The 131,049-nt window shown below is 37.1% G+C and overlaps 3 protein-coding genes and 1 long non-coding RNA gene across 4 annotated transcripts; 2 read left to right on the plus strand and 2 right to left on the minus strand.

Annotated features, from left to right (window-relative positions):
- The first annotated feature begins 12,442 nt into the window (after positions 1 to 12,442).
- LOC131143761 (uncharacterized) lies at positions 12,443 to 31,782 on the plus strand. Its single transcript, XR_009133668.1, has 3 exons — positions 12,443 to 12,952; positions 31,095 to 31,259; positions 31,395 to 31,782. It is a non-coding gene; the product is annotated as an uncharacterized LOC131143761 (long non-coding RNA).
- On the minus strand, positions 30,680 to 56,510 carry LOC131143760 (phosphate transporter PHO1 homolog 10-like). The gene is made up of 15 exons (XM_058092064.1): positions 56,259 to 56,510; positions 44,122 to 44,778; positions 41,894 to 41,980; positions 41,456 to 41,801; positions 41,310 to 41,358; positions 41,069 to 41,140; positions 39,846 to 39,975; positions 39,502 to 39,619; positions 39,130 to 39,388; positions 38,838 to 38,942; positions 38,700 to 38,744; positions 38,462 to 38,611; positions 32,829 to 33,107; positions 32,599 to 32,735; positions 30,680 to 31,524 (listed from the first exon to the last, which is right to left on the minus strand). The coding sequence occupies exons 2-15, from the start codon at positions 44,681 to 44,683 to the stop codon at positions 31,419 to 31,421; spliced, it is 2,445 nt and encodes an 814-aa protein (XP_057948047.1). The 5' UTR covers positions 44,684 to 44,778; positions 56,259 to 56,510; the 3' UTR covers positions 30,680 to 31,418.
- A 4,862-nt stretch (positions 56,511 to 61,372) lies between these two features.
- Positions 61,373 to 81,856, minus strand: LOC131143762 (uncharacterized). The gene is made up of 7 exons (XM_058092065.1): positions 81,563 to 81,856; positions 81,363 to 81,442; positions 80,085 to 80,275; positions 79,938 to 79,987; positions 78,866 to 79,155; positions 63,086 to 63,159; positions 61,373 to 61,747 (listed from the first exon to the last, which is right to left on the minus strand). Exons 5-7 carry the CDS (start codon positions 79,103 to 79,105, stop codon positions 61,660 to 61,662), a joined length of 402 nt encoding a protein of 133 aa, XP_057948048.1. The 5' UTR covers positions 79,106 to 79,155; positions 79,938 to 79,987; positions 80,085 to 80,275; positions 81,363 to 81,442; positions 81,563 to 81,856; the 3' UTR covers positions 61,373 to 61,659.
- Positions 81,739 to 104,011, plus strand: LOC131143980 (galactoside 2-alpha-L-fucosyltransferase-like). The gene is made up of 5 exons (XM_058092330.1): positions 81,739 to 81,876; positions 96,743 to 96,805; positions 96,889 to 97,189; positions 97,363 to 97,430; positions 102,339 to 104,011. The coding sequence occupies exons 1-5, from the start codon at positions 81,739 to 81,741 to the stop codon at positions 103,881 to 103,883; spliced, it is 2,115 nt and encodes a 704-aa protein (XP_057948313.1). The 3' UTR covers positions 103,884 to 104,011.
- Positions 104,012 to 131,049: the final 27,038 nt, after the last annotated feature.

Here is a 131,049-nt window from a genome sequence, read left to right on the forward strand (position 1 = left end):
TTGATCTAGCGTGGTCGGCCAACCATTGCTAGGTTCCGCCTTCGGGCTGCACAACCTAGTCATATGGGGGTAAGACATAACACCAGCCAGCTATCCATCTCGGGTGTTATTTCATGTACAGTTATATATGATGATTTTATGTTTAGAAACTCAGTATATAATACCAAATTATGATAAATTATGTTTTATCTAGTTATGATAGAATTAGTTTTGTCAAATATGATTTATGTACAAATATATGTATAACACAAAAGCACTTATGTTGCCACACACTGATGTTAGTTTATGTCCCTTACTGAGAAGTGTCTCACCCTAACTAAATAAACATTTCAGGTGCCCCAGATAGAAGAGCAAATAGAGCTCCATAGCGTTAGAGGTTGATGGTTCTACCTTGTCAGAAGGGTAAGTCGTTATGCTAGGGTCTGATGGATTTTTGGGTTGTGACCCTAGGGCACTTTTGGTCTTTTTGGGATGTGTGTGTGTGTGTGTGTGTGTCTATATATATATATATATATAATATTTTTAGTAAAACTTTGGTATTGTGTTGGTTGGATGATTTGATATGTACATGATTCTACATTTCCCGTTGCTTAGGTATCAGTGTTGTATTTCAGGTATATCCCCGGTTCCCATGGGTCCAGGTTGACTATGTTTTGTCGGGATTATTATATTAAATAATGTTATGGAAGAGAAAAAAATTTTATGGTAAAATAGGCAGGTCGTTACAGTAGCATTGTCCTCAATGGTTGAAAAGAGAAGCAAAAGAATGACACTAAGGGAAGTAGAAGCGTACTTGGGTAGAGAAGTAAGGGGAAAAAAAACTGAAACTAAAGGAAAATGAACCTGAAAATAAACTAAAAGTAAAACAAAATAAAACAAAATGAAATAAAGGAAAGAAAAACATCACAATATGTCTGGAGGAGGCTCTGGAGGAATTTCTTTTGGTGGGTGCAGGTTTATAAATTGAACTGGAGATTATCCAAATTTGAGTCGCCACAATGAATCAGTTTTGTTACTTGTACAAAAGTTAGCCTCAAATAAATCATTTCTCTTCAAAGTTGCAGACAAAAACATATGCAGATTTACTTCCTTGTTTTAACAAGAAAGGATCTTTATTCAGTATGTTTTCCATGGAATTCACTTCTTTAAAAACCAATCTTTGAAGAGCAGATGTTTGAAGAGTTACCTTAAGTGCTTTAGAAACATCAACATCAAATTTTTTACCTAGTTCCTTGAAAGTTGAACTCTTACCATTCCTCTTAACCTCCCAATCTGGTGTACCAATCACCTTACCACTACAGAGATTTGTTTCAACGTTGCAATCCTTGACATTTACTCTAGTAGGGAATGACAGTTCCATGGCTGTCAATCTTCAAGGATAAGGAACCACAGGTCGGTGCTCCTTACTAGTCTTGGCCTCCTCATTAACTAACTTCTTTAATTTTGGGCTCACTTTCTTTTATTTTTCTTTGGCTTCATCTATCTCAGTTGTAACTTCAGGTGTCAGGACAACTGTTTGTCTGTCAATGGGTATCTTAGGTCGGAAAACTTCTTTTCCACTTCTCAAAGTACTAATGGCCTTCCCTACCTCAAAAGAATCCCCTAAGACATTACATACTTATTGCTGTTGTTGCCGTATACTTGAAGATTAGGTTGAGGTTGTGCTGGAAATTTTCCTTTTTCTAGGGTATTCAATTGTGTGCTTATCTTATTAATGGTGCCTCACAATTCATTTATAGTCTAAGTGTTAATCTGCACAAATTGTTGAAGTGTATTAGCCATCTATGTTGACCTTATAGGTCACGCCCGGTTTTGATAATGACAAATACTCCTGTATTTAATAAATATTTAGTTCATGTGCAGGTTCATATTAGCATATCATTAATGGCACGAGAAAGCTCAAAGCTTGAAGACCAGTTCGTATTTTCATTTGTAATATATTTAGTGGTCTATTTGGTCTGTAATAGTAATTAGGACATTTGGTTTATAATAAGCACACACAACTCATGCACGGTTTATCTTGTAAGCTCAAATCAAATCATAATGCAAAATGACCTTAGCATGACCTTAGGGCGTATCCTTCAGTTGACCGACACCGGACTTTTTTGGTGTCTTCAAATTGGACCCCAAGTGATCCTAGGACACACACATATATACATTTGTTTGTTAGGCACTTGAATAGGGTTTATATGCTTCAAGATTGGACCGAAATGCACACATGGTGCACTTTCGGTCGACCAGCACATTCAGTTCATTTTGGCCTGGTCGACCGAAACCAGGCCTGGGTCAACAGTTGACCAAGGCCCTGGTCAACCGAACCAGAACAGTTCAAAAAGGCCCGGTCAACCGAATCCCTTTTTGATCAACATTTTGACCACCTGGTCGACCGAATTAGGTAGTTCAAAAGGCCCTGGTCGACCGAAACCTCCCTAGGTAAAAAATTTGATCATCTGGTCAACCGACCCTTTTTGTACTCCAACTACCTGATCGACCGAAGGGTCCTTAGAAGAATTCCCAACTATCTGGTCGATCGAACCAGCCAGTTCATAATGGTCAGGTCAACCGAACCTCAGAAAATTGAGAAATCGCCCTCTTCTGGTCGATTGAGCCCTTAGTTCAAAAGTCCCCTGGTCGACCGAACCATATGAGTCTTGGTCGACCGAAACTGATCTGGTCGACCGGACCTCTCGGGTTGCCATAATTTTTACCGTGGATAAATAATTTTTAAACAGGGTTAAAATGATTTAACTGTCATTAAACTTTTCCAACAATCCCTACTAGGTCCCCAACGGTCAAATATTTTGGTATGTCTATATATACTATTTCATTTGGGAGAATTAAGAAGTGATTAGCAAAAACCAAAAATCATATTTCTCTCTTAAGCTAAATACTCCCTACTGCTTATACTACTTCCAAATCCACTCAAACTTACCTACTTCATCTCAGTATCATTTGTAAGTGTATTTGAGTGTTATTAGTTTGAGGTTTTGCTCTCTCATTCTTTGATTGTTTGAATCGTTTTTCTCAAGAGCATTACCTAAGTATTCTTAGGGGGCTTTTTTCATAAGCCTATCCTAAGAAGACTTTGCTGAACTTCTAAGTGTTGCATTCTCATTGCAATATCATAGGAAGTTTGTATTTGTTTTTAGCTTGCAAAAATATTTTCAAACGTACTCAAATATCTTGTGGTATTCATATCGATATATTTGTGAAAAGATATTTGTGTGTTTTATATTAATCTTTGTGGCAATATCCATTCAAGTCTACATCATTTGCTGAAATACAAAGATTACATATATCTTGCAAACCAAGCATATACACTATTCATGTGATTGACATATTATGCTATTTGGGATATTTGAATATTGCATGATATCTTTGTTTGACCTTCTTGATTGAGAACATCTAGAAATACAAAGATTGCTTATTGACACTCTCACGTACATATAACACTGATAGAAAATATATTTAAGAGTTGAACTACTTAGACCACACTGAGCTTACATTATTAAATCATATGTGGTGTATGTGATATTGTGCGCATTTTTGGTACAAATTTGCTTTACACGAAAGCACCCATACATTGTACCTTTTGATTGTATATCTGAGAGATTCCAGGTGTGGCTTGAGGGGGCGGTAATCCAGCCCGATAAGGATTAGTAAAGGTTGTAGGTCAGCCCTGTGATAATTTGACCTGGTTTGTATAGGTTTCGCTCCACCCATTTAAGTGAGCAAGTTATTGTGATAATCTTTGTGCTAGTTAGCCAAGGCGGGGACGTAGACAGTTAGCCGAACCTCGATACCATATCTGTGTGTCACCTTTCTCTTTATTGCTTTCTGGTGCTTGTGTAATTGATTAAATTGCTTTATTTAATTTCTGATATTACTTGCACTAGATTTACCGTAGGATTGTGAACATACTGTTGTTAGGAGGAATACCTAGGGGATAGATTTTAAAAATACCAATTCACCCCCCCTTTTGGGATCACGGTAAAGCTAACAATCTGTGTCATGCTATCCTCAAGAGACTTCGTCGGTGGAGCGGGCGCTACTAAAGAATAGATTTGAGAAATATGATGTGGCTAATACTGATGCTGAAAGGTAGTATGATGATATGTTGGCTGAGAAGGTGGTGCATATGACCAAGGAGGTTGATTCTGAGGTTGCTCTGTACTATTCTCCTTTTCCATCTCCATAGCATCCAATCTTTTGGTGATTTCAGCCATACATGCCTCAACATCAACATCATCTTTCAGTTTATACCACTCTCCAGCATGTATTGCTCTCAATGGTTGAGCTGAAATTGGTCTTCTGTCAATCCAAGTGTTCCACTACTAAGCATTTTCAGCTAAATGATCTGGAAAGCCCAATGCCTCATCAGGCTCCTTGTCGAAGAAATCTCCTAAACACATAGTATGAATGAACTGTTTCGATTCAGGAGTCAATGCAGTGTAGAAATAGTTGACCACATGTCATGATTCAAATCCATGATGGGGACACATGTTAACCAAGTCTCTAAGTCTCTCCCAACTTGCATGAAATGTCTCATCCGCTCTTTGCAATCTGTTCCTACAAAAATCGAGTTCTCTCTAAGGGAAAAAATTTATGTAGAAATTCACGTTCCATATCATTCCAATTAGAGATAGAGTTAGGCCTCAAAGAATTAAATCACGTCTTGGCCTTGTCTTTTAATGAAAAAGGAAATAGACGCAATCTAATTGCCTCATTAGTACCAGCCCTATCCATGAATGTAGTACATGCAAGCTCAAAATCATTTAAATGCTAATATGGATTTCCAGACTCCATCCCATGAAATTGAGGTATCACAGATATCATTTCATGTTTAATGTTAAAGTTCTATGCATTCTCAGGCATTATGGTGCAAAATAGTCGTGTGGTTCATGTGGGTTGCAAAAAATCCATAAGCGTGCGTGGTGCAAGTGTAGCCATATTTTCTTCAAAACTCTTTTTTTTTTCTTTTTTTTTTCATGAAAAAAATCAAAATAATGGGAAAAACACTAGTTTGAAACTAAATCTAACATTCCCCCACAACGGCGCCAAAAACTTGACTCACTCTAGAAATGAGTAGCGCAAAGGCTATCCCAAGTATAGGAGTTCTATCATGTAATAATTAGCCCAAAAGTCAGATCGTCTCCTCAAGGAATACAGATTGGTTTCCAACTTGTGTAAAACAGAAAAATAAAATACTAAAACAATTTTTTACTTAACACGGTTCAAATTCAATTTCTAGAGTTTTGGAGAGTTTGTGATAGAATTAAGACAATGTGAACCCTACGAAAGATTTAACATGCATAAAAACAACCAAACAAATCACTAATTAAACAAAGATAAACTAAAATTAAACTCAACAATGACGTAAGAATAAATACCCAACTCAACACAATGATAACTTGAACGAAATAAATATATCCTGCAATATCTCAATTAAATAAAAACAAACTGAACTAAATAATAAATAAAGCTCAACTAAATAAATAGATAAATTAAACTAAACAATGAATAAACTCAAACAAACTCTTAAATAAAAATAACTGAATTTAAATTAATGAAAAGCTCAAATAAGACATTTAAAATGCATTAAAATAAAGTAATCAATAACAAAGTTCCAACAGGGTAATTAAAGTGACATTAAATTAAAATAAAACAGCTAAATAACCATAAAAGGAAAGAGAGAGAGAGAGAGAGAGAGAGAGAGAGAGAGAGAGATGGTTGCTAGAAAGGAGAGTTGCAGTTTCTGCGGCGCAAACCCCAACCCCCACCAGCAAATGTAAGAACTTGACCCATCAGATATGGAATAAATAAATAAGAAAAGGGTAAAATAGTTATCAAGCAGGCTTCGTCGACGAAGCTAGTGTTTTCATCGACGAAGGCCCTTCTATAGTTCGGTGACGAAATGCAGAGGTTCGTCGACGAGGAGAAGCCGAGAGATTTTGGCAAATCCTGAAATCTTAGGCTCATTGACGAGGCCACCGTGACGTCGACAAACTCCCTTCGTTGACTCATCGACGAAGACGCTGCCTCATCGACGAGGTTGGCCGAGTCAAAGGCTCTATAAATATCTTTTTCTTTGCTTCTTGGCTAAGATATCAAAATACTCTCTCTCTCTCTCTCTCTCTAAGAACTCAAAGCTCCACTCTCTCCACTCTCTCTCTCTCTCTCTCTAGATTTCTTTGCCATTCATTGTTAGAATCGATGATCTGACATTACTGCGAGAATCGGGGAAGGATTCTGTACGTGTTTTGTGGAACAGATCTTCGTTTTGAGGATTTTCGGGTTTTGACCCAAAATCGAGGTAAGGCTCGGTTTTCATTTCTATTTCGGTAGATATATGGGGAATGGAATTGTAAGTATGTATTGTACTGTGATTTATAAGTTTTGGGAACTCAGTTCACTGTTTAGGAGCTATAGAGTTCGTGTTGTGGTTTTGGGTTAAGGTATGGGATTTCTGTTTATATCAGTTATTTTTGAAATCGAAATCGTTGAAACTATTGTTTACGATTATATGTATGATTTGGCTACTTATTTGGGAAAATCTGACAGGTAAAATTATGGGGTTTTTGAGTTATAGTTTTTGGGAGAAATGGGGTTTGGGTTGCATCTCTGGTTTCGTAGGAAAACCGTATGTATATTGTTGAGTATATTGTATGGAGATGGTCGTATTTAAACTGTATTCTTGAAATCGTAATTATGTATTTACCAAATAAGTGTGGAATGAACTATTTTATTGAAAATTTTCCAGGTTTGTGAAAGGCCGAATCGGTTGTGTACCATAGGCTATAATTTGTGGAAATGAATTATAGGGACGTGAGTTCCTAAAATGTTTCAGGTTTTGTGAAAATGCCGAGTCAGAATAAGGTTGAACATTGATGATAGTTGAAGAGCGCCGGTTCATCCCCGAAGGCTTAGATGTGGAAACAAGTCGGTATAATACCATAGGCGAAAGGTGTGAAATATCACTTTCTATATTGGTTTATCACCGAAGGGTGTGAGTTCACCAGATATCGTACTAGCAACCCATGGGGGTCTGGGGCTACGCCATACGTCGGGGACGCCGTGTAATGATGACCGGCTTAGGCCGAAGTGTGTGATGACACTGGATATGGATCATGTGTTTGTGAGATATACTGGAACTATATTGTGATTTTACTGTAACTGCATTGAGAAAATATTGGAATTTTGTTATGTTTTATGTCAAAATAACACTCTTATGCCACACACTGATATAACCTTATTTGTCCTTATTGAGAGGTGTCTCACCCCAATTATACAAATGTCTTTCAGGTCCCTCGAGTAGCCGAAACTAGCGTCCTAGAGTTAGGAGTGTGGTTGTTGGTATAGCTATGTTTAGTACTAGCATAAATACTGGTTTATGGCCTGGTTGTCGCGTTGGGTTTTGTTGACACCCGGGGCTTTGTTTTGTATTATGGGACCTGGATGTTGGGTTTGTATAGACTTTGGTATGGTATGACATGTTATAATAGTTTGACTATTTTTCGCTGCGTAAATTGTGGTGAATGTGATTAGGGTGTACGGAACCCCACGGGGTTGGACCCTTACATTGTATAGTATCATGTGTGTTTGAATGATATAGGGACAGTTTAGGTTACTAAATCACCCCTAGGGCCCATTGTTGGGCTCGGGGCATGACAGAAAACCTCTCAACTACTCCCCAAAACCCTACTAAAAGCTACACACCAAAAGCCCTACCTAGCCTCAGCTTTTTATTCATGCCCTGGAAGCCCCTCAAAAAGGCCCCCAATGCATGGCCGACCTTGGTTCTTCAAGCTGTGCATGGGCTAGCTATATGGGCAGGTCTTGTCACTCCAAAAAAAGGGCTTAGCTCTTCACTCTAGAACCCAGCACACCACACAACACAAAAGCTGGCGCCTCACCTTCACATGGTCTTGTCAAGCCCATGTTCGTATGCCCCTTCCTTTTGAAACCCAGCTCATGGATTTACATGGCCGTCCTTGGTTCTTGAAGTGTACACAACTCAAGTCTAGCTTCTACATGTGTAAAGGCCTCTTTTCTTCACGTAGTCTTGTCAAGCCCGCATGCCCCTTCAATTCAGTGCCCAACCTTCTCATTTCTTCAAGCACGGCTCACGTTAAAAGTGTGCATGGCCCATGCAATCAAAGCCCATGTGCTTGCATGCATGGATGGCCTCTTCATTCTCGTGCATGGCTTTTTTCTTTACACGGCTCAAGCTCATGCATGCATGTCCCGGTCTCTTCAATTTTACACACGCACATAGCTTCAAACAAATGCATGTGACACGGTCACATGCATGGCTCACATACAGGATTTCTTTCACGCACAGTCATGTGCATGGCTCAAGTACACGATTTCTTTCACGCATGATCCGTGTACATTTTAATTTCGACTTTAATGTCCAAAAATTATATTGCAATAATAAAACACGAGTATCCATAAATTTATGGCAAAAATAGGATAATTATCTTAAAATTATTAAATGAGCTCACTGATTAAAATATTGGACATAATTAAGTATTTAATTAAAATGATAACACTTAATTAATGCATTTAAATACTTAATCACGCAACTTTGACGCGTAATCAATGAACACTATAAGTTATGCAATATTTCAAATATTCAAGGATTTTGAAAAGGTGTATGACTTGTCCAGCAATTAAGTCCCAATTGGTCTTTCACAAAGGAATAAAGTTATATGCTGAAAAGTTGCTATTTCAAAGATTCAAGAATATAAGTTCTATGTTAGTAAACTAATATTCATCTAATTGATTTTAGCTAGCAAGTATCAATATTGTAACCTATGGATTCAAATGGGTTATTCAAGTATAGAATTTTATGCTACTAGCAATGGCTCACAAAATACAGCAAGGATTCAATCAAGGGCTGAATTTACCAAGAGATTTTGTTGGATGACTTGGCATTGTTCAACACAAGTTAGACCACATCATAAATCTTCTATACAAGCTTTGAGTAACCAAGATGAACGCAGCAATGCAATGAAGGGAAGAGTGGCCATGTGGGTGTATTTTGGGCGTGGTCGTGTGGGATTTAGATGGGAGGCTATGAGGGTGAGGGAGGTAGGATATGGTGATGGATTTGATGGATAGATAGTGGTCTCTCACCACTTGATCTCCCGAGAGAACGACGTAGTCTCACACTACACAATCGGAATATTGGACAAGCTTTCAAACTCAACAAAGGAAATTCCTTTCAATATTCAATATTCAAACTTAGCTTTCTTTTGAGTTCTTACAATGGGAAATATATAAACTAACATGGGGGAAGGGGGGACAATACATTAACTAACTAAGCTAGCATAAGGGGATAAAGCATTAAACAACTTGCACTTCCACACAAGCATGAGAGACACAAAAATTAAATACTCACACCTTACTAACACATTAAATACTAACATAACTTACTAACCCACACTTGCAAGCTTGGTTGTCTTGCAACATTACAAATTAAATACAAAGACACAAGCCAAAAGAAAGTCAAATTTGTGCGGGGCTCATTGGAGCCGTGTGGGGCTCACGTGGGTCTTAAGTTGGATTTTGCTTCAATACTTCATTTGGGGTCTTCAAGCACCTAATAACCTTGAAATAAAATTTCCAAGAAAATACAAATTCAAGCAAAAAAATAATAAACCTTCCATCCTAGGTCTTCAAATAATCCATGCGAACCTACAAAACAATTTGTATGATTGTGGACATCAGGAGGTCGCCCACGTGTCAACATATCTGCAAAGGAAATGGACAGGGTATGTTGATCCCCTTCATCTCTCCTGGACCCAAAAGAATTCTCCTCTGAAGAATGAGAAGGGAAGTACTAGGAGTACAATTCCGGGTTAAGACAAAGGATGTCTCCTTTAAGAATCCAGCTCCTCTTGGATGGTGGCTTACCTCTCCACTTGACCAAGAACTTTTGGTATGATCCTGCTCGTGTGTACGTTGTCTTGTCATCAAAGATCTCGTTAATCTCGTCAAGGTTCTTGGGTAAGGGTATAGGTGGAGGCAAAGTTAATTTTGGGATCTCAAGTTCATGAGGAGTGGGGAATGGAGTATGATCACCTGCAAGGTTAGTATTGGATGGCTCCACAAAAGAAGATGCTTCAAGAAATGGGGTTAGATTTTCAACATTAAAAACATTGCTTATGCCAAAATCAATAGGAATATCAAGCATGTAAGCATTAGAACTAATTTTCTTTAAAATTTTGAAAGGTCCCATATTTTTAGCATGCAACTTTCTTACCTTTCCTAGTTAGCTCACAAATGCACTTCTTGTGCATTAGTGCTCTTTTAGTCTTATTCCAAGATGGTGACAATTTTAACTAACGAGATTGTATAAAACACATCTTTCACTTCTATTCCCTTTATCAACATCTTATGCAGCAATATTTTGATATTCTTAAATTTGAAGATCCATTATTTTTTAATGTAGAATAAGCATTTGGTGCAAGTAAAATTTCTTTGTTCCAACATCATAATGACGTAGTTTTTTAAAATTCCCAAGATTTCTTTAGGTAGTTTTAGTGGATAATTTTCAGGCTACTCATTATCTTTCTCCCACGTCAATATCACATTATTATGATTTCCTTCCGTTAATGTCAAGGGAGTATCTATAACATAAAAAAGAAACATTTTTTTTTTAAAGCAAAGTATATATCATCAATTTTCCAACGATTGTAGTTGGTCCATTAAAAGATTTTACTCAAGCAAAGTCAACCAGTAATCTCTCAAGTGTAAGGTCAAAGATAGCTATATCATTTTTAAGATTATTGGATCGGAGAAGTTGCAATAGAACAAACAATTAAACAAAAGAAAAAAGAACAATATTACTATAGAGGAGCTTAGGCATGAAAAGATCACCGCCCTTAAAACTAATTTTGCACCTATGGAGTAGAAGTCTTGATATAATCAGCTATTGTGTGCATGGTTTCTAAGATTACCCAATAGGCTCCAGTTTGCTACACTTAGAAATGAGCAATAGGAGCAAGCATAGTTAGTTAACCAACAAAAATGAAAAAAAATAAAAGTTTGAGTAATTTTTTAAAGTAGCTTTGGAACAAGCTCATAGAAAAACTAAAAAGCCGCATGAAAAATTTGCAAGTTAGCTGCTTGAAGAGTGTAGACAGGTTACTGAAAAATTTATTATGTTGAGAATTCTACTTGTGAGTTGTCTCACTTTGAGAAAAGAGAGTTTTGGATTATGGGTATTTATTTGCATAGTTGGGCTCAAGATGTAATATGCTTAAACTTTTGGGTCAAGTTGGTGCTCACCCTTATACATAAATTCCACCGGTGAAGACTCACCTAGTACTAACAAGACATATTAGAGCCGATAATTCATAAATATGGGCAAGTGACATTGTAAAGTCGAGATGTAAAACTAATTCTCTTGACATGCTAATAATTGGAAGAGCAAGTATGTGACTAAGGCTTGTAAAGATCACCTAAGCTTAGTAAATAAATCAGAATATAGTTAGGATGTAGGATGTAGGATTGGTTAGAAGGCATGTGAAATTCAATCTGCAGTATATAAGGCACGAAAGTAAGGCTCATTTGAGAAACTAGTGGAGATTTGGGCTTGCTTCAAGTTTGTTGCATAACAAACAATGACTTTCACTCAAAGGAGAGTAGTTGGAACTCACGGGTGAAGGAAACGATATTGTTGAGACACTACAAAAAATGTCATTTTTAGTGACGAAAGTATTAGTGAAGAATCGAAAATCGTCACTAATAATGCGCTATTAGTGACAAAATCAAAATTCGTCACTTATATTTAAGCCATTAGTGACAAACCTCATATCAATCACTAATAATGCATTATTAGTGATGGTTTCTGGTTCGTCACTAATAGTTTCATCACTAAACATAAGTTTTCCAGTGAAAATATTAGTAACAATTTTTAGAATATTAGTGATGAAATTTTTCGTCACTAATAGTCTATTATTAGTGATAGTTGTAGACCGTCACTGATAGTGGTCTTAGTGACAGTTTTAAAAACTATCACTAAAAACTTCTCCAAATATCCCCACTGCTCCCCCCGCGCAAAATCTCGTGCATCCCAAATCGCTATTCTTTCTCTCGCACTCCCATCCTACATCCCCTCCTCCTGGTGCATGCGATTCATCAAAGAGCCGCTGCCTGGTTGTTGTCGGCTAGCTATATGCCACCTATGCCAACTAGGGGTGAGGATAATTCGGGGATGCCCAAATTAACCGACTAGTTTCGGTCAGTTCGGTTTGGTTAAGAAACAAGTTTGGTTTGGTTTGATTATAGATTTACCAAATTTCAAGTATTCAATTATCGGTTTGGTTAGGATGAATTTTAATTCAGTTAACCGAATTACCTGAATTAATAATTAATCAAATTTTAAATATAAATTAGTAAAATATATATTATATGTTAAAAGCGCGAGCAAAATTGGGGAAAGGGGCGTGGAGCTGTGGTTTGCCCACTTGGGGGGTTGAGGGTTCGGACCTGGGTGGCTGGGCATGTCGAAAAACCTCTCCAGGGACGACAACAACGTTTGGCCATTCCCTATTCCCAAATTCAAAATCCCAACTTCCCCAATTCGATTCCCAAATGCCAAATCTCATTTCTCTTCTAGTTCTCAGTTTCTTAAAGTTAGAAACTTAGAAATGTCAAGTTTGAACTTTCAGATTCGAGCGCCAAAACTCACTACTGGTGTGATTCATGAAGCGGTGCAGGTGATTCTTGTTCTAATTGTGTTCATGTAATCGTGTTCGTTATAGAGAGCAAAGCCGAGGGTTTTGTGGAAACGTGTTCATCAGAGAGAGCAGCTAAGCAGAGAGCAGGTGATTCGTGTTTGTGCAATTGCATTCGTGAATCGCCTCTACGTGGCTTCGCCTGAGCAACTGAGCCCCTCTTCCTAGTTCCCGTCCCGATCTACTCACCCTCTTCCCTGGAATTGGTAAACAATTTACAATTATATTCTATTTTTAATAATTAATTTCAAATTATTTGGGTTAAATTTGGTTAACCAAATTACCCGAGAAGGTAATTTGGTTGGGTTCAGTTTGGTGATCCCCCTACGTTTGGCCAATTCGATTAACGAAAATCATTAACTAAAAATTTTAGTTAATTTGGTTAATTAAACGAATTTGGTCGAACCGACCAATTTCTCACCCCTAATGGCAACTACAGTCGGTACCACCCTCCTGCACACCATAGCTGGTTGTCGGTATTACAGATTTGATCGAGCTCTTTATTTTATTTTATTTTTTTGAGGTGGGTATTGATTCTACTGAACTAGTTTCAATAGAATCATGTTATTAGGGGACTCCATTCTTGATGAGTGTGTGCCGCCAAAAGCCAAAACATATGGGATTGTTTCCATTGCAAGAGGAAAAAAAAACTTCGACTGGGCATTATTGAATAGGAGAATAAATTGGTTGTAGGAAATCAACCTTCTAAAAATTTTTATAAATAGGGATTTGGAAACAGTAAACTACTCATGTTACTTCAAGTTTCATTTTTTGCACCTAATTAAAATGCTTGCATGAGTAATGAAGACATAATTTCATGCTTAAATACATTCGTTTAGGTCCATATGGCTTGGGGAACAAGTAAAATTTCTTTACTAATGAAAACAAGAATAATGAAAACAGGAATAACAATTTACTGAAAAAAAAAAAAAATGTTGACCTATACCGTGAGCTACACCTTTCCATTGGACTTCAAGTGCATGAAAACCTATCAAAAACCAATGAGTAAGCTAGTCTTCAAACCATGGCAGAAGTTCATATTTTGTCATGCCATAAAGTTGTATCATGTAAACTTAAAAATAAATTGTTCCTCCATTGGGTTTAAGGCTTCATTGGTTCAAGTTGTTTTTAACTTAAAATAAGAATAGAGGTGCCCTAAGAATAAAAGTTCTTTCATATTTTCTCCTTTTTGTCGATCTCTTTGTTCATCATAGCAAAATCACCTTAACTTTTAGTCCTGCAGAATGTATTTTAGGGTCAGCAAAGGCTTTTCTAAAGAGAAAGGTATCAATTGGCCTCCTTGGCAAGATCTTCAAGCCATTCGCTGGCTAGAAGATTTTGTTCTACAGCATAGAATTGTGTGCATAAGGTTGGGTTGTAATAGAAATTCTAACTAGCTAGGGCAAAGATGAGGTAGAGATATTTTCTAGTAATGCTGGTTTAGGCAAAAGACAAATTAATTAGAGCTGCTGCCATGGTGTCTTTCATGGCATGTAAACCCTATTACCACGCTTTGGCCGCATAACTTGAACTGAGGTTGCAAGGGATTTAACAACCTTCCAATTATTAGAGGATGTTGTCTTATATTCACAAAATGATGGAAGAAGATTCATGTAGCTAACTCTAGCTGGTGGGACTTAAGGTTTGGTTCTTGTGGTTTTTTTTTAATTGTAGAGAATGTCTTTCATCTGATTTTATTTCTAATAATTTGTCTTTCATATGATTTTATTTCTAATAATTCTTGATACTCTTTCTAACTTATTTTTTTAATTTCAAAATATACACTTACCATTCTAATGTGTGCTAGTTTTATTTCTTCTATCTGTGTAGTGATATTTACCCTTCCTTGGAAAGGGAATGCCTAGAGGGTAATCATGCTCAGTCCAAATTAGTTATTTCTACAATTGCTGCATTAGGGAGTGGTTCAGAGCAATATGTATTCTCTGAATTGTTTGAGGTGCATCTCTTCCTGTTTTGCTCACCAGACTATTGTAGAATATTATTATTATTATTATTATTATTATTATTATTATTATTATTATTATTCTTGTTGTTGTTGTTGTTGCTTCTCAATATTATAAGGTTTATATATATCTTTATTTGTTCAAAAAGTTGTGATTTTTCTGAATGTTGGGAAAAATATACCAACCATTTTTGCAGTTTGGAAAGCCCCTCACTTTGAATCACACTCCTAAAGCCCCTTTGCAAATAAGAGGAGCCTTACCTATGGCTATTTTTTCTTATATTTGGATTGTAGTGATTCCAAAAAATACATAATAATAATAATAATAATAGTATTATTAATCAATTAATTAATTAAATATTATTAAAATATTTATGAAATAAACAAATAAAAGGAATAGTGTGGAAAAAAAATTTAAATAAAGATATATATTAAGTTTTATATATATTAGCTTAAAGCTTCTGCAAGAAGCTTTGTTCAATCCAAATTTGAAATTGGATTTCATGCCTCTCCAGTGCTCTCTCTCGCCTATCCTGCTCCATCTCTCTCCTATGTCTTCCTCCTCTCTCTCCTCATTTTCTCAATAAATGTTCGGTCGATCGGAAACCTGAAGATACTGCTAGGTTCCTATCTCCGCCCTTGACATTTCTACCAAGCAAATTTGTCGTGGGAGTGACTTAGGTACCCCTCCTGGGGAAAGGTATACTCCCTCTATTTCCTTAATTTATCCTTAGATCTTCAGCTAAATCGATGATCGGGCACCACCACGGGGTCCTAGTCTCGATCGTCGTCATTTTGGCCGGAGCAAATTTTCAATTTGGGGGTCCTAGACACCAATCCAAAGCGAGAGTGGGATTTAGGGAATTAAGAAAATTAATTATTTTTGGGAGTTTAATTGTCATTTGAAATTTACGGACAGGGAAATGTTAAAATAGTATTTTATTTAGGATTGATTTGATTAAACAAAGGTTTTTATTAAGGGTTCGGGTGAGCGTCACAGGCATCATTTCAAGGTTCCTGTTGGTGTAGTTCAAGAAATCAAGTAAAGGGAATATATTAAATCAAGATTTTTGAGAAAATAATTAGTGGAAAATGAAAAATTTATGTATATATGTATATTATTTTCATGTGGGTTTCGAAATGCCAACCGTTTGAATTGTAAATTTCTGAGCCTAGGGTTGTGTTATTAGATATTATTTGTGAAAATGGAAAGTTAAATGACATATTTTCTGGTTAATTGTGTAAGAAATTAAATGTATATTTTCAATATATGAATAATGGTTATAAGTTGGCTTATTTTCAATGAACGTATGAAATATGTTGTTAAATTGTGTGGCATGAGTAAAATAAAGTTTTTGTGTTAAACTATGATATATGTATGAGATGCAGGAAATACTGGCAATGTATTGAGAATTAAAAGATGATATGAATTATTTTGCATGTGTTTGGTAATGTTAAATTACAACGTATGGTTTGAGAACTCCAGTGGACCAAGAAAAGGGCACAGTACTGTTGCGAAAATGTATGGCAGCGCTAGTGCGCCCACACGTCTTAGATAGAGTGTGAAGATGGGATGGTCGATTGTGTTGGGGAAGGGTAGTGTCCCCCTGGAGCTTAGACCAGTGTGGGAATAGCCAATTGGACCTACAGACTGTAGAATGTGGTTAATTTAACTCTGGCGGGCCAACTAGGGTTAAGGATAGCCTTCGAGCCGTATAACCCATCATGGGGTGGAAGCATGACTATGATTATTACCGGTATAAAGGGTTCTAAATGCATAATTGTAAGTTTAACCATGGATAATATGGAAATAATGGATATGGAAATGACAGTTATGGAAGCAATGGATAAAATATCAGTAGACGAAAATGACATGAAAACAGAATATGTGAAAACAGACATGAATATAGAAACTGATGATGAATATGTGACACATGAATATAGAATATGAAAGTGAATGTAATGAATGGCACAATGATAACAACATAAAAAGTAATGTAGTACGGTATTATCAGTATTAAATATAGTAGTATTACATATATTTGGGGCGGGGTATATTCTTTGCCCGAGGGCTTGCTGAGAAAGGCAAGTGCCCTAATAGGTATCAGATGTAGCTATGAGCTGCATAACGTATTAATGCAGATGGAAGCTACTTGTGTGAGCGGTTAATCTTCTCTATTCTCGGGAACTTCTGCCAGTAAACCTTTGTGTGAATGTGTGAGTACGAGATAAACTAACCACCTAAGGGCTTACTGAGTAAGGTAAGTGCCCTGATATGCTTTAGTTGTGACCGTAGGTTGCTTAAGATATTAGAGTAGAGGGATGTTACTTGTATGGGTGGGTAATCACCCCTATCCTTGGGAACTCTCATTGGTAAAATACCTTGCATGTGTTTAAGTAGGAACAGAGAATGATTTTACAATTTTGGTTCATTTGAAAATAATGAATATACATATATGTTGTATTTAAACCTCATGATTGTCACACGCTGATTTAATGTATTCCATCCTTACTGAGATGTGTCTCACCCGATAGTTGAACTTTATCTTTTTCAAGACCTTCGCGTGATCGAGCTTAGAGAGCTCGGGGCTGGTATATAGCGTTTTTGAAAGAAAGATAGGGTATAAACCTTAGCTATAATTTTGGGGTTGTAATATATTTATGTTTTCAGAGTTGTGAATGGTTGTGAATACTAGATGTTGGTTTATACTTTTGAAGTTTGATAGATGTAGAAACTTTGGTATATTATTGAGGTGTTGTTATTATTTTTGCTGCATAGCTGATTTAGAGCCAGATTTAGGTAAATGGAATACGTGGCACCTGAGCCCCACTTGGCAAGTTCAGGGTGTTACAAGGCGGTATCATAAATTTATTTCAAATAACACTCCAGACCCTAATTTCATATTCGAGGCGTTACAGTTTGGTATCAAAGCATTAGATTTTGGGATTCTGCAGACTTAAAGATGATTAATACCAGAGTATAGAAATATGTGATATTGAGGATAGGAAATGGGTAGGCTAGGTGTTGAGAAATATCGGATTTTTTTTTTCTGTAACCTAAAGGAGGAAATACTTCAACGATTTCCTGTGATTTTTCTGAAGCAGTAGACGGTCTCAAAAAAGCCATGGTAAACCTTAGATGATTCATTTCTTAGCTATGAGACTAGTCCTAAATTAAAAGTTGGGCGTATATTGGGATTTAGATTAATGATTATGTTGATAGGGTTATGATAATGGAATTCTTAACTTTCTACTGTCCTATTTTTAGGATGGATCCTAGGCATGAGAATGTAGAGGGTGAAACCGTGAAGGAAGAGATGACTCTAGGACTTTTAGTGAGGAGGACTTTGATACCTCCACAATAATGCACAGTATAGTTCATCAGGTCAGAGCAAAAATAAGGAAGGATCCTAGAGAGCAGAACTGTCCAGCTGTAGATAAGGTCAGTAGCATCAAGGAGTTCATAAAGTTAAACCATCCTACTTTTGAGGGAGGACCTGATCCAATGATTGCAGAAAACTAGGTTCGGGAGATTGAGGAAATAATGGAAGTATTCGATTGCATGGACGAGCAGAAGGTCTGAGATATGCCGCGTTTAAAATGACAAGCGATGTGAAACGCTGGTGGCTTTCTGCGAAACTGCTAGAGGGTCAGAGGGTTGTGAAGGTGGCACTAACCTAGAAAAGATTCAAGAAGCTATTCTTTGACAGGTACTTCCCCTTGTCCACCAGAGAGGAAAAGATTGAGGAATTCACTAACTTGACATATGGGAGTATGACTGTTGGGGAATATGCGGCTAAGTTCGTTAAACTATCGCGTTTTGCTCCGTTCCTGATCCCGAACGAGGCAAGAAAGGCCAGAAAGTTTGAAAAAGGCTTGAGATGAAGGGTTTATGAGATTGTAGTAGGGTTCCAGGTCCAAAACTTCTCTGACTTAGTGGATAAGGTTTCAGTGCTGAAGAAGAGCATTTAGGGTGGTACAGAGTCGATAGAGTAGAGGAAGAGACCTGCACCTTCGAGTTTTCAAGCTAAGGGTAGTTAGGGATCATGGAAGAAAGAGAAGAATACTATGGGCTCGAGGCAAGAGACGGGAGATCAAGGTTATTCTAGTTATCAGGATAATCTGTCTTACTCTTTATGTCAGAGATGTAATAAGAGGCATAAGGGTGAATGTCAGATTGGGACTCCTAACTGCTATAGGTGCGGCAGGCCACATAAGGAGGAATTGTCATGAACTATTGCCTATTGCACCTGTACCAAACCAAATCAAGGGAAACCAGAAAATACCCCGAGGTGGAGGTGGTCCAACACGTGTGTACACCATGTTCCTAACCGAGGTAGATATTGCCAATGGTGCAGGTATGAGTTTATATTTGAGATAAATAATGATTTTATTTAATTGTAGATAACGTAAAAGCTTATATGGTGATATATACTAGATTATGTGAAATATAGTTAGTTGATAAATTTTAGAAATGTGAAAATGATTGGGTAGCGAATTTCGAGGACGAAATTCTTTTAAAGAAGGGAGAATGTAGTGATTCCAAAAAAAGTAAAATAAATAATAATAATAATAATAATAATATTATTATTATTATTATTATTATTATTATTGTTATTATTATTATTATTATTATTACTCAATTAATTAATTAAATATTATTAAATTAATTAATGAAATAAACAAATAAAAGGAATTGTGTGGGAAAAAAATTTAAATACAAATATATATTAAGTTATATATATATAGCTTAAAGCTTCTACACGAAGCTTTGTTCAATCCAAATTTGAAATTGGATTTCACGCCTCTCCAGTGCTCTCTCTCGCCTCTCCTGCTCCGTCTCTCTCCTCCGTCTTCCTCCTCTCTTTCTTCATTTTCTCGATAAATGTTCGGTCGATCGAAAAATTGAAGATACCGCTAGGTTCTTATCTCCACCACCGACATTTCTACCGAAGCGAATTTGTTGTGGGAGCAATGTAGGTACCACTCCTGGGGAAAGGTATACTCCCTCTATTTCCTTAATTTCTCATTAAATCTTCAGCTAAATTGACGATCGAGCACAACCACGGGGTCCTAGTTTCGATCGTCGTCATTTTGATCGGAGCAAATATTCAATTTGGGGGTCCTAAGCACAACTCCAAAATGAGAGTGGGATTTAGAGAATTAAGAAAATTGGTTATTTTCGAGAGTTTAATTGTTATTTGAAATTTATGAGCCTAGAAAATGTTAAAATAGTATTTTATATAGGTTTGATTTGACTAAACTAGGGTTTTTGATTTAGGGTTGGGGTGAGCGCCACAAGCATCATTTTGGGGTTCCTGTTGGCATAGTTTAAGAAATCAAGTAAGGGGAATATATTAAATCAGGATTTTTGAGGAAATAAGTGGTGGAAAATGGAAAATTTATGTATATATGTATATTATTTTCATGTGGGTTCTGAAATGCCAGTCATTTGAATTGTAAATTTCTAAGCTTAGGGCTGTGCTATTAGATATTATTTTTTAAAATGGAAAGTTAAATGACATATTTTCTGGTTAATTGTGTAAGGAATTAAATGTATATTTTCAGTATATGAACGATGGTTATGGGTTGGCTTATTTCCAGTGAACGTATGAAATATGTTGTTAAATTGTGTGACATAAGTAAAATGAAGTTTATGTGTTAAACTAAGATATATGTATGAGATGCAGAAAATACTGGAAATGTATTAAGAATTAAAAGGTGATATGAATTATTTTGCATGTGTTTGGTAATGTTAAATTACAATGTATGGTTTGAGAACTCCGATGGACCAGGAAAAGGGCACAAAATTGTTGCGGAAATGTATGGTAGCACTATTGCACCTACACGTCTTAGATAGAGTGTGGAGACAAGATGGTCGATTGTGCTGGGAAGGGTAGTGACCCCTTGGAGTCTAGAATAGTGTGGGAACAACCAATCGGACCTACAGACTATAGAATGTAGTTGATTTAACTCTAGTAGGCCAACCAAGGTTAAGTCCAGCCTTCGGGTCACACAACCCATCATAGGGCCCACTACTAACTCTAAACGCATAATTGTAAGTTTAACCATGGATAATATGGAAACAATGGTTATGGAAATGGCAATTATGGAAGCAATGGATATAAGATCAGCAGACAGAAATGACATGAAAACAAAATATGTGAAAACAAACATGAATATAGAAACAGATGATAAATATGTGACACATAAATATAGAATATGAAAGCGAATGTGATAAATGGCACAATGATAACATCATAAAGAGTAATGTAATAAGGTATTATCAGTATTAAATATAGTAGTATTACATATATTTGGGGCAAGGTATACTATTTGCCCAGGGGCTTGCTGAGAAAGGTGAGTGCCCTGATAGGTATCAGATGTAGCTTTAAGCTGCATAATGTATTAGGGCAGAGGGAAGCTACTTGTATGGGCGAGTAATCTTCCCTATTCTCGGGAACTTCTGCCAGTAAACCTTTATGTGAATATGTGAGTACGAGATAAACTAACCACCTGAGGACTTATTGAGTAAGGTAAGTGTTGACCTTATAGGTCATATCCCGTTTTGATTATGACAAATACTCTAGTATTTAATGGTTGATGAATTTGTATGCAGGACCAATTGGAAGTATCATATGGTGCACGCACATGGGCTTAAAGAAGACAAAGACCCATAATGTTTATTCCTTGTAATTTAATTGGGTTTTATTGGGTCTGTAATAGTAAATAGGATATGGTCTGTAATAGTTAATGTCTTACCTGCATGATAGGATAGATAAACTTAAAATCATAGATGGACCTTAGGGATCACCCTTCGGTCGACCTTCAGTCAACCGACGTCATATTTTTAGGGTATATGCTCAAAGGCTTTAGATTGACCATAGAACCAATAATATTGCATGAAAATGGCCCCCATAATCTTAGTGTTTATTATCATATGAATAAAGGTAATTTTATAAGAAGAAAAAGACCAAAATGTACAAAAAGGGCATGTTCGGTCGACCAAACTTCTACACTTAGAAACCTTCGATCGACCGAACCTCCACCGGGTCAACATTTTAACCCTTCGGTCGAGTGACCAGAAATGTTCTCCAACATCCTAGTCAACCAAACTTCCTTGGCTCAACATATCGACTCTTCAGTCAACCGATCAAAAGATAAACTCCAACGCTCTGGTCGACCGAACATCCTCAGGAGAAGCCCCAAATCGCTTGGTCAACCGAACTACCTAGTTCAAAATCACCTGGTCTGTAACGACCTCGACCCGCCACGTGGGCTCAGAGTGCTACTTTAGTGACGTTAGTGTACCTAATACCTTGTTCATCATATATAAAACACATATGCAACGGAAATAAAATATAAAATCTTCAAATTACATTACTAGAGTTTTAATTATCTTTATATACAAATATATCCATTTTCACATAATTATATTCTATAAAACTAAACAAATATAAAATCTCTATCTACACACTACCTACACAAAATTCACACCACTAGCCCGGCTCCTCTAGCTTGCTAGACCCGATCTATAGGATTCCCTAAAAAGACAGTTTATAAAATAGGGGTGAGGCACAGCTCAGTAAGGGAAAGACTATAGCGCAGTGTGTGGTCAGCATGCATTTAGTGTACAAAAAATAACCAGTTTATTAAGCAAATAAACACATTTATGAAAAACATTCTTATTTTACGCTCACACACACAATTAGCCTAGGATAAGGAAGATTACCTGTACATAAGAGTAGCTTCCCTCTGTTCTAGTACCATTACTACTATTAGGGCACTTACCTTTCTCAGTAAGCCCTCGAAGTTATCTTATTAATTAACTGTATTCACATAAATTAACAGATATGCATATAAGACACTCCCTGTGACAAACATGCCATTTACATCCCCATGACATGGGTTGTGCGGCCCGAAGGCTGGACTAATGTCCTAGGGGATCCACCCAGACAATAGTCATCTATATTCTCCGCTAACATACTCCGCGAGTACACACAGCTCCAACTGCTGGTCCGATTGCCCTCACCCGGGGGTGCATTCTCCTCACGTAGGCAAATCGGACAAGGCCACTCTACACCTCTCAACACAGGTGTGGGCGCACACGGCCACATAACAAATCTCTAGCAATGGTACCGTGCTCACACTACACTGGTCCTCAGGGTTCTTAAAGTATATCATCTAATTTAAATAATAGAAAATACAATTTAAAACATCATTTCCCATATATTTCTTGTTATTCCAAAAACCCAGCCCCAAGCCAAAAATACAATCCGGCATATAGCCATCAATTAAAACGCGGCCCTTGACCGTTAAATAATAATCCTGGCCTATTGCCAATAAAACAATATCTCACCACTGGCCGTTAGTTCAAATCCCTGTATTTCATAAACAATTACAATAATTTCACAAGTATTTCTAGTATTTTTCACAAAAAATCCAGTATTTCAAAATCTCAAATACAGATATACAATAATCCATACAAATTAAATTACCACACAATTTTCCACATTTTAACATATCCATATAAATAAACAATCTTCCACCGTTCATTTTATTCAAAAATATCATTCCATATATCGTAGGTTTGTAAAATCCATTTCGATCAGTTCGTTTTCAAAATAGCCTTTAAATTCCCAAATAAATAAATAAATAAATAAATATATTTATATAAACATAACAATTAAAATGATTCAATTTTCATAAAATTACTGACTTAACTTAATCCCCTTACCTGATTCCTAAAAAAAATGCCAATAACACCTCGGCCTACGCCCCTGGTGTTCAAAAATCCATAAATCCTGAAATTCAAATTTCACCATATTATTCGTCACAATCTTTAGAGTAACTTTCCCTTAAATTTTCCTAAGTTCTGAATACCCTTAAATAGCCTAATAAAGGTCTAAATTATCAAACTTACCCCCGATTTAGGATTGGTACCCCGGAGCTCCAATTTGAAAACTCGCTCCGACTAGATTGTAAAGAATCTCCCCACGAGTCTCTTGAAAATTTCCGTTCGTTAATGGGGCTTATAGTTTAAAAGAAATTAAGGTAAGTTTGAGATTTGGCCTTACCCCAAGAGATATGTCCACGCCGCTCCCACAACAGATCCGTTCCAATAGAAATGTCGGTGGCGGCAAGCATAACCCAACGGTATTTTCAGATTTTTGATCGGTCGAATAATGGAAACAAGATGGAAGAGAGTGGGAGAGAAGCGACGAGGAGCTGAACGCACAGCTCCTCTAGGGCTTTCTTCTTATCCTTCAGGATATTATATATATATATATATATATATATATATATATATATCATTATAATATTATATTATTATTATTTTTATTATTATATTATTTAATTAATTTATTGATTTATTTTTTAATAAATTTTTAAAAAATTTAATTTGAATTTTTTTAATAATAATATTTTTATATTTTATTATTATTATTATTATTATTAGGATCACTACATTCTCCCCTCCTTACAAAAATTTCGTCCTCGAAATTTTTTAACTATTATTAATCACATTATTAACTCACTACCTATGTCTACAAAAGAGTCGGTAACCACCCACATAGTAGCCTCATCCCAAGTTTATTAGCGACCCTCACTTATGACAAAGGAATACCGTGGTTACAGCACAGCCTTTGGAAAATTACAATAACCGTAACAAATTTTCCCAAAGACTATCCATAATTAAAATTATACATTACTAACCATATAACCTACTTTAATCCTTCTATATACAACCATACCCTTACCCGTCTAGCACTAGCCCTCGCTGAACAGTTGCGGGTACTTCTAACATATTTTCGTTTCTAACTCCCAAGAAGCCACCTTAACTGCATGATTTCGCCATATCACCTTCACTAACGGTATATCCTTAGTACGCAGTTCCTGTATTTTCTGATCCAAAATATGAATTGGTACCTCCTCGTATGCCAAAGTACCCCCGATCTCCAACGATTCATAACTGATCACATGCGCGGGGTCTAAAACGTACCTCCTCAACATGGACACGTGGAACATGTCGTGTTTCTTGGACAACACTGGGGGTAGTGCTATCATGTATGCCGCCGAACCAATCCTCTCCAAAATCTCGAATGGTCCAATGTATCTAGGTCTCAGCTTGCCCTTCTTTCCATACCTCATCACTCCCTTCATTGGAGCAATCCTCAAGAATATCATATCCCCTATTTTGAATTCTAGCTCCCATCGATGAGTATCCACATAACTCTTCGGCCGACTCTGGACTATTTTAATCCTTTCTCTAATAAGTTCAACCTTTGTAGAGGTCTGCTGAACAAGTTCTGGTCCCAAAATTTGCCGTTCGCCTACTTCATCCCAGTACAATGAAGATCTACACCGGCGACCATAAAAAGCCTCATATGGTGCCATTCCAATGCTAGCCTTGTGACAGTTATTGTATGCAAAGTCAACCAACGGCAGATATCGAATCCAACTACCCCCAAAATCTAACACACATGCCCGCAACATATCCTTAAGAATCTGAATGGTTCGTTCGAACTATCCATCTATCTGAGGGTGAAATGCAGTACTGAAAGTGAGTTGAGAACCCAATGCTCTAGGCAAACTCTTCCAGAAAAGGGAAGTGAACCGCGGTTGCCGATCTGAAATGATGGACAAGGCCACGTCATGTATTCTGACTATCTCCTGAACATAGAGTTCTGTCAACTTATCCATGGAATAATTGGTTCTAACCGGAATGAAATGGGTAGTCTTCGTCAATCTGTTAACCACTACCCATATGGCATTCTGCCCATGCAATGCTGAAGGCAATCCCGATACAAAGTCCGTCGAGATATGCTCCCATTTCCACGTAGGGATATCCAATGGTTGAAGTAGTCCCACTGGCCTCTGGAGTTTTCCCTTCACCTGCTGACATGTCAAACACTGACCCACAAATTTAGCAATTTTCCTCTTCATGTTACTCCACCAGAATGTTTCACGCAAGTCTCTATACATCTTCGTGCTACCTAGGTGAACAGTATAGAGAGAACGGTGAGCTTCCCCTAGAATCGTCCTCTTTATCTCTACGTTATCTGGCACACACAATCGAGTGTGAAATCTGATAACTCCATCCTTAGCAACATTAAAGTCTTTGTGCTGCTCATCCTGTATCTTCTCTACAATCTCCATCAACTCTGCATCTTTCAACTGAGTTGTTTTGATTCTTTCCCGTAAAGTTGATTGAACCACCAGACTAGAAATGAGCGCCTATTGATTCCCTTCTACCAAATCTACACCCAACCTCTCCAGGTCCATCACGATATGATGAGAAGCCATAACTGTTGAGGTTGACGTACCCCCAAATTTTCAGCTCAATGCATCGGCTACCACGTTCGCCTTTCCTAGGTGATAGCTAATGATGTAGCCATAATCCTTTATCAACTCAAGCCAACTGCACTGCCTCATATTCAACTCCTTTTGGGTAAAGAAGTACTTGAGACTCTTATGGTCAGTAAAATTCTCGCACCTTACACCATAAAGGTAGTATCGCCAGATCTTCAATATAAACACAACTGTTGCTAGCTCCAAGTTGTGCGTAGGATAGTTCTTTTCGTACTCTTTTAATTGACGAGACACATATGCAATGACTTTCCCCTACTACATTAGAACACCACCAAGTCCCTTTTGTGATGTGTCACTGTAAATTACAAATCCACCCTCACCTAATGGAAGGGTCAACACTAGGGCAGTGACTAGACGCTGCTTCAATACCTGGAAGCTTTGCTCGCACTCATCAGTCCAGTTAAACTTTACATTCTTCCTCGTGAGTCGTGTCAAAGACCCTGATAATCTAGAGAACTCCTCGACAAATCGACGGTAATATCTAGCAAGACATAGAAAACATCTGACTTCCTGCACGTTCTTCAGCCTTGCCCAATCAACTACAACCTCTTATTTGCTCGAATCCACTGAAATCCCTTCCTTGGATACCATATAACCAAGAAATGCAACTTGTTCTAGTCAAAATTCACATTTCTTAAGTTTAGAAAATAACTTCTTTTCTCTGAGCACCTGAAGTACTAGTCTTCGATAAGATTTATGCTCCTCAAGGCTCCTCGAGTAAACCAAAATATCATCTATGAACACAATAACAAACTAGTCTAAGTACTCATGGAATACCCTGTTCATCAGATCCATAAATACCGTTGGAGCATTCGTCAACCCGAACGGCATAACCAAGAACTCGTAATGGCCATACCGAGTCCGAAAAGCAGTCTTCGATACATCATCTGATCTAACCTTCACCTAATGATATCCAGATTGCAGATCGATTTTAGAGAAAATCTGCATACCCTGAAGCTGATCAAACAGGTCGTTAATTCGGGGTAATGGATACTTGTTCTTCACTGTTACCTTCTTAATCTCTTGGTAGTCGATGCACATCCTCATCGACCCGTCCTTCTTCTTCACAAACAACACCAGTGCACCCCAGGGCGATACACTCGATTTGATAAACCCCCTGTCTAGAAGCTCTTGTAGTTGCTCCTTTAACTCCTTTAATTTAGCTGGAGCTATTCTGTATGGGGCTTTGGAGATTGATGTTGCCCCTAGGATCAGATCAATTTCAAATTCCACCTCCCGATCAGGAGGCAACCTCGGTAAATCCTCTAGAAAAATATCAGAGAACTCCCTTATCACTGGGATATCTTCCAACTTGAGTTCCTCCTTTGGCGTTTCCTTCAGCATTGCAAGGTAACCCTAGTATCCCCCCAAAAGTAATCTCTTTGCCTGAATAGCAGAAAGGATCCGTGGTGCCGAACGCACACACGACCCAACAAATATAAACTCCTGCTCCCCAGGAGGTCTGAATACCACCTTCTTCCCATGACAGTCAATGCTCGCGTAGCTGGATGCTAGCCAGTCCATGCTCAAAATGATTTCAAAACTATGCATATCAAGGACTATCAAACTAGCAGGCAGCACTCTCCCCTGAATCTCTATTGGATAATCCCTAATCACCTTGCTACATACTAGCACTGACCCTGTCAGTGTGCCCACTACTAACTCTGTCTCTAACAGTTAAACCCCTAACCCACATAATTTAACAAATCCCTGAGAAACAAACGAGAGAGATGCACCTGAATCAAATAATAGAATGACACTATCTGACAATATGGAATTGATATAATATACGAGTTCTAATTTAATAATCCATACTCCAATTCTATCACCAAACCATTAAGGTAAAAAAAAATCTCCATCCCAACATTAACTTCACACACATACCCACTCATCCTAATATTCCAACCTAAATTTCCTGAGTTCCAGTCCCTAAACATAGAAACAAAACCATCGATGGATATAAAATGGTAGATTACTGAAGTAAATAAATCATACATGTATAGCCTTAATTTCGAAGACTTCTCATGCTTGTTCAGTCAATGATTATCATCCAATATCATGCTGTACTGTAGTGTATAAAGTTATTGCAAAATTGATAGCAAGCAAAATCAAACCATGCTTAGAAGATCTGATAAGCCCAGCTCAAGCAGCATTTGTTAAAGGAAGAAGCATGGTGGAAAACATCTACCTGGTGCAGGAATTAATAAGAGGATATAAAAGGAAAAGAATATCTCCAAGATGTCTTCTGAAAATTGATTTGAAAAAAGCGTATGATTCGGTATCGTGGGGTTTTCTGGAAGATTTGCTGGTAAATCTAAACTTCCTTACTGAAATGATCTCATGGATAATGGAATGTGTGTCGACTAATTTAACAAATCCCTGAGAAACAAACGAGAGAGATGCACCTGAATCAAATAATAGAATGACACTATCTGACAATATGGAATTGATATAATATACGAGTTCTAATTTAATAATCCATACTCCAATTCTATCACCAAACCATTAAGGTAAAAAAAAATCTCCATCCCAACATTAACTTCACACACATACCCACTCATCCTAATATTCCAACCTAAATTTCCTGAGTTCCAGTCCCTAAACATAGAAACAAAACCATCGATGGATATAAAATGGTAGATTACTAAAGTAAATAAATCATACATGTATAGCCTTAATTCCGAAGACTTCTCATGCTTGTTTAGTCAATGATTATCATCCAATATCATGCTGTAATGTAGTGTATAAAGTTATTGCAAAATTGATAGCAAGCAAAATCAAACCATGCTTAGAAGATCTGATAAGCCCAGCTCAAGCAGCATTTGTTAAAGGAAGAAGCATGGTGGAAAACATCTACCTGGTGCAGGAATTAATAAGAGGATATAAAAGGAAAAGAATATCTCCAAGATGTCTTCTGAAAATTGATTTGAAAAAAGCGTATGATTCGGTATCGTGGGGTTTTCTGGAAGATTTGCTGGTAAATCTAAACTTCCCTACTGAAATGATCTCATGGATAATGGAATGTGTGTCGACTACGTCCTTCTTTGTCTCACTGAATGGGAGGATGAATGGATTTTTTAAGGGGAAGAAGGGACTGAGACAAGGTGACCCATTGTCTCCTTTGTTATTTGTAATCTGTATGGAGTACCTGTCAAGTCCTCAAATCTCTTGAAGGTAAATTTAAATTCAGATTTCATCCGAAGTGTGAAGAGCTCAAGATCTCCCATCTGGTTTTTGCTGATGATCTTATGCTTTTCTCTCAGGGTGATGTTGTATCTGTGGGTCACTTATTGGAATGCATGAATGAATTCTTCCAGTGTACTGGTATGTCAGCCAACAATCTGAAGTCCAGCCTTTATCAAGCTGGAATGAAGGATCGAGACTTAGAAATAATAATGAATTAAACGGGAATCAAACAGGGTGAATTCCCCTTCAGATATCTTGGTGTTCCTCTGCTGTCATCTAAGCTGAATGTTGCTCATTACAAGTCGTTGATTGATAGAATTGCTGGTCTGTTAAAGAGTTGGCTTGGTAGCACTTTGACGTATGCAGGGAAACTAGAGATAATAAATTCATTTATCCAAGGCCTATAGTGCTTTTGGCTTGCAATTTTTCCAATCCCACTGAATGTCCTAAATCAAATAACCAAGTTGTGTAGAGTTTATTTGTGGAATGGTAGGAGAAAGCCCTTAGTTGCCTGGCAAGAAATCTGCAAACCAAAGGAAGAAGGTGGGCTGGGAGTGCTAGATCTCAAGGTGTGGAACAAAGCATTACTGACAAAAGCCTTGTGAAATATACAAGTCAAAAAGGATAGTTTGTAGACGAAATGGATCCATCAGATTATTTAAAAAATTCTGGAATTTGGGATGCTGCAGTAAAAAAATAAGATTCTCCCCTGTTCAAGAACTTGATTGAAATTAAAAATCAGTTACTGCAGAATTCTGGGGGTGTGGATGCAACCAAAGTAGTGATGAATGAAATAAAATGCATCTCACACATGTACTATGAATTTTGGAGGGGAAAGTCTCAAAAAATGACATGGATGAAAGGAATATGGTATAATGGGAATACACCGAAACATGCATTTTGCCTATGGCTTGGTTGGAAAGGTAAGCTTCCAACTTGTGATATACTACCAGTAGATGGGATATATCAGAGATGCACATTCTGTATAGAGAATGTAGAGACCCAAGACCGCCTCTTCTTCAGGTATAAATTCTCAGCTGAGATTTGGGGAAGCATAAGGAAGTGGTTGGGAATTAAGAGAGCAATGAGTACAATTAAGGCTGCGGTGAAATGGTTACACAAAGAAGAGAAAGGTAAGGGGTTTCTTTCAACTGGAACAAGGATTGGATTAGTTACCACTGTATACTTTATTTGGCACTTTAGAAATAGGAAAAGATTTGAAAACTATGTATTACCCCCTATGGAATTAATTAAAGTAATCCAAAGACATATCTATAGGGCAGTTTTTGATAAATTTGATATGTACTTAGTTTGATATTGTTGAACATGTTGATGCTCTTGTAATATTTTGGGCACATTATCTCTTGATTGGTTATTTTGGCCCCCTGGTATCCCCGGGTTTTGATGTATTGTTTTGGATGCATATTCAATTTATCTCACTTGTATCTGGTTGACCTGGGTATGCCCAGAGTAGTTGTATATATACAGTTGATCAATACATTTACCCATTTGATCAAAATAAAATAAAAAACAATAGTCTTTGGTGGTCCATTTTGGAGTAATAATCTGCTGCCTGCCAAAGCGCACATTTAAGGGACAGCTTCGATTCCTCGCGCATAGAGGAACAAGGTTGTGACTTGAGTTCGGAAAATGACACAGGCTGACAATCCACCCTTATCCAAAATTTTATAGGGGATTTTTTCAGAGAAAGAATGTGAATTTCTGCTTTTCGAAGGTGTAACTAATTGGCTTTCAAATGAGCCAGAAGAAATTTATAAAAAAAAAAAAATTTCTACTGTTCCAAAGCACGTTGATTTCTGATGCAGGTCTTTACAGCTTCTTCATGATAAATTGAGATCAAAGCAATTGGATACTTGAAGCTGTTCCAAATTTGTGTGGCTGAGACCCGTGTCCGATTGGCGTTTCCAGCTTGTCGTTCCTCCTCCTAGTCGGCCAAGGGGTGGGGGGCCTTCTGACACTGCCTCCCAAAGGTGTGTAATGTGCATCCTGAACACAATTTGGAAAGATTTTCTGAGACTGCGGATCATCCTTCGGGTGACACTACTTGCCTCACAGATCTTGGTTTCAGTATAAGATTGCTAATCATCTTCTCAATTGTGTCGCAGGTCTTGGTTTCAATGTAAGATTGCCTAATCATTCTTCTCGCTGTCGTCGTCATCACAATAACTGAATGGAAGTGGGACTGATTTGAATGCTCTGTACTTGCCAACATTGTTCAAGTGCTCATTCTCCAACCTGATTGAATACGACTTAAAACTCTCAAATACAGACTAAACAAGAATGAGCAGCAGGCCTACTTCCCATAATTTTTGTTGCACGCTGAATATAATGGTAAGGGATTACTAGAACACCCTAGGCTCTGGCCAGTGAAAACGATGGAAAACATCCATCCCTACTATATGACTGCATTGATTGGTGGCATGTGACATAATGGCAAGTAGTTGTACTTTGCTACATAGGAATGAGATAGAATCAACATCTTGATTTATTTTATTCCATTCTATTTCACCTCATTCCATTCCGTGAACCAAACCGTGACATTAAATGATTTTAGAGAAGCCAAACTCAGCTAAAACTTAACAATCCTTTGACATCACTATTAAAAATTAGAGAAACTAAAACCAAAAACGAAAAACAAAAATCAAAAATAGAAACTAAAAATTAGAAACCAACTTGTTTGTTTAACACTTATAAAACTAATATAAATTAAAAACTTAATTAAAAAAGTGCTCATTTTTCATCTTTCAACCAAAATATAATAAAAAAAATATGATTAAAATAATAAAAATGCAAATAAAACAAATTTTTAAAAATACTATAATAAAAATAAATTTTATTATAATTATTTTACTTAATTGTTCTACTTTCAAATTTTACTTTACAATAAAAATTTTATTGGAAATGACAATTAAAAAATAGTAAAAGTATTTTGTTAGCTTTATTATTATTTTTTGAAGTTTATATATATATATATATATATATATATATTTTTAATTATATTTAAATTCATATGATCCTTTAATTTTAATTTTAATTTAAAAGTGTATAAAATGGTTAATTTAATTCAAAAAAAATATTTTTGATTATTAAAATTTCTAACAAGAAGTTGTCGAAATAACTGAAAATCATAAAATCTAATTTTCAGTTTTTTGACAAATAGTTAAAAATCAGCAACAGAAAAAGAGAACTAACAACAGAAGCGAAGGCACTCTTATAATCAATTTTTTCACTATGAATAAACAGAAACAAAAAACAGAAAATGGCAACGATACCAAATAGACCCTTCATTTTTTACAAATGGTAATTTACCTAAAGAAGTTCCAAATGCCACGGCGAAGGATTTCTAGGCAAGCAACTATGATTGATAAGGCCTTTCCATGCAGAGAGCGCACGTTAAATTTCAATACCAGCTGCAACCAGGCAAACCTAAGTAGAATATTTAAAACCTGCAAAGAATACCGTCCAGCATATTGAATGGATAGCAGCAATAACAGTAAAAGAAGCAACATAAACTCTTAAATTCCATTATTTGAGATTACCATTGCTGCAAAGTAGACACTCTTGTGCGAGACCAAGAGTTTGTCTCTCAAACAAAAGTTCTTTGACTTTCTTTGCAGAAGTCCCCAATCGACCATAATGTCCCAGTATGTACTCATTATTGCTGCAATAGCAGAGCTGATCAAAGCCAACACCTTCCAGGTCATTCCCTTTTTGAGTTCAAAAGCGGTTCTTATGACAACTGCAACAACTGTCAAGAAGTATTTCAAACCATTGTATCCATGCATTGCATCTTTGTCTTCAAACAATCGGCGGAGGCACTACAAAGTGACATTAACTCCCTGTCAATACACCTTTCAGAAGTGAACAATGCTACCAAATGATTTGCTGTCAAAGAGTTGCTACGTTCCTATGTTCATCAAAAGGTTGTGAAATGCATGCAACCCATAAAATACAGTTTGATGGTGAATTTTGGATGCCAGCCCCTAATTTTGCTTGAACCCAATAATTGGCACTATTCCTTCACTTAATGCACGTTACACATAAGCACAGCAATACACATGTTGTTGGGCTTTTGTGGAGTCAAGTTGTGTTAAATTTGAATGATGACCCGACCTTTATTTAATGAAAGATTTTTATCCTAAGGCTTAGTCTATGGAGCGAAGGCTTGGGCCGTACTTGTGGGGGTCTGGGGGCAATGGCCCTAAGAAATTTTTTTGGGCCCATTCGGAACGGAACCCTATACGCAACATATAAAAGGATGGTTTTTTGATGATTAGGGTTGGTGATCAAACTTCGCGAGAAAGCGAGAGGGAGAGTATTGTACCGCTGCACTCTCTGTAATATTTCTCTCTTATAATAGTGAAATCCCTGCAACTCTAGACGTAGGCAAAATTGTCGAACCACGTAAATATTGTCTTGTGTGTGTGATTCATTTTTCTTTGGCGTGTATTCTTTCTCTATTTTGTTTCTCACGGATTTCAAAATTTTTTTTTTTTTAATTCCCAACAACTAGTATCAGAGCCTAGGGTTAGGTTCGAGTGGGAGCAATGGCAGAGGAAGCAGGAAAGGCATCTGGAATAGAAAAGTTTGATGGCACAGATTTTGGATTTTGGAGGATGCAGATCGAGGATTATCTCTATGGGAAGAAGTTAGCACATCTACTAATCGACTTCTAGGAGAAAAAACCACTACTAGAAGGACGAGGAATGGACTCTCCTGACAGACAGGTGTATTGGGTAGTTTATAAGATTAACTCTGTCTAGGTCTATGCACAACGTTGTGAAGGAGGTAAGACTACAGCAAATATCTGATGAAGGCGTTTGCCTAGTATGTTGAATGAAAAACCGTCAACAATAACAAGGTGCATCTCATGAAGAAATATTTAATTTTGAAGATGGCAGAGAAAGTCATCAGAGCACAACCCTACAGGAATGAGTGTTTAATCTATCACAAATAATTCGTTGAGAAATTGATTTGATGTGAGATTAGTGCATGACGTTTTGTTGTTGCCAACTAGTTGGAGACACTGAGGATGACAGTAAGCAACTCTACCGGAAAGAAAAATGAAGAGAATGATATCCGGGATTAATTTCTGGCGAGGAGATCGCAGAAGAGTCTGCGGGTGAAAACCCCAGGATATAGCTTTCCCAAACCTAAGACACCCCCCAGGGGCAAAGTGGTAATAACCGAAATATATAGGGTAGATCAAATCAGAAGAAAATATAACGAATAAAGAAGTAAATCTAGATCTTCGCCAAAGGGATAATGCTGGAACTTCCGGGAAAACGGGTCACTTTATGAGACAATGCAACGTCTAAGTAAAAATCAAAGAGTGAGGGAGTATGTGTTGTATTATTATGTAACAGAAGCGGTACAGAGCACTACTTCTGTCCTAGACAGTCCCACTTGATGATGGGTTGGCCCAAGAGCTTGTTTTTACCACTTCACACCATGAATATCATACAGAAAGTGTAGCAGGGAGATTTTGGAAGAGTGTATTTGGCTGAGTACAGCCTTAGATGTGGGTGTATGGGAAACGCACCGAATGTCGGCCCAATGGGTTGTTTGGTACTGGAGAAGGTATGAATTCTCTGACTGAGAAGGAATTAATTTCGCGGACGCTCGATGAATTATGACGGGCATGCAAGTTGTTGCTGGTGGCACTTGGAAGGAACAAATGAAGCCAGAGTATTGGCTAAGGAAAGAAAATAGACTTTATAATGACCCAGCAAGAGAAACAATGAGTTGCTGAAGCAAGATTGATACAAGCTTATGGCACCGCAGACTGGGCCAATAGTGAGAAAGGAAAGAAGATGCTCTGCAAAAGGAAAAACTTGTAAAACCGCAAAATGAAAGTCTGGCTTTGACTGGGAAAACTGCATCTTAGGAAAGCAAAAAAGGTGAGTTTCTTGAAAGGTGGCAGAACACCGAAAGCTGAAAAATTAGAGTTAGTGCACACATATTTGTTGGGGCCTTCTCCCATTGCATCCCTTGGAGGTTCAAGGTACTACGTTACTTTCATTGATGACTCAACCAGAAAGGTATGGGTTTATTTTCTGAGAAATAAATATGATGTATTTGAAACTTTTAAGAAGTGGAAGGCTATGGTTGAGATAGAGACAGGTTTGAAAGTAAAGTGTTTGAGGTTGGACAATGGAGGAGAGTACATAGATGGAGGGTTCAGAGAGTATTGTGCTGCACATGGAATCAAAATGGAAAAGACCATTCCTGGGACACCACAGCAGAATGGTGTGGCTGAGCGCATGAACAGAACTCTCAATGAGCGTGCTAGGAGTATGAGGTTGCATGCTGGACTACAAAAAACTTTTTGGGCTGATGCTGTTAGTACTGCAGCTTATCTGATAAACCGAGGACCTTCAGTTCCCATGGAGTTTAGACTTCCTGAAGAGGTTTGGAGTGATAAAGAGGTAAAGTTTTCTCACTTAAAAGTTTTTGGTTGTGTTTCTTATGTTTATATTGATTCTGATGCTTATAGTAAACTTGATGCAAAGTCCAAAATATGTTATTTCATTGGCTATGGTGATGAGAAATTTGGCTATCGATTTTGGGATGAAAAAAAACAGGAAAATCATCAAAAGTAGAAATGTGATATTTAACGAACAGGTTATGTACAAGGACAAGTCAATTGTAGTGTCAGATGTCACAGCGATAGATCAAAAGAAATCTGAGTTTATTAACTTAGATGAGTTGACTGAAAATACTGTCCAGGAAAGGGGTGAAGATAATAGGGAGAATGTAGAATCACAGGAAAATCAAAATACACCTGTAGCTGCGGTCCGTAGATCTTTCAGGGCCATTAGACCTCCACAGCGTTATTCACCTACTTTAAATTATCTCATGTTAACTAGTGGTGGTGAGCCAGAGTGTTATAATGAAGCATTGCAGGATGAAATTTCAAGCAAGTGGGAGTTAGTCATGAAGGGTGAGATGGATTCCTTGTTGGGGAATTAGACATGGGAACTAACTAAATTGCCAGTAGGGAAGAAGGCTTTGCACAACAAGTGGGTATACAGAATAAAGAACGAATATGATGGTAGCAAGCGCTACAAAGCCAAATTAGTTGTCAAAGGGTTCCAGCAAAAGGAGGGCATTAACTTCACAGAAATATTTTCTCCAGTTGTGAAGATGTCGACAATTAAACTGATACTGGGAATAGTGGTTGCAGAAAATCTACATCTTGAGTAGTTAAATGTGAAAACGGCATTCCTTCATGGTGACTTGGAGGAAGACATCTACTTGATTCAGCCAGAAGGGTTCATTGTCCAGGGACAAGAGAATTTAGTCTGCAAACTGAGAAAGACCTTGTATGGTCTAAAACAAGCTCCAAGACAGTGGTATAAGAAATTTGATAGTTTTATGCATAAAATTAGGTTCAAGAGATGTAAAGCTAATCATTGTTGTTATGTTAAGTTCTTTGACAATTCTTACATCATTTTACTTTTATATGTAGATGATATGCTCATTGCAGGGTCTAGCATTGAGGAGATTAATAATTTGAAGAAACAATTTTCAAAACAGTTTGCAATGAAGGATTTGGGAGCTGCAAAGCAAATCCTTGGAATAAGAATCATTAGAGACAAGGCTAATGGTACATTGAAGCTTTCACAGTCAGAGTATGTGAAGAAAATTCTTAGCAGGTTCAACATGAATGAAGCTAAACTAGTAAGCACACCCTTGGGTAGTCATTTCAAACTAAGCAAGGAACAGTCACCGAAGACAGAAGAAGAAAGGGACCATATGAGCAAGGTGCCCTATGCTTCAACTATTGGCAGCTTGATGTATGCTATAGCGTGTACAAGGCCAGACATTGCACATGCAGTGGGAGTTGTTAGCAGATTCATGACTAGGCCAGGAAAGCAGCATTGGGAGGCAGTAAAGTGGATTTTGAGATATCTGAAAGGTTCATCAGATACATGTCTTTGCTTCACAGGTGCAAGTTTGAAACTGCAGGGTTATGTAGACGCTGATTTTGCTGGTGATAATGATAGAAGAAAGAGTACTACTGGATTGTATTTACTCTGGGTGGTACAACTATATCTTGGGCTTCAAATTTGCAAAAGATTATTACTTTGTCTACTACAAAAGCTGAGTATGTTGCAGCAACTAAAGCTGGAAAGGAGATGATTTGACTACACGATTTCTTAGACGAATTGGGTAAAAAGCAGAAGATGGACATTCTACACAGTGACAGTTAGAGTGCAATTTTTCTTGTCAAAAATTCGGCTTTTCATTCAAAGTTGAAACACATACAGACAAAATACCACTTTATCCGTTACTTTGTTGAAGATAAGCTGGTAATACTTGAGAAGATATGTGGATCTAAGAACCCAACAGACGTGTTGACTAAGGGTGTTACTATTGAGAAACTGAAGATATGTGCAACTTCAGTTGGTCTTCTAGCTTGAGGACAGGAGGTTGAGTTGCAGGGATAAGGGATTGTTCATTTGGGAGGATTGCAATTGATATTGGTGATTGAACTAGTCTCCAAGTGGGAGATTTGTTGGGCTTTTGTGGAGCCTAGTTGTGTTAAATTTGGATGATGACCCAACCTTTATTTAATGAGAGATTTCTATCCTAAGGTTTAGTCCATGGAGTGAAGGCTTGGGCCCATTCGGAATGGAACCTTATGCGCAACATATAAAAGGATTGCTTTTGGGTGATTAGGATTGGTGATCAAACTTCGCGAGAGAGCGAGAGGGAGAGTATTGTACCGCTGCACTCTCTGTAATATTTCTCCCTGATAATAGTGAAATCCCTGCAACTCCGTGGACGTAGGCAAAATTGCCGAACCACGTAAATACTGTCTTATACATGTGATTCATTTTTCTTTGGCGTGTATTCTTTCTCTATTTTGTTTCTCACAGGTTTCAGAATTTGTTTTTTTTAATTCCCAACAAATGTGGAGTCTATTATCGTATTATGATGTTTTATGGAGCAATTTTTAAAAAAAAATTTCAGCTGAATATTCACTACACAATGTTGATTAGAGATTGAAGGTACAAATGAAGGTAGTTATAACATCTGCATTAGGCAACCTATCCCCTCAGATACATATTACATAATCACCATGATTATCACTCTCGTTATACAAAGTTATCAAGGCCCTAAACACTGCTAAAATGCATAACAATGACAAGAAACATGGTGATACCTGGAGGCAACGGATCCAGTATGGTATAACTGCCACAATGAAGTAGAAAACATTGTAGGCATCACGACTATGGCACTTGTTTTGTCTGCGAGAGAATTCCCCCGAACAGTAGTAGCAAATATAAAACTCAAGACACCTTATGGCCTGGACCTGATTATGAACATCGTTAATCACCCATAAGCCACCCCTAATTATATAAATTATTGTGTCAACTGGTTGCATGGGCATAGTATCAAACCTGGCTTGTAAGTTGGTCTGCCAAGAAAAAATCTGGAAGAGTAACCTGCAAAGATAAATAATTAGGAATGGAAATTAACTCATCTTGACAGAGTTTCTACTTTCTAGTTATAGATTTGCATTCTTCTCATTTAAATACCTGGTAGAGTGGAGCACAAATACAGCGAAATATGCATTGGATAAGGAAGAAACGACTTGAACGGTATATGATGTTGAAAGGGCAGAAGGTTATGACAAGAACAATCTGCAAAGAACAAGTTAGTCAGTTTGACTTAATGAGCCTGTTTGATTCCATCTTATGTGTAGCGCTGGCACCAGACCATTTGAGAAAATATGAGATGCAAAGTCAGCATCACTATTTACTTTGGGAAAAATATTGGAGCGTAAAGCATTTCCTGGAGAGAAAAATTAAATTAGCTTTAAAAACTCACAGAAACTAATCCCAGAGGAACCAGTTCAGTCAAAATCCGGTAATGTCGAGCTCTTGAATCCAAATCCATGTGCAAGTTTGTGAGAAAACTGGCAAGTGCAAGAACTGCTAGCCCAGTGCTAAGAAGGAAGACTTCTCGATAACCCAACTCAGTTCCTTGCTTGAAACCAAATATAAATGGATAGTTCACCCGATAACGTCTCCAGAAGTATATGTTTGTGGCATACATTAGCATATGTAGGGCAATATAAGCAAATAAACTGCAAAAGACAGTAACATTTTCAATGAACATTGCTGGATAGAAAATTTGATGGCACTTATCTTAAATTCAGGAAGAAAAAAAAACAGAAGCTTCAGGGAAATCCTTAGTTGCCTGTAAAGCGGGAAAATGTTTTCCATGTACGAAGGTCCCTCCTTATCCATGACATTTCTAGCTTCTATAATTAGAATGATAGCAACCAGAAGTGCAACTGAGCACCCAGAAAAGAAACCTGAAAATTACAAGCAGAAGATGATTATTCATGGCCATTGAAACCATGACAAAAGTTACTGTTTCCTTTTGTTTCCTTTTTTTTTTTATTTTTTCTAGGCCTCCTTTATTCGCTTAGAAATGAATTGGAGATGCAGAAACATAAAGCATACTTCATCTGAGACTTTGTATAATAGTTCATTAAAGATTACAAACAGCAATTTTTCCTAGGCGCTGATATTACTTACCTGAGAAGAATGTTATGCGATGTTTCTCTCTTTTTGTTTTTGGCCTCAAGGATTTCATGCCTTCCCTGCGGTTTAAGTTTGAAAAGTGCTTGACAAAAGTAGTTTCCACCCTCTCCAAAAGACCAATCACCTACAATAACAGATGTGAGCAAACTAGTAAGCAGCAAAGCAGGATTTAATATAAAAAAAAGATAGTTATTTAATATGACTTTTGAGTCAGCATGATTGCTTGTTTAAGATTTTCTACACGCATTTTCACCAAAATAACCAGTGTCCCTAAGAGTTTGTAATTTGTGCAATAGATATTTCGCCTGGTCTATGAAGTCTAAATTTTCTGACATGGCCAGAAATAAGTACAGGTGGACACCTGTTTCTCATTGTTCCTCCTTGTAAATGAACTGCTCTTTTTTGCTGGATGAACTGCTACTCTACATAGCATTGCGTTCTTGTACATTTTACTTGAGGGTGATTTTAGATTGCTTTCTCAATTCAATTTCTTCAGGGTTGTACCACAGCCAAATTTTGGACACCGGATGAAAATCTTATTATTGACATCTTAATATGTTTTTTTTTTTTTTTCCAGCACGCAAAAGCATTTATTTGCAGTGATTTTGTACACAAAATTCACAAATGCTGCAACAGTAGTGGTGCCTCTACCATTCTCACCATGAGAGGAAGATAAAATTTCTAGAGGACCATCTGCTAGGGGTTGGACCAACACCCAAAGCATTAATATAGGATATTTGCCATGTTATTTGGGATTTTTGCCATGTGATTTTCTATCATTTCACGCTATGCTTTCCTGCATTTAAATAATCCTGGGGATGTGACACACGTGAACCGGAATTTAGGTGGAGACAAGTGAGATGATAAAATTCAAGAATATGATTTTAAAATTTTGGTGGATTTCTTATCGTCCTCATCTTTGGACATGACCGAACTAGATAGTTCTTGTGCAGTTGTGCTTCTATGCTTGATATCTCATATTCTCCACTAGTTTCACCATGTAATCCTCATTTTATTCACTCAGACAATTATAAATCAGAAATCGAGATGACACCAAAGAAGGAAAAAAAAAATTTGATATTCTATATAAGATTAGAAAATACTGTGTACGGTATGTTCTTAACTCAGTGAAATGATCTCTGTTGTTGCTTCTGAACCTTGTGCACTGGGTGTTGCATTTTATTGTTGTTTCTGAAACATAAATAAATAAAACAAACCTCATCTGAACTGCCAAGGTAAGAATCGTCCACTGTTTGCATGTATGATCTGGATGCACTTCTGGATGTGATCTGCAGTGTGGAAATCAACAAAAAAGAAAAAATAGAACACCTTTCCTGTTAAATAAAATTTGCAGCAAATTGTATGTCAGGATGAAATATTTTTTTTTCTCAAGATCCATATAGTTTGTAATACACTCAAAAAACCAAAATACATATGGACAGCTGAATGGTATCTGACCTTTTCATATTTTTTCATGATCTTGGAAAATGCAGAGAGGTTCATAAAACTGGTTCAACCATTGGCAAAGCATTAAACAAGATGGGAATCAAATAAAAATAAATAAACATAATTTGTCTGTAGCAGAGACAATCACTGTTTATTACCTGTAGTGCTTTAGAAGACGAAGTTTCTGGTAGAATTCTATAAACACAAGTTTCAGTCGTTCTTCAACAGTCCTCAGCTCCTCCTTTTTATAACTCAATTCCTCTTCTTTGGAATCCTTGAAGACACCTTTTATGGTGGACATAGGAGTTTCAAGTGTATTATTAATTTTTACACGTTCAAGAATTTCGAAGTGAGCTGTTTGATCATCGTTACTGTGCACCTCCTCTATGCAGACACTCCTACAACTACTGGTGTGAACAAAATTTTCTCCACGGTCATTCGACACTTCTGGCCGATGATTACTACTCATATCCACTTGAATTGATGGATCTTTCTGCTCCTTCGCTGCATAATCAGCATCAAATTGTAAAGTTAAGGATAAAGTGATACTTTCAGCTGAAGAAGAAGTTTATTATGAATATGAATCAGAACCACACCACCACTCCTCCTATTGTCAATAGCATCTTCTAATTGACATTCATCACTCATCTCAACTCCGAATCGCACGTCCACATGCTCAATTCCTGCATATTTGACAGAGATATGTGAAATTCAAAGATAATGTAGCATCTATTTAACCCAAAATTAACAAACAACTATGCTCTTAAAAATACATTTTGAAAACTCCAAACACCTACCCTGTCATTTTTTTTTTTTTTGGCTAGGCGCAATGGTAAAGTTGTCGCCAAGTGACCTAGATGTCATGGGTTCAAGTCGTGAAAACAATTTCTTACAAAAAATGCAAGGTAAGGTTTTGTCCTATAGACCCATCGTGGTCCGCCCCTTCCTTGGAGCTTTGTACACCAGGCTGCCCTTTTATATATGCCCATTTCAGTGTAACTTAAAATATTCATAGTTAAATTCTCATTGATATAATTTAATTCTTTCTCACATATAACAAGAAAATATGATCAAATTAATTAGCTAAAAATTAAATATTACTCAGAAGTCCTGCAGACATTGAATTACTTCAGTGTGCTTTTACATAGCTTTCTATGTTAGATCCTTTTGTTGTAAATGAGGCCACTACAGAATATGTATTATGTCCAGCAAATGATTGTGGAAACTTTTGGCACAATGTCATCCGAAGAAAGTATTTTAAAAAAATGATCTCACACCATCAAGATGCCGATGGATCCTTCATTTATAATGGATCAATTCTAGGTAATGAAGCATAAACTTTCATGTGCAACTGCAATTTAAAATGCAATGGAGTCATTTAATTTCCTTGGGAACAACTAAGATGCCCTTAGTCATTATGTTTCCATTAGTCAAACATTTTAGATACATTTTGAGCAAAATTTTAAGAATTCTTTTCAATGTTAATGAAAATAAAACACTCTAAAACATTGTTAATACTAGTAGTGTCTTTCACTGGAAAAATTATTAGGTAGAATGAGTATACAACGTCATTTGTAGACTAATCCAATAAGGTAAAGACAACAAAAGCGGTAACAACTACACTAAACCACATAAGCAAAACATAATTTACTTTTTTTTCCAAAACAAATAAAAAAATCCATGATTAATTTATTTTTCATAAAATTTACAAAACAAAAAAAAACCATAATGAATTTTTCTTCCCAAAGCAAATTACAAAAAAATCCATAGTCCATTCATGATTAAAAATAACAAAAAAAAAAACCACAATTCATATAGTTATTTAATAAAAGAATTGAGTTTGAAGTGTCAATTTAATCATTAACTTTAGTAGATTCATTGTTGTGCAATAGAAACATTTAGCTTTTATTTATTACAAAATGTTTAACAATTATGAAGCTAATTTTTTATAGACCTATTAATGGATTTATTTAATTTTGGATATTGAACAAGATATTCAATAATATTATTATTTGACATATATTTTAAAATTTTCTTTGGTCCAACCATAAAATTTTATAAAATATAGATAAATAATAATATTCTACTTTTCATACAGAAGAAGTATGGTTCAATCTAAAAAAATAATCATTAGATAATATCATATTTTATTTTTTAATATAAAATAGAATGGGCAAAAATGAATAATGGAAAAAATATCAATTTACGAAGAAAACTAACTATGATTTTTTAATCATGAATTGACCATTGGTTTCTTTGTAATTTGTCTTGGAAAGAAATTAACTATGATTTTTTTTTGGTAATATTTATGGGAAGGGAAATTAATCATGGTTTTGCTTATGCGGTCTAGTATATGAGTTGTCATCACTTTATTGTGTTAGTCTATGGATGACGCGGTGGGCTCAGTCTACCTAATAATTTCTCCTTTGACCAGGTGCTAGGGATTGTTTATGAAAATGATCTTATGTGAGTTACAACTAAGACAAGTAACTTTTTTCAAGTAACTCACTAAGAAAAAGTAATTTATTCAAGTTTAAAGTTATTCCAACTACCCCCAAACTTTTTCCATATCTTTTTTCCCTTTTAATGCAATCTTCCAAGATGGATGTGTTGAATCTTATGAGATCCTTACAGACCTACAAGTGTCATGCTGAATTATAACAACACACACTTATAACAGTGTTGTGTGAATCTGCACTCAGTGAAGTGATTCTTAAGGCTAGCACATAAGCAATATCTATGGAATGACATTTCATGTATGGACCTGCATGCACCATACAGAATTATGATAAACTGTATGCATGAAAACTTATCAAAGCGTTACCTGAAGTCGAAGGTCTGCTCGGTGAAGTGATTCTTAAGGGTGGGACGCTAGAGATACCTGTGGAATGACATTTCTTAAAACTAGAGCCATCAACATCTGGGTTTTCCACCTTGATCCGTAATGCAATAAAAGCTTCCATTTGTTTATTCAATGAAACTGCTTCATTCATCACCTCCTCCACCTTGTCTTTGTAGAAAGTATTGACCTTATTGAGCTCTTGATCAAGTTTTCTGAAGAACCTAACCTCATTCTCCCCTCCTTCTTCAGACTGCATAAGGAACTTGGTCTTGTAAAATTTCCTGGAACCCTCTTTTTGCATTGTGTTTACCGATATTACTTGGTCCTCAACATCCTCCTCATTCTGCCGTTCACCAGGTTGTAAGTTAAGCCCACTGAAGGCCCTGTACAATCTCTGCTGGGAGGCACCTGAGGCCATTGCAGGTTGCTTATTCTGCTTGGAGCGCCGGATCTCCCGTAATACTCTTTTAAGACCATTATAGTCCATATAGGCTTCTGTCCACTCAGGCACCATTTGTTTCTTAAAAGCTTTCCCAAACTTCATCTTTATGTATTTTCCACCAATAATTTCCTACTGGTACAGGCCCTCCAGTAAAACTTGGCCTATCACTCTCCAGTGCAACCAGAGTTTAAGCTATGCTGAAGAGAGGAAGAATAGTTCTAAGTGATGTCTCAAATATTTAATAAAATTCTTGTCAGAACAATCAAAAGATAAGACAGTGAGGAAAAACAAAAAACAAAAACAAAAAATAGAAAATAAAAAATAAAAACAGAAAAAAACAAAGGAGGTTGTCTCTTATTATTTCAATCCCTTGCCATATAGAGGCTTTGAAATTAAGCCAATTATACCCTAACTTACCTAAAATTGGAAATGAGATCTGCAATATACTCCTTGAATGATCAACAGCATTAAGCACCAACAAATAAAAATGACCATTGTTCAGATAAATAGTCTAAAAATTGCAGTTGTGTTTTCATCATTCAACCTTAAAATGAAAATGCAATTGGAGACCAAGAATCACCATACTTTATATAAAGATGACAACCACATTTCCATCCACTATTCAAAAATACAAAAATAAGAACAGAAATGAAGTATACCCTGGAAACAAACCAACAAAAAAAAAAAAACATAAAGAAATAGATTTTCAGCTCAAAGGTACTCTTTCAAGCAGAACTGACAGGGAGTAACAGAAACACTTCGGGGCTTCTAGCACTGCAAGAAAAAGTGGGAAAAGAGGCCATCCTAGATAACTAGGTCTGCATCATGATCATATATTCTTAGCTTTACAACTTACCATACGGGCAATAATAGGCTTATGGACTTATTTTTGCTTGTTGAATAGCGCATTGGTACATCTAATGAAGAAAATTCTTCATGCACCTTAGAAGCTGCATTAAAAATCTGTCGATCACACAGTGATCTTCAGGTATCGAAACGCATTGTTGCAGTCCTTGATAAAATTCAGTCAGGGTGCTTTCTGATATCCCATTGAAATTGAATAGATCCTCCATGTCCCATATAGCAGTCTTGGAATATCAGAGTCAAATGAAGCTAGGAGAAAAGTGCAGCCGTCTTACAACTGATGTTGCTTTAGAACTTAGTCATTCCAAGAAACTATGGTGAACTCTTCTATTTTCTATGATGTTTTCACTTGACATGACTGTTAAGAACAAAATGGAGCCATTTCTAATTCAAAGGGCTATTCAAAGAAAATCTTACAATTTTCTAGAAAATTTTATAGGATGAATGACAATTTTCATAATTTTGAGGATTAATTTGAAGACATGTTGCATGATCAACAGAAAGTTACACAAATGACCAAGCTATTGCTTTCTGCAACAGTTTGTTTAAAAAATAGGGAACGTATTTGCTTCTTTTTCAAGGTTTTAGTGTGAGCACTAACTTCACAATTAGAAGATTGGAAATGATGCTAAAACAGATTTTTTTTTTTTTTTTCTTCTCCATCCCCATTCGAAATTATTATATTTTTGAAGTAAGACCAGAAGAGGCTGTTCAAAATCAAATTACACTTCAATTATTTAAGTTCAAGCAGTTAAGGAAGAATCACCTCTGAAACAATTTTTGGCGTTTCCTTGAACAAACAATATAGGCCTAAAGCAAGATTTCCAAGCACTCACAAAGGCTTATATCATTGGCCTATCCTTCAAAAAACAACACACTGTTTTGCTTAGCTGGAATTAAACTTGGTGAAGATATTAATTACTTTGTAACTCTATAAATTATGTTGAAGGTGAGAATACAATTGAAGCCCCCATTTGGTTAAGGATCCACAAATTTGTATCCGAATTATTGTTTTAAAAATGAAAATAATAAGTTGTATTATGCATATTTAACATTAAAAAATTTGTTCAGACAAATAATTTCTAGTTTGTTTCTGAAAATAAAAACAAAGAATGTGTTTGGACAATCTAGAAATCTCCTCATCTTATTCCATTTTCTAACTAGTGGGTGGTGGTGTAGTAGCTAGTAGTGTTGGGCCAGCTTGTTGGGGTGGATCTAGGAGCAACAATCACACATGGGCAAAAAATAAATAACAAAAATGGAACACCAGATTTACGTGGTTCGGCCGAATTGACCTACGTCCATGGAGCACACACCAATTTACTATAACCGAGAGAATAATACAAGGAGGAGGAGGCTACTACCTTCAACTCAACTCTCCCCCTCTCTCTCTTTCTCACACAACGCACACAGCACACAACTCTACACTTCTCCTCTGCCTCACACACTACATGCAGCTTCAAAACACACTGCTATATATAGCCGTGGGGAGGTGGAGTGGTTAGCAAATATTCAAACACGGTGGCTTAATTGTTGGCGCTAGATCCTGGAGCAACAATCACACACGAAGAAAATAAACATCCACAATGAAACACCGGATTTACGTGGTTTGGTCGAATCGACCTACGTCCAAGGAGCACACACCACTGCACTATACTGGGAGAATAATACACGAAGGAGAAACACTCCTCAACTCTCTCTCTCTCTCTCTCTCTCTCTCTCTCTCTCTCTCTCTCTCTCTCTCTCACCACAACTCTCTGTTCTGCACACACACTCTCTGCGCACAACACAACACAACACTTCACATACTCTACACACCACTCTACTCTCACATATATATACACAAGGGGGAGTAAAATTCAAAGGGCGGTGGCTACAATTTCAACATAGTCTACAGAGGTTGGTGGCCGCCGGTCTTCAATGTCAAAGATAACGGCTGGGCTGGTGTGGCTGTCGGCGACTCCACACCTACGATCTCAACAATCTCTCATTTGGAGACGGAGACAGCATCTCAACCAATGTATAGGCAAATGATGTGCTCATATCTGTCTTCAAGCATGAAGACCAACTGATGTTGAGTACAATTTCAGCTTCTCTGTAATCACCAACTTCGTCAACATGTCAGCTGGATTTCTAGTAACCTTGAATCTTTTCAAGTGTCAGTACTCCATCCTCTAATAGAAATCTGATGAAGTGATAACGCAGTCCAATATGTTTGGTTCTAGAATGAAATGCAGAGTTCTTTTCTAGATGTATCACACTCTGATAGTCACTGTACAAAACATTCCTCTCCTACTTTAATTCAAGCTTTGTCAACAAACCCTAAAGTCAAATCATCTCTTTGCTAGCTTCTATCACTGCTATGTACTCAGTCTGTAGTGGATAGGGCAACAATCTTTTGAACAAGTGTACCTTATTCGCAATTGATGGCTGCTCGTACATATTAGATAGTGCATCCATAAAGGACTTGGTGGTTGTCAAGTGCTTGATATTGAAGGCAACAGACTTTGCCAACGTCATTATGATAGCTCCAAGAGCTTTTTGGTCAAGCAACTCCCACTCGCTTTCCTTCATGGATTCTGGCTTCTCCTTCAATGGTAAGTGCAACTCCTTACCAAAGAAAAAGTCCTCAATTTGCATTTTCCAGAAACTGAAGTTTGTGCCATCAAACATCTCGATCTAAGAGCTATTTTTGTTCGACATCTTGATTCGCTGATCTAGAGATGTAATTAGCTCAATCGAACAACACGGTTGGATCTGGAATGGCCGAAAACCCTAAAAATGGCTTAAGTCATTTTTGAAAAGTCCGGTCAAATCTGGTCAACTATGACGAAATATTCCTCTCATTGACGGAATATTCCTGACAGCGTTAGCAATGCCGTTTGTTGACGTGGCATGTGGGGCCCACCTACTGGTGTGTGGATGTGAGTCCCAACTGCTGACGTGGCATGGGCCCAGGTTGGCGTGGCGGCTAACTCGGCCGCTGGCATGCAAGTGACGCGACTGCTGACTGGGACAATTACTTGGCGCCATGTGGCGTTGACTGGGCGCTGACTGGGCACTGACCCTGCAAGCTGACTAGGCGCTAACGCGGCCCAGGCCCAGCTAATGTGTCCAATGACGTGGACCATCTTCTTCCTTCCATCCGTTCGTCAAAATTTTTCCAGCGCGTGGGCGCGCGTGGGATGACCTACCGGTGCGTGAAGGCGAGTGGAAATGTCCCCTAGACGTTGGCGGCACGTGCAGTGTCGTATAAGGTTGTTTGGAGCTCCGGTTGCCACCGTTGGCTTCGTCCCGACAAGAGGAATGTCATGGTGGCCTCAAATTTGAATTTTGAGCTACTAGACAGAGGCTCAAATCTGGGAATTTTTCTCCGATCCGGCGATTTTGCTCCAACCTCGCTCAGATACCGATTGTTGTGGTTAGATCCTGGAGCAACAATCACACATAAAGAAAATAAAATCCACAATGGAACACCGGATTTACGTGGTTCAGTCGAATTGACCTACGTCCACGGAGCACACACCACTGCACTATACTGGGAGAATAATACACGAAGGAGCCACACTCATCAACTCTCTCTCTCTCTCTCTCTCTCTCTCTGTCTCTCTCTCTCTCTCTCTCACCACAACTCTCCTCTGCACACACACTCTCTGCGCACAACACAACACTCTACACAGCACTTCACACACTCTACACACCACTTTGCTCTCACATATATATACACAAGGGGGAGTAAAATTCAAAGGGCGGTGGTTGCAATTTCAGCATAGTCTACAGAGGTTGGTAGCCGCCGGTCTTCAATGTCAAAGATAACGGCTGGGCTGGTGCGGCTGTCAGCGACTCCACACCTACGATCTCAACATTAATGTCAGCCATGGCAGGCAAGGTTGGTGAAGGGTTGCTGGTCTCTTCTAGAAAATAAACATAAGTTGTTGGGGCAGTGACTACCGTCTCCACATACTGTGCGTAGCTTAACAATCTCACACTTGGAGATGGAGACAGCATCTCAATCAGTGTATAGGTAAATGATGTGCTCATATCTGTCTTCAAGCATGAAGACCAACTAAAGTTTAGCACAACTTCAGCTTCTCAGTAGTCACCACCTTTATTAATATGTCTGTTGGATTCTTACTACCTCGAATCTTTTCAAGTGCCAACACTCCATCCTCTAATAGAGATCTAATGAAGTGATAACGTAGTCCAATGTGTTTGGTTCTGAAATGAAATGTAGAATTCTTTGCCAGATGTATCGCACTCTGACTATCGTTGTACAAAATATTCCTCTCCTGCTTTAATTCAAGCTCTGTCAACAAACCTTGAAGTCAAATCATCTCTTTGCTAGCTTCTGTTACTGCAACGTACTCAGCTTCTATAGTGGATAGGGCAACAATCTTTTGTATCTGCGACATCCAACTAGCAACTGTTGTGCCAACAGTGAACACATATCCGGTGGTGCTCCTATAGTGATCAACTTCACTAGAAAAATAGGCATCTACATACCCTTTGACTTTCAAGTCTCCTTTATCGAAACACAAGCACTTATCAATAGTACCTCTGAGGTACCTGAAGATCCACTTTACTGCTTCCCAATGAGTCTTCCCTGGATTTGACATGAACCTGCTGACTGCTCCCATTGCTTGGCCAATGTCCAGTCTGGTACAAACCATGGTGTACATGAGACTTCCAATAGCTTAGGCGTAAGGTACCTTAACCATGAAGTCCTTCTCTTCATCTGTCTGGGGAGCCTGATCCTTAGAGAGGAGAAAATGTCCTGCCAATTGTGTATTTACTGCTTTGGCGCTGCTCATGTTAAACCTCTGTAAAACACGGTTAATGTACTCCGACTGAGATAACTGCAACGTTCCCTGTCGCTTATCTCTGGAAATCCGCATTCCAAGTATCTGCTTTGCTAAGCCCAAGTCCTTCATGTCAAACTCTTTTGACAATTGCTGCTTCAATTTTCTGATCTCTTCTATATCTGGTCCTACGATTAGCATATCATCCACATATAACAACAAAATGATATAGCTAGACTGATACCTCTTAAAGTAGCAACAATGGTCGGCGTTGCACTTTTGAAAATCATTCATGTGCATAAAGCTGTCAAATTTCCAGTACCATTGCCTAGGAGCTTGTTTAAGACCGTACAAGCTTTTCTTCAACCTGCAAATCAGATGCTCTTTACTTTTCTCTAAGAATCCTTCTAACTGATGCATATAAATTTTTTCATCAAGATCACCATGAAGAAATGTCGTATTCACATCCAACTGCTCAAGATGTAGGCCCTTCGAGGCAACAATGCTCAAGACTGATCTGATGGTTGTCAACTTCACAACAAATGCAAAGATGTCGGTGTAGTCAATTCCTTCCTTCTGCTCAAAGCCTTTGACTTCCAACCGAGTCTTGTACCTCCTGGAGCCATCATGCTCCTCTTTGATCCTGTACAACCACTTGTTGTGAAGAGTCTTCTTACCTTTGGGCAACTCATCTAGTTCCCACATTTTGTTGGAGGTTAAGGACTTCATCTTGTCCTTCATCGCAAGCTCCCACTTGCTTGTATCTTCCACCTGACATGCTTCATCATAGCATTCGGGCTCTCCTCCATCTGTAAGAAGTAATCTATATACCTTCTAATTGGTACAAGGGGCCGAGAAGATCTCCTAAGCTTCGGAGCTAGAGTAGGAAGCGGTGTTGCGATGATCTACTCTACCGGTTCCTCCGCCTGAGGATTCTCGGCATTCCATTGTTGCATCCTGACACCTTCTAGGACATCATTTATATCTACATAGGTTGACTCTCTCTGAACTGGTTCGGTGGATTCTACTATGTGTCTATCTTTGTACATCACCTTTTCATTGAAAAACATGTCTCTGCTTCTGATCAGTTTCTTATTTTCATCGTCCCAAATGCAATACCAATATTCATCTTCACCGTAACCAACGAAGGTGCATTTTCTGGACTTGGATCAAGCTTGTTTATGACATGATTACTGATATGTACATATGCAACACAACCAAAAACTTTCAAATGTGAAAGTCTCACTTTTTTCCGCTCCATACCTCTTCTAGTATACGATGGTCCAATAGTACTGATGGACCCCTGTTAATCAAGTATGCTGTTGTGTCGATTGCTTCTACCTAAAACTGCAATGGTAAGTCTGACTGTATACGCATGCTTTTAGCTCTTTCAGTCAACATTCGGTTCATCTTATCGGCTATGCCGTTGTGCTGAGGCGTACCTGACACAGTTCTTTCCATCTTGATACCGTGCTCATAGCAGAATTTCTTGAACCCGGTGTCTTCGTACTCATCACCATTGTCTATTCTCAGCTTCTTGATTCTCAAACCAAATTCATTTTCAACCATAGCTTTCCATACCTTGAAAGCATCAAAGACTTCCGACTTATACTTCAAAAAGTAAAGTTATACCTTCTGAGAATGATCGTCAATGAACATGACGAAGTAATTCCCACCGCCTATGGATGAGATGGGCGTCAGTCCCTATACATCTGAGTGGACTAGTTCTAGTCTCTCCTTCTTTGGGGCACGGGTGTTTTTCTAGAAACTGACCCTATTCTGTTTCCCGAATATGCAATCCTCGCACATGTCAATCTCGACCGATCGTAGACCACTTAATTTTCCCTTTAAGTGCATCACCCTGAATCCTTTCTCGCTCATGTGACCGAGTCGTTGGTGCTAGATGTTGCTGTCATCGTTTCCTACAGGAATTAAAATAGACATGGAGGCATTGGAGGTTAGATAAAGTGTTCCGCTTTTCTTACCTCACGCAATTGTTAATATACCCTTTGAAACCTTCCATTCATCGCCAATGAATTTCGTCGTGTATCCCTCATCTGCCAGTTGATCAACTGAGATCAAATTTTTTCTCAAGTCTGGAATATATTTGACATCCTTTAGCTTCCATACTGATTTGTTTATCTTGATCTTCACAACTCCCTTGTCAGCTATGTCGAAAGGATGATCGTTGCCAAGGTACACCTTACCAAAATTACTTAGTGTGTACTACTCTAGGCAATCTCTGCTACAAGTGGTATGAAATGAGGCTCCGGAGTCTAAGACCCAAGACTCCTGTTTGCTCTCCAGAGAGCATATCAAAGCATCTTTTTCTCCTAAGGACGAGGCGACATTTGCTTCTGTCTTCGCCTCAGATTCCTTTCTCATACTTTTGCACTGGTTTCTGAAATGATCGGCCTTTCCATAGTTCCAGCACTCAACGTTCTTTGTACCCTGGGAACCTGTGGGATTTCTGGATCTAGACGCCTGGTCCTAGATCTACTGTGATTGTTTGATCGTCCATGTCCACTTCCTTTTCCTCGACGTTCCACGTTCAAGGCTAAACTTGAAGTGGAGGCATTGTTCAACTGCATTCTGATCTCTTCCGTCAAAATCATGTTGATGACCTAATCGTACTATCAAATGTAATTCCAACCGAGGTGAGTTGATCCGATAGCTTGTTAAAATTATTCAAGTGTCTGCTAAAACTTTCACCTACAAACATACTCATGGTAAACAATCTTTTCATCAAGTGTATCTTATTCGCGACTGATGGTTGCTCGTACATAATGGATAGCGCATCCATAAGGAACTTAGTGGTTACCAAGTGCTTGATGTTGAAGGCAACAGACTTTACCAACGTCATTCTGATAGCTCCGAGAGCTTTTCGGTCAAGCAACTCCCACTCACTCTCCTTCATGGATTCTGACTTCTCCTTCAATGGTAAGTGCAACTCCTTACCAAACAAGTAGTCTTCAAACTGCATTTTTTAGAAACCGAAGTTGGTATCATCAAACATCTCGATCTGTGAGCTCTTTTCTTTCGACATCTTGATTCACCAATCTAGAGATGGAATTAGCTCAAATAGACAATACAGTTGGATTCAGAACGGCCGAAAATCTTAAAAATGGTTCAAGTCATCGAAAAACGGACCCAAATGGTTTCAAAAAAATCAATCAAACTTTTGGTCAAATCTGGTCAAACTTGGTCAACTTTAACGGAATATTCCCTCCGTTAATGGAATATAACTCAAGCCGTTAACGGTCACTGATGCCGTTACTGCTTTTGTTTGTTGACGCGGCACTGTGGGGCCCACCTACTAAAGTGGCGATGTAGGGTACACCTACTGACGTGTCCTGTAGGGTCCACTGTAGGCCCAACTGCTGACATGGTGTGGGGCCTAGATGATGTGGACCACTAACGTGTTACAGGACCCATCTTACGTGGCCGCTGACTAGATCGCTTACTCGGCGCCACGTGGCACACTAACTCGGCACTGACTGTACTGATGCGAGCTGACGTGTTACGGGGCCTAGCTGATGTGGCACTGACGATGCGCTAATGCGGCGCTGATGTCACTCTGAAATCTGCCTTCTTCAACCGTCAGCCTTGTCAGAAGTTCACCAGTGCGTGGGAACGTGTGAGGCCACCTATCGATCACTTGTTGGCACTTGAGAGCACATGGGGGCACATGGGAACGTGACCTAGCCGTCGGTGGCACATGCAAGCACGTGCGGTCTCGTCCGGTTACCACCGTTGGCTTCTTCTCGACGAGAGGAACACAATGGTGGCCTCAAAACTGAGTTTTAAGCTACTGGATAGAGGCTCTGATCTGGGGATTTTGCTTCGGATCTGCGATTTGCTCCAACCTCGTTCTGATATCAATTGCTGGGGTGGATCTAGGAGCAACAATCACACACGGGTAAAAAATAAATAACAAAAATAGAACATCATATTTACATGGTTCGGCCGAATTGACCTACATCCACGGAGCAAACACCAATTTACTATAACCAGGAGAATAATGCAAGGAGGAGGAGGCTACTACCTTCAACTCAACTCTCTCTCTCTCTCTCTTTCTCACACAACGCACACAGCACACAACTCTACACTTCCCCTTTGCCTCACACACTACACGCAGCTTCAACACACACTACTATATATAGCCATGGGGAGGTGGAGTGGTTAGCAAAAATTCAAACATGGTGGCTTAATGTCAGCCATGGCAAGCAAGGTTGGTGAAGGGTTACTGGTCTCTTATGTAAAATCAACATAAGCTGCTAGGACAGTGGCTACAGTCTCCACATACTGTGTGCGACTCAACACAGCTCTAGTGAGGTATTGTTCATTTTGGCCACTATCCTTGCTCGTTTGTCCTATAAAAGGCATCTTACTTAATTGGAGCTCAAACCCTCTTTATAAGCCCAAAATCTCCCTAGTACATATCCAATGTGGGACCGTGACAGGCTCTTCAATCTGATTTTTGACATACTCATCAGGGTGATCTCCTTAATACACATCCAATGTGAGACCACAACAGGCTCTCCCGTCCGATCTCTGACGTACTCATCAAAATGGCTTACACTTCTATGTAGGATCCACTCACATGATAGTATCCTCAGGATAGCTCTAATACCAAATATAATGATTTTGAGACCAACTTAGATGAGATATTGTCCGTTTTCGCCCACTAACCTCATGGGTTTGTCCCATAAAAGACATCTCACTTAATTGGAGTCTAAACCTTCTTTATAAGCACAAGGTCTCCTTAATACACATCCAATGTGGAAGTGTGACAGACTCTCCTACCCAATATTTGACGTTGTCGTCAGCGTGATTTTCCTAGTACATATTTGATGTGAGAGCGTGACAAGTAGCCAAGGAAAGTAAAAGATGGCCAAATATATTAAGAAAGGTCAAGGTTGGGGTTTTGTACCATAGGCAAATTCAAGAAAATAAATAAATAAATTTAGAATTCAAAAAACATGAATCCCAAAAACAATTTTACAAAATTTGACTAATGAAACACTCCTTTTATGAGCTTAATTTCATGACTAAGCTGACTAGGGCGTATTTCATTGCTTAAAAAAACAAATAAATAAATAACAAAAAGGAGATGAATTGAAGCACAAACTAGAATTATGGTGCAATCATGGCATTAATAAATTTTACCACCTAGAAGTAATACAAGTGTAATAATAGACCATCAGATCGGATATGAGGCGAAGTAGCAGCAACCGGATATGAGGCGAAGTATATTGTTCCTTATCTATCCTCAAATATTTGATTCTATACCAAAAATGTAAGTTCAAGCAATAAGTAGGCTAGGAAGAACCTTAAAATGATTGAAAGCAGATAAAACCATGCTCTGATGAAGAACAAGTAAATAATTTTCCAAACATGTCACTGAAGAAGTATGCGGCTAGCTGTCTTTCTAAGCACAGTTTGTAAATTTAAAAAAATAAAAATAAAAGGCAAAAGAACATAATCAACGGAAAAGGAAAAGTCATAAATCAAGGAGGAAGCTAAAAAGAAAACCACAACTTCTATCCAAAAAAATGATTACTTAAATCCTATGCTGCTGGATTGATCAGTTGTCTTGGATTGAGATATATAATCATTTGTTTTAAAAGGTAAAAATATGTTTTTATTAGAAATAAAAGAAAAAACAGAGGAGAAATATATAATTAAGGTGTAATGGAAGTATTGTTCAAATCAATATTATCAAGAGAAAGAAAGAGAGACGGAGCGAGAGATGAACAGAGTGAATAGCGAAGAAAGCAAAATTATAGAGCCTCGGACGTACGGTTGCCCGAGAAACAAGAACAAATCAATCCAAGGACAGACACATGACCACAACAATAACTCCATTTCCATTCCGCCCGACATTAGCTTAAATTCAATAAAAGTTGAAATGCAATCTACAAATCCATCAATTCATTCAAGAACACAAACACAGAGTTCCTATGAACTCAACAATGCAGAGACGGAAACAGAGAAAGGAGAGCGAGGGAAACCTTTCTTCGCGGAGATAGTCTTCAGAGCCGCATCGAAATCTCTCTATCTCTCTCTCTCTCTCTCTCTCTCTCTCTCTCTCTCTCTCTCTCTCTCTCTCTTTCTCGGAAGCTTAATAATGGCGAGAGAGAGGGACAGACAGAGTGCTTCGGTTTCCTTCCTCTGTATGCTGGTTCAGGTTGGTTAGGCTCAAAGATCCGATACTCGCAAGACCATCCAAGAGAGGTGGACTCGCCCCATCAGGACCCTTCCTTTTGCTGGATTGCGCATTTCTGGGATCTCTACGGCGGAGATGAACTAGTTATGCGTATCGTATCTTGAAAGGGTGGCGTAATAATGTGGTACTCCCGGGAGCAGCGCAGTGGACTCTTGGGGTCCTTCATTCCACGTGGCCTCATGCATGCGTACACTCGCCCATTGTGAACGATTCGTGTTTCGAAGCATAAATGAAACGTCGTCGTGTCGTCTGTCGTGTCACCGGATTAGTTACCCGCCCAAACTCTCTAGCCCCTCTCCCACTTTGATCTCTTATCCCTTACATTTTGTTTGTGTTTGGAGGGTTTGTTTGTGTTTGGAGGGGAAAAAGAAAAATAAAACAGGGAAATTCTCATTATTCAATATTCAGCATTTGACAAACGTCCAATCGGTGTTTAGAAGTCGTAACTGCATTCGAATTTACCTGAGTGGCGTATCAGGGGGAAGGTAGCTGCCCACCAGGATTTGGTGCCGCACTCTAAAAAGTTGGTCGGTGGCTTAAATCCCACATTATCAAAATAATAATAATAATAATAATAATAATAATTTGATTTTTTTTGTAATGACTCTAGGGTTCTATTAAAATAAAAGATAAAAAGACTTATTATTTATTAATACTCCCTTAATAGTTTTTTAACCTTCACCAAATTAGTGTGGAGGCTTTAGAATTTGAATTAACAAGTTATATTTGAACAGCACGAGTAAATAAGCCATTACAACATATTTATCCTAATTTTCTCAAAGAAACGAACCTAACTAAAAGTTTATAATTGTGCTACTAATCATATGTGTTGATTTTTTGAGTTCGATCTCTATTTTAATGCTGACAAATACAAGTGTCTTTTATATATATGTTTTAGTGTATGAACAGGTATAATTCAGGTCGCACATAAGATCAAGAGAATATGAAAGCCAAGATAAGACTTAAAACTCAAATCTGACATATTCCATAATGTTAAAGAGTAAAGGAGAAGAAGAAGACATAATATTTCTTTTGTAATTGCATTTATTTTTATTATTTGATTTATAATAATGCATACATCTGCATGATATGGTTATTTTCTTAGACAAAATCATAGATTGACCATAGGGAGCCACAGGACCGTAAAGTGACCTTAGGAATCATCATAAAAATTCTCTTAAGCCTAAATTGCACAAGAGACCAAAAATGACATAAAGGTCATTTTTGTGATGTTTCGGGTGACCGAACCTTGACAATATAAAATGTCTCAGTCGACCAAACTGACTGGAGGTCAATAGTTGACCAAGCTCGGGCAACCGAACCTAAATTGAACTAATTGTTCTTGGTCGACTAAATGCTTAAAAGCCACTTTTTCACTATCCCCGACCACCCGAACTCTAAGTTCAAATAACCCTGGGTGACCGAATTATGAAGTTCGGCAGACCGAACTATTTATTGGGTCACCGAACCTTGAGCGTTTGGAAAATCACATTGGCCCAGCCACCCAAACTTTCCCTCGGGCACCCGAACTTGAAAAAGTAACTTTTCTATTTGTGTCTGTTCAGGCGACTAGGCGACCGAAACTCTCGGGTTACCATATTTTTACCATTGATAATTAAGGGTAATTGGGGTTAAATTTTAATTAAACTTTTCTAAAATTTTCAATAGATCCCCAATAGTCATATTTTGTTGAAAAACTATAAATACCCCTTTCATAACTTAAATTAGGAACTTTGATTAGCCTAACTTTTCTCTCAAGTCTTTTTCCTAATCAAAATTCTCCCACATACTCTTTTACTTGAAAATTCATTTTGAGGTCAAATTCTTCATACTATCCAAACTCTCTTTCATTTACTTTTGAAAATTATTTTTACAAGAAAGTATTATTTAGGCATTTTGTTTACAGTCAAAGCATGTTTACTCTCATTCTCTTTTCACTTTTAAAATCTCTTTGAGAGTAAGCCTTGAGATTTCTCCACATATTTCTATGGTAAATATATTAGAAAAATACATTCTTGTTTTGATTTGCACATAGATCTTCAAATGCATATATTTTGTTTTGTGCAAAGTTTTTGAAACTAAAACCCTAAGTTCTCTTACGTCTTATTGAAAATATTTTTTAGAGAAATATTTAGTTTATGATTTAAATCATTGAGGCCCCCATCATACATATTATATTCAAAAATTACAAAAATTATTTTTGAAAGCACTCTTTCTTTACTGAGCATAAATCATATCATAAGAGAGTGCATACATTTTAAAGCTTAAATGTTGTACATCTCCGCTTGTATTTAAAAGTATTTTATTATGTACAAAAATATTTTTAATGTACCAGTTCAGTTCCGTTATTGAACTGGAGAGTTTCAGTCCCATAAGTAAGATCGGTTGGATTCAGCCCGAAAATTGAATTAGGAAGTCTCAACCCCGTAAGTGAGGCCGGTTCTATTCAGTTCGAAAATTGAACTAGGGTTTTCCTCGTCTCGTAAGGAGAGGAAGTAAACGGCTTCTACTCCGCCCGTTTAAGTGAGTAAGTTTAGTGTAATCCTTGGGAACTATGCCCAAAGCGGGGACGTAGGTCGATTTGGTCGAACTTCGATAACAAATATCATGTGTCTCTCTCTCTCCTTATCTCATTTACTTTCCACACTTTTAATTTCAATTTATGTATGTCTGTTCATATTTTGTTATAACCATCTTGCATGCATATAAAATTAATTTAAATAAGATATGCAGCATACATGTATGTATGCATACATTGCTCACTTACTTTACATACATGTTTTATTTCGAATGGGATATGAGATGTGGTGAATCGACGTAATTGTTTAAATTAACGAAAAAATTTTAAATGTCCAATTCACCCCCCCTCTCCTCTTGGGATCACACTAATTCCAACAATATGTTGAACCCGTTCATAGTCAAGTTTGATTCATTTATAAAGCGAATGTCAAAATTAGAATTATAATTTAGGAATTGTTCCTAATGAACAAGCCTAATCAAGCTTTTACTAAGTTGAACTCCCAAGTTAATGAGACCTGACTCGACTTGTTTAGGCCGAATTTTAAACAATATTGAATCTCATATTTCAGTGTCTAGTTAAGATATATTAAAAGTATATTTCTATTAGCATATGTGTGTGTTTACTAAATTGTGTATTTGAAACATTTCACACATAAAGTTAAAATATTGGTGAAGGTCCCACTTCAATTTTACGCGTTTATGAGATATTCTCAAAATACATAATTTAGGAAAATTAATGACCCATTTAATTTTGGAAAATATTTTTTAATTTTTTATTTTTCAAAGAGTTATAAAAATGTTAGCTTATTTTAAATTTTTTTTAATATTTGTATTAAAAAGATAGAAAACAAAGAGTTCACTTAAATGTGTAAAATAATTTTTTTATCTTTTATATCTATTTTCCAAAATAATCTAAAAAAAAATTTATTTCTATTTTTTCAACATTATGTAAGATAATAATTAGAATTGTGGATTTTGAGACTTGAATTTGAATTTGTGTAGATTTAGAAGAAATTTTATATAGTATCCACACAAATTGAAGTGTAGCATTTGAATTTCTTGCTACCATATGAAACATAAGAGTTGGAAATTTAGAAAAATAACAAAAAAATGTTTTCAACTTTTCTATATAAATTAAAAAAATTAAAAAGCAATTGACATTTTGCAATTATTTAAAAAATTAAAACTAAAAAATGAGATTATTTTTCATAAACCAATATTATCAATATTCTTTATTATTGTTTATTTCATACAAATATTTTTAAAAAAATACAAAATTAATTACATTTTTGTAATTTTTAAAAAGATAAAATGAAAAATAAAAATTGTTTTCAAAATTAAATAGGCCTCAAGTATTTTTCGCTCCTAAAAACACAATCAATCTCTAAACAAGAGCATGTGAATTTTATTAATTGACACGTGCTGAATTTAAAAACTTTTTTTCAATAAATCCAGATAAATTAAAATATACATTAAAAATTACTTTAAAATAATGATTTTGGATATATTTGTAAAATCTTCCAATTTTTTGGGATAAGATTAAAATATTCTATTTTTCATGTGCATGTACAAATAAATTATACTGTACTTATACTATATTTAAGAGCATAAACTTCAAAGCTTACATTTAAATTTAAACTTAGATAGATTAAGATGAAATACAGTGTAAAATTATATTTTTAAAAAAAATTAAATGAGGACTAAACCAAATGAACAAGATAGATGAAACTCGCTTAATCTCTAGTTAAAATTTCAAAACGTTTAATTCCTAACCATTTTATCATAAGTTGTGACCCTTCAAACTAAAAACTCTTCAAAAATAATATCTATAACATAACACATCAAATGTGACATTATGAGTATTGATTAGTAGAAAAAGGCATGACATGAATTTAAAAGATGGAATGAATAAACCCATTTGTAATAATACTAGCTTTGTCACTTGAACAATATAGCCAACTAACATTAAAGTAAAATAATTGATAAGATCAAATCCACCCAAAAGACGGGTATCAAGGTCATACGTATAGACAGGCATAAACGCAAGGCAAAGGGTTTGGGCAATTAGGCAGTGGTACCCTTAGATGACCAAATTTCGGATACTGATTGGGTAGCCTCTGCCCGAAACCAACCATGAAAGAAATTAAACACGCATTGACATGTACAAAAAGGGGAATGACAATCCCATGAAATAGAACGAAACTGGTGGCCCAAGCAACTTGCATGAGCATGACAACAAGACTATTGAACACCGAAGTCATCCATTGTAGAATGTAATTGGATGAGAATTGAAAGGAACAGAATGAAAAATCCAAGTGACGAACTCAATTCCTTTCCTAGGTAAGAAACATATAATAATTTAGGAGAAACAACTCAATGTAACAAAAATCTTTACTTAAATTGTAACAGCAAAATCCTGACATTTGGGGCTCATGTGCAAAAAGACATCTACAAAAATGTTAAAGGCCAATGATTTCTCTGCAAACTCAATGGGGTGGATAATGCCATTGTAATATAAAGATTTGATTTAGAAGTACCAACTAAAAGACACAAGCTATGTACAAAGCAACCCCCGCAAACTACAAACAGTTCCGGACCAAAATGAGGAAGATGCACACTTAGTTGTCTCCACTGCAGTCTTGGAGCTTCACTAGAATAGGGTGCAATCAATTGGCTGGACCGCTTTGTTCACCAGTGTTTCCCCTCTGCCCGCTGCAACAATAGAAGTGTGGCAGCTTAACTCTTCCGCAACTCCTATAAAATGAAGTAGGTTATGCAAAAGCATATATATTGTGGAAACATGGCCACAAATAGAATATGATCCATAAAAAAGGGTTAGTTGCTGGAGTCAGTTTACGAAAAGGAATTTAATATCCCTGATACAATTTTGAAAATAATTGCCATATTTGATTATACATCCATGGGTTCTGCTCGCTGCCCAGCTAGCTGGTCCAAGACTTGATTTTGTGTGCTGTATGTGTGCATATGCAAGCATGATTGTGCTTGTGATTTGGTTATGGAATGCGTCACAGTTTTTTCTTTTTCTAAGGAGATGGACATTCCATGTTTGGACAGGCAAAAATATGAAATCATTCAATCCACATATACAAATTACAAACTATTTGCCCTAAGTAGTACTTCCTCTTGCTTTTCAAAGCATGTAAAATGAATCATCTACAAAAGGAAAAGGAATGCACAACGCATTAATTGCATAGTGTATTGGTCTTGGCACAACTCTAGTGTAAGTATTTTCCCCTTTGGCCTATTGGCCTCATGGTTCTGTCCTATAAAAGACACCTCACATAATTGGAGCATGGATCAACCTTATAGGCTAAAGATCTCCCTAATATACATCTAATGTAATATTGTGATATGCTCTTCCATCCAATTTATGGCATCCTTCTCAATGTGACTCGCACCTCTGTGTATCTATCCACATGATAGTCCCCTTAGGGTGGCTCTGGTATCAAATGTTACAGTCTCAAAAGGCGTCTCACATATTTTTGAGTCCAAACCAACCTTATAAGCCAAGATATTCCTAGTCAACATCCAATACAAGACCATGACACACAGCATGTAATGGATCATGTGAGATTATATAAGAGCACACACTATCCTTGTGAAGGAACTCTGCCATTTCTCTTAATTCTTTTTTTATTTTTGGGTTTGGAAAAGGAGGGTTTACAATGGTGCGAAGAATCTCCATAGATTTTTGTCTTCAAATGCCTCATACTGGACAACAGGACTGAATCAAATGTTGCCAGTCAAACAAAAGAAAATTCAAGGATGCTCCAGGCTAAAATGATAGTGGATTTACTCCAAAAGATGAACTTCTACTGTTACAGAAATCCTGAATTGCCCAAAACCATTCATAAATTCAATTGTCCAGCAAGAATTATTTTTTCCAGGATAGCAAACCAAAATTAAACATTATACAGAAAGGACAGAGACTAAACAGCATGCAAAAATGATTCAGACGTTCATCTAGTCACTGACAACGCCATCAAAAGAATTCAACAGACAATCAATTGACTACATTTTGATTTCCAAGTAAAGCATAAACATGTTGTAATAAATTATTGATTGGCATACTTGCACCGGATTATCACTGGAACAGGTTTCAAAGCCTTTGGTCCATTTCTTATGCCTCTCTTGTGGGGAGAAACCTACATGATGGATAAATCTTTATTAGAATCCAGAGAAAATTCATGATTCATTTAAAATCTCTACAGTTTAAGCTGTATGCAACAATAAACACCCTTTGAAAAAAGAGGCTTTAAACTGATCTGAGTAATATAATAATCGATGACCAGCAGAAGGCAATTAATTATATTGCTTTATAGATGGTTGACACTTGACAGTGAAGAATAACATAGCAATGCCACAAACAAAATGATAAAGCAAAAATCATTACTTGTCAAATGAAGAAAGGAATATTAGCCAGCAAAAGAGAGAAGGGAAACAATAAAGAAACAAATGCCCCACATAACGCAGAAAGGAAAATTTGAACTGAAGTTGTCAGTCACCATTCCTCAGAAGAAAAGACACTAAGTTGTACTGGTTTCACCGTACAATTTTATAATTTTTCCTTAGCATCCATCTTACATGCATGACCCAAGAATAACAATATAGTCATAGAACGGAAAGTATTGTAAGCACTCTAAGTCTTAGCTATAGGTAAATAAAGTTAAAAATAGTGTATGGCAATAATAAAAAATAATTATGGATTTAATCAATAATATTCTCAGAAGAATTTATAATAATAATAATAATAATACATCATTATAATATAATCCTTCCTGTACAGGGTGCTCTACAACCCTCAAAGGGGAAACAAATCTCTATAATCCCACCCTTTAAAAAGTACCAAAAGCAACTCCAACCCCAGCCTCCCATTTAGGGCTGGGAGCCAAACCACTAGGCAACTGGTCAGATTTACTAATTATAATATTCTGTTATTTATACATATAATATGTGTTAGTATGTCTAAATATAATAAAATTACCATAAAATTATATGTATAATCATATTATAGTCTTATACAAATATAACATAGTAATGCACAAAAATATTCATTTTAATACTATCATATTATGTAAAATTCTAATAGGTTTATCAAAGTATGTGGGTTGAGGAATATTTCTTCTCATGTACAATACCTTTTTTTTTTGGATAACTAGGTGACTCCAGCCACCATTGCACCACTTTGGACGCTATGGTGCGGCACCAAACACCGGGGGGAGGGGGGTGAAAGCTACCCGTCCATTGACGCTCCCCTGGTAATTCACCGACGTAATGCCCCAAGGGTGAATCGAACCTGTGACCTTGGGGTCACCAAATTCACAAGTCACTCTTGTTTAGAAAGGTTTTTGTTTTGTAGTACACGTGGTTAATTTCCTAATCTTTCACCAGCCATTAATCTATATGGATGTCAGATATTTTCCCTAGATTGTTAGAGTCTAGCAAGGTTAAGTTGGATCTCATTCCCTTTCAGTTTGAAAATATGCGGCCTGATCATCATTCCTTTAACTCTTTAGTCAATAATACTTGAAGAGCACATTATATAGGGATTGGGAAGGCTCTAAGTTTGTGAAAAGGATTGAGTGTCAAAGGGGTGTTGAAGAAGCAGAATATTTAAGTTTTGGGGGTATCAGGGCTAAGTAAACTAGCATTTTATATGAGCTTCAAATTTTGGATAGAAAAGAGGAAGAAAGAAAACTTTTGGATTGTGAAGCAGCTAAGCAGTTTCTTTGAAAAATGAGTTTGAGGAGGTGACTCGGTAGTGAGGAGTTGGAGATAGAAGACAATTCAAATTGGTTAGGAAGAGTGATAGCAATTCATTTTTTTTTTCATAGGTTAGCCAAAAGCAACACAGGACGAAACTTGATAGGGGAATTGGAACCCATGAAGGGGCGTGAGGTGATTTATGATCTTTTTTTATCAATAATAAGATCATGACATTTTCACATATTTTATTGAAGAGGATTTTTTTAGGCCTATGTTTGAGGGTTTGGAATGAAACCCTACTTCTAGTGCCTAGGTAACTTGGTTAGAAAGGACTTTTGAAGAGAATGAAGTGAGGGCTGTTGTGTTTGGGATGGAAAGCCATAAAGGGTCGGGGCCCTAGATGGTTTTAATATGGCTTTTTTATCAGGGTTGTTGTGATTAAGAAAGGAAATGATTTTTGAAGGCTCGAGTAACTTTAACGGTGTTTTGGGAAAAAAAAAGTATTAATTTGAATTTCGTTACTATGGTGGCTAAGAAGAGTCTGTCTATTAATGTTGCTGATCTAACCTTCCATTCTAGTAACTAGTGTGTATAAGATTACTGCAAAGGTTTTTGCAAGTTGAGTTGTCTGTTAGGAGATACTATTTCTCAAGCCCAGGATGCTAGCCTAGGAGCTAATGAGGTTGTTGAGGATATTCATTGGAGGAAAGAGAAATGGGCTATGCTTAAACTGGAGTTTGAAAAGTATTATGATCAGATTAGATGGATCTTTTTTAATAAGATCTTTGCCAAGAAGGGCTTTGATGAGAGGAGGTGAGTTGGATGAGGGGATGTAATGCATCTTTTTTGGGCATCATGAAATATAAATGAGAACCCAAATCACAATCCAGGGCATCAAAGGGTGTTCTGCAAGGAGATGTGCCATCTCCGTTTCTGTTTGTTCTTGGTGTAGATGTCTTGAGTAAATGGTAGATAGGGCTGTGGCCAGTGGATAGAGGTTTTGTAAGAGGAATTGGAATGAGGAATAAAGGGGTTGTTACGACTCAAGAGACTAATTTTTTCTTAGGTGATCAGAGTGTCCTATTTCAATGTTCTAACTGTTTTTACATCTTTTTAGGGGGCTTCTTGTTTAGCCTTAATCCCAATTCTAATAGATCTTTGGAGTTGGCTTCTTAAAAGAGTGGTATATTAGAGAGGCCTTTGATGTTAAAGTGGCCTTTGACTTAAGTCCGTTGATTTTCAGAATCCAGTATAAGAGAATGTTTCAAAGCATCTAGATGGGTGGAAGGGTTCTTTCTTTTCTTTAACGGTCATATCACCCTCTTTCATCCTAGAGTTATTTTTATATTTTTAGTATTCTAATAGTGGTAGCTCCTAAAATTCAGAAATTTTTATTGATTTCCTCTTTGGTTTGACTTGGGAAAGAGGGATCATTTGGTTATTTATAAGATTGTCAGGTCTAAGAAGGAAGAGAGTATTGAGTCTTGGTAAGTCTAAAAACACCGCTTTGATGGATAAGTGGCTTTGGCAGTTTCACTCGGAAGAGAACTCGCTTTGGCACAACGTTATTAAAAGTAAATTTGGCATGACGATAAATGGGTGGGATGCAAATTAGGGAATAAGATGTTCTTTTGAGAGCCACTGGAGGTGTATTTCACAGATCCATTCTCTCTTTATCCCTTCTACCAAATTTATTGGGGTTAATGATTGTTCTCGTATTTGCTTTTGGGAAGACATTTGATTGGTGATTCTGCAATTTTCATTTCTTTTCCTGGTTTGTACAGCCATTCTTTGGGGCATGTTGAGTAATTGGGTAAAATGGAAGACCTAAAACCAATGAATTTATTTTTAGGCATATATATCATATGCTCCTAGCTTGTTACAAATGAATTTCACACGAGCACCTCCCAAGGCTTTAGTGAACAAATCAATAAACTGAAACTCAGACTTCACATGAGAGATCGTAATGAGCTTCTATACAAATTTCTCTCAAATGAAGTGGCAATCAACTACAATGTGCTTTGACAGCTCATGGAAGACAAGGTTGGAGGCAATATGAATAGTAGCTCGATTATTACACATTAACTCCATAGGCTGAGAATGTAGAAAACCTATTCTTTCAACATGTTCTTTATCCAAACAAGTTCATTTGTAGTGTGCGTCATAGCCCTATACTCTGACTCAACACTCGACCTGGCAACCACAATTTGTTTCTAACATTTCCAAGACACCAAATTACCACCGACAAAGATACAATATCCAGTTATGGATCTTCAATCAGAAGGTGATTCGGCCCAATCTACATCTATATATCCCTAACTATGAGTGTAACACCAATCCTGATATAAGAGACCTTTTAGTTATCTTAAAATGCAACTTACTACATCCCAGTGACTTGTTCTCAGGAATCGAGCAACTAACTCACAACACTTGCTGCAAAGGATATATCTAGTCGAATGACTGTGAGATAATTCAACTTTCCAACAAGTCTCCAGTATCGACCTAGGTTAGGCAACAAATCACCTATATCTGGCATTAACTTACTATTAGGATCCATGGATGTATCAATAGGTTTGGATCCCAACAGCCCCATCTCATCTAAAAGATCAAGAACATACTTCCTTTGTGACAAGACAATTCCCGTATGAGATCTCAATACTACTATACCCATGAAGTACTTCAATGGTCCCAAGTCTTTGATCTGAAACTTACTCTGTAGAAAAGGCTTTAGGTCCTAGATGCCACAATCATCATGACCAGTGATCACAATGTCATCCACATATACAATAAGCAAAATAATGTCCAATGGAGTTTGAAGATAAAATACAAAGTGATCTATTGCACACGGATGGAGGCCAAACTCAAGTACTACAACACTAAAACGGCCAAACCATGCTCTTGGAGATTGTTTTAATCCATACAATGACTTCTTGAGCCGACATACTAAGCCTGACTTCCCCCGAGCAACAAACTCAAGGGGTTGCTCCATATATACCTCCTCATGAAGATAACCATGTAGGAAAGCATTCTTCACATCTAGCTGATGTAGAGGCCAACGAAAAGTGGTGGCTAAAGAAATGAACAAACGTACTAAGGCAAGTTTAGCAACCGGGGAGAATGTGTTTGAATAATCCAAACCATATGAATATGTAGGAGAATTTGGCAGAGATACTAGATTTAGATCTAGAAGGCAAGGCAGAGGAAGGGACTCGTCAAGGTCAACAGAACTCAAGGAATCAGAGTAGTATGGTGTAGACTCAAAAAAGGTGACATCAGCAGAGAAAAAGAATCGATGTAAAGTAGAACTATAACATCGATATCCCTTTTGAGTATAGGAATAGCCCAGAAAAATACATTTGACAGCATAAGGATCCAACTTCTCCATTCCTAGAGATAACTAACGGACAATGGACACACGACCAATGAACCAAATATACGAGAAAGAGAGAACAAAGGAGCCTTAAGAAAGATAACATTATATGGGATTTTACCACCAAGGACAAAGGATGGCATTTTAGTGATGAGGGAGCAAACTGTGAGCACAGCATCACTCCAAAAGACTTTGGGAACATTCATTTGATACAACAGGGTATGAGTGTCTTCCAAAATATGTCTGTTTTTCTGCTCTGCAACTCCATTTTTTTGTGGAGTGTGAGCACAAGAGAACTGATGAATCATATCAGAGTTAGTCATATAAGTACTGAATTGGGTACTGAAGTACCCCTTAGCATTATCACCATTAAGTATCCTAACTGGCATGTCAAATTGAATCTTTATTTGGGAACAAAAAGCACAAAAGATATCAAACAAATCGAAACGATCTTTCATTAAATATAACCAAGTCATCCTAAAGTAGTCATCAACAAATGTAATTAAGTACCAAAACCCCGACTTTGATGTCACACAATTAGGACCCCAAATATCAAAATGGACAAGCATGAAAGAACTAACCACCAATTTATCGACTCGAGGAACAAAATGAACACGACGATGCTTGCCCAATTGAAAGGACCCACACTCAAGATTAGACACATAACTCAATATAGGAGCTAGTTGTTTCAACTTGTCCAAGGACGGATGACCAAGTGACAATGGATTTAAAAAGGTGTAGCTGCGATTGTGCAGGCAATGGGTGGAGAAGGCGACTCGAAGTAGTGAAGTCAATGAGCCTCATGTTTTGTGCCAATTATCTTTCCCATCTTCAAATCCTAAATAATCACAGATTCAGGAAGGAATGTGATGGAACAATTTAGTGACTTTGTAAGCTTACTAACTGACATATGATTGAAAGGAGATTTAGGAATGTATAAAGCAAAAGAAAGAAAGATGGAAGGAGTAGGATTACTGTTCCTATCCAGAAATATTGGACCCATCAGCAAAGGTAACTTGAGGGCAATTTTTAGGATATTGGAGATCAAAAAAGAAGTTGGTTGCACCTACTATACGAAGGCAGCAGAATCAATAATCCAAGGACTAGTAAGAAGGATACCAGATGACAAGTAGACTGTAGGACTACCTTTCTGGGCAAAAGAAGCAATGTGATAAGATGCTTGTTGAAACAATTGATACTGTAAAAACCTTGAATACTCCTCCTCTGATATAGTCACAATACGCAGTTCACTCAAACAAGCAACTAACGAAGGAATCATACTTCTGGGATTTGCAAACACCATCCCAACATTCACAAACTCAAACCAATGATCATAAGATTAATTGCTGGAACAATTGGAACAACCACAAACAAGGTGACCCACCATTAACAAGCCACAGATAAATTAGTACAAGGTTGCCATAGCACTAATAACCTCACACGCAGCCCCAAGAAAGCAACACTCTGCACTGGAACAATTGGAGAGGTGAACCACTGAAACTACCATGAACAAATTGCCAACAACCTCAGATGCAGCCCCAAGAAAGTAACACTGCCACAGCCTCACACGAAAAAAAAAAAGCTTATGAGCACTGTCACTGCCCCAAGAAGGTCACCAATGACCGTTATTAACACCGAACAAAAATTAACGAATTACCATGAGTGCATTGTCACAACAAAAATAGGATTTTGAAGCAAAAACACACGCCTAACAGCTTAATATTTTGGTATATGGAAGGAATTAGAATAGTAAATAAAAAAAAAAAACAAATTACACAGAAAATCCCACTGTTTCAGACCCAATAAACTCATTAACAATTGATAAACAGCTCCACGAAGCATCAAACAACCATTCCTTGGGTGCCGCACTGCCACAGACAAGGTGAACAACTCACCAACAGATATAGCACTGCCACAGCCTCACAACTGAACATAAAAATGCTGCCATAGCTCCAAAAAAACTCACAAAGAAGCCTTCACAAGCCTTGAAATGGAATGCTGCGAGTGAATAGTTGGAAAAGGTTGAACTTTTCAGCAAAAAAACTGACCTAACAGTTTGATAATATAGTCTAGTGAAGAAATCAGAGCATGGCAGAGAAAAAAAAAGGTGGCCGAAAATTCACTCACTGCCGGCGCATGGGGTTGGCCCTGCTGGCATTTGGCTGGCACGTAGGGGCTCCTCCTGCAATGGGTTTTTGTGGGGTGAGTCGTCGAGGGGGTCTGTTTATGGGTTTACGGTTGGTTTTGTGAAATAATATGGGATGGAGGTGAATCTAGGAAGGACTGTTGTGGGAATGGTGTTTTCCAGCGACTGCTGAGAAGAGTAAGGTTTAGTTTGGATCAAGCACTGACACCATGTTGAGTACTTGGGTAAAATGGAAGACCTAAAACCAATGATAGGTCTCTCCCTCTATTTATAATATATGTATGTACAACAGGAATGACCATAATACCCTAACTAACTCACACTTATTAATAACAAAACTCTTAACACATAATAATAATAATGCTAAAAGACTAAATAACCATTAACAGTGCATAATGGAGCTATTTCTACCTTCATGATCACTAATGGGTATAGTAGCTCTTAGGATTCCCATTTTCATAGGTCACTTAATATGATAGGGAGGTGGGGGAGCTCCTTTCTTTGTTGTTGTTAGAGGGCTGTCATCCTTTGAGCAGAAAGCACATTCAATCATGGGTTTCAAATTATTTTGAAGTTTAGTCTTGTAAATCTCTTTTCCAGCATTTGATTGGTGCTAACCTGCCTTTTGTTTATTCCAAGTATTTGTAAGGCTAAAATTCCCTCTAAGATTAAGGTTCTTATTTGGTCGATTGTTCTTAACTTCTTACTAGAGTTAAGAACAACAATCTGTAGCATTAAGACGGTAGGAGGACTTCAAAAACTTATCTCTAGATATATGTACTTCATGTTTTAACACTTCAGATCAGAATCTGTTTCTAATCTCTTCTTCTTCATCTTCTTCTTCTTTTGCATAGTTCTTTCTCATAGAAACTAAGTTGTTTGGTAATTTGGTTTATTTGGAGAGAAAACTTTTGTCCAGAATCAATGGAGGATTTTTTGGCCATTTCCTATAGAGGATTTGATAGGAGTAAACAAGGATTGCCTTTGTGGAGATGAAAGATTTTTCAATTTGGGGGCAATTTGGTTGGAAGGGATATCTTCGAGAGGGAGAAGATGAGATGTCCTTAATTCTAGGATATGATTCATTATATGACTCGCTTTAGTCTTTTGATTCAAGGAGTTTGTTCATCAAATCTATAGCGAGATTGGCAAGATTTGTCATTTTGATTGTAGTATTTTATTTCTTATTTCTTTTCTTCAGAGGAGGATTTTCTCATATTTTTTTGTACATTCTTTATTCTTTAATAAAATCTCTTCCGTTACAAAGAAGTTTAATTATGTTATCATATTTTAATATAATCATATTACATAATTATAATATAATAACATTATCTCCTCGATCTAGGAAAAGAAGCAAGACCTTGAGAAGATCCATGTTGGAGACTACTTAAGAAGAATTGGATGGATAATTGTTGGGTTTAATTTAATTAGTATAGTATTATGTGTGTTTTGGGGGCTTGTTTGTAATATTTGTGTAAAGTAGGGGTTTGTTTGTGATATTTGTAGTAGGGGTTTGTTTGTAATTCATGTAATTTTAGGGGTATGTGGGTAATTTTATGTGTTTAGGCTTTCTTATAAACAGCGTGTGAAAGCCATGATGTAGGCAGTTATTGATGAATTTGAATTGGAATTGAACTAAAGTTCTCCCCTGGTATCTCCTCTCTCCTCCCTTCCCTTCCCTTCCCTTCCCTTCCTCTCTTCTATTCCTTCTAAATTCTCCCATGGCTGCAGAACCTTGATGCTGTCCCTGCATCACTCCTATTCTCAATATTACAATAATTTTAATTATAATCACAATAATGTGAAATATATTATGATATGGCATAATATATCAACATAATACAATATTAGCCTATTATTGTATTATAATATAATATAAGTACACAGTATAAGTCCTTATTATAAGTGATTGAGAAATACAGCGTCTGTTTCACATGCTAAGGGTGATCAGACTTCACTAAGCACCTTACTTCTCATGCTTTGATGCAACAAAAAAATATGGGAGTAGACACAGGAAGGGGAAGGTCCATAGCCCAAGTGCACTAACAAGGAAGTCCATTGCCCAAGCGCAACAGGCAGAGCTGGCCAATGTGAATGGACTAGAGATGGGTGGTCTAGCACTGGCCAACTCAAGCTAAGGCATGTTTAACAAGAAAATTCCACTTGTTTTTATCATGTTCACAGTAGACGGCAAATTAACTAGATGTTATGATTGTCATAACCAATTAGTCCAGTCCATGCAAAACCTTTGGCTGCAAAACAAACACACCAAGTACTTATTTAACTTGTACCAAAGGAGGCTAAACAGTACATCCTTTTGTGATGTTGTTACGCACAATGATTAGTTAGTTCTAAATATTCAACTTTTTTTATAAATTAATAAGAACACAAGTTAGTTAATGATATAACTTCAAACTTTGTTACAGATGATGTAAAAGTTTTAGTAGTAGCATTGTACATCTCCCATGGGATTCTAATTTCTAAATAACAAACATTTTATCATAATTGTAAAATATTACTTGAAATAGGGAATTTAAAAAAATTAAAAATATATATACAAAGGTAACTACTCAGGAAATTACCAGAGAAACAGTCAAAGAATTCAATTTTTCAGCCAAACTATCAAAATTGTAACTAGCTTCTTTCATACTTCAAAAACTTGCAAAATCTATAATCTATCAGACAACACCCCATGGATCTTGCTTTCAGACTAAAAATTCTTAATTCATATTAAATCCACAGAAGCATTTTCTTTAGTAGGCATTGTGCTACCTAACCCACCCCTCTATCCCCCTTCCAACATTTCAACTACAGGAGTCCCATAGGCAGGACTCTTGAACCAATCTACTTATAAGAAAAGTTTTATCTTCTAAGCATCAGAAATCTTCCTACTCAAGTGTTCCTACAACTAGGAAACAAATAAAGAAACCCAATAGTTTAAAAACTAGACATAAGGAGTGAGGTAAACAGGAAATAAAGAGGTATTGATTGTTGGTCCCAAGGTTTCATAAACTTGGTTTTGATGATAACAAAATTTGGACTAATGGCTCTGTTTTAAAGTTCTGTTTCAACAGGTTTCAAGCCATTATAAGTGGAGAAGTTGAGACAGCTTGAAGATTTGCTCAAGTTGTATTGTATATTTGTTCAGTTGTACTATTGTTTCTCTTAGTTGTATTCTCCATGTTGTAACCTGTAAACTTCTGAGAATACGCAGATCATTGCACAAAAGAATTTAAACTAGAAAAAATTCACAGAAAAGAGGATTGTTTGGGGCTGTGGCTGTCAACCAGCAATTGACTAGCCTAGGCAGAATACCCAGGTGGTTGAATGCCTGGCAGGTCAACAGACCTATGCAGAAAGCTCGAGCAGTCAACTGGCCCCAAAGAACGATCAACCGTTCTTACTTTTCAGAGACTCCAAGGATCAATTTGTTCTAATGTCTAATGCCCAGTCGACTGGCCTCTGAGATAGGTCGATTTATTTGAGCAAAGAACTAACTCTAACAGGCAAAAAACAGCTAGCTTGACTCCAAACTCTATATAAATATGCCCTCTAAAGTCTATGAAACATGAGAAAAGCTTTCTATATTGAATTTCCGAGTGCTCAAAACTCTCTCCTCTCTCATTTAATCTCTTCGTGCTTTAACTTGCTCCTTTTGTGCTCTCTCTTAAAAATCACTCTTAACCATTGCTTATTCTTTGAGAGTTATCAAGCTTGTGCTATCATTAGTATATCCATCCTCGTTGGGATAATTTCTATTGTAACCAAATCTTGTAATCGATGTCCAAGGCAAGGGGTGTACTTAGTGACCTTGCCTCTGTTAAAGCAAGGGGATTAGTGGAACCTCAAAGTAGTTGCCCTTGAGAGAATGGACGCAGCCGGAGATGAACTACTATAAACAGCATTTGCATCTTTGTTCCCTACTCTCTTTATTTAATTGCTTCAAATAATTTGTGTGGTTTGCTTGTATTGCTTGAACTTGTTTTAACTTTGGTAATCAAGAAATTTCCCCCCCCCCCCCCCAACCTCTTAGGTTGCCACTTGAGCCAACATTGATACCTAAAGCATATGCCCACAAGGTTGCCACTTGAGCCAACATTGATACCTACGAGCATATGCCTGCACACATAAGAGTGAGGCCATAAAAGGGCACATTCAAATGATAACCATAAGTATATCTTTTTTCTTTTTTTCTTTTTGGGATAACAAACATATATTAATAGAGAACAAGAAAAGTACAATAAGAGGAGAACAAGATGTCCTACAAAGAGCAAATGGAAAAAACCAGAAAACTACAATAATGCTGCCCTCCAATTCATAACAAGATTGGGCAGCAACAAACCAAAATAAAAAACAAAAAATGGGCCAAGAAAGAAACCTAGAGAACATTGCTCTATTCCACAACAAACTAGGGGAGGTTCTATGATCCTTGAAAATTCTTGCATTTCTCTCGATCCAAACATTCCACAAATAGCAAACAGCACACTGCGCTGTAAAGCTGCTCCCTTCCTACTCTAGCTGAAACCCCAATATCTCACAAGAAAATAATCGCCCACAGTCAAGGTTGCACCCAAGCTTCAGCAAAACAAAGTGCAACCTCTTATGCACATATAACACATAAAGCATGACATCATCCAAATTCCAAAAAATTTCTGCCTCACACATCTTTCGAAGCCACATTTCAGTTAAAACTAGTTTTGAGATGGAAGATTGATATGTGATTCACTTGTGTGAGAAAATGATTCTCCAGAAGCATGATCCATCCACCCAAAGAAAACAAATACAATTACCAAGTAGAAGAATGAACTGAATCTCAACGAGTAATAATAAATTAACAAGGTGTACCAAGCTTCTTATGGTCAGCACCCAGCTGACATTGCAAAATCAGTCGCATGATTCTTACAAATCTATTCAAAATCATCCTCAAATAATTCCTGCATATTACAAAACCAACTAGACGAATCCCCAGATCATGTTCCAATGTTCCCCAGGCTAAGATTTGTTTTTGAAAAAGAAGATGGTTCATTAAAGGAGGACAACGTTGGATTAATGGTAAGGTTGCCCCTTTGTGACCTGTTGCTCAGGGGTTTGAGTCCAAGGAAACAGCCTCTCAACATAAAAACATGGGTAAGGTTGTGTAAACTGTGAATACCCTCCCCCTACCCTCACAAAGCAAGGAGCCTTTGTGACCCGGGGATGCCCTTTTTTCATTGAAGGAGAAAGAATGTACAAAAACAGAATTAGAAATCCTTCAATTGAGAGAGTACAAAAAAAAAATATTAAAAGACAATCAAAATACACAGCCTGCCAATCTTACTATGAGAAGCAACACCCCTTCACAGAAGCCCCAAGCCAACCCAAATAATGGATCCTGACCCTGAGCAAATAACACTTCATCCTACTCCCCCGTAAGAACAAGTGTGAACCTACAAAACCACAAAAATCCCACATCTCAGTAAAGCTGAGCCATCTCAACTCCTTCCTAAACTTGTAAAAGAAACAGCCAACAACTTCACTGACTCCAAATATACCAAGTCCTCTTCAAACAAACCAAAGAACATGTTCCACCCTCCAAGGGAACGAGCAACACCAAAAAAAAAAAAAAGGAGACAATAAAATAAGATGAGCAACGGAGTCTAAACCATCAAAACGTAAAGAATACACATCTAGAGATAAAGCCTTAAAATAGAAGCCTCGTACTCTGCAATAGATTGAAGGTGTCAACTCAATTAAGATAAGCAACAAAATAAAAGCCTTGATCTTCGATGGCAAACTTTGGCCTTCCAAATACTATGATGATGCAAGAAGGACATGCTAGCATGAATCGAATGCGCAAAAAAAGAATTAACAAGATTAAACTCCTAAATAATCTAAAACCCACAATCATATGTCCCTTGTTAGAAAGACAACAACTCTTCAACAGCAACAAAAAAGAGAGCTCCTAAACCTCTTTATCATCAAGTGACCTACCAAAATGGAAATTCCAAGAGATACAATACCCATTACAGATCAAAAAAAGGAAGATATGACTTCATCCATTATACACTAATAAAAGACAATACAAACAGGGAAAGGAAATTTGAAAAAAAAATGAAATATTCAACCAAATATCTTCCCAAAGGCAAATACATCTATAAAAAATACACCTCCAAGGACTCTCAAAAAGAACACCGTATTCCATTTAGCATCCCATCTATTTTTTACCAGTATGCAGACGTGCTTATAATGACTTTGTGCCAAACAAATCTTCCAAAAGGGAAACCTGCCAAAGCTATTTACCCATTAAAGTGGTGTTTCTAGACACCAACTTACCACGACTGAAAACCCCCTTCCTCCTTAGAGATACAAACAACCTCCCAATTAACCAATTGATCCCTCTTCTCTTGAACAAACCAGCGGAAATCTCCCAAGATCCTCTCAATCTTACTGGTTACACCCATTGGATAAAAATGGACAAATAATAAAGAAGGATGCTAGAAAAACAAGCCTGAATAAGTGTGATACACTCATCAAAAGAAAATAACACCCTTCCATCCATCTAGACACTTGGAAATCTTCTCGACGCTAGATCCCAAAACCTAAAAAACCACGGATTACCACCCAAAGGAACCAATAAATACATCAAAGACCACTATAAAATACTTCACCTTGCTAGAGCACAATTCCAAATCTATTAGAATTAAGATTAGTACTTGCAATACTACTTTTTCCCAAATTTATTTTTATATATGAAAACTGAAAGGCTCTCAAAGTGTTGCAAAATAGTAAGCACATTCAAAAATGACTATGTATGATTGGCTAAGGAAAAAAAAATGGTATTCGTACATGACCAGCCACATAATCTCACCCCCAATCCCTCACACAAAACTACTTGTCAAAGCCTACAACAAGCATACACGAAGGAGAATGCGGATCCCCTTGCCTAACAACCCTCAAAGTCATAAACCACACCTTAGATTCTCCATTAATGATAATAGAAAATGATGCATTAGACAGGAATTCTCTCATGACTCATCCAAGATCTCAACCTCCCACCAAAACCCTTTCTAAATCTAATCCAAAATTTTTCAACAAACCCAATCATAAGCCTCCGTTCCTTTCTGCCAACAAACATCTTCCACAACCTCATTAGCTACTAGAATAGCATCAACAATTTGTCTATCCCCAACAAAAGCACTCTGGTACTAAGAAATAGTATCTCCTAACGCAAAATTCAACCTATTAGCTAGAACGTAGAAAAAAATATATACACATTGGTCACAAGCTCTAATAGGTTGAAATCAGCAACCTTAATATATTGACTCTTATTTGGTACCGAAGTGATGAAAGTAGAATTAATTTTTTTGTTTATAACAAAAGAAAATATATTAGATAAAGAGAAAAAAATCTATAACATGTGGGGGCAATGAGTCCACTAAGTAAAGGAAAAAAGAAAAAGATTAAAAAAGTACACAAAAAAAAAAAACAAAGCTCACAATATAAAACTAAACAATATTAGCCCCCATTTAGAATGTCTTAGAAAATAAGTACTTTTTCAGATAAATAGTTTTTATAAGTACTTGTGTCAATAAGTAGTGTTAAGTTTACACTAAATAAGTACTTTTCTAAAAAACCTTTTTTAGAAAATAAGTATTTTCTAAAAAGATGTTTTTCTAAAGTGGTTCCAAATGATCCATGTCAAGGAACCCCCTTTTCAAACCCTTTCCATCATGGTTTACCAAACTCTTCAAATTTGCTAATTTCCTTTGTCCCTTGATCTTCCAACTTTTTCCCTCCAATGTCACTCAATTTTAAATCCATTTTATCCAAAAGATTTTGCACTTCTAAGTGCTACTAAGTCCTTCTATGGAATCTCCACCACGGGTGTAGGCAAAATTCCATCCCTACGGCCTACGTTGTAATGTTGGATTAATGTTTTTGCCCACAACCACATTAAAGCACTCATTGAAAATCTTCAAAAAATATTCCATAACCATATCCCAACAATCATGATAAAATGCCATATTTAAACCATCCAAGCCCCGAGACTTATCCCTCGCCAACAATCACAAGGGCTCTCACTTTCTCTCCTCAAAACGCCCTTGCAATCACTTCATTTGATCATTAGATATAGGATCCCAGTCTAAACCCTCAAACAAAGGCCTACAACCATCCTCCTCAGCAAATACAACCATCCTCCTCAGCAAATAGATTTGAAAAGAAAAACATAAATTCATAAGCATAAGGCTATGAATCAAAGTTTATTTCAATTCCTGTTTAATTACACCAGCAGCATAATTCAAAAACATAAAACCACCTATATTTAGGTGCACAAAACAGAAGCCTATATGACTTCTACAACCTAAAGACTATTGGTTCAACCTTAAACCAAAACCGACCCAAACAACCTTAAACCTTAAAACAACTACACAAACAACACATCAACACACCATCAGTAATTCAAACCCAAATCTCCAAACATCATGGCAACACCATTTATTCGTTCATTTATTTATTTGTTTTTTGATAAATCCTGACAAAATTTCATTGATTATGCAGCAGAACATGATGGGAATAATAATAAACCAAAAAAAAAAGGATGAGCCTTCTAGAACCAAAGAACAACAAAAGGTGCAGCAGCAGAAATCACCTTCTTCTTGGGGACGGCCATAAGTTCCATTGATCCACCAAAGGAGAATCTCGGGAGTTCAAGATTGTTCTTTGAGTTTGGGTCAAACTCAGGCAAAACCAACGGTGGCGATACGGCCGTATGGCCTATGATCCCATCAGGTGTCGCAGGTTGGGCAACCACATGAGTCCACCTTCTCAGCCCTATCCTGCACCACATGTTTGCCCTGGTGCTCTTTAGCATCGCCATTCTCAGCGCCATTGTAACAGCAGAGGGAGGCAACCTTCTCTCTTTCTCTCCCTACGCCAAAACTATGGTGCAATGCAAAGTAAACAAAACCAATGAGTGATTATTAAGCAAGAGAGGCTAAAGCAATCCTGTTTTCAGAGCATAGCAGATATACAGTCCCATGTCAGTCCACCAGAAAATCAGCTGACCCAAGTTTTGACAAGCTCAAGCTTGGAGTGAACATTCCGGATGGAGCTCAAAGTCAGCCTAAACTCAGTTCAGCTTCAAAATTGTATTTTTGAGCTTGGGTAAGTGAGCTTAAAACTCAACTGACTTTCCCATGATATGTTCATGTGATGGACACGTGAAAAAATAAATAAATAAATAAATAAACTAAAAAATAAAATAAAATAAAATAAAAAAGAGATTAATCACTACAAATGTTTAGAAGATCAAATTTAAATTATATATGAATATAAATGAAATGAGCAATTACTCAACAAAACAGCACACAAACGCATGTTCCAACTCCATGATTGATACTAATTAATGTGATGAAAATTAATGAACTGCTTAAAATAATAAGCAAACAAAAGAACCAATATGTCGGAAATATGTTTTTTTTTAGCAGGATAATCAAGATGAAGGCAAAAGAACAGATTAATTGAATATTCCAAATATCTGTTCGTGTTGAACATTAAGGGGAATGTGAGTCTGAGACAGTTCATTTTAATTGAAGATGACGAGAACAAGACTATCAACAACAACAACAACCAAAAAAAATAATAAATAAATAAATACACAGAACTACTATGATTCAGTTCAGTGATCAAAACCAAAAATAAAAATCAGACAGAAAAATTACCAGTGAAGACGCTCAAAGAGAGAGGGGATCTGATCTTGAATCTGGATAAGCTGGGAAAAAATCAGGGAAAGAACATCGAATCCAAATCAAATATAGTCATTTAACAAAAAAAAAAAAATATGCAGATTGTAAATGCATCATACATACAGCGAGACAGATGTTCTAGCGCACGGCGGTCGTGCAGAGGAGGAGGTCGTGGTGGTCAGCCGCGCAGCTGAGAGTAGAAGTGCTCAGTCCCCAACCGCGAAGGCGCACAGTGCATAAAACTACCGAGTTGGGCTTGGGTCTTCTGTTAACTATCATCAAAACGACGTCGTATGATCTTATATGGAGTAGACCTGGCAAAGGAGGTCGTGTCAGATAATTTGTGGCGGATAAGGCGGATTAACGGATGAAGAAATTATAATCCATATTTGACTCGTTTAAGTGGCGGATTAGGTGGTTTCGGGTCGGATAATTTATGGTGGATGGGTGAATCCGTCATTCCCAAATATAATTTTTTAAATAATTTATTTTGTGTCATAATATTTTTAAGTTATATACGACAACTTGCAATTAGTTTGTGTATTAACTTTTTTAATAACTATATCAATCATTCAATCGTTTATACTAATTAACAACTCATGATTCATGTAAGTAAAATTGTAAGCATTAAAACATAATAAATGAATCTCAATCCAACTAAAAATAGAAACTCAAATCGTGTGACTCATTTGAGTCTCTCTAAAATCTAAACATTACAACTGTTCTTAAAGCATGCGAGTTTCTATAAATACAGCTACTTTCAAATCCGGGAAATCTCTCAAAATAGATATTCCCAATTTTCCATATTAAAAATAGGATATTATCGTTCTCTATTCAATGTTATGATGCATTCTTATTTGCATTACTATGATAACATCTTTTAATTTTTTTAAACTATCAATTTCTTATATCATGATTTTATATCCTTAAAATTTGATTGAATGAAAGGTAATCTTAATTCTTAAAAACTATCTCATTATCTCTAGCTCTACCATTAACGAAGCCAAGCAATGCTCAAATTACATATCTCAACTTGCACTGACTTTTTTTTTTCAAATTCACAACAATTAAAATTATAAGTTCGAAGCTCATACTCTTAACCACGATTAAATGTTCTCCCGACATATTTGCTTTTTTTTCAAATAAGTTGTAGAATTATATTTTTAGTGTGAAATTATATTGAATACCATCTAAGTACAAAGCTCGAAATCAACTACCTCAAATACAACTTAAGACAAAAATTTTATGGGCTGATTGGTATTATTGTCAAAAATTACAGAAACGAAATCAAAAATAAAAATTAAAAATCATAAAAATCAAAATCAAAAAACCAAAAACCAACAAACGACTCAAAAGTCAGAACTCATAAGACAAATTTCCCCAAAAGAGAGAGAGTTGAACCTGGTTCCGTGGTTCGTGAAGCTGAAGCAGCAAGTGAGTGATGGGCGGTAGTCGACGACGACAACGACGAAAGTAAAACCCTAAACGAAATTGAATGAGAAGTGAGAACGCAGAGAATGAGAGAAGAATCAAAAGATTCAGATTTCAGACTGTAGAGTGTTGTATGTGCAGTGTAGTGTGTACACAAAGTAAGAGTGTACACTGTAACGACGAGCGACAAGGCGAGGATTGTCACAGATTCACAAGGCTCCGCGAGCAAGCGATGGGCGGTAATCGACGACGGCGACGAAATATTTAAGTATGAAACCCTAAACGAAAGTGAACGGGAACTGAGAAGTGAGAACGCAGAGAATGAAAGAAGAATCAAAAGATTCAGATGTGTGAGACGCGGTCACGTGAGTGTTGTGTGCTGTCTGTGGCCTGTGCTGAGAATCTGGGCCAGGGGGTGTGGGCCGTCTGGCCGCGTGCGCATGGGCACTGGGCAGTTGGCAATGAATTGGATGTGGGTAAGCGGGTTATGAGGCCGTTGGGCTTTATTCGTGAACCATTAATAGGCTTTTAAGCGGGTTGGCGGATATCCATCATATAAACCTGACCCGATCCGTTAAGGGGATGGATATAAAATGGAAAATTATATTGTACTCATTTAACAAACGGTTTGATTATAATCGGTTAAAACCAGTTAGATTTAGTTTGGATTAACGGATTTTTATCTATTTTTCTAGGTTTAATATGGAGTCTGATGGAGACTCGTGAACGAGTCAACTCGCACGCTTTTCAAACAAGCCTCCGAGTTTACTCAGCTAGTCAACTCGTTTAAGCTTGACCAGTTAAGTACTCCCCAATTTGAGGCTTTAGTTAATCAGTTTAAAAAAAAATTTTAACCTTTTTAGGGGAATGCTCAAAGTAGCAAAAGGTTTGAAACTTAAATAGAATACAAATTTTAATAAAACATCTTAAGGATTATAGTTTGTAACTTTCTTATCAAATGTCTCGAGTTTCAATATTTAAAAAGAGTAGAAAGAATATCAAAAATCTAAATTCAATATTGGAAATGAATTTTTTTTAATGTTGTTCAAATTTATTAAGTTTCTTGTTGCAAGGTCTTAAAGGCTCAAACCCAAAAAAAAAAAAAAGGATGAATCTGTTGGATTATCTCACATCGGTTGTAGAAGGGACTGGTGGTCAGTTATTAAGTGTGATGGAAAGTCTAACCACATAAGTTAGCTTTTTGGTTTTGGGGTTGAGAAGGCCCAGACCACCCAACACTATGGTTCAACCATCTCCCCAAGGTGTCGTGCTGGGGAGACTTTGATGCCTTGCCGAGAGAGATCCCAATATGTGAGGGGGAGATTGTTGGGTTATCTCACATCGGTTGTGGAAGGGGTTGGTGGTCAGTTATTAAGTGTGAAGAAAAGTCTCGTCTCATGAGCTAGTTTTTGGGGTTGAGAAGGCCTTAAACCGCCCAATATTGGTATCAAAGTTTGGTTCAACCTCCTCCCTAGTGTTTCGTGCAAGGGGAAACCCTGATACCTTGCCGGGAGAGATCCTGATGTGTGAGGGGAAGATTGTTAGGTTACCCCACATCAGTTGTGAAAGGAGCTGATGGTCAGCTATTAAGTATGAGGGAAAGTGTCACCCCATGAGCTAACTTTTGGGGTTGATGTTGACCCTATGGGTCATTCCCAGTTTTGATAATGACAAATACTCTTGTATTTAATGGTTGTCAAGTTTGTGTTAAGGTTCTTATTAGCAAGTTCATATAATAGCATGCAGCAACTTGAAAAGAAGTGAAGACCTGACATATTCATTATTTGTTTTAATATATTTGGCGTTTGTAATAATTTCATTTCAAAGGTCCGTGATAATTTGCATGTAGGATCTATAAGCTCAAGACCTTAGAGAGACCTTAAGGATCACCCTTCGGTTGGCGTACTTAAAAAGGCCTTCGAAAGACCTTAGGTCCTTAAACAAATGCACAAACAGTCCCCATATCACTTACATAATCAGGGGAATCAATTGGATTAAAAATTGACTAATTAGGCAAAATTTGTGAGAGGTCGGGCGACCGAACCTGTCGTATTCAAAACACTTCAGGCGCCCGAACTACTGGGAAGTCAGCGGGTTGACCTGGTTTCAAGCAACCAAACCATAAATGAGCGTATCATCTCCGAGCAATCGAACTTCTGCGTTCAAAAAGGTCTTGAGCGACCGAACTTGTTAGTTCAGTTGACCGAACTCAGCTTCGAGCACCCAAACCGCGGACAGAAAGTTTCTGTTTTTTGCTTAGCCAACCAACCCTGACTTAGGGCACCCGAACCTTTAAAAATTGATTTTTTAACTGAATCTATTCGGGCACCCGAACCTCAGACTGGGCACCCAAATCTCTCAGGTGAAATTAATTTTTTACTAAAATTAAAAGAGGTAAACTGGGTTAATTTTTCTAAACTTGTTTTAAACTTTTCTAATTATCCCCATTGAGTCCCTAACGGTCAAAAATTACCCCCTGCCTATATATGCATGTTCATTTGCAATAATTAGTAAGCGATTAGCAAATTGATTATGGCCAAAATTCTCTCAAAATCAAAAATCCTTTTTAAGCCCTATTACTCTTAGACACTTATACACTCCATTCTCCTTGATTTTTTAAGTGTTGTGAGTATTTCTAAAGTGTTTGTGCTTAATCTCACTAGCTCATTCTCTCATTTGCTATATTGATTGATTGATTTTTGTTGAGAGTAAAGCTTTAAGTTCTCCCATCATTTTTATTTGATAAATCTTGTGTGGGAAAACTTAGTGGCTTGTAGTTCTTGCATTGTCATTGCAAGTTACCTTAGTCTATATTTTTTGTGTGCAAAAATCATTTTCAAAGCTTGCATTCGAACATCCGTTGTGCTTAGTACATTGAGAACATCTTATCAAGGTTGTTCGAATCTGTAATGACCCGAACAATAATAGTATTTAAATAATGATTAAGAGGGTGGAAAATGGAAACAAGAAGTGTTTGTCGACGAAATTGTAATTGGACTCGTCGACGAGGTGACATGTCTCGTCAATGAGGAAATACTGAGAGAGGTTTTGGGCAGTCTGAATTTTGTCGACGAGGAGTGGGTTTCGTCGATGAAATTATTAAAGGACTCCTCAACGAGATGATGTGGCTTGTCGACGAATCCAGCCCTATAAATAGTGAAAAACTTGGATTTTTCATGAAATTCAGCGCAAAAACTCCCTCTCTCTCCTCCCTTCGGCTCCCTCTCCTTCTCTCTTCGATTTCGAGTCGAATTTCCGTCGGTTCGACGATCTGAAGTCACTACAATGCTCCTGGAGAAGTTCTCTTCATACCTACCGGAGCGGATCGTCAGTGGAGCTAATTTGAAATTCGTCCCTAAGTTGAGGTAAGACTTTATATGCCAAATTTGGTCTTGCCGTAGTTATAAAAAAGGTTATTTACGAAAAAATACTGATGTTTGGTTATGAGGGTTGTCATTTTTAGGGTTTTGATCAGGAAACCCTACGGGTGTTAGACCAGGATATTTTAGGGGTTTTCTCAGTAGCCAGGTAAAAGAATTAACTAAAGCAGTAATTTTTCACGCAAATTACTATTATTTATGAGCAAATTGATTTTCTGAAAAATATGTACGATATTTGAATATTATGGAGTAAATGCATATTTGGGAAAATACTGCTGTTGTATAAGAATTATGATTTTAGAATGAAATGTATGATTTACCCAGTTTGTGTGGCATGAATGTTATTTTTTATGAAAAGTATTATTATATGGAAGATTTTACGAGTAAAGCATGTTTTCAAGAATTATGAAATAACGCAGTACAATATAATTTTGAAAATACATGATAATTGATTTATTTTCAAAATGATATATATGAGATATTCAGCACAAGGCCGTGTTTTATGTATGATTTCGGCACAAGGCCGTATTTATGAAATGTTCGGCACGAGGCCGTATTTATGAAATTATGAAAAATACTATAATATCATGTATTATATGTTATCAAAATCCGGATGTTACTTCAGTTCAGTTTCAGGAACTCGATGTCATAGCTATATAGATAAGATATCTATGTTCAGACTTGTGCTAACCACCCCACGAGGGGGTGGGAGATGAATAGTCGATGTGGCTTTCAGTGTAGAGTTGTAGACATCCACCTGACAGTCCAGACCAGGGTGCGGCGAGCCCATCGTACTTACAGACATTTTTGACTCAACAGTGGTCAACTAGCCATTGTTGGGTCCCGCCTTCGGGCTGCACAACCTATCATGGGGGGTAATACATAATATCAGCTAGTTATTCATCCTGGATATGTTTTCAGTATTATCAGATATAACAGACAATTTATGAATGATATGAGTTAATAGAAAAATATGAAAGTATATGATGATTCAGTATGTTATGACGAATGTTTACAGATATATGAAATGTATTGTATATGTATAACTACATTATATATTCATGTTACCACACAGCTGCATTTAGTTTATTTTCCCTTACTGAGATGTGTCTCACCCCTGAACTTAATTAATTTTTCAGGAGATCCTAAGAGACCAGCAAGTCGTGGCCACCGTTGAGTGAGTTGAGCTTCCCTGCTAGAAGGGTAAGCTTTGATCTAGGATTAGGAGATTTTTGTTGTAAGATTTTAGGTATATTTTGATGTTTTGGATATTGTATTCAAATACTGTATTTTGGGAATGTAGTAGACTCTAGTAATATGTAATTAATGGTTTGATGGATGTAAATTATTTTTACTACTACTTAAGTTTTCGCTGTTTATGTTAGGTTATCCCCGCTACCCATGGGTTCGGGTTAATGTTATTATTATTTATGTTTATTATATGATAAGTTAAGTAGGTCGTTACAGAATCATCTAGCTAGCATATTTGAAACCTTGATATGATACTGCGATATTCAAAAATTGTGTTTCAAATCTTTCTATGATATACACTCTTGTGCTTGATTAGATAAAATCATTATTCTGAGTGTTGATTACACACATAAAGCACCGAGCTTATAGTTCATACATTCTTGAGGTGCATTGATTAGATTATGCATATTGTTGTACGTACCTGCTTAGCTGAGAAGTACATTTCCGTATACTTAAATTCATATTGATTGTATTCTAGGCATGGGTCTGAAGAGGGAGACTAACCCTGCTGAATAGTTCTGGATTGGCTTAGACCCGGTTAGAAAAGTTAGGTGCACCATCCTGGGTAAGGTGTAGGTTGGGGTCAACCCCGCTAGTTGACCTGGTTGTAACTAGTGCCGCTTCACCCGTTAAGTGAGCGTTAGTGGAATCATCAGGCTTGCGAGCTAGAGACAAGGACATAAGCAGTATTGGCTGAAGCCCGATAACATATCGTGTCTATTTATATTTCTGCACTTTATATTTACCGTATGTGTATGTTATATTGTGAATGTTGCGAATGATTTAATTTCCGCATATCATTATCTACGCAATTGGTGAATGATTAGAAAGACCCTAGGTTGTGTTATACGGCTATCTCGTTTAACTTAGGAGATAAATTTTAAAATTCCAATTCACTCCCCTATTGGGAATACACTAAAGTTAATAGTTGAGAAGACCCTAGACCACCCAATAGAACCTCCAAATAGCCTCGACTAAGTAGTGAACTTGATATCATGTAAAACTTTGTGTAAATTATAAGATTGAAAAATAAGTTACTTATAATTCAAAGAAATTGTCACTAACCTATTTTTATCTTAAGAACATTTGGGACACCTATTGAATATGTCAATAGTTGATTGGTCTCTAGCCACATCTAGGTTCAAGAAAATTAGTTATCAAAAGTCTGCGTTACAAGGTTGGATTCAGGAGTACGATTATGTAAAGGGAAGGTATTAGCACCCATTCACATCCATCTAATGAGCGGTACTAATTAATTTTAGATTACCTTAAAAAATAACTAATCAAATTCTAAATTTTCTACTTTATTTGAAAACTTGAACATTAAATTATTATGAGACTTTGCACAAGACAAAAGCCCTCTTACCTCTAATTCTCAAAAGCACGCAAAGGCATAGCCCTCAAAATCAGAGGAAGATTCCTTATAAATTTAATTTGTTCAACAGCGAACATCAACATAGGCAAAGATAAAAGAGATTATAAAGAAGTCATATTCAAACATATATACAAACATGATCTTGATTATATGTACAAATATTTGCAGATAATACACGTGTAAGATGTGCACTTGAAGAATCTAGTAGAATCACTAATGAGGAGGCTAAAAGTAATTATGTTAGTATCTCCATCCCTCAAAAAATAATTGAGGACCAAATAATCTCAATTTATTGAATATTTCTCATAAGAATAGTGCACATGTGCACACAAACATGCAAGCACGTGCACACATAAATGAAAGAGAAAAATGCACATTTATGTGACAAACAAATTATGCAATGAGCAAGCCACACAAGAAAAGTTGTTGAAAAATTACAAAAAGTGAACAAAAAGGATTCTTAAAATTTTTTCAATTTTTTTTTTCCATACTTTTCAAATTTTTCTACAAATTTAAAATATTTTTTTTATAAATAAAATATTCAAAATTTATTCATTTTATGATTATATATATATATATATATATTATTTTCTGAGACAAGAAAGACTCAAAGAATTTTTCTTGATTTTTCAAATTTTTTAGGATTGTTTTATAATTTCCTTAATTTTTTTGGTTTTTTATAAATTAAAATGAATTTTAAATTTAATTTATTTAATAATAATAATAATAATAAGGGGGGTGAATTGGGTCAAACCAACCCAATTGATTTGACCATGTCAATAAAGGAGACTCGGGTCAAAAGAAAGAGAGGTTGGAATGGATGTTGGGTGATATGTGAGGTGTCACATGGCCCACCATGGATAACCAATTTTTTTATTTTTTTTTTTTGGAAAAAGAAAAACTGAGTACTTGCACGTGATAAGGTGACATCATGTTAACATCATCGCCCACGCCACCGCCACGTGATGCCTTGCCACTAACTCAAACCTATCATCTGGACGTGGCAATGATCCTGCTATCTAAAAGAAACACAAAATGGAATGTTGAGATTGTGTTGCACCTCTAGGTGACATCACCAAGGATGCACAGTCTAAAATGAGCCATGTGTCATCACTCGATGGGTGATACATGGCCCATTATGTGCAAAATTAATTTTTTTTATGCTTTATTATTCATTTATTTAAATTGTTTATTTTAAAATATATATTATTTTTCTTTATTTATTTCATTTATTTTTTGTATTTTCTTTTCTTTCATCTCTCCCCTATACTCTCTCAAGCCTTTAACTCCTCCTCCTTCTTCTTTTGTTTCTCACACCAACAAAAGCCATCATGGCTGCATTCCAGACAAACCTATCCTTTGTCCTCTTTCCCTATCACCTCTTTCTCATTATCTCGACTCTAAATCTCCCTTTGTTCTCCACTTTTCGTATCTCTTTCATAATCTCTTCTTTGTCTCTCATCTTTATCTCCGAATCTCTTATTTCAATCTCTCTGACTCTCTCTCACACCCCCTTTGCTCTCTTTCTTTTTATAGGTTGATGGAAAGAGTAGGAGCAGAGAGCTTCATGCTTTTTGCTTGAGCTTCATTCTTTTTGCTTCTCTACTAAACCCTACATTGGATTAGCCCCTGCATATGTATTTCCTTAATCCCCACTCGTTCCTTCATTTCTCACCTCTCTCTCTAAATCTTTATTTTATGTTATTTTCATTTTTCTTTTTTATTTTCTTGTGTTTTATTTTGCTTTCCCATGAGCTAAACAAGGGGGATCGAGGTTAGGGTTGACCGGATTAGGTTTAGGATTAGGTTAGGTTAGGGTTTAGGGTTAGGTTAGAGTTAGGTTGGGTTGGGTCAAGTTACTGGGTTGGTACCAGGTTGGGATTGTGGGCTTCGGTTAGGTTAGTTAGGCCAAGGTTTTAGTTTCAGGCTTGGGGTTTGAGTTATAGGTTCTTGAGTTATAGGTTCGTGGGCTTGAGTTTTGAATTTAGGATTTGGGTAGGATATTTAACTAGTTAAGGCATAAATGGGCTTGGGTTATTGGGCTAAATATTTGGGCTTAGGCAGATTTAGGTGTGGAGTTTGGGTTTAGATTTAGGGTTGGGCCTGGGTTATTAGGTTTGGGCTTAGAGCTGATTGGGGAGTCAAGGTAGGGTTGACTTGGGTTAAGGTAGGTTTGACCGAAGTACTTAGGTCAAGTTGACCAAGATACCAGGTTGGGTTGACTCGGGTCTAGGACAAGTTGACTTGATTATTCGAGTCCTTTGACCTTGGGTCATGGATTGTTTGACTTGGGTATTCAGGTAAAGTTGACCCAAATTTTTAAGCCATTTTATTAGGATTTTGGTAGGGTTTTTAGGGCAAATTTTGGCTGGGATATTTTGGTTTTGTTTAGGGATTTTAGCAAGGTTCTAGGTGAGAGTGTTTTGGGGTTCTAGCTACATTTTATTGTGATGCCCTGATTTTTTCGTACATATATATTTTTTTTCACTAATAAATAAACAAATTTATATTCACTCTTCATCTACAACACTCCCAAATCGGTCATGTCAACAACCTTACTACCATTCATACGACCCGACCCGCATTGGGTATCGAGTAAAAAGTCATTTCATTATTACAACCTAACAGCAGAAGACAGTATAATTACATTATCCAGAATATAATACCCAAAGTATCTACACACACATATATACATCACAATCACAAACTCAAATCAACCCAACTCTAGGGGAAATTACACATCCTCTAATCCAAAAACTCACCCTGTGTGTCAGGGTCCCAACTCCCTATGATCACGAAGCTCTATCACCTGCTCTATCACTGTTCCCTGAAAAATTTAGATAATTTGGGTGAGACACGTCTCAGTAAGAAGGAATAAATTATTTACATTGTGTGGCCATATGAGTTCAGTTATAATATGTTTTATTTTTCAAAACAACATTTCATCTGAGAAAATACACTGATATTCACATTCGCATAATCATATAGATATACAACACAAACTTTTATAAGTTTTAAAACCATTTCTTATGTTTGTTCATTTTCAACACACATAATTACTCGCAAAGTTCCTGAGAATAGGGAAGATTGTCCGCCCATAGAGGTAGCTTCCCTCTACCCTAATACGTTATGCAGCCAAGAATGGCCACATCTGATACCTACCAAGGTACTCACCTTACTCAGTAAGCCCTCAGGCTGAGCGTTTCACTTCGTCTCAATTATTTATTTTAAAAAACACACACTTTTTCATTTCTCATAATCATTTCCCATTTTAACTCATTACATAGCTATGTATACATAAATTCACATTTATGTACTTTACATAATACATTAAATCACATAATTCCAATTCTCAATATATTCATGATTTCCATACTGAGCATACCTCTCCAATGGCATCAGTATGAATCTCATAACACAATTTGCATACTGAGCATACCTCCCCAATGACATTAGTATGAACTTCACAACACAATTTTCATACTGAACATACCTCCCTAACGACATCAGTAGGAACTTCACCACACAATTTCCATACTGAATATACCTCCCCAACGGCATCAGTAGGAACTTCACACACACACACAGTCTCTATACTGAACATACCTTCCCAACGACATCAGTAGGAACTTCACACACACACAGTCTCCATACTGAACATACCTCCTCAACGGCATCAGTAGGAACTTCACACACACACATAGTTTCCATACTGAGCATACCTCCCCAACGGCATCAGTAGGAACTTCACACACACACACACACACAGTCTCCATACTGAGCATACCTCCTCAATGGCATCAGAAGGAAAGAAATACCACCCACCTGTAATTATTGCGCGGTATTGGCATATCATTAATCATATTTTAGTATATCTCAATTCAATTTAATATAAATATTCTCATCATTTTCTATGCACATTTCATCATCTCATAAAAATGTATATCATACTTCACATATTTCCACATTTCCCAAAATACTCATTTTTTCATGCAAATAATTTGTACTCATGTATAAATACTCATTTCAATATTTTTTCAGAAAATACACATCATTATATTTCACATTTTTCAACACATGTCATGTGCCACACAGTTTTCATCTAATATTCACAATATATTAATTTCAGACTCCAAAGCATTACAAATTAATATTACTCAAATGTCACACAATTTACTTGATATTTATATCATAATAATTTTCAGGCCAAATATAATATACTCATTTTCATATATTAATTCAAATGGTAATTCTAAAAATACTGTTATAATTTATTCCACTTACCTATCTTACTGAGAGACTCGTTAACACCAAGATTTTCGCCCTTGGCGTCCGAAACTCAAATTATGAAATTCACATTTTTCCTAGGTTAATTAACTCATTTCCCCCAAAACAATACTCAACTAACCTTCCTTAAACTCCATATACCCAAAATTATCATTTAAACTATTATTTAACACCCCCACTTAATTTTCTGAATTTTGCTTGCGGGTCCCAAAATTACACCCGCGGCACTCACCCGGGCCCTGAATTTTAAAAATCCTACTTAAATTTCAGATGCCCAATATTTTAGTATTTCTAAATTAATACTAATTAATTAAAAATAAGCTCCTTAATAACTCCCGTACTCTAAATTTGGGGTTTTGCCCATGATGACCTCACGAGAATTTCGTCTCGCTAGACTTATAGAAAATCATCCCTAGATTTTCATGGTGGTGTCCGTTCGTTGATTGGACTTATAATTTGTAAGAAATTAAAAAAAAAAAAAAGGAAATTGGCTTACCCCAGGAGATACGTTTACACCGCTCCTACCATCGATCCGCTCCGGTAGAAATGACGACAGTGGAAAATGGAGTCTAATAGTATCTTCTGATTTTCAATCGGGCGAAAATCCGTCATGAAATCGAAGAGAAAGGGAGAGAGAATGAGAGGAGGGAGAGAGAGTCTGTGCTCGCAGGAAATTGAAGAAGAAGTAGAAGAAGAAGAAAGAATAAAAAAAAAAAGAAAACCAAAGAAACAAAACAAATCAAGCTTCAGGAGAATAATAATAATAATAATAATAATAATAATAATAATAATAATAATAATATTATTATTATTATTATTATTATTATATTTTATTAATAGAAATAAAAATAAATTTTAATTATTTTTTTTTTATAAATCTGATTAATTAATTAATTTTTTTTTTGAATCACTCCACTAATCTTCTATATCCCTTTTGGGGGTTATTAAGATCTAAAACAAATATAGGTATTAAAATTAGGGCATGCTAGGGTTGTGTTCAATTTGGCATTTGCAAATTAAAAAAAAATCAATTCCATTTTTTGCAAATAAGATATTGTTCATTATGAAATTTTGCAATTTGATTTTGTCACACAATTTCCTTAACCATGTAATGAATCAACCATTCTACTGCACTCACTCAATCACACGGCCAAAGCAATTTTATGTATCTATTGAAATAAGATAAAATCAAGGTACTGGGTTCTTATCTTTTTTCGGTCTTTTAAAACATTTTTTTTCTTTATTGCTTCTGCTTTATCTCTTAACGGCAATTTTCGTTCTATTTTCCTTTTCTTTTGAGCCCTCTACTTGATATTTTTGCTACAATCTTCTTCACTTATTTGTGAATACTCTCTCTACGTTACTCTGAATGACTTGTGCCCAAAATCCCCCTGCAATGCTTTCTCAATCTTCTATTTATAGGGCAAATGACACTAGGAAATTCTCTCTTAGGACTCTAGGGCATGGGAATCAGCTTGCATGGGAATTAAGGTACTTGGGGAAAGGGAAATATGCCACGAGTTGTGTGAGAATTGGTTGTCTTAATTAAAGGCCCCCAATTGGGCCCTTTTGATTCCCCTAAGCCACAAATTGGGCTTTAATTAAAAGAAATGCCCACCATAGGCCTTGATTTTTCAAAATTAGCCCTTAGTAGGCTACAACTTCAAAATAAGGCTTATAGTGGGTCTTAGATCACCAAATGACCCAAATTGCACTACAATTAAAAGCAATGGGTCAAATCATAACATAACCCAAAATGGGCCACCGTTTTAACATAAAGGCCCCCTAATGGGCCTTAAATCGCAAAATTGACCAAAGTTGGGCTTCAAAAGAAGTAATGGGTCCAAATTATGAATTAGTCCAAATTAAACTGCTATTTTAACTAGAAATGCTTTAAACCTTGGACCTAACTCTAAAATGTGCCATGCATGCAGATGAATGCTAATGGAAGAGGCCTAATTCCAACATCCCAAAGATGAAGACCAATATTTTCCTTTTTCTTGTATTGTTTTTTTTTTTGTGATTGTAATGCAAAGGATGAATGTGATCAACACTTTGTACAAAAAGCCTAATAAATGAATCTTGATTTTAGAGCAATGAGATTGAAAGAGTCAAAATGAGAGATCCCACTTAAGTGAACACCTTAGAAGACATCTACAACTAATAACTAAAAAAGAACTAAAACTTATTAAAAGAAATAAATAATTTTGAAAACCTAAAATTTTGTTATATAATGACCGAACAAAATGGGGTGTCTACTTTTTTCAATTAACAATAAAAAAAGAGATAATAGTTAATATCAATTCGATATAATTAATTAGCTATTACTTTTTGAAGATATGAAGAAGCATAATGATTTTTCCACTCGTTTTTGAGTTTGTACAATAATTTTTAGTAATTTGCAAAGATCCTTGATGATAAATATAAAATAAAAACTTATTTTATATATCTTACGAATTTGTAAGCTATTTAATGTACATCGATAGGGAGAGAGGATCTTGGAATAAATTTGGAAGTTAAAAAAATGTCACTAAAAAAATTGAAAGTATATAAATTTACCTAAAACTTTAAAAGGTTAAAAGTATATTTTACCTTTAAAAACATTCAATATAAACTAATGTGTAATATTATGTAAGCAAAAGATTTGCATGTCATTCTCAACTTTTCATGTGACATTTTTTATTATCAATTGTCGGTATATTAAAGATGCACATTACTTTGATGATATATTTATTTGAAAGCTTGACAAGTTGAGCATAATGGAATTCAATTGATTTTATCTTTTAGATTCAAAGTAAGTCTTTTATATATTTTTTGACTATTTATGCTAAAGAGCCACTTCAATTGAATAGTTATTTAGTTAAGCACCGAGACTAATAATATTTTATTCACTTGCATTATCTTTACTGAAAAAGTCTCGACTTAAAATATTCATTTATTTTGTTTAAAAAAACAAAAGACAAAAAAATAGGGCAAGTTTTAAGATCTAGGTTCTATATTTTGGGGGTTGTTTGATAAAAAAGATTTTGGTTCATTGGAGGCGCACTAATACAAGATAAGTTTTTAATTAATAAAAAAAAAGAGATTAATTGAACCAATACAAATAAAATGGTAAAGCTATTAGGTAAATATTTGAATATGCAATTCTTAATAAGTTCAAAATCACAAAGAAATACATAAATGCTTATAGCTCTACTCAAAGTATGTTACAGCTAGGAGAGAAAAAAAAAAAAAACTCAATGCACAAAGCTCTTGTATATGCAGGGTTTAAGGAAGGGGCGAATCACAATGGATCTATAGTTTTGAAGCGAGAGTGATCGCTATCTCTGAAGTAATATTTGCTTCCACTTGAATTAGCAAAACTATAAGATAAATAATACAAATCACTTCCAAGATACAATAAAATTATGAGAAATTTGCATGAAGCAAATTTGAAGATTTCTTTATAAAATTTATTTGCAAACAAAGTATTTGGTTGTCAAAAATGAGATAGAGAAGAGGATGATTTTGAGTATTTAATTTAATGATTAAACTTGTTCTTAAAGTTCGTATGTTGAAAAGTAACAAATAATATGCCCGCTCTCGAGTAGACATCACTCCTCACAATTTTTTATTTTATTTTATTCAAATAGACAAGACTATTGCATTTGAATTTAGAATTATATTTTAAAATAAAAGTTATTTCCATCAGTCACGTTATTTGAAAAATAGTTTAAAAAATTCAAAAAAGGTAATTCTAAATATTTATCTAAAATTATTATTTACTCCTTTGAATTTCAATCTTATGGAAAATGCTTCATAAACCTATCCTAATTCTTTCAAATTTTCAGTATGGGACAAGTTTTTTCCTCTCATTTATATTACAATTTATAAAACTTCGACAAACTATACTAAAAAATTATATATTATGAAGTCATATCTAATATATTTATATACGTGGTAGTACATAGGTAAAAAAAAAAATCACCATATTTTCCAATGCAGTAATATTTTTATTAAAGTCAAGTTAATTACCAAATATCAAGGTAGTATTCAATTATATTATATGCCCAAAAACTTTAATAAGGTTTGACTAATTGCATGATTAAAAATAGCAACTAATAAGCTCTCACGTGTAATAATCAAAGTAATAGTCATAACATTATCTTTTTAATATTTTACATTTTTGTGGGACATCACGGAGACATTGTTTTAATATTTTAAAGAATGTTACGGAGTAAGTTTATATTTGTTTTATACTTTTCACATTAAAAAATTAAATTTTCATTAAGTTCAAGCTCGATATTACAAGATGAATTTTTTTTTTCTCAAAAAAATTGTGCTTTATAATTATATAAATACATGTAATCTACTATGTTTGACACGACATATGCAAATTTATGAAAGTACAAAAAAGTGAAAGCTTCATTTGTTCATCACTAAATAAAAAATAATTAAAGACTTTATTTTAATATTTGGGTTGTCTTGACTATGAACGATATTTTTTAATATTATTATTTTTAAAATAAAAAAAATTATTATTTTGCAAATTAACTTTGCATCAATTTAAGATATAAATTAAATTTAATAAAATTTATTTCTCCTACATTCACAAAGAAATAATTAAAATATTTTACAACTATAAAAATCAATTAAAATTCTACTCATAGTCTTTATCTCAAACCTTGTAAATAACAGCTTAACGTAAGAAATCAAACAAACTTAAATTAAATTCATAACATTACACATCAACTCATGACAATAACACATCAAGGCAACTCAATATTAACAATTTATAAAATGAAAAACTTGAATGACACTAGCAATTTCCAAATTCAAAATTACACCACATCCTAACTCAAATCATTCCAATAAATGCAAATATTCTTCAAATATCAACTTACCAAAACTTCTTTTGATCCTCTGTTTCCAAAAGCAAAGAAGAAAAAAGGAAGGAAAAAAAAAACATGCATTGGACGATTAGCAGCCATTACCCAAAACCTAACAAATTGACACAGCACAGAGCACAAGGAAAGCTTTAGGTCATTAACTTGACTTTGTGCTTTTGACTTGCGAAGGCCTACGGGGTTCCTCTGGGATCAAGAACCAGCGCCAGTACCCAATCCAGAAAGCCTCAAGAAGTTAGTAAAAAAAAAAAAAAAACAGAGCCTCCCCCTCCCCTGTCCTTGCTTCTCTACAATCCTTGGATTTTCAATTTCATCAGCTAAGCCGTTTTGTTCTGATTGATGATTCTCCGACGGATCTGAGTGCGTGCCGACGGCGATTGTCTCCTCCTCCGACGTCCAGAGGCCAACTATTCGCCCGCGTTTATCGTTTACTAGTCATGCAACCCGGGTTCAAAACGATGAGCCCTGTTCAGATTTTGGTTGCTGTTTTGATAGCGGCGCCTCTGTTGATCGTGATTCCAATGATTCCTCGAAGCCCAATTTTTTATGGAGGGGGAGGAGGAGCAGGGGCCAGGAATTTGGACGTAGGAGCTGGAAATACTACATCAGAACGACCAGGTATGGTTTTTGCTCAATGCTCTGTTTTTCTCAATAATTCATCCACGTGTGTCGTTCATGGAGGAGATTGGCTCTGTTTAAAGTTCTTCGAGTTTCAATCATAAAAAATGCAGTTCAGTAGTTTTGAGTTGTAAGATGAAGAAAGGTGAGAGTGCTGTGATTTCTGTCGCCAGGGCACAGGAGGAGAATCCTCGGCTTTGATAATTCTGCGATGTTATGGCTCAGCATTGGAGAAATTGTTGTAGTTTAATGCATAGTTGTCTGATTTGTAAGCTGCTTTCATGTAGTTTGTAGACTTTTTAGTCGATTATTGATAGAAATAAGAGGAGAGGAGCCTTTTGATAGGAGATATTCCACACATTATTCATCACACAAACCACGACTATAGGCTAATACAGTTAAAAGCATGTAAATAGGCACTAACCACAAGCACTACTAAATGTATAAATAAACTTCTATGAAGCACTATAAAAATAGAAACATCCAAAAAAAAAAATGAATATCCTAAAAACTAGGACAAAAAAATTGCATTGACTTTTCAACAATCCCTCCAAAATGATGTTTCGATATTTAGTTTAGTAAAGGTTCCTCAAATTGGATTATCTAAATTGCAAACACCACGTAACTTTTTTAACTTCGAAAATGCAAGCAATTTGTGGGGCGCAGTAAGAACAACAATTTGGCCTTCATTTCTACAATAAATTAGAGTAATGACTCCATCATTAGTGAGATCTCTCAAGAAATGATACTTCACATCTACATGCTTGTTTCAACCATGTAGAATTGGATTTTTGAGAGCTTTATTTATGAATTGTTGTCACAATAAATGAGAGTAGACTTATATTGTTCGAAATGCACCTCTTTAAGAATTTTCTTTATTGTTGTTGCAACAAATTCAACTTCATTAGTTGATAATGGGATGATTGGTTGTTTCTTTGACGATCATGAAACGACTCTTGTCCCCATCATGAAAACATACTCATATGTACTTTTTTGATCATCTGCATAATCACTATCTGTGAAACCAAACAAACATGACTTTTCTCCTTTTTTGTAAAATAGCCCAAACTCCTTAGTACATTGCACGTACAGAAAAATTCTTTTTGCAGCCAAAAGATGAGTCTCTCTCGGGCACTCTATCTATGTAACGACCCGAAAATTCTGCTATATATATTTCTCACATATTAAACTGTCACGCCCGGAACCCAGAAATGGGACCTTGGGGTGAAAATGTAAACCAACCAATCCATGTACCATACAAAACATCCAAAGATACAGGACAATAGATGAGGGTCCGACCCCGTGGGGTTCCCAGGCACCCTATACACATCCAAACATAATAGAACATACGCAGCGGAATAAGGTCTTACTATATACATATAGTATCATACCAGTGTCTATACAAGAGCAGAAATAGACTCTATCATACAACGTACAACTGGGTGCCCAACACATCCCAAAATGACAACCCATCAAAACACAGTCCTAGCACTTACCCAAGCACTAACCGCAGTACTCCAACCACTACGCTCCCGACACCAGAACGCTAGTTCCGGTTACTCAAAGGACCTGTAAAAATGTACGTACAGTAGGGATGAGACACCTCTCAGTAAGGAAGAATACAGGTTATATCGGTGTGTGGCATTTGAGTGTTATCATGATGCAACATATACGCAGTTAAATGCAGTTTAGTTTTAGTTTACACAGTGCATACATGCACACATACACATGATCAGCAATCTCGGTGTCGTCACACCCATCAGCCCAAAGGTGGTCCGCGACATACGGCGTTGGCCCGTAGACAACCCGCGAACAAGGCGCCACTGGCACATGGCTAGCCCCCGACTCCTATGGCATCGTACCGGCGCTAAACTGGTGGATCCACACCCTTCGGCCTGATCTGCAGGAATAGGCTCACGCCCTCGGATATAGAGCCGGACACTCTTAGTACCTGGAAAAATTCTGAACCGCTTTCCTACTAGCATTTCAACCAATCACACATACACATGCATGCTCATATAACCAAACAAACCACACTCATTTGGTAATCTAAAATCATGGTTTTTCAAACACATATATAGTTTAAAACAAGTTAAGGCACGACCATCCCTATAACATAGTATAAATCAACATATACGTTTGGTTTTCCACAAAACCAGGGATGCAGCCCGTCGCCCCCTTTTTTCCAAAACTGTAATCATGAAAAACCCATAGTTTTCCCCGTTAGATCCCCCAAATGAGTAGCCAAAACATACACAAGACCGTGAACCACAGTTCTACCTAGTCCGATTTCAAAAATAACCGATATAAACACAATTCCTCTTACCTTTTCCCCAAATAGCAAATCTCGAACTCTAAGGCCCCTAAACAGCGAACTGAGTTCCAAAACCTACAACCAATAATACAGAATATACTCATAAGATTGTTTCCTACAAAATTACCAGATCAGAATTGAAAATTGAGCCTTACATCGATTTTTCGCCAAAACCCAAAAATCCCCGAAACGGGATTCCGATCCATAGAACTTGTAGATAATCCTTCCACGATCCTCATGGTAACTTCATATTCACGATTCTCGGGACGAATAGCGAAGAAATCTAGAGAAATGAAGAATAGGGACAGTTCTAGAGAGAGAGAGATAAGATTTAGTTTTCTTATATGAGAAGTAATGAAAACTTCTATTTATAGCCCTTTGACCCGACCACTTCTAGTCGATGAATTGCATCCTCGTTGACGAGGCTCTATAGTCTTATCATCGACGAGACCAAAACCTCATTGACGAGTTTGGGATTTTTTATTTTTCGAAACCTCTCGGCTTCTCCTCGTCGACGAGCCTTTGAACTTCGTCAACGAGAGATACAAGGCCTTCGTCGACGAACTCTGGCTTCATCAACGAAGCCTATTCAAATATCAATTTTACCCCTCTCTTATTTATTTGAACTCATTTATCACGGTTCGGTAAACTTTGATACCATGCTATAATATCCCGACCCTAAGTGGGTACTAGACTGACCTGTTCATCACATATATCTACCATGCAGCGAAATCATACACATAATATCCTAGATACAATACTAGAGTTCTAAAATTACCATAATTACATACATATCTCCTTAAAATGTTATACAACCCATAGTAAACCAAAACATAACTATATACATGCATCTCACCAGTACTTACTTCAAAACCAAACACTATCTAGATTCGCCCCAAAACATCATAAGCTTGATTTTTAGTATTCTCTAAAATATTAAAATATTATTTTGGTGAGACATCTCTTAGTAAGAAGGAATAGATTATTATCAGCATACCTCCCCCACTAGGGGGAGGTATGCTCAGTATAGAAATTGTGTTATAAAGTTTGTACTGAAACCGTCGATGGTTTCACTGAAATCTCAGACATCTTTAGAAACATGCTCTCAGTATCTCAAACTATCGACGGTTTCAGGAAATCTTAAAAAACCATCGACGGTTTTGTTTCTGGGCAGCGAGACAGAAATTCAAAATTTGAATTTGAACGTTAAGTTGATTGGTTTTTTTGGGGGGAACCTCTAAAGGAAAGTCTATATATTATTCTCTGAGTGTATTATGAGACAAGAGAGATCATTTTTGAGAAGTGTATTGTGTACTCTATAATTTCTTAGTGAAATTGCTGTGCCGATTGTTTCCGTTGATGTAGGCATTGCCAAACTACGTAAATTATCGTGTTGTTATTCTTGTTGTTTCTTATATACTGGTTGTGTTTTATAACTTGTTGCTTTTTACTTGTTTCGCTGTACTTCCTATATTTGATCATTTTACAACAAGATAAATTGCCTAAAAAAGGTAGTTTTTTGCCTTCAAATCTTTCAGTTTTAGGGCTTCTAACTCAGTCCTCTGCGCATCCGTTAACATTGAACTGATTGCTGGTTTTGTTACCCCAGAAACAATCACCTGCCAATACTCTTCAGAGCGCATGAAATTTTCTATTAGCATGCGCTAATGGTCATAGTGACCATCAAAGAGGGGAATGGTTAGTTGGACAAAAATTTTGGTTGCCATAGCTTTGCTGCTGCAAAAGAAAATAGAGCTACTACTATGTCACTCTTATCTCAAGAACTCTCCTACTTCACTAATTTTCTCTTTCTTTAGAACCGCTCAATGCAACCTGGCTCTGATACCACTGATAGAAATAAGATGAGAGAAGAACTTTTTGATAGGAGATACTCCACACATATTATTCATCACACAAACAACCTTTATATAAGCTAATACATAACAGATAAAAGCATATAAATAGACACAAAACACAAGCACCACTAAACGTGTAAACAAACTCCTATAGAGCACTACTCAACGTGTAAAAATAGAATCCTACGGACTAAGCTGAACATCCTCAAAACGAGAACAACAAAAAACTAAATTTCCTAAAAAACTATGACAGAAAAAAAAAAAAAAAAAACTGCCTTGACTTTTCAACAATTTATATAGGACATGGTAACTCGACATCGCAAACTCTGAGAGTACCTAGCTATTAAGTCGAAAATTTTTAACATATGTTTAAGCGGACATTAATAGGCCAAGTTTTTTCTTTATTTTATTTTTATCTTAAATAAAAAAATTCATTGGATATTTGGTAATCTCTCATTTGACCAAACTAACCCCATTCATGTGTACATATGGTCGCACAAATTGTAACTAGGCATTACTCATCTATTAGAGAATCATGTTTTAGCAATTGTTGTACTAGGCATCTTGGAGGTACCTACTAAAATTACTGTACTATGTCTAGCTTTATTATCCATTACACTGTTAAGAGGGTTGCAATTTCGTGCATATACAACAATGCAAATATGAAGTCAACAATGTGTAATAATTTAAAATGAAAATTTTCATTATTTATGTGTCAAAATTTTAAGCATACAAAACAAGAGTGCCATGAATGCTACACCCAACTGGATTTGAAGGGCAAAATTTTAAGTAGCAAAAGTGAAATTGAACTTTAATGACCCAAATCTCATATTTAATTTCTCACTTATGATTTACTCAAGAAATTACGGTCATAAAAAAATAAAATAAAAAATGAGCTTCAATTGTTGGAAGGAGTGTGCCTGACAAGCTAGCCCATGCTCTGTTTTTTTTTTTTCTTTTTGGTTTCTTTGAATCTAAGTTTTTCCAGCTTGTCTTATTAATCCTCGCGCATTATGTATTTACTCACCACCTCCCCTGTTTCTGCTCTCTCCTTCTTTCTCCCAATTCAACAGGATTAAAAAATGACACCTCTCAACCTGCCACTGAGCTCAAAGACAAATTCCTCGGAGGACTCCTTGCTTCTGGGTTTGACGAAGAATCCTGCTTAAGCCGCTATCAGTCCTTTTTGTACCGCAAAGCTTCACCCCACATCCCCTCCCCCTACCTCCAATCCAAGCTCCGCAGCTATGAAGATCTCCACAAGCGCTGCGGCCCCAACACCCTCTCCTACAACAAAACTGTTCGTCTTCTCAAATCTCGCCGCAGCAATAAATCTCGTCCCCCAGACTGCAACTACGTTGTCTGGATTTCCTTCAGTGGATTGGGAAACAGGATGCTCACTCTGACTTCGGCTTTCCTCTATGCTCTTCTCACAGACCGAGTCCTGCTCGTCGACGGAGCCGAGATGTCCGATCTGTTCTGCGAGCCGTTCCCGGAGAGCTCATGGCTGCTGCCCTCGGATTCCCCTGTGAGAAAACAACTCAAGAACTTTGATCCAAAATCTCCCCAATGTTTCGGAAAGATGGTGGAGGAGAACGCCACGACGGCATCGCCTGCGTTTCTCTATGTCAATTTAGTCCATGACTACAATGAGCATGACAAGCTTTTCTTCTGCGATGAAGATCAAGCACTTCCAAAGAGAGTGCCCTGGTTGATCATCAGATCGGACAACTACTTCGCCCCGGCTATGTTCTTGATGCCCTCTTTCGATCAAGAATTGGGAAAATTGTTTCCCGAAAAAGAAGCCGTTTTCCACCATCTGGCTCGGTACCTTTTCCAGCCATCCAATCAGGTGTGGGGACTAATCACGAGGTACTACCAGACGTACCTGGCCCGGGCGGATGAAAAACTTGGAATTCAAGTAAGAACTTTCGCCGTCGGCAAAGGCCCTTTCAAGAAAGTTATCGATCAAATCTTAGAATGCACATTGAAGCGGAAATTGCTACCACCAGTAAACCCTAAAAAGCCCCAATCGCCCACTGCTGCTTCCCCAAATCCGAAATTGAAAGCTGTTCTGATGACATCTTTGGTGTCTGGGTACTCCGAAGCCGTAAGGAATATGTACTTGGAGCAGCCGACGGCGACGGGGGAGATGATCGGAGTGTTCCAGCCGAGCCACGAGGAGTATCAGCAGAACGGGAATTTAGCGCACGAGAGGAAGGCGTGGGCGGAGATTTACCTGCTGGGCTTGACGGATGTGCTGGTGACGAGCACGTGGTCGACGTTTGGATATGTGGCGCAGGGGCTTGGGGGTTTACGGCCGTGGATAATGGTGAAGCCGAAGAACAGGACGGAGCCGCCGTGCCAGAGAGTGGTGTCGATGGAGCCCTGCTTCCACTCGCCGCCGTTGTGGGATTGCAAAGCCAAGAGAGGGGCTGACACGGCCGCACTGTCGCCTCACTTGCGCCACTGCGAGGACAGGACATGGGGGGTTAAGCTCGTTGACCCTCATCCCGAATCATAGTTTGATCTGTAACTACCATTTAAATTAGTTATTCGGAAGTTAAGATTTCAAATTTTATGTTACTTTTTTTTTTTGTTCGCAAAATGTTAATTTTTAATAATAAAAATTGAGATAATATTTGTGAGAATGAATTTTAGATTTTTAATTTGAACAGTGTAGATTTAAATAAAATTAAATATAATTTTATTTTATATTTATTTAAATTTATATAAATTTAAAATTTAAAATTTAAAATCTGAAATTCATAAAAGTAAAATTCTTTATTAACTTGATAGTGAAGGATTTATAATTTTATAAGGGATGATTATTTCTAATTTTTATAATTATTTTTATTTTATTTCAATTTCATGGTGGATGGAATCAAATTTCAAAAATAGAATCATATTCCTAGAGTTTTTTTTCCATTTTATTATTAACGATAAATAAAATATTAAATAATACTCTGAATGGGAAAAAAATTCCCAAATTAATGCTTACGTAATCTCGCAGCTTGATGCTGCGAGATTTAAATTGATGGCCACTAAGAAGATGACGCGTGGCAAGGAGAAAACCAAATCTCGCAGCTCCAAGCTGCGAGATTTAAAGAAAGTAGCCACTGGAAAGCTGACACGTGGCAGGGAGCAAATCTCGCAGCTCGGAGCTGCGAGATTTAGGGTGACGCGTGGAAAAAATTCCTTGTCGGCCATGGACTCGAAGATCTGCGCGCTGGACGCCTGCAATCCCACAAATGGCGACGTAGGCAGCCCACCGAACGGCTCCGCCACTGCAATGCACAGCTCCGTAGCGCCCTCCGTCGTTGCGTCCTCTGATGCCACCCTCGGCCTCCACCTCGTCGAAATCGGCGTCAACGACGTCTTCTCCGTCCCCGGCAACTTCAACCTCACCCTCTTCGGCCACCTCATCGCCAAGCCCGGCCTCAACCTCGTCGGCTGCTGCAATGAGAAGGTGACATGTGGCGGAGGGGAGAAAATCTCGCAGCACCAAGCTGCGAGATTTAAAGGAGCCGAGCCTCGCCGTCAGTTCAAGCCTCTACAACTCCGATGACGACCCACACCTCTTGGCAACTCGCAGCAACAGTAGCCGCCGCCGCTGCCGCTCTCTGCTCCACTCGCCCAGCCTCCCGCCAACACCTCTTGAAGCAGAACTAGTCCTCACCGCCACCGTCGCCAACACCCCTTGCCGCCGTCGTCGCTCACCATCCTTGCCGGAAGCATCCAGTTAAGTTCCCTGCAACTCAATCAGTGGGAGGCTTCTCTGTTTAAATCTCGCAGCTCCATGCTGCGAGATTTTCTCCTCTTATGCGCCACGTGTTAACTTCCCATTGGCTATTTTCTTTAAATCTTGCAGCTCAAAGCTACGAGATTTGGTTATCTCCTTGCCACACGTCGTCTTTCCAGCGGTCCATCACTTTAAATCTCACAGCATCAAGCTGCGAGATTACGTGAGCATTACTTTGGGAAATTTTTTCCCAATCAAAGTATTTTTTAATATTTTATATATTTTTAATAATAAAATGGGAAAAAACTCCATATTCCTATGTTTGGTTTGCAAAATTTAAAAAAAAAATTGTATTATGATTGGAATATGATTTTTATAAATGCACAATCATAATTCCAACCTATGTGGGCAAAATCAAAATTATTTTGTAACAAAAATATTCTAAAAATAACAACAAATACTGGTAGTACTAATTATTACTATTATAATAAAAATAATAATAATTGCAATAACAATAATATTTATAATTATAAAAATAATACTAAAATATTAATAATAAAAAGTTAAAGCAATGATTATTATTTTAAAGATAGTATTATTATAAAAAAATAAAAATATAGATAGTATTATTATAAAAAAATAAAAATATAAATAAAAATAAAAATAATTAAAATAAATGTTTACCATAATAACAGAAAGAACAATAGTAAGGATTTTAAGGACAACAATTATTGTAAAAATAATCAAAATAGTAATAACAGTAATAAAAAATATTAATTATACTAATAATAATCACTATTATGAAAGTAATGTTAAAAATGTGAAAATTTAAAATTACTGTTGTGTATATGCATTTTTTTTTTTTGTAATTAGGTTTATATAATAAACCTATAATAGTAAATATATATATATATTTTGTTATTAGTATGTGACGAGGATTTAATTAAGTAATGAATTTTGTAAAAAATACTCATAATTGATGTAAATAACGTTAGTAAATATTATCATTTCAATTTATTTTTTTCCTAAATATCAAATAAAAATTACATTTCGAAGAATTCTTTTGGTTTTCCCTTTTATTTTCATCAACAAGCTAACGATATTGAGATTTTAGATTTCTTTGTTTTTCCTTTCCTTTTCTTTTCCTTTTTATTTTCTTTTTCTTGTCATTTTTCAAGATCCAAAACATTAGGTTAAAGTTGATTAAAATTTTAATTTTAATATAGCACAAAATGCATACTTGTTTTATTTTAAATTTCTTAAAATATTTTTTTTTGTATTTAGATATGATTATTATTATGAAATTAATACTAAAAATGGAAAAAATTACAATTAATGTTTTGTATGTGTATTTTATTTTCTGCAATTAATTTTATGTTACGCCCCGAACCCGGAAATGGGACCTAGGGGTAATTTAGTAACCTAACCTGCTCCTATATCATATAAAACATCCATGACACAACATAATGAATGAGGGTCCGACATCGTGGGGTTACCAGACACCCTATACGCATCCATACATAATTATATACACAGCGGAAAAAAAATCTTTCTATACATGCACAGTATCATACCAGAGTCTATACAAAATGGAGTCTAGGCTCCATACATACAAAACGTACATTCAGGTGCCAAACATACCCTAAAACGGCAACCTACTAAACAGAAGTCCTAGCACTTACCCAAACGCTACCTGCAGTACCCCGGCCACTACACTTCCAACACCAGGACGCTAGTTTCAGTTACTCGAAGGACCTATAAAAATGTACGTACAGTAGGGGTGAGACACATCTCAGTAAGGCAAACACAGGTTATATTAGCGTGTGGCATTCGAGTGTTATCATGACAGTAAATAAACATAGTTAATGCAATTTTAGTATTCTCACAATACAGTTCCAGTATAGTGCATACACGCACACACACGCATATGCATGCCCATAATCTACACAGTGTCGTCACACCCCTCGGCCCGTAGCCGGTTCGCAACATACGGCATTGGCCCGTAGCCAACCCGCGAAACACGGCACCATCGGCACATGGTTAGTCCCAGACTCCTATGGCATCATACCAGTGCTAACTGGTGGATCCACACCTTTTGGTGATCAACCGGAATAGGCTCACGCTCTCGGATATAGAGCCAGACACTCTTGCCTACATGGCTGGCGATAAACACGCACTCGGATATAGAGCCGAACACTTTTTCAGTACCTGGAACAATCTGGAACCCAGTTCTTGTTCCATTTCAACATAACACATTCATGCATGCTCATATAACCAAACATACCACACCCATTTGGTAATCCGAAAATCATGTTTTCCAATCACATACAGTTTAAAACAAAGTCAAGGCACAACCATCCCCAATACACAATATAAATCATAATATACCAATGATTTTCAACAAAACCAGGGATGCAACCCAAGACCCCCTTTTTCCCAAAACTGTAACATGAAAAACCCATAATTTTACCCGTCAGATTCCCCCAAATGAGTAACCAAAATGCACACAGGACCATGAACCAGTCCGATTTCAAAAATAACCAAAATAAACTGTATTCCCTTACCTTTCCCCCAAAAGACCAATCCCGAACTCTACGGCTCCTAAACAGCGAATCAAGTTCTCAAAATCTATAAAACACAGTACATAACATACTCACAACTTCGTCCTTTATCAAACTACCGGATCAGAAAAGAAAATCGAGCCTTACCTCAATTTTAAGTTGAAACCCTAAAATCTCTGAAATGGGATTCTAATCTGTAGGTTTTGTAGAGAATCCTTCCGTGATCCTCGTGGTAACATCGGATCTACGATTCTAGCGACAAACGACGAAGAAATCTAGAGAGAGAGAGAGTGTAGGATGAGTTCTAGAGAGAGAGGGAGAGAGAATTTAGTTTTCTTAGCTTGGAAGCAAAGATAAAGGATATTTATAGCCCTTTGGCTCGGCCATCCTCGTTGACGAAATGGTGTCCTCGTTGACGAGGTCATATAGACAGCTTGTCGATAAAATAGTGACCTCATCGACGATTCTGAGATTCCCGATTTCCCGAAATCTCTCGGCTTCTCCTTGTCGACGAGCCTCTAAACTTCGTCGACAAGTAGAACAAAGCCTTCATCGACGAAGCCTGCTCAAATTTCAATTTTACCCTTCTCTTATTTAATTAAACCCACTTATCACGGTTCGGGTTCTTACAACCTCCCCTCCTAACAAAAATTTCGTCCTCAAAATTTGCAATCTCTCATTCACGAACTCATACATACAATTAAACACTCACATATACTCAACTCTAGAGCAAAACTGGCGACTACTACAACACAGCCCCATCATAACACATATATACATACCCTCACTTATGGCGGAGGAATACCATGGTTACAACATAAACTATCTCAAGAGTTCACAACATACACACTCTCGACAACCAACCACCTATCCCAACCCAAAGTAGGATGACGTACAAGTACTCAAAACAACTATGGATACTTCTAGCGTATTTCCGTTTCCGGTTCCCAAGAAACTTCCTCAACCTCATGGTTCCGCCACAATACCTTCACTAACAGTATTTCCTTAGTACAAAGCTTCTGAACTTTATCGTCCAGAACCTGAACAGGTATCTCCTCATACGCTAAAGTATCCCCAATTCCCAACTTATCATAACTGATAACATGTGATGGATCTAATATGAAATGACCTACTAATAAAATAAGATGTTTTTGCCTAGTTTTTAAATTCAATCATTTACCTAAACAGCGAAAGACCAATCATATAAAATAAATTTACACATAATACAATACCAGAGTGTCACATCAACCCACAATATACAATCAACACTGTTCTCTCAAAGTTACTGAAATTAGGAATTGCTTCCCAAGAGGGGGGGTGAATTGGATTCTAAAAATTTCTTTTGATTCCTTTTAAAATACCTTAAACTTCTTTTATTTCTTTTAACCAATTCTTGACTTGTTTTTTTAATTCCTTAATCAATCAAGAACTTAGTTCTTTTATCCAATCAATTAAACACAATCTTCAAACCAAACAATCAATTTATTTGCCAAGTACAAGTTAAACAACAAACAACCAAACCAAGTTATAAAGTATTCAGCACTTTAGTAATATAAGATCTTGAGATAGTTTGTTTGTTTATATAAGCCTTGTGATTATGAATTATAATTTATGCTTACTGAAGTAAAGCCCTATATAAATAAATCCAATCACTCTTTCCAAATATTTAGAATTCAAATAAACTCTTGGTAAATTTATCTTTGGGGTGTTAACCAAGTAACGTACTCCCGTATGGTTTCCGCAAGATATGGTGTAACCAACGTACTCCCTTTCGGTTTCCGCAACCCAAATCAAAATTGGATTTTAAGTTTACTTGATTTCCAAATATGCATAGTATGTATAATTTAGATATTTAAATCATCCACGCAGTTGTATATGAACTGAAAATAAAGAATAGGGAAAGAGAGAGTGAGACGGAGATTTTTACGAGGTTCGGCTTATACTCAGCCTACGTCCTCACCTTTGGCAAACCACCAAAGAATTCACTAAACCTGTTCTGTTGACGGGGGGAACAGAACCGATTACAACATTCCTTGGTTAAGGCTAGAGTCTGCCTTCTCCAAACGATATTCCCTCATTCGGTCACTCCTTACATAAGCTAGAGTCCGCCTTTCTAAACAATATCCCCTTGCTTAGCCAACGATCCAAACACCTTGGAATGTCAATGAACTACAAGAAACACAAGATAAAATTTGCGTACAAGTATACTCTCTCAAAGAGCAAGTTAGTACAATTTCAGTACTATATACTTCAATGTAAAATATCAATAGGAAATAGAATGAAGCTCAAGTGTAGAATTCACCAATATCCTTCTTAGAAGAGGATTAGCAGTAGGAATTCAAAGGAAGAAGGATCAGCACTTCAGAATTCTCAGCAAAAGAATTTTTCAATGAGTGAGCAAGAGAACTTAGGAAGAACAAAAGTACTTTTAGCTTCTCAAAACAGATTTTTCAATTCTTTGCAATTTATTTTTGTTTTGCAAAATCATGTATTTATAGGCTTTCAAACTTAAAAAAGTTTCCTTAAAGAATTTCCCTATTTATTAGAATATTTAAGGTTCAAACGGCTATAATTTAAAACATTAGAATTTTAAAAATTTGCCCGTTGAACAGTTTTTAAATGTTTGACAACAGTGACCCTGTTTCCGTGTTTTAGCCATAACTTTTTTTGTATAACTCCAAATTAGGTGTTCTTGGTGTCAAAAGAAAGATAAGAGAAAATACTACAACTTTAATGTTTACCACTCTTTAAAATATTGAGTTTTTGATATAGAAAAATTTACCTCAATGCAGCTGTATAAAAACTGACAGCATTTGAGAAAAACTCTTTTTAGTGCTCTTTATTCCAAAAATGATTCTAACATTTTTAAAATAATTTTTGACCTTATAAAAATATTATTTAGGTATTTTAAAAAGTATCTAGGTCTAGGAAATTAATCTAAGAGCTTCAAAATATTTCAAATGATATTTTAAACATTAAAGCACTTACATGAGACTTCTAAAATATTAACATTCTAAGTTCTTGAGTCTTCATGCTTTGTCCTTGGATTGAATCCATCTTTTCTTCAAGCTTCTATATTCTTTAAGCTTTCTTACTTTGCCATTATTTGGATCTTTTGACTTTAATATGCCTTGGATTTCAACAACATATTCATGTCTTCATGTTCTTCAACAAGTAATTCATGTCTTGGCTCATTTGAGCTTCATTTGATCTTTGTGAGCACTTTGACCTTGCTTCCATCATATTTGATCCTTGTGGGTACTCTGACCTTACTTTCACATATATGAACCCTGAAATATCATTACTCACACAAATACATTAAATTTCACTTGTTTGTTAGCATCGAAACAAGATAATAAGATTTTAAGCCTTGTAAGGCCAACAGTTACCCTTACTGATACTAAGGGTTTACAAAAAAACATGCCACCCAAAAATAATACTCACTCTCAAAAGGGTAGTACAACAACCCCACTTGTAATGACCTCAAATTTCCTTAATATGAAATGTAGCATAATAAATAAAATGGTCAACTCGAACCCGTGGGTAACGGGGACACCTGTCAATTACAGCGGAAACCTAAGCAGCAACAAGTATAAAATCTCAAACATTCATCCATAAAGCATAATACCAGAGTTTACTACAACATCATAAAGCTATATTTTATATATATTCTCATAAGCATCAAAATAACTTTAGGATCAAATACAAAATAATTCTGACCTTAGTACAAAATCTCACCCTCCTATCGGGGTAATACCACTGACTCCATGGCGGCTACGACCCGCCGGTCACTCAGGGTCTATTGAAAAATATATTTAGTTTGGGGGTGATACACTTCTCAATAAGGGCAAATAAACTAAATACAGTTGTGTGACAATATGAACATTTAATACAATTATACATATACCGTACATTTCTTATATTAGTAAACTTTCATCATAACATACTAAATTCTCATGTACTTTCATATTCATTAATAAATCATAACGTACATAAAACATCTATTATAACTGATAATACTGAAAACATACCCAGGATGAATAGCTAACTAATGTCATGTATTACCCCCTATGATGGGTTGTGCAGCCCGAAGGAGGGACCTGACAAAGGCTGGACGACCATTGCCGAGTCAAATATGTCTGTAAGTACAATGAGCCCGCCACACCTTGGTCTGGACTGTCAGGTGGACGTCCACACTCTACTGAAAGCCACATCGACTATTCATCTCCCATTCCCTCGTGGGATGATTAGCACTAATCTAAACATAGATATCTGATCTACATATAGCTACGGTACCGAGCTCCCGAAACTGAACTAAACTAACATCCGGGTTCTGATAACATATAATACATGATATAATAGTGGCCTTGTGCCGATCATTTTCATAAATACGGTCTCGCACCGAAATCATTTAAGGTATATACATTCTGAAAATAAATCAATTATCATATATATTCGTTGAAATCATCGTAATATAACACATCTTTTCATAATACCTGAAAACATGGTTTGCTTATAAAATCTTTCATATCATAATACATTTCACGTAAAATAATATTCATGCCACACATGTGCTGTTAAAAGTCATACTTCATATTCTAAAATCGTGATATTTTGGCATCTCATACATACATATACATTTTAATCATCATAATAGTATTTTCCCAATCGTACATTTCATTCGTAATAAACAAATATAACATATGCTTTCTATGAAAATAGATTTACTTATAATTAATAATAATTTGCATGGAAAATAATTGTTTTAGTTTATTCCCTTACGTGGCTATTGAGAAAGCCCTTAAAAACTCTGGTCTCACACCCGTAGGATTTCCTAATCAATATTCTGAAATTGAAAACTCACAGTACTAAACTTTAGTATTTCTATGTGTACACATTTCCTACAACTACCGTAAATTCAAATTTGGCTTAAAAAGCTTTACCTCAACTTAGGGATGATTTCCAACTTGCTTTAACCAATGATCCGCTCCGGCAGATTTGGAGAAAACTTCCCTAGGAGTGTCGTGGCGACTTTTGATTGTCGATCCGGCGTGAATCTGACCCAAAATCGATGAGAGAGAGAGAGGGCCGAAGGGGAGAGAGAGAGAGGGAAAAGTTTTCTTAACAATGAAGTTAAAAATTTGAATTTTTCTATTTATAGAAATAGATTCGTTGACGAGCCACGTCATTCGTCGACGAAATTCAGTCCTCGTCAATGAAATTCAGTCTTTGTCGATGAAGTTGGCTTCCTCCTTCTGTTATTGTTTTCATTCCCCTTCCTCTTTATCATTTAAATTCCATTTTTATTCGGGTTGTCACATCCCCACTACCTGCGAGCTTGCTCCGCTCGCCTAACTGGTTCACCTGAAAAACAATTCAACATTGGGATGAGCCAACGCTCAGTAAGATGAAACATACTATTACTAGTGTGTGGCTACTGAGTCATATTTCTATATAAATAATCTGATTTAAAAATAATATCATGGATAACTGAAATTGTAAATGCTGGTATAAATAACATATATTAGACTATATAAATTTACTTTTCATAATACTACTACTATTTCTGAAAAATCTACTTATACTTATAATATCTGAGAAAATTTACCTAGATGACTGTATGTCATGATTTAACTCTTCATGACAGGGTGAATCCCTTAATGGTTGCCTCTAATCTTGATTGAGAATGATGACTTTTAATAAGCACACAATAAATATGGAATTTCAATGAACATTGCTTATACCTAGAGTGATGACCAGGTCTTGACTAATGAGATTAGGGTAAAAAGCGAGGTCCCTAAAGCTCAATTCTATGCAATGGACAAAAGTATGCTTAAACTCGTGATTTTTTGGGTTAAGCATTTTGAATTAAATACCAGGCATACATGCCATGTCCATATGGGAGTGGATAAATATTCTTAGTATAACAAGATAGGTATACTAAGATTTTCATTATAAGCAACAACACCTTCCCAAACCTACAGTCATCACAACCCCCTTAACCTAAGCCTAGGAACTAAGGAAACATTTAATTAAGTAATATTAATTTAAATCCAATTTTCCTTATGACCTATAGGGTTTGCTTTCATGATAAGCCATATCATTTTCTTATCCAAGCCACGGGCTTCTCCAGATGAACAATTTAGTTTAGTGTGCCCCTTTCTTTTGTAGTGTAAGCAAGTCATGTATGTGCGTGATAGAGTATGCTTTCTGACTTTATGTTTGCACGAAGAAGCATGATTATGGGATTTATAATATGAACCCTTTTTGAAAAATTTATTTCTTTTGAATCTTAAGGGTTTATTATGATTATTCTTTCCATATTTTACTTTGGAAGCAACTTTAGAATAATCATGTATTTCTTTCTTTAAGCATATGATTTTCAAGATCTTCTTAACCTTTTTCTTTTCAATGATGGCATGATACTCTTTTAACTTTTCTAATTGCTTTGCCAACCTATTACTCTCATTTTTCAAAAAGGTTTTCTTTTTAGACATCCCAACTAGAATCTTACGCATTTTAAATGATTCATTTTCTAGTGCTATATGTGAGGGCATGCTTTCATTGTAAGATTCAATACATGATTCATCACAAAGTTTATCACTATAACATTCAAATGAATCAATGCAAGCATTATTATCATCAAAACCAATAGATGATTTATCATACAATATATCACAGGATTTGGCACAAGAGTCATCACAATATGCATCACATGGATTATTACATGAGCTAATAGCATAATTATCACTAGGGCAATCGGATGATTCATTGCATGATATATTCTAGTATTCAACATAAGAATCATCAAGTGCATCAATAACATAACTATCACAATATTCAATAGATGATTCAGCATTAGATACATCATAGCATTCAGCAATAGAATTATCTACGAAGGCTAAGATAGGAACATATACCTTATCGGCTGTTAATGCAATTGCCCTATTATTTACCACTTCCTGAGTGGTGGTCTCATTCTCCTGGGACTCTCCATATTTCCTTTTGAGTTCATCCCAGATATCCTGTGCACTACTACATGCCACAATCTCAACAAAAATACTAGTCTCTAAAGCACAGTACAATACATCCAGGGCATTAGAATTAATCATATTAAAATCATTTTCATTTATTTGTGCACATCTTCCTTTAGCAGTCACAAGCCAGACCCTCCAGTCCATAGATTTCAAAAATATGGTCATTCTAATTTTCCAGGTGGTGTAATCGACACCACAAAATAATGGAGGACTGGAAAGTGACTCTCCCTCACCGAATGGGGATACACCAATGTGAGCCATCTCGATCTTTTAGCAAAAATGTTTAAGTCAATGCTACGAGACTCTGATACCAATTGTTGGGAATGGTGTATTCCCAAGAGGCCGGGGGGGGTGAATTGGAAATTTTAATTTTTCTCCTAGGTTAAGTTAGAAGTCAATATGTTTTGATAACCTAGGGTCCTTCTACACGGTTCCAAATGTGCTGATAAATAAAATACGTGGAATTTAAATCATGCACATCATTCATACAATAACATATACGTGCAGTAAATATAAAGTACTGAAATGTAAATAGACACACGATATGTTATCAGAGTTTGGCCAACTGTGCCTACGTCCCTGCCTCTAGCTCGCAAGTCAGAGGATTCCACTAATAGTTCACTTAAGGGTGGAGCGTCACCGTTTACAACCAGGTCAAATTAACACAGGGCTGACCTCAACCTTAACCAGGTTAATTTGCCTGGCTGACCTCAACCTACACGCCTTAATAGGACGATGCACCTAACTTTCCTAACCGGGTCTAAGCCAATCCAGGACTATTTCAGGGCTAGTCTCCCTCTTCAGGCCCGTGCCTGGAAATACAACAGTATTTGAAATACAATCAAATGGTACAATGAATAAGCTTTCGTGTAAAGCAGATATGTACCCAAATGCGCACGATAACATACACCACAATATGAAATAATATGTAAGCTCAGTGTGGTCCAATATTTCAACTCTCATATATATATATATATATATTTACTATCAGTGTAATGAGTGCGTGAGAGTAACAATCAAGCAATCTTTGTTTCACAAGATATTCAGGAAAGATGTTCACACAAAGATGCTAGCCAAACAATATATATATGTATATTTCAATGAGCGGGTTTTCTCAATCGTATGATGCTCTATTAATGTATATGTTTGGTTTGTAAAAAGATATTCAATCTTTGTATTCAGCAAATAATATGTAGGTCAATGAATATTGCAACAAAGATCAATATCACATAAACAAATATCTATTCAAAGTTATATCAAGATAAATCCCACAAGATATTTGGAAATGTTTGAAGAGATTTTGCAATCCAAAAACAAATTCAAACTTCACAAGAGATTGCAATGAATGTGCAATACTTGGAAGTTTAATATAAGTCTTCTTAGGAGAGACTTATTAACAAAGTCCCTTAAGAATACTCGGGTTGGCTCTCAATTAAAATCATCACAAACAATTAACACACTTGGAAGAGCAACCATAGAAAGCAACAACACTTAAATCACACTTACAAAATATGTTTGAGTGAAAGCTCTGGTAAGAATAAGTGTTGGAGGCTCAATAAATGAGTATTATAAACTTTGGGATTTTCAGAGAATTTTCCCTACTCAAAGTGGCTAATGTCTATTTAATTTTCTCAAATGAACTTATATATATAGACATGAGAGAAAATATGACCGTTGGGGACCTATTGGGTATTATTAGAAAAGTTTAATGATGTTTAAAGCATTTTAACCCTATTTAAAAAATATTAACTGCGGTAAAAAATCAGGGCAATTCGAGAGGTCCGGTCGACCAGAACAAGTTCAGTCGACCAAGTCTCATATGGTTTGGTCGACCAGGGAACTTTTGAACTGAAGGCTCGGTCGACCAGGAGAGGGCAATTCCTCAATTTTTCGAGGTTCAGTTGACTAGGGCATTTTGAACTGCCTGGTTTGGTCGACCAGACCGCTGGGAATTCTCCCGAGGACCCTCCGGTCGACCAAGTAGTTGGAGTACAACAAGGGTTGGTCGACCAGATGGTTAAACTTTTGACCCCAGGGGGTTTCGGTCGACCAGGGCCTTTTGAACTACCTGGTTCGGTCGACCAGGTGGTCAAATGTTGACCAAGAAGGGTTTCGGTTGACCAGGTATCTATGAACAACGTGGTTCGGTCGACCAAATGGTCAAACTTTGACCTAGGGAGGTTTCGGTCGACCAGGGCCTTTTGAACTACCTTGGCTGGTCGACCAGATGGTCAAACTTTTGACCTAGGGAGGTTTCGGTCGACCAGGCCAAAATGAACTGGCTTGGCTGGTCGACTGAAAGTGCACCATGTGTGCATTTTGGTCCCGTATCGAAACAAACAAGCCCTATTCAAGTGCCTAACAAATATATGTGTAAATGTGTGTGTCCTAAGGTCACTTGGGGTCCAATTTGAAGACACCAAAAAAGTCCGGTGTCGGTCGACCGAAGGGAAAACCCTAAGGTCTTTCTAAGGTCATTTTTCATTCACGGTTTGTTTGAGCTTACATATTATCATGCATGTGATGTGTGTGAGCTTATTACAAACCAGAGCCCTAGTTACTATTACAGACCTTTCCTACTTAAATATTACAAACTTGAATATAAATTACAACAAATAAATTATATCTAGGGTCTTTAGGGTCTTCATTTTCCTCCGGGTCTCCGAGTGCCATCATAGGATACTACCAAGATAAACCTGCACATCAACTTGGCAGTCATTAAATACCTGAGTATTTGTCATAATCAAAACAGGGTATGACCCATAGGGTCAACAGTTCTTTTCTATCTAGGATCCGCACTGGAGCTTCTTCGTATGCTAGATCACCACGGAGTTCCAATTCTGCATAGCTGATGATATGGGAAAGATCTTGGACGAATTTCCTTAACATAGAGACATGAAACACGTCGTGAATTCTAAATAAAGATGGTGGTAGAGCTAGCCGATAGGCCACTGATCCAATTCTCTCAAGTACCTCAAATGGGCTAATAAACTTAGAGCTCAACTTACCCTTCTTCCCAAACCTTATGATCCCCTTCAATGGTGCTATTCTCAGAAATACATGATCACCCACTTCAAATTCCAGTTCCCGGCGGTAAGTATTCACATAGCTCTTCTGCCGACTCTGTCCTGCACTAATTATATATCAAATAAGTTGGGCTTTATTATATGCCTGTTGTACTATTTTTGGCCCCAAAACTCACCTCTCACCGACTTCATCCCAGAAAATAGGATATCGACATCTTCTACAATATAACGCCTCATATGATGCCATGCCGATGCTAGCCTAATAACTGTTATTATAAACAAATTTAACTAGCTGCAAAAATTGAGTCTAGCTACCCCAAAAATCCAGTACACACGCTTGCAACATATCCTTAAGTATCTGAATCGTTCTCTCTGTCTGGTCGTCTGCCTGAGGATGGAAAGTGGTGCTGAATGCTAGTTGAGTCCCCAATGCCTCATGTAAGCTCCTCCATAACTGCGATGTAAAACGTGGATTACGGTCCGAGACTATGGATACCGGAACTCCATGGGGTCGAACAATCTCTTGTATGTAAATCTCTGCTAACCTGTTCATAGGGTAGCTAACATTAATAGGTAAAAAATGAGTTGTCTTTGTCAGTTTATCAACAATTACCCAGATGGCATTCTGACCATGTGGCGCTGGCGATAGCCCAGTTACAAAATCCATGGACACGTGGTCCCACTTCCACTTAGGAATGAAAAGTGGCTATAACTGTCCTGCCGGCTTCTAGTGCTCAGCTTTAACCTGTTGGCACGTCAAACACTGCTGCATAAATTCTGCTATTTCCTTCTTCATGCCACTCCACCGGAAATACTCCCGTAGATCCTTATACATTTTTGTACTGTCAGCATGAACAATGTATAGAGATCTATGTGCCTCTTCTCGAATCATTCTCTTAATGCTATCATCCATAAGCACGCACAATCTGGTGCGAAATCTGAGAGCCCCATCATCTGAAATGCTGAATTCCTCTCCCTGACCATCCTGAACTTTGGCTAGCACCTCCATTAATTCGGGATCATTTCTCTGAGCAACTTTAATTCTTTCATATAATGCAGGCTGTACAACCAGAATGGCAATAAACGCTTGAGGATCATCTTCAACTAATACCACACCAAGCCTTTCCAAGTCCATCTGAATTGGATGTTAAACTACTGCTGCTAGTTGTGCTGTATCCTTTGATTTACGGTTCAAAGTATCAGCCACCACATTCGCTTTACCTAAGTGGTAACTGATGGTACAGTCGTAATCCTTGATGAGTTCTAACCACCTTCTTTGGCGCATATTCAACTCTTTCTATGTAAAGAAATACTTTAGGCTCTTGTGATAAGAAAATATCTCATACCTCTCACCATATAGGTAATGTCTCCAGATCTTCCATGCATGTACAACCACAACCAATTCTAGATCGTGAGTAGAGTAGTTCTTTTCATATTCTTTAACTGTATGGATGCATACGTTACCATCCTACCATGCTGTATCAGTACACAACCGAGCCCTTTCAAAAATGTGTCACTGTAGATAACATAACCATCACCTCCAGATGGAATCGTCAGGACTCGTGCAGTGACAAGCCGATGTTTTAATTCTTGGAAACTCTGCTCACATTCTTCATCCCACACAAATCTAGCATTTTTCCTGATCAAACGTGTGAGAGGTCCTGATAAAACTGAAAACCCCTTAATGAATCGATGGTAATAACCTGCCAGCCCCAAGAAACTCCTAACTTCCTGCACATTCCTCGGCCTGACCCAATTCACCGCCGCATCAATCTTGCTAGGATCTATTGAAATACCATCTCCTGAGATCACATGGCCCAAAAATGCAACCTTCTCAAGCCAGAACTCACACTTACTAAATTTGGTGTAAAACTTTTCCTTTCTAAGTGTTTGTAGTACCTGCCTCAAATGCACCTCATGATCCTCGAGATTCTTCGAGTACACCGGTATATCATCAATAAAAACCACTACAAATTGATCTAGATACTAGTGAAAAACTCTATTCATCAAATCCATGAACACAGCTGGGGCATTCATCAGACCAAAAGGCATAATAAGAAATTCATAGTGCCCGTACCTAATTTTGAAGACTGTCTTTGCTATGTCCTCTGCCTTTACTCTCACCTGATGATATCCTGATATGAGGTCGATCTTAGAATACACCTGTGTACCCTAGAGTTGATCAAACAGATCGTCGATACGGGGTAGAGGATATTTATTCTTGATAGTAACCTTATCGATTTCTCTATAATCAATACACATCCTCAAAGACCCATTTTTCTTCTTTACAAACAACATTGGAGCTCCCCATGGTGATACACTGGGTTGTATAAACCCCTTGCTCAGTAAGTCCTGCAACTGCTCCTTTAATTCTCCCAATTCAGCTGGATCCATGTGGTAGGGAACCTTATAGATCGACGTTGTTCCTGGAGGAAAATCCACCTTGCGTTCGGGAGGCAATCTTGGTAGTTCCTTTGGAAAAACATCTGGAAATTCCCGCACGACTGGGGTACTGTCGAGCTTCGATTAATTTTCTAACGCTTCCTTTATAAAAGCAATGAATCCCTGACTTCGTTTCTGGAGTAATCTGCTTGCCTGTATAGCTAACACCAGCTGCGGTGGAGTACGTACCTGTGAACCAACAAATCTAAATTCCTGTTCACCAGGGGGTCTGAAGATTACTTCTTTCTGACAACAGTCAATGCTGGCGTGATTAGCAGCCAACCAGTCCATACCCAGTATTACATCAAACCCACACATATCCATTACAGTCAAATTAGCTGGTAACACTCTCCTCTGAATTTCCATTGGATGACTTCTAAGTACCCTTGGACATCTCATCACTGACCTAGATGGTGTAGCTAATGTAAGATGTGGAGACAAAGGAATGAGTGGCACCTGAGTCAAATAGAACAATAACCGAATATGATAAAATAGTAAAAGTACCTGTCACCACATTTGTGGCAGCCTTCGCATCACCCGGCGTCAGAGCGCAAACTCGCGCTGGGGCTACATTCCTCTACTGGCCTCCATGAGGCGCCTGATATCCTCCCTAAGCTGCTTGATGTCCTCCCTGATAGGGCCTGGGAGCTGGAACCTGGTCTTGCGGCCCTAGGCATGCACGTGCCATATGGCTAGGTCTCCCACAACGATAACATACACCTCTCCCTACCAGACACTCCCCCAAATGACGTCTCCCGCATGTCTGGCACACTGGAAAGGTTTGTACACCTTGGTACTCCCAAGGTCCTACAGTTTGCCTCTGATATCCTCTATCACAGCCTCCTTTCCATGGACCTCTACTGGAGCCAGCCTGGTAACCCTGAGGCGTTGGCCTTTTCGTCTAACTCTGTGCTATTAAACCCCTCTGAATACCACTCTCAATAATCGCAGCTCTGTCTACAACCTCCGTAAATGTTTGATCTCTGAAGCCAATCACCTGTACAAACAAGTTCTGCTTTAATCCCTCTTCAAACTTCCTAGCCTTTTTCTCTTCATTAAGTGCTAGATGTGGAGCAAAACGTGACAATTCGATAAACCGAACTGCTTACTGGGATACAGTCATCTGCCCATATACTAGATGCAGAAACTCTGCTGCCTTCGTGCTTTGAATGACAGAAGGAAAATATCACTCGAAGAACAGCTCCTTGAATCGATCCCAAGTCACTGGCACTAGAACCGGCCTCTGCTCCTCTATTAGTCGCGCTGATCTCCACCAACGCTTCACTTCCCCTGTCAGTTTAAACGCTGCAAATACCACCTTCTGTTTATCTATACATGGAAGCACAACCAGCGTCTCTTTGATATCCTGGACCCAATTCTCAGCTATAATCGGATCATCTCCTCTAGCAAAAGATGGGGGTTTCATCATCGTAAACTACTAGATTGAACAGCCACGCTCCCCAAAGCTCTTAGCCATCTCAGCCATCACCTGCTGAGTGACGCTGCGCAGAACGACATCATTATCGGCACCTCCCATACTGGAAGGTCCTGCTCCATCCCTCCCACTGTTCGTCCTGATACTTCCTGGATCCATCTTGAAAAAAACAAGAACACACTTAAGAAAATTATCTTCTGCACAGACCCTATCCATTTCATTATACTCGAATCCTATATTTATAATTAACTACTTTCCCCAATCTTAACTCAAAATCTAGTTTTGCAACCTAGACACACGACTCGACAATAGTTTACTATGATTTTCCTGAAATCGTCGCCCCAAGAAAAACACAGAAACCACCACGGAAAATCCTGTACCTAGACCACAGAACAAACCTCAAATCATTTCCTATACTCTGGTATTGCTTCCACTGCATTCTAAAGTCTACAGAACCTAGCAACCTAGGCTCTAATACCAAATTGAAACGACCTGCTAATAAAATAAAATGTTTTTCCCTAGTTTTTAAATTCAATCATTTACCTAAATAGCGGAAGACCAATCATATAAAATAAATCCACACATAATACAATGCTAGAGTGTCACATCAACCCACAATATACAATTGACACTGTTCTCTCAAAGTTACCCTTACTGATACTAAGGGTTTACAAAAAAACATGCCACCCAAAAATAATACTCACTCTCAAAAGGGCAGTACAATAGCCCCACTACCTACGAGCCTGCTCCGCTCACCTAACTGGTTCACCTGAAAAACAATTCAACACTAGGATGAGCCAACACTTAGTAAGACGAAACATGTTATTACTAGTGTGTGGCTACTGAGTTATATTTCTATGTAAATAATATGATTTAAAAATAATATTATGGATAACTGAAATTGTAAATGTTGGTATAAATAACATATATCAGACTATATAAATTTACTTTTCATAATACTACTACTATTTCTGAAAAATCTACTTATACTTATAATTTCTGAAAAAATTTCCCTAGATGGCTGTATGTCATGATTTAACCCCTCATGACAGGGTTGTGCGGCCTGAAGGTGGGACCTATCCTGGTTAGTCTACTAGGGTAAGTCAACTGAACTTTGACAGTTTGATCGACCCCCTCAATCCATATATGATGGAGAGCCTGTCTCGACGTGGGCACGATCGACCTCATACCACTTACTATCTGAGTAAAGTAGTTGCACTCTGAATTGAATATCTATAGCTATGGTACCATACTCTGCTGTTTGATCCATCAGGGTCTGATACTATATAGGTAACTGATATCTGTAATATACTGTTTTTACTGTGGTTTCTAAAATAACCATAATCCCATAGAATTTATCTGAAATTCTAAATAAACTGACTGAAAATTTATTTTCTGTATAACTGAACTGCTGTCTGAATATCTGTATATTGGGGCGTTATGGTACTGATAAACATGTTATTCTAGAATTACTGAAAATGCATATTTCTGAGTATACTATATACTGAAAAATTCATCATTCTATAAACATGCAAATATCATGGTATTTCTGTTAATAACTATAAACATAGTATTCACCAATTCTATAAATCTAGTACTGTTCTGTTATCAACTCAAACCACACAAATAAATATTAATATTATCAGATTTTGAAAACTATAAATAAATAAATATATATATATATATATATAATCTGAATAATAATTTGATAACAACCTATATTTTGTATTGAAATCAAAATGAAGTTTCCTAGCATAGCATGTTCTCCTTACCTGACTACTGGAAAGCCCCTATTGAATATCTGTCCAACACCCGCAAGGTTTCCTACTCAACACCTTGAAAATAACATTCGTCAGAACAAAATATCATTATTTTTTTGACTCCATTATTTCCTACAACAGCTAGAAGGCCAAAAACTGAATAAAAGGTCTTACCCTGATTTTGGGAAGAAATTCAACTCGATCCCACCAACAATCCGCCCCGGTAAACTTGGAGAGAACTTCCCCAAGAGCATCGCGGTGGCCTTAGATCGTCAATCCGGCAATTAACGGGGTTGGAATCGAAGAGAGATGGAGGAGAGACCATAGAAGAGGGAGAGGGGAAGTTTTTCGTTGAATTTCTGTGATTAAACCAAGTTTAGGGCTATTTGTACTGTAGCCTTCGTCAACGAGCCACATGATCTCGTCAACGAGTCTAACAGGAAATTGGTTGATGAACTCTTTCCTTCATCGACAAAATTCAGAATCGCCTAAAACATTCTCTCGGTATCTTCTCGTCGACGAAACATGCCCTCGTCGACGAGACCCTCTTGTACCCTCGTCGACGAATCCCCTGTGTTTGTCGACAAGGCCATGAGAAAATTCCTTCGGTTATTATATCCAAAATGCAATGTCGTCGACGAAGTTTGTTGCCTCCTTCTGTTTCTGTTTCCATTCTCCCCCTTTTTATTATTTAAATAACATTATTCTTCGAGTCGTTACACAATACGTACCTCCTCAACATGGATACGTGAAACACATCATGGACCCTTGAGAGTGTTAGGGGTAGTGCAATCCTGTAGGCTACCAGACCTACTCGCTCAAGAACCCTGAATGGTCCGATGTACCTCGAGGTCAGCTTGTCTTTCCCTCCAAATCTCATCACCCCTTTCATCGGAGCGATACGCAAAAATACCTTATCCCCCACCTCGAACTCTAACTCACGGTAGCGAACATTTGCATAACTTTTCTGCCAACTCTGAGTTGATTTAATCCTCTATCGGATCAAACCCACCTTCTCAGATGCCTGCTGCACAAGTTTAGGTCCTAACACTTAACATTCACCAACCTCATCCCAATATAAAGAAGATTGAAACCTCCAACCATACAAAGTCTCGAACGGTGCCATCCCAATACTAGCTTGGAAGTTGTTATTATAAGCGAACTCTATTAGTGGCAAAAACTGTATCCAGCTGCCACCAAAGTCTAACACACAAGCTCGCAACATATCTTCCAAGATCTGTATTGTCCTCTCTGACTGGCCATCAGTCTGGGGGTGGAACGCTGTACTAAAAGTAAGCTTCATCTCCAATGCTTTATGTAAGCTCTTCTAGAATCGAGAAGTAAACATTGGGTCTCGATTCGAAACAATGGGCACCGGTACCCCGTGCATTCTCACAATCTCTTGCACATACATATCTGCTAGCCTACTCAAAGGATAGCCCACCTTCATCAGTATGAAATGAGCAAATTTCATCAATCTATCCACGAACTGAGCAATCTGCCTCTTCATACCATACCACCGGAAGGTCTCGCACAAGTCATGATACATCTTTGTACTACCAAGATGTACTGTATACAAGGAACGATGCGCCTCCTCCAGAATCGTCCTTCTGATCTCATCATCATTCAGAACACATAGCCTGGTCCCAAACCTCAATACACCTCCTTCAGAGATGTTAAACTCTGTAGCCAGTCGCTGCTATACCTTTTCCACAACCTCTATCAACTCCGCATCACTAGCCTGCGCGGCCTTTATACCCTCAACCAATGTTGGCTGGATCACCAAACTAGCAAGGAAAGCCTGATGATCACCACACACCAACTCTATACCTGAGCTCTCCAGACCCTGTCTGATGTGATACTGAGTTACAACTGTAGATACAACCGTTGGTTTCGACTTCCAACTCAATGCGTCAGCTACCACATAAGCTTTCCCTATTTGATAACTAATGATGCAATTGTAGTCCTTAATCAACTCAAGCCACCATCTTTGCCTCATGTTCAACTCCTTTTGCGTGAAAAAATACCTGAGACTTTTGTCGTCAGTAAAGATCTCGCACTGCACACCATACAAGTAGTGTCGCCAGATCTTTAGTGCATATACAACAGTAGCCAACTCCAGATCATGCATAGGATAATTCTTCTCGTACTCTTTCAGTTGCCAAGAAGCATATGCTACTACCTTACCCCGTTGCATAAGCATACATCCTAGACACTTCAGAGACGTGTCACTATAAATCACAAACCCACTACCCCCCGAAGGAATGGTCAAAACCGAAGCAGTAACCAGCTTGGGCTTCAAGTCCTGAAAACACTATTCGCAATCATTAGTCCAGTCAAACTTCGCCCCCTTCCTAGTCAATCGTGTCAAAGGTCCAAATAATTTAGAGAAACCCTCTACGAATCGACGATAGTAACCCGCCAGTCCCAAAAAACTCCAAACCTCCTGCATACTCTTCGGTCTCGCCTAGTTGACCACAACTTCAATCTTGCTAGGATCAACCGAGATGCCGCCCTTAAACACCACATGGCCTAAGAATGCGACTTGATTCAACCAAAACTCACACTTCTTTAGCTTGGCATATAACCTCCTTCCTCGCTGAATTTGTAGTACCAACCTTAGATGGTTTTCATGCTTATCCTAACTCTTCGAACACACCAAAATGCCGTCAATAAATACTACTATGAATTGGTCTAGGTACTCATGGAAAACCCTATTCATCAGATCCATGAACACCGCCAGAGCATTAGTCAACCCAAACGGCATAACCAGGAACTTATAGTGGCCATATCTAGTTCGAAAAGCGGTCTTCGCAACATCCTCAGATCGAACCCTCACTTGATGATATCCTGACCGTAAGTCGATCTTCGAAAACACCTGCGTCCCTTGTACCTGGTCAAAGAGATCCTCAATACGAGGCGATAGGTAATGGTTCTTCATAGTCACCTTGTTGATCACACGGTAATCAATGCATATACGCATCGATCTGCCTTCTTCTTCACAAACAATACTGAAGCTCCCTAGGGTGAAACACTCAATCGGATGAAGCCCTTGTCCAGTAGTTCTTGTAACTGCTCATTCAACTCCTAAAGTTCTGTTGGAGCCATTCGGTACGGAGCTTTAGAGATCGGTGCCTTATCAGGTAGCAACTCTATCACAAACTCCACCTCACGATCCGGAGGTAAACCAGGTAAATCATCTGGAAACACATCCGGGAACTCGGTGACTACCCGAATATCCTTGAGTCTCAATTCATCCCACGACGGTTCCTTTACACAAGCTAGGTACCCCTGACATATGTCCAAGAGTAACCTCCTTACCTGCAATGCTGATAGAATCTATGGCATTGAACGCACACACGATCCCACAAATTCATACTCTTGCTCCCCAGGAGGTCTGAACACTACTACCTTCCTACAACAGTCGATCACAACATAACTTGTAAGAACCCGAACCGTGATATATGGGTCTAAATAAATAAGAGAAGGTTAAATTGGTATTTGAACAAGCTTCTTCGATGAATCCAGAGTTTGTTGACGAAGGCCTTGTGTATCTCGTCAACGAAGTTCAAAGGCTTGTTGACGAGGAGAAGCTGAGAGATTTTGGGAAACCGGTGATATCAGGATTCGTCGATGAATCCACCATCTCGTCGATAAGCTATCTATGTGACCTCATCGATGAGTACACCATCTCGTCGACGAAGACGCCCGAGTCAAAGGGCTATAAATAGAAGTTTCATTACTTCCAAGCTAAGAAAACTCAAATATCTTCTCTCTCTCTCTAAAACTCTCCCTACTCTCTATCTCTTTAGATTTCTTCATCGTTTGTCACGAGAATCATAAATCTGAAGTTACCACGAGGATCATGGAAGGATTCTAAACAAGTTCTATGGATTGGAATCCCATTTCAGAGATTTTTGGGTTTTTGCTTAAAATCGAGGTAAGACTCAGTTTTCTTTTCTGATCCGATAGTTTGGTAGAGGGTAGTGTTGTGAGTATATTATGTATTGTTGATTGTAGGTTTTGGAAGTCGGTTTGCTGTTTAGGGGCCTTAGAGTTTGGGATTTGCTATTTAGGGAAAAGGGAAGAGGAATTGTGTTTATATTGGTTTTTTTTGAAATCGAACTCGGTAAAACTGTGGTTCACGGTCCTGTGTGTGTTTTCCTACTCATGTGGGGGGATCTAATAGGGAAAACTATGGTTTTTTCATGATTACAATTTTGGGAAAAAGGGGACGGGCTGCATCCCTGGTTTTGTTGAAAACCGAATTTATGCGTTGATTTATACTGTGTTATAGGGATGGCCGTGCCTTGACTTGTTTAAACTGTATGTGTTTGGAAAATCATGAATTTAGATTACCAAATGGGTGTGGTTTGTTTTGTTATATGAGCATGCATGTGTGTGTGTGATTGGTTGAAATGCTAGTAGGAACGCGATTTCAAATTGTTCCAGGTACTGAGAGTGTCCGACTCTATATCCGAGGGCATATGAAATCACTAGCCATAGATTGGCAGAGTGTCTGACTCTATATCCGAGGGCGTGAGCCTATTCCGGTAGATCAAGCCGAAGGGTATGGATTCACTAGTTTAGCGCCGGTACGATGCCACAGGAGTCGGGGACTAGCCATGTGCTGGTGGCGCCGTATTCGTGGGTTGGCTATGAGCCAAGGCCATATGTCGCGGGCCAGCTTCGGTCCAATGAGTGTGACGACACCGGGATTGTTGATCATGTGTGTTGTGTGCGTGTATGCACTGTAGTGAAATTAGTACTATAATTGCATTTAATTGCGTGTATATTGCATCATGATAACACTCAAATGCCATACACTGATATAACCTGTGTCCTTCCTTACTAAGAGGTGTCTCACCCCTACTGTATGTACATTTTTACAGGTTCTTCGAGTAATCGGAACTAGTGTCCTGGTGTAAGGAGCGTAGTGGCCAGTGTACTACGGTTAGCGCTTGGGTAAGTGCTAGGACTGTGTTTTGATGGGTTGCTATTTTGGGTTGTGTTGGGCACTCAGTTGTACGTTGTATGATAAAGCCTGTTTCTACCCTTGTATAGACTCTAGTATTGCAACGTCCCTCAATTTCTTAACATAAAATATCACGTAATAAATAAAATGGTCAACCCGAACCCGTTAGGTAGAGGGGACACCTGTCAAACACAGCGGAAAACCTAGCAGCAGTAAACATAAAATCTCAAACATCCAATCATAAAACATAATACCAAAGCATTCTATACATCCTCACATACATCATAATAACTCTAGGGTCAAACACAAAATAACTCTGACCCTATTATAAAATCTTACCCTTCTCACAAGGTAATCTCACTAGCTCAACCTCCAAAAGTCAAAATAACACTAGGATTAAATACAAAAACTCTCGATCTTAGTTCAATGCTTACCCTTCTAGTAGGGAAGCTCCAATCACTCAATGGCGGCTTTAGCCCGCCGGTCTCACTGGATCTCCTGAAAAATTAATTAAGTTTGGGGGTGAGACACTTCTCAGTAAGGGAAAATAAACTAAATACAGCTGTGTGACAACATGAATATTTAATGCATTTACACGTATACAGTACATTTCATAATTCTATAAACATCATCATATTGTACTGGGTAAACATATATTTTCACATCTGTTAATAAATCATAACATACATAAAATCATTTATTATAACCGTAGTACTGAAAACAAATCCAGGATGAATAGTTAGCTGGTGTCATGTATTACCCCCCATGACGTGTTGTGCAGCCCGAAGGTGGGACCCGACAATGGCTGGCCTACCACTGTAGAATCAAATATGTCTGTAAGTACGATAGGCTTGCCACACCCTGGTCCGGACTGTCAGGTGGACATCCACACTCTACTAAAAGCCACATCGACTAGCCATCTCCCATCCCCTCGTGGGACGGTAGCACTAATAAGGCCTTGTGCCAAAATTAACCCATAGCTACGGTACCGAGCTCCTGGTCTGAACTAAACTAACATCCTGGTTGTGAAAACATATAATACATGATCATACGTAACATCATTACGGCCTCGTGCCGAAAACATAGATACGGCCTCGCGCCGAAATCATACATATGGCCTCGCGCCAATAATATAAATACGGCCTCGTGCCGATAGCATAAAATACGGCCTCGTGCTAATAACATAAATATACGGCCTTGCGCCAATAACATAAATACGGCCTCGTGCCGATAACATAAATATTTGGCCTCGCGCCAAAAACATAAATACGGCCTCGTGCCGATAACATAAATATATGGCCTCGCGCCAAAATTGTTTCAAGTATATATATACTGAAAATACATCATTTATCACATAATCATCAAAACCATCACAACATAACTCATATTTTCATAATACCTGAAATCATGCTTTGTTCGTAAAATCTTTCACATCATAATACATTTCACATAAAATAATATTCATGCCACACATATGCTGTTAAAAGTCATACTTCATATTCTAAAATCGTGAATTCCTTACATCTCATACATACATATACATTTTAATCATCATAGCAGTATTTTCCCAATCGTACATTTCATTCGTAATACACAATATAACATAAAATTTTCTGAAAATAAATTTACTCATAATCAATAATAATTTGTATGGAAAAATACTACTTTAGTTTATTCCCTTACCTGCCTATTGAGAAATTCCTTACCCAAAATTTCATGCCCTTGGCGCCCGAAATTTAATTCCTGCGATTTACATTTTCCCCAGATTAATTAATTTATTTCTCCAAAATAATACTCATCTAGCCTTTCCTAGGCTCTATATACATCAAAGTAATATTTAAACTATTATTTAACATCCCCACTTAATTTTCCAAGTTTTGCCTGCGGGTCCCAAAATTACACCCGCGGCGCTCACTCGAACCCTAAATTTCAGAAATCCTACTTCAGTTCCAAATGTTTAATATTTTAACATTTCTAAATTAATGCTAACTAATTAAAAATAAGCCTCTTAATAATCGCCGCACCCCAAATTTGGGGTTTTAGCCCGACACCCCCACGAGAATTCCGTCTCACTAGACTTGTAGAGAATCATCCCTAGATTCTCGTGGTGGTATCCGTTCGTCAATTGGGCTTATATTTTGCAAGAAATTAAATAAAAAGGAAAAAATGGCTTACCCCAGGGAATACGCTTACGCCGCTCCTACCACCGATTCGCTTCAGTAGAAATGGCGGTAGCGGCGAATGGAGTCCAGTGGTATTTTCGGATCTTCGATCGGGCAAAAATCCGTCACGAAATCGAGGAGAGAGGGAGAGAGAACGTGAGGAGAGAGAGAGAGATTACAGAGGCTGTGCAGGAGAGTAAAGGAAAGGAAAGAAAAGAAAAGAAAAGAAAGAAGAAGATAAGAAGATAATGCAGTGGGTGGGGGGGGCGTGAATTCAAATAGGAATCCACCTGAAGCTTCAAAGAAGCTTCAGGTGGTTTAACATATAATAATAATAATAATAATAATAATAATAATAAATATATATTTAATTAATATTAAAAATAATATATTTTATTTAAAAAATAAAAAAATAAATTTTAATTATTATTATTATTATTTTCTTTTTTTTAATATCCAATTAATTAATTAATTAATTAATTAATATTTTTTTAATTAATTTTTTTTCTTTTTTTTCTTTTTCTTCTAAATCCAATTAATTAGTAAGTTA

The sequence above is a fragment of the Malania oleifera genome, chromosome 12 (assembly GCF_029873635.1).
Source record: "Malania oleifera isolate guangnan ecotype guangnan chromosome 12, ASM2987363v1, whole genome shotgun sequence".
In the NCBI taxonomy this organism is placed as follows: domain Eukaryota; kingdom Viridiplantae; phylum Streptophyta; class Magnoliopsida; order Santalales; family Ximeniaceae; genus Malania; species Malania oleifera.

Coding starts and splice junctions, on each gene's coding strand:
- LOC131143762 (XM_058092065.1), bottom strand. CDS start 79,105: ATGGCGCTGAGAATGGCGATGCTAAAGAGCACCAGGGCAAACATGTGG. Junction 63,160..78,865: donor TGGCCGTCCCCAAGAAGAAG/GTGATTTCTGCT, acceptor TCCATCATGTAG/GTTTCTCCCCACAAGAGAGG. Junction 61,748..63,085: donor CCAGTGATAATCCGGTGCAA/GTATGCCAATCA, acceptor TTCATTTTATAG/GAGTTGCGGAAGAGTTAAGC.
- LOC131143980 (XM_058092330.1), top strand. CDS start 81,739: ATGTGTGAGACGCGGTCACGTGAGTGTTGTGTGCTGTCTGTGGCCTGT. Junction 96,806..96,888: donor AATCCAGAAAGCCTCAAGAA/GTTAGTAAAAAA, acceptor CAATTTCATCAG/CTAAGCCGTTTTGTTCTGAT. Junction 97,431..102,338: donor TCAGCATTGGAGAAATTGTT/GTAGTTTAATGC, acceptor TTTGAATCTAAG/TTTTTCCAGCTTGTCTTATT.
- LOC131143760 (XM_058092064.1), bottom strand. CDS start 44,683: ATGAAGTTTGGGAAAGCTTTTAAGAAACAAATGGTGCCTGAGTGGACA. Junction 39,389..39,501: donor AACATTTTCCCGCTTTACAG/GCAACTAAGGAT, acceptor TGTCTTTTGCAG/TTTATTTGCTTATATTGCCC. Junction 32,736..32,828: donor GTGTCTACTTTGCAGCAATG/GTAATCTCAAAT, acceptor TATTCTTTGCAG/GTTTTAAATATTCTACTTAG.